At 36.2% G+C, this 105,164-nt stretch overlaps 9 protein-coding genes and 1 long non-coding RNA gene across 17 annotated transcripts; 7 read left to right on the top strand and 3 right to left on the bottom strand.

The window, feature by feature from the left end:
* Positions 1-7,908: 7,908 nt before the first annotated feature.
* Positions 7,909-22,802, top strand: LOC104892014 (enhancer of mRNA-decapping protein 4). The gene is made up of 13 exons (XM_010677821.4): positions 7,909-8,281; positions 8,446-9,201; positions 10,862-10,911; positions 10,983-11,139; positions 11,238-11,456; positions 12,446-12,574; positions 12,866-14,398; positions 15,556-15,915; positions 19,449-19,568; positions 19,708-19,878; positions 20,786-20,950; positions 21,124-21,249; positions 22,284-22,802. Exons 2-13 carry the CDS (start codon positions 8,446-8,448, stop codon positions 22,590-22,592), a joined length of 4,095 nt encoding a protein of 1,364 aa, XP_010676123.2. The 5' UTR covers positions 7,909-8,281; the 3' UTR covers positions 22,593-22,802.
* Positions 22,803-24,674: 1,872 nt separating this feature from the next.
* On the bottom strand, positions 24,675-26,630 carry LOC104896893 (uncharacterized). Its single transcript, XR_007273114.2, has 2 exons — positions 25,190-26,630; positions 24,675-25,088 (listed from the first exon to the last, which is right to left on the bottom strand). It is a non-coding gene; the product is annotated as an uncharacterized LOC104896893 (long non-coding RNA).
* Positions 26,631-42,159: 15,529 nt separating this feature from the next.
* On the top strand, positions 42,160-48,624 carry LOC104892015 (probable galactinol--sucrose galactosyltransferase 1). 3 transcript variants are annotated; one of them, XM_057393802.1, is made up of 13 exons: positions 42,160-42,545; positions 42,811-43,043; positions 43,126-43,216; positions 43,323-43,371; positions 43,492-43,583; positions 43,702-43,809; positions 43,919-44,047; positions 44,144-44,566; positions 44,675-44,816; positions 44,927-44,994; positions 45,113-45,247; positions 45,347-45,564; positions 47,963-48,624. In XM_057393802.1, the coding sequence occupies exons 1-13, from the start codon at positions 42,349-42,351 to the stop codon at positions 48,469-48,471; spliced, it is 2,394 nt and encodes a 797-aa protein (XP_057249785.1). In that variant the 5' UTR covers positions 42,160-42,348; the 3' UTR covers positions 48,472-48,624. The 3 variants fall into 3 exon arrangements, with proteins under 3 accessions (XP_057249785.1, XP_010676124.2, XP_048498375.1); XM_010677822.4 differs by lacking the exon at positions 47,963-48,624 and adding an exon at positions 45,660-46,419 and having other exon boundaries at positions 42,164-42,545; XM_048642418.2 differs by lacking the exons at positions 42,811-43,043; positions 47,963-48,624 and adding an exon at positions 45,660-46,419 and having other exon boundaries at positions 42,164-42,545.
* A 431-nt stretch (positions 48,625-49,055) lies between these two features.
* LOC104892016 (probable amino acid permease 7) lies at positions 49,056-52,517 on the top strand. Of its 3 annotated transcripts, none has more exons than XM_057393801.1 (7): positions 49,056-49,141; positions 50,158-50,391; positions 50,778-50,871; positions 50,977-51,191; positions 51,291-51,424; positions 51,537-51,764; positions 51,854-52,517. In XM_057393801.1, exons 1-7 carry the CDS (start codon positions 49,069-49,071, stop codon positions 52,286-52,288), a joined length of 1,413 nt encoding a protein of 470 aa, XP_057249784.1. In that variant the 5' UTR covers positions 49,056-49,068; the 3' UTR covers positions 52,289-52,517. The 3 variants fall into 3 exon arrangements, with proteins under 3 accessions (XP_057249784.1, XP_010676125.2, XP_010676126.2); XM_010677823.3 differs by lacking the exon at positions 49,056-49,141 and adding an exon at positions 49,931-50,071; XM_010677824.3 differs by lacking the exon at positions 49,056-49,141 and adding an exon at positions 49,931-50,071 and having other exon boundaries at positions 51,862-52,046.
* Positions 52,518-53,553: 1,036 nt separating this feature from the next.
* Positions 53,554-54,444, top strand: LOC125496250 (uncharacterized). The gene has a single exon (XM_048641664.1). It carries the CDS (start codon positions 53,554-53,556, stop codon positions 54,442-54,444), a length of 891 nt encoding a protein of 296 aa, XP_048497621.1.
* Positions 54,445-65,179: 10,735 nt separating this feature from the next.
* LOC104892017 (probable amino acid permease 7) lies at positions 65,180-67,638 on the top strand. Its single transcript, XM_010677826.4, has 7 exons — positions 65,180-65,430; positions 65,667-65,903; positions 66,010-66,103; positions 66,205-66,422; positions 66,510-66,643; positions 66,724-66,945; positions 67,104-67,638. The coding sequence occupies exons 1-7, from the start codon at positions 65,358-65,360 to the stop codon at positions 67,506-67,508; spliced, it is 1,383 nt and encodes a 460-aa protein (XP_010676128.2). The 5' UTR covers positions 65,180-65,357; the 3' UTR covers positions 67,509-67,638.
* Positions 67,639-69,215: 1,577 nt separating this feature from the next.
* LOC104892018 (proteasome activator subunit 4) lies at positions 69,216-92,923 on the bottom strand. 3 transcript variants are annotated; one of them, XM_010677828.4, is made up of 36 exons: positions 92,413-92,923; positions 91,911-92,013; positions 91,705-91,817; positions 91,153-91,275; positions 90,910-91,011; positions 90,631-90,796; positions 87,068-87,184; positions 86,895-86,962; positions 86,706-86,807; positions 86,405-86,621; positions 86,035-86,268; positions 85,829-85,956; positions 85,400-85,517; positions 85,099-85,314; positions 84,857-85,012; positions 84,647-84,723; positions 84,325-84,533; positions 83,672-83,888; positions 83,460-83,539; positions 82,604-82,721; positions 82,344-82,514; positions 81,000-81,168; positions 80,878-80,921; positions 80,711-80,753; positions 80,465-80,610; positions 80,208-80,302; positions 77,226-78,118; positions 75,844-76,122; positions 75,532-75,627; positions 74,835-75,013; positions 74,657-74,738; positions 74,064-74,188; positions 70,982-71,068; positions 70,731-70,884; positions 70,545-70,616; positions 69,216-69,962 (listed from the first exon to the last, which is right to left on the bottom strand). In XM_010677828.4, exons 1-35 carry the CDS (start codon positions 92,571-92,573, stop codon positions 70,575-70,577), a joined length of 5,430 nt encoding a protein of 1,809 aa, XP_010676130.2. In that variant the 5' UTR covers positions 92,574-92,923; the 3' UTR covers positions 69,216-69,962; positions 70,545-70,574. The 3 variants fall into 3 exon arrangements, with proteins under 3 accessions (XP_010676130.2, XP_010676131.2, XP_010676129.2); XM_010677829.4 differs by having other exon boundaries at positions 70,565-70,616; XM_010677827.4 differs by lacking the exon at positions 69,216-69,962 and having other exon boundaries at positions 70,454-70,616.
* Positions 69,234-70,390, top strand: LOC104892019 (transcription factor MYB80). The gene is made up of 3 exons (XM_010677830.3): positions 69,234-69,366; positions 69,473-69,602; positions 69,703-70,390. The coding sequence occupies exons 1-3, from the start codon at positions 69,234-69,236 to the stop codon at positions 70,388-70,390; spliced, it is 951 nt and encodes a 316-aa protein (XP_010676132.2).
* A 2,595-nt stretch (positions 92,924-95,518) lies between the features above and the next one.
* Positions 95,519-101,026, top strand: LOC104892020 (KH domain-containing protein At5g56140). Of its 2 annotated transcripts, none has more exons than XM_010677832.4 (7): positions 95,519-95,870; positions 96,080-96,165; positions 97,648-97,793; positions 98,420-98,539; positions 98,649-98,765; positions 100,112-100,255; positions 100,352-101,026. In XM_010677832.4, the coding sequence occupies exons 1-7, from the start codon at positions 95,761-95,763 to the stop codon at positions 100,502-100,504; spliced, it is 876 nt and encodes a 291-aa protein (XP_010676134.2). In that variant the 5' UTR covers positions 95,519-95,760; the 3' UTR covers positions 100,505-101,026. The 2 variants fall into 2 exon arrangements, with proteins under 2 accessions (XP_010676134.2, XP_010676133.2); XM_010677831.4 differs by having other exon boundaries at positions 95,521-95,870; positions 98,646-98,765.
* Positions 101,027-101,823: 797 nt separating this feature from the next.
* On the bottom strand, positions 101,824-104,941 carry LOC104892021 (probable calcium-binding protein CML21). The gene is made up of 5 exons (XM_010677833.4): positions 104,786-104,941; positions 103,809-104,033; positions 103,246-103,448; positions 102,731-102,905; positions 101,824-102,349 (listed from the first exon to the last, which is right to left on the bottom strand). The coding sequence occupies exons 2-5, from the start codon at positions 104,008-104,010 to the stop codon at positions 102,237-102,239; spliced, it is 693 nt and encodes a 230-aa protein (XP_010676135.1). The 5' UTR covers positions 104,011-104,033; positions 104,786-104,941; the 3' UTR covers positions 101,824-102,236.
* Positions 104,942-105,164: the final 223 nt, after the last annotated feature.

Genomic DNA, 105,164 nt, shown 5'->3' with positions numbered 1-105,164 from the left:
ATAATATATGAGAGTGATCATCTATTCATCTTGCCGTAGTAACTCGAACGAGCACAAGTTTGTATTAGTGAATCACACGATCCATATATTCTTCTACCAGAAATCAGGAAAATAACGAAGAACGGAAAAAGAAACAATTATGAATCAAAGCTAGTAAGTAGTATGCTGGATATGCTCGAGAGAATATAGAACGCAGAAGAATCTGGAACCAACGAGTGTCGATCAACATGAATTGGGAGAACATGAAACACAAAATTCAAATTCAAAATTTAAAATTCAACGTAACTAATTGATCTTATTCAGTAGTTCAACAAATTGCAATGTAATCAAATAAACATAATTCTACTGTAGTAACAATTGTGAACAATTGTGATAGTAATATAGAAAAAAAAAAGTAGAGGTTTGGCTAAGATTTGTGAAAACCATTCTTGAAGACGCCGAATCCGAAGAGGAAACCGATGGCGATAACCACCAGGATGAGGCAAATACAGAACATGCAAATCTTACTAGGACAGCACATCTTTCTTTCTGATGTATGCTTCTTTCTCTCTCTTTTCCCCTGCTCTGAATTTTGATTTGGTGGTGAGTGGTTTCAAGGAAATTGGTATTTGGTAATCTAATTTGGTGAGAGATTACTTGACTTTGAGGGGGGAGGGGTGAGTTAGAAGTAGAGAAGAAGATATTGAAAATTTGAAATAGAATATTACAAGTATTTGTTTCGGAGTTTGACCAAATTCTTAGGAGGAAGTGGGAGTGTGGGTCTGTGGGTCTGTGGGATGTACATCTACGTAACTGCCATCCCGTGCTTATCTGATGCTAACTTCCAAATTCCAACCGCTTTTACAATTTACATTCTTCTATCTCATCCTAATTCATACCCGCTAATTAAGAATATTTTGGCCTAATGGTTAAGATTGAGTTATTGTGAATGGTGGGTCACGGATTTGAATTTCTCCTCCATTTTCTATACTTTATATTGTAGTTGTGACTCATATGAATCAAAAATAATAATTCATACCTATCAAAAAAAAAAAATTGTTCCGTTAGCTTTTTGAAAAATTAACTTTCTATTAAATAAGATATCGTGAACTTCTACATAGGAAAAAAATAAATTCTTAAGAAATACTACTTCTCATATTAAACTAAATGAATCTTAGGTAACTCAAATCGTGGAATTGTAATTTATTTTTTCGGTTCATGTATATTTGAAAATGCTTGGACAATTATTAATCAAACTCTAGTTTTCAAGGTAATTATTTAAATAAATGTATTGTTTAATTTTAATCTTCTACATAAAGTCACAAACTCTATGTTAAAATGTTTATTTATAATTGCAATACAATCATCTCTTGATAAATTTAGTATAAAGTTTTAGTGGAGATACTTATTTTAATTGCTTTTACTTCAATACATAGAACTATGTCTTAGGGGAGATACTTATTTTAATTGCTTTTACTTCAATACATAGTACTATTGATCACTTATACATTGGATTTTATGTTTTCACTTTAATAAGATTTGGGTTATGGGGCCTAGCAGTAATACAAAAAAATCTCAACTTGTTCTAATTTATCGTGATAAGTTGAAAAAGTACGTATTTTCACATCTTTCATTCAAATAATTTACGAGTTTTTTCAAGATTTTATAAAAGAATACATATTTAAGAAAATTTGATATTGCTTGACAGTATTATAAATAGAGAACGTATTGTGTCGGACTCGTCCGACCATAATCTTGGTCGGACGACTTTCAGGTGGTTCCAATTTTTTTCAGCTAGTCTTAATTTTCTTTCAGGTAGTCTTCATTTTTTTCCAGGTAGTCTTCATTTTGTTTTCAGTTAGTCTTCTTTGTTTTTCAGTTGGTTTTTGTGCTTCAGTTAGACTTACTTAGGTTTCAGTTGGTCCTTATTCTTTTTCAGGTAGTCTTCATTTTTTTTTCAGGTAGTCTTCATTTTGTTTCAGTTAGTCTTTTTTTTTCAGTTAGTCTTCTTTTTTTTCAGTTGGTTTTTGTGTTTCAATTAGACTTACTTGGATTTCAGTTGGTCTTTATTCTTTTTCAGGTAGTCTTTATTTTTTTTTTCAGGTAGTCTTCATTTTGTTTCAGTTAGTCCAACTGAAAGAAAACAAAGTCCAACTGAAAGAAAACAAAGTCCAACTGAAAAGAAAATAAAACACTAACCTTTGCTTTCTCTCACTTTCTCCTTCTTCTTCATTGAGTGATTATGTGGGATTGCTTATTCTTCAATTACACCAACTAATTATCCTGCATTGCCGTACTACTATCCTTCTGTTAGTTGCTTTGATGATGGAGAAGCTTCTGTTTCCGGTGTTTTTCGGTGGTGGTGATGGTGGTGGTTGTGGTGGTGGTGGTGGTGGTGGGTTTTATGTGGAGAAGGTGTAACTGCATATTCGACCTCGATATGGTTATGGTGCTTCAGTGGCCGAAACTACGATCAATCATACCCTTAATTACGATAGGTTGCTCCAATCTGACAACTAATTACCGAGCTAATTCAGGTGCAACACCTCATTATTTGTCCACGCCAATCTCACGCACTGTCGCACTCACTTTATCTCTCACCTGTTTCATTAAGCACTCTTTTTTGTTTCTTTGACCTTATCTACATAGACGTTACTTAATGAAAAGCACTACCAGTGTAAATTTGAATTAATATTTGCAGGGATGTGAGAAACTAGTAGAGCACTTTGGTAGGAACAGGTTTGTATGTAACCATGAAGACTATCTGCCACTTTGCTTCAACCCTCCTAGATATGGTTATGGTGCTTCAGTGGCCGAAACTACGAGCGGAAAATGCTTCTCCTCATCCTCTATCGCTTTTAAAAAAAGTTTGAGTTTTGGGCTCAGCCCGTCTGACAGTAGCCCGTCTGACAGTAGGTATTGGTCAGACGGTCTGACCCAATACTTTCACTTATAAATAACGACTAATCAACCACATATCAAATATAATACTCCCTCCGTCCTAGTGTCCCTTATTAATATTCCTATTACTTGTTTGCTTGGATAAATTTCTCTAAAGTGTAACCAGTGTAGTTAACCTTAATTTAGTTCAATAACTTTTTTTAGCTGAATAAATTGTTTACCTGCTTTTCCTCTATTTTACTTATACATACTTTAAAAAAATGAAGCTTTGAAAGTTGTGCATTTTGGTAATTATTAAATCCTTCATGTATAAGTGAATTACAACTAAGTATACTATAATCCTTAAATTGTTGGAATTAGAGGCTTGATTTTGGTTGATAGAATGAACCCTTTTCCTGAGCAATATATTGGAAAAAATTGAGAAGAAAGAAAGAGGAGCAGCATCGTAATGAGTCGTAATCAATATATAAATATAGTTTATTTGGCTATGCTGAATGTTGAATGCATAATGGTGATATGGTGAATAGAGAATATAATGCTAAAAAAATGATAAAGTAATTGGTTATTGGAAGAGAATCTGAATCAACAATTCGCAGTTACTAATGAATACTACTAAAAGAGATAGAATGTAAGTAGCAGAAAATCCAATAACAATATAACTAGAAGAAACAAAAAGAAAAAAAAAAAAGACTAGAAAAAGAAAGGAGGAGGAGCAATAGCATAGTGAGGGACAGGGACAGGGTGACTAGAATGATGAAGAGTGTGCTGCAACTTATGAAATCCATTCTTGAAGATGCCAAATCCAAAGACGAAACCAATAGCGATAACAAGCAAAATTAGGCAGATGCAGAACATGCAAACCTTACTCGGACAACAACACATCTTTATTTTCTGCTTCTCTCTCTCCAACTTCTTCTTATTTCTCAAGGAGTATCTGTATTCTGTATGGGAGTTATAGAGTAGAGAAAACCAGAGATTTCAATTGAAGAGTGAAGAGTCCCTTTTATGGTTTATTACGGAGTATTAATTTTAGCATTTAGCAGAGGAGTGGTGTGGACTATAGAGTAGTGGGTTGGTAATTGGTATGCTAATCTAACGCCTAACTTCTAAGCGGTTAATCTTATGCACGAATATTGTAGCGTTGCGTTAAAGCTCATTCTCTTCCCACTCCTCACTCCCTTCTCTTTGTTTCTTCTTTCACTTCATTATTAATATTTAATAATTTATAGGTTTTAGTTATTATACAACTTTTTAGTTTCTCTTAAAAGATTTTTATTCATATAAGATTTTGGGTATTCAATATCAATTTTAGTTCTAAATACATTTATGTGTCTTATCTTTACTACTATTTAATCAAAACAACAAAAATTATATTTTACTTATCTTATTCCGTTTCTTGTACAAGTGATGGTTAGAGAATAATTATCTTTTCCTAATTCTAGTTAGACAACCTCAATTAATAGCTAAATGTAGCCTAGTTTCATAGATCTTCTAAAAGATAAGCTTTAAGTGGCTATAATTTTAGAGAACGTATTGTGTCGGACTCGTCCGACCATAATCTTTGGTCGGACGACTTTCAGGTGGTTCCAATTTTTTTCAGTTTGTCTTAATTTTTTTCAGGTAGTCTTCATTTTGTTTTCAATTAGTCTTCTTTTTTTTCAGTTGGTTTTTGTACTTCAGTTAGACTTACTTTGGGTTTCAGTTGGTCTTTATTCTTTTTCATGTAGTCTTCATTTTTTTCAGGTAGTCTTCATTTTTTTTCAAGTAGTCCAACTGAAAAAAAAAAAAACAAAGTCCAGCTGAAACAAAACAAAGTCCAACGGAAAGAAACACAAAGTCCAACTGAAAGAAAACAAAGTCCAACTGAAAGAAAACAAAGTCCAACTGAAAGAAAACAAAGTCCAACTGAAAAGAAAACAAAACACTAACCTCAAGTTCAGGGCCATGTCATTCATACCCAAGCATTTCTCAAGTAGTTGAAGGAGATTTCTCAACTGAAAGAAGCCTTCATTTGAGTTGAGGGCCATGTCTTCCACCACTTCTGGAATTAATAAAACAACCATGGCATTGTTATAATAGTAGAACAGAAGCACCAAGAGCACTTTGTTCTAGGCTAACAACTCCTAATCACTTCCAAACAACGGTATCGAAATCTATTATTATCCTTACTATACACAACCATTCTAGATAAACTAAATCATCTTCACGACCTCACCCAAAATCACCAAGAGCACAGTCGATTTCGCACATTTTCTCTCTCTTGAACTTCAGTTCCCAGTCGCTCCATTCGTCTTTGAGTCATCAATTACACTCGCTGTGAAATTTCGTTCGCACAGTTCGTTCGAAAAAGAAGGTGCGAACCACCGAGAAATGCTTGAGAAAATGTGCGAACGAGAGAGAGAAAGTTGTGAGATAGAGAATCTACCATAGCTTGAATCTATGGTAGATCCGTCACCGAAAACCACCGAGGTTGATGTTGTCGCCTCCATTTTAATATACACGGGCTGTTTTCAGAAGATTGAGGTGCTGGTTTTGTGGAGGGAAGTCGAAACTAAAATTGTATAGTACTGGGCTCAGCCCGTCTGACGAGAATATTGGGTCAGACGGTCTGACCCAATACTTTCACTTAAATTTATTGTAGCCACTACAATTACTTTATCTCAACCCTCCATTTTTAGTCACTCATTATGACTTTTACCACCTTATAAATAACTTGTTTTACACTTTACAACCTTTTTTTTTTTTTTTTTTTTTTTTTTACAATTTTACCACCTTAAAGTTCCCAACTCATTAAAAATCACCACCTACACTCAACGCTGGCCAGGATGGGTCCAAAAAAAACTGTTTAAGATTTAATTTTCCTCCATTTCTCCCATTTACCCTTGATTTTTCATTTCCTCTTCATTAAAACCCCAATTTTATCTTTCAATCCCTCTAACAACCCAAATTTATTTGATTATAATTTAAATCAAGTTAAGGATTACCAATTTTTTTTATAAATACGACATCAATCAAACTAGAAATTGGAGATTTTGCTACTGTTAATGTTTTGATTTCTTCACCCAGTTTATTAGGCTAGGGTTCTTCCTCATTTCTGGACATTTCTTGTTCATTTAATCTTTTTGTAAATTAGGCCTAAATTGGGGCATTTATGGCGATCTTAAGCATAATTTGATTTTCATTCATCTTCATTATATTAGGTCCATAATGTCTCAATCTTTTTTTCCAAAACCACCAAAAGTGCAACTATGTAATTCCTCTTGCTACAAAAGTCGAAACAAAGGAGAGGAGAGAGGAGTTCGATATTATGGATTTCTGGGTGAAGTGGAGGAGAGAGGGGGTAAAATCAACGAATCACTGTAAATATAAAAGAGCAATTGATGATTTTTACAGAGAGGTTGTTGATAGGGAAACAAATATAAGAATGTGGATTGATAGGGTGAAGGAAGAAACAGAAAGAAATCGAGATGAGAGAGAGTAAAATACGAGGAAAAGTTTTTTAATTTCGAACGTGGGCCCTCTTTCACCGAATTCTTGGGCGGAGACGAGGTAGGTGGTAACTTTTAGTGACTTGGAAAGTTTGAGGTGGTAAAATTGAAAAAAAAAGGTAGTAAAGTGAAAAACAACCTATTGATAAGGTGGTAAAAATCAAAACATCTTTATTTTTAAGAACTTAGAGTTATGCTTAAAAAAGTTTTAATGCAACAATGCTAGTATGATAAAATTATTAGTAGTACATAATACTTCTTAATCCAAAAGAATATACTTATAGGGACCTTCACAATGACTTCCCCTCATGATACACTATAGAGGTGTCGAAAGCATTGTACTTTACGTTACTATAGTAATTATGAATATTGTTGATAGAAATGTTAATGCTAATAATGTTAACATTAGTATTTCAGGAACAAGTACTTATCTATGCTTTTTATGCCATAATTTTTTAAGAATATATTTTTTAAAAAAGGAAAATTATTTTCAAAAGTTTTATTAGAAATATGATCTTTCATGATCACAATAATAAAGAAAACAATGCCTTGTCAAATTACTCGTGTTCTTCATGTAGTAAATCAAGTGGACATTTGGATAAGTAGGTAATCCCTTGTAATTGACTTATTAAGGAATAAAGGGTCTTTAACAAGATTGTGAAGTATATGTTAAGTATCATAAAGGGTCTTTAGAAATCAAATGTTTGTAACATTTAATTAAATAAAGTATTTAATACTATATAAAGTATTATCTAACTTGTACAAGTATTCAATATTTTTAGTAACGCACTTTCATATTTGTTTACAGGTTTATGCTTACTTCAATATATATATATATAGAGGATATTTTCGAATACCCGATCGGAAATATTTGGTTGCAAGATCGGATAGCCGATGATCCGATTTGAAACTTATTTTATGAACTTTCTTCTTTGAAAAAGTTAATTTTGTAGTTTTCATATATCTTTTTTTGGATCGAATTCAGATCAAATTTTTTTACTATTTCGGATTTTCGAAGCGGATCAAATTGTCTGAAAGGAACAACACTGACTAGTATAGATCAATTCGGTCCAGCTTAAATGACAAGTGCTCCCTAAATGGGGGGGGGGGAGAGAAATAGGAAAATTATAACGTACAAATGGTACTTGTGAGATTCTATTTGACAACAAGGATAATTATAATAAAAGCTACTGATATGTAATATTTTTTTAATAGATAAAATGCATAGGATACAAGAGCAATTGATCAGGATGGATGGGAATGGATATAACATAAAAATCCACACTCGCACAACTATCCATGCACCTACCAAATCTAGAGTCATCCCTCCCTAACTGGGACGGAGATGGAGCAGATATGCTACGTGACCCACTTCGGTGACATCCTTATACAAAATAGTTCTTGTAAGGTTTTATACTTGTATTTGACAACTTTAATTAAACCTATGAAATGCAATTAGACAAAGTTTAGAATTAAACAAAGCTTTGCTTGGTTGTTTTGTTAGTTGTACATGAAAATGTGAACCCTTTTGAAAAATGAGCCAAAATTTAGGGGGGGAGGAATTTGGAAAGGGCAAAAAGAAAAGGAAATAAGGGGAGAAGACAAGGAACCATATTTTGGAAGCGAAACTGAGTATTGGAGAGTCTATAGCGCTACTGAGTGAAAACAACTAAACAAGAAGAAGGAATTTAGAGAAAAAAAAAAAAAAAACGAAGAATAGAAGACGGGCTGACGCCTGACGGGGGTTTATTTTGCACAATCTTCCATCTTCCATCTTCATCTTCCATCTTCATCTTCATCTTCATCTTCATCTTCCGCATCTTCCGCCTCCTCTTGGAATAGAAAAAGGTACACCGGCAGCGGTGGTCGGCAGTGACAGTCCTCGTCAGAAGTGTATATCATTGGATCTCGCGGTAACTCAACTCTTTCTCTTTTCTCGCTTTCTTATTTGTGTTTTAGATCTGTTTTTAATCGTCTTTTGGTTTTCTAGAGTTATTATTTGTGTTTCTATTTCTATTTGTATATGTATATCTGAGGAGAATTGGTTTGGTTGTTTGATTGATTTGAATTGAGAAAGATGGCTTCCACTGGAAATCCAAATCAACAACATCAACAACAGCAGCAACAACAAGGTTTCGATATGAATAAATTGTTTAAACCCGCAAATTTAGCATCACCTCCATTACCTCAAGCAGTACAAAACCCTAACAATTTAGGTCCAACTCCGTCTGCCTCGTATCCTCCTCCAACCGCTGGACCCTACTCTTTCCCCTCGCAGGCTCAGGCACAACAAAACCCTCCCCCTCCTTACTACCATCATATGCCTCCTTTCCCCACTCAAGATCAGCTCCACCAGCAGAGGTCTGTCTCTTTCCCTACACCGCCTCTACAGCCCGTTCCTAGTGCCCCTCCTCAGAACCCTAGCCCCGGTGCCCGTCTTATGGCTTTGCTTAGCACTCCACCTCCTGATTTTAATTACTCTCCCCATAACCCTACTCCTCTCCCTCTTCCTCACCCTTCTTCGTCCACTGTCCCTGTTTCCCCCTCTGTTCAACCCCCCGCCCCCATTCGTATGCCTAGCAGTAAGCTTCCCAGGGGCCGTCATTTGCTCGGTCATCACATGTCTTATGACATTGATGCTAGGCTGCACGGTGAGGAGCAACCTCAATTGGAGGTCACTCCTATCACTAAATACGTTTCCGATCCTGGCCTCATCCTTGGTCATCAAATTGCTGTTAATAAGACCTATATATGCTATGGCCTTAAGATGGGAAACATTCGTGTTCTTAACATAAACACTGCGTTGAGGTCTCTGCTACGAGGTCATACTCAGGTCAGCTCTCCCGTCTTTTTACTTTGCTTAACTTTACGATTTGCTTCTGTGCTTTTCTACTTTACTATCTATGTAATCTGCTTTGCTGCCTATTAATCATGTTCTTCGCTATTATGTCTTTGAAACATGAGCTCTTTAGCCTTCTTCCTGTAGCATGCACACCCAAGTTTTCTATGGAAGTAATGTCTTCTTCACTAGTGTTTGGCTTCCTTTAGTTAGAGTTCTTGGTCTTAATGGACTACTTTTTTGAAAATTATTTAGTTTGTGTTTCGGTTTATGATTCTTCAAATGGTACTACGAAAGTTTGTTATTGTGCAAGAAAGATCAATTTTTTTGGGGTATAAATGAACAGCGAAAATCTTACTGCTTGGTTCATAGTCTGTTGGAAAAAGTAAGAAGAAACAACTCATCTATTTCATGAGCTATACTTGTAAAAGACATTTATTTTGGCCAAGGTATATAAGAGTCTTATACATCCTATCTGTGATTACAAAAGGAAAAAGAAGTTCATTTATCTCGTGGCTATTTGATCAGACTATTGGATATTACAAAGTTATATTACATATTTGCATGTGAAATATATTGTGTTATAGTGTATATTTCTCACCAATACAGCAGTAAATAGCTCATTGTGTCATTTCAAAACTTTCTGCAGCTGTGTATATTTTGTTCAAGTCAGGGATTTCATGGTCTTACACAGGTGACGAGTTTAATTACTATAATCAACAGATGCCAATCAAAACATTGACAGTAAAAAAACCTGTTTATCAGTGGAATTGGGAATATTTTTGCTGAGATTCATTGTCTCCGACGATAATAGTTGTGTTTGTCTTTTGTCATATAGGATGTCCGCCTTGCTATCAGTAGTGAGTGTCAATTATGTATATATTTTTCTTTCTTGTTGTAGTAAGAGATGCTTGGTGCAGTAGATTTCTCAAACACTCTATGGTGGTCATTTGTCTCTCTTGTTAGCATTGGAATAGGGCTGTAAATAGTTGCAAATAGCTTTCTTGATTCATTCAAGAGGATCCTTTGTATGCGTCGTATCTTTTGACTAGTTTATGAGCTATTTACCTGCTGAAAGGAAAAGGCTATCAATATCATATATAGATATGATGCATAGTGGCATTTTAGAAGGAATTGCTTGTTGGTGTTGTAAGTTGTATTGTTATGAGAGAAATGGGGCTTTGAAAAGAAATGATATGTGATATTTGAGAGCTTTCTTAGTAAAATAATGCTTTTAGTTTATTGGTTTGTCTTTGATGGAAACATTTTTTCAAGCTTTTCTTTTCTTTAAATCTCTTGTCCTTGGTGTAGATGTTAATTTTTAGCTTATAGATGAGATGAGATAGTGATATGTTTCATATGGAAATTTCTGTTTCTTACCTTGTATAGCAACTCTTGAAGTGTTTTTGATGCAAATGTTCTTTCATCCTTAGCTTTCTCTAGAAAATTTTCAGCTGTTTTTTGCCAATGGAAGTTCTTGAGGGTGATCTGAAAGTCGTTGAATATGTCTTCATGCATCAATTGTGTTGAACAAAGAAAAATATATAAATGCTGTACTTTGTTGAAGCTCTATTTTAGACTTGCTCATTGCATTTTGTTCCTGAGATTCTCCTTGCACTTTCTGTTGATGTTTCTTTTTCTTTCTTTCCTGCAGAGGGTAACAGACATGGCCTTCTTTGCGGAAGATGTTCATCTTCTGGCTAGGTATTACTTTATTGGTGTTTTGAGGTTCATGCCTGTTCTATCTTTGGGTTAACTGTCAAGTTATTGTGCAGTGCAAGCATAGAGGGACGTGTTTATGTGTGGAAGATTTCTGAAGGTCCAGATGAGGAAGAAAAGCCGCAAATTTCTGGAAATATCGTGCTAGCCATTCATATTACTGCAGATGAAGGATCTGTTCATCCGCGCGTTTGCTGGCACTGTCACAAACAAGTAACTAGTAGCTTTTAGCATATTTTCATATTTTGTCTTCCATGAGTTATCCTGTTGTACTTTTTTTTGATCAATTGTGTAAACTATTCATTTTGCAGGAAATACTTGTTGTGGCCATTGGGAAGAGTGTCCTCAGAATTGATACGACCAAAGTTCGAAAGGGGGTTGAATTTTCTGCAGAGGAGCCTCTTGTTTGTCCGTTGGACAAGCTTATTGATGGGGTTCAGCTTGTAGGTAAACATGAAGGGGAGGTTACCGATTTATCGATGTGCCAATGGATGACGACCCGTTTGGTTTCAGCTTCAAAAGATGGAACTGTATGTCATGTCCCAACTTTATTCTTGTTGGTAATAGTATCAAACTACAAAACAGTCTCTCTCTCTCTCACACACACACTTGCGCACACACACTGTGTATGTTTGTCACAAATTACACACGCACACACACACACACACAATACTTATGTATTTTATTTTTGTCACATTTAGGTCAATTTAAATTATCATGGACTACTATTTTTTGCATGAAGTATATAAATATAGGCTCTGTCAGTTTTTAGGCTGTCAGGCATTGATATTTGTAGTTCCTCTATGGGTTTTTACATTGTAAAAATCTTGTATCTATTACTGTTTTGCTTCATAGTAAAAACAAATGTCTGGATTTGTCCACAAAGATCAGCTTATATATGGTCTTGTTTCCACTTTTCCTGTTTGAAATATTGGATTTTCGATTATAATAAATCATGTATCCATATCACTTTTTATCATTCTTTTCTGTATTTCCGTTATATGAAGAGGGTGTACAAATATAAATCCAATTCGAATTCAGAATTATTTTTTTTGTTATATACTCTTTTAACAGGTTATTTTCTCATCAATTATATTGATTTTATTTTTTAGCTATTGACTCTATTTTGTGTTGTCAACTTCAGTTTTCATTGTTCTTCATTCTTCATGTTCGAGACTAGGCTTTTGCCTTCCATTTTTATTTACAAGAAATATTCTGATATAGCTGCTTAAAGTTGTCGCTGCATTATGCTTGATTTTTTTGCTCTCTTCTTCTATGTATTTGAAAAGCAATTTCTTTTTGTTGCTAATAAGTTTGGGAACATGTTGTCTTAATGGTTTTTTGGATGAATATTGTTCAACGTTTCTTTTACCTAATACACCTGTCAAATTAATAAAAAGATTCTCCTAGTTAATGAATATACTTCTTGGTTTTTTGAATGTATGATTTGACTTCTTTTCATGTGTAATAAATGATTGCTATATTTGTCATCATGCTTATTTAACTCTTTGGTCTTCAGATTAAGATTTGGGAAGATCGCAAGACACAACCACTTCTAGTATTGAGGCCTCATGATGGTCATCCTGTTGATGCGGCCAAGTTTTTGGCTGCCCCACATCGACCAGATCATATCATGCTTATCACAGCTGTATGCTATTTCTTTTTCGTTCAGTTCTGTATTTTTCTGTATTATCAATTGTTCTGGTTATGGGGAGTTGGGCCTTTTCACATGTCCTTATACTTTGTATTTAGAAGAAATATTAATTCTGCTTGCTTCATACTTCAGTTTTTTTCTTTCTAATACTAATAATAGGGTGTTTTTACATCTTGTTTGAACTTTAGGATGCCTCTTGTCTGTGAATTTGCTCCACTTATATGTTAATTTGTTTGCTTTTCTTTGGCCTAACTTTTAGAACACATCTAAATGCCTTTGAAACAGGGACCACTTAATCGACAGTTGAAGCTCTGGGCTTCATCTGATGAAGAAGGATGGTTGCTGCCTAGTGATGCTGAATCTTGGCGGTGCATACAGACACTGGAGTTGAAGAGTTCGGCGGAACCTCGAAACGAGGAAGCATTTTTCAATCAGGTCGTTGCATTGTCTCAAGGGGGGCTTCTTTTACTTGCAAATGCTAAGAAGAATGCTATCTATGCAATTCACTTAGAATATGGTGCTAACCCAGCAGCAACCCGCATGGATTATCTAGCAGAGTTTACTGTTACTATGCCTATCCTGAGCTTTACTGGGACAAGTGATGTCTTACCTCATGGGGAACATCTAGTTCAAGTTTATTGCGTCCAGACACAAGCCATACAGCAGTATGCTTTGGACATCTCCCAGTGCTTGCCTCCACCATTGGAGAACTTGAGTTTGGAAAAATCGGAGTCCACTGTTTCTCGTGATGCATCTGAATGCGTTCCTGCAATAGAGCCATCTGGAAGCAAATCTTTTGAGGTTCCCTTATCTGCAGCCAAACCAAGTAACCTCATCAGCGGCCTTGGGAGCTCATCTGAGATTAAGGGTCCTGTGAGCACTGCTGCTGATGTAACCTCCATTCAGGAAATTACTACTTCAAATGTGGATTCTAATCCTACTTCATTGCTATCGGCATCAAGCAATGCTGAAGTTGCCCCTGTTGCATCCCCTTCTCTTCCTCTTAGTCCAAGGTTGTCTAAAAAGCTCAGTGATCTCCATGGTGATCTAGCAGTTACTGATTATCCTCTTGATAGGCAGATGGATAGTGCGCATACAAGCTCATCTGCTTTGTCTGCGTCAAATGATGATAGCAGAACTGTACAAGGAAATGCCTCCGACATTGCCAATCCGGCTGTCATGTTCAAACACCCAACTCATCTTGTTACTCCCTTTGAGATCATGGCTACATCATCAGCTGATGCTACCCGTGTTTCTGAGAAAGGTGAAAATGAGGCCAAAATTCAGGATGTAGTTGTGACTAATGATGCAGCAAATGCTGAGGTAGAGGTCAAAGTTGTGGGTGAAACTGGATTTGCTAATCCTAACGAGTCTACTCGCACAGTAGATCCTCAAATTATAACAGAAAGAAAGGAGAAGTCCTTTTTTTCTCAGGCATCAGATCTTGGGGCTGATATGAGTCGAGAGTGTTGTGCATTGCCATCTGAATCATCTATCATGGAAGAAGCTAGAAATAGCATAATGGAGGCTCTAGCGCAACCTTCAAATTCTGGTGAGGAGGAAGGAGATGAAGCCGACAATGATATATCTGGAAAGCCTGCAGACTTTGCTGTATCAACGACAGTACCACAGTCTCCTTCACCGGGTGCCAAAGGGAAAAAGCAGAAAGGGAAGAATCCTCAAGCATCCGGTTCATTATCTCCTTCGCAGAGTGTTTCAAATGCAGCGGAATTGTTGCAAGGGGCTGTTACGGGTTCAAGTGTGGCATTCATGGAGTCTTCTTCACAGATGCTGGCTGTGCATGAAACACTAAATCAGGTCATTATATTAACTTTCATTTTTAACCATTTGCAGTTGGCACTGTAGGATGTTTCTCATTAATTCCGACCCTCTTTGAAGATTTTCTTTTAATGGCTATTGGATTAAAATGAAGAAATAGAAAGCAACATCTGAGATTCATGTGCTTTCTATTTGTTGCAAAGTAGCCGATGGGAAATCTTGATGGTGTTTATAATAGCAATTTTCTGTGTGCTAGTGGCACAATCTCTATTTTAATGTTTGTTCTTAGGCAAATGCACCAACTTTAGTAGCCTTTGCAAGAGTAGAGCTTTCCTAGTACTATAAGTCATAGGTACAAATAGGGTGGTTTATCTAGTTGAATATAGGAACCTATCTTTGTGTGTCTGTATTAAATAAGTGAAGCACATCAAGCTTTACAGTCTAGTGCTAGGAATTTTTTTCTAGACAATCAATTTGCCTGTCCAACCATAGAAATACAGATTTACATGTCTTATATCAGCATTTGTAGATTTGTTTTGGGTTATGCTGTAGATTGGTGGGGTAATTGGCTAAACTTGAATTCAGGTCGATTTTACCTGGATCTTAGTCAATCAATTACAGTCTGTATCTACTAGAGTCTGAGCTGCCCTGTATTTCCTTGATCTATCTATCCTGAAGTGAACCTGAACCAGAATGTTAGTCACTTCACTTAACGTCGCACCAGTTGGCTCATGCTGCTTAACATTTCAAAGACAATCGTTGCAGGACTTTTTTTTATCCCAGAAGACACGGTATAGGCCTTGCGCAGTAATGATTTACTCTTTGCAAATGCTTGCTTTTCATTCCATATTTCCTGCTTCTCATAGGCCTTGTTGCTTGATAGTGCACTTGTCCCTGGCTCCTTCCCTCATTTAGTGTTGGTTTTCGGTAGGTGGTGGTAGGGGGGAGACCTGGAAAGTGAATCCTCTCCCCCCCCAAAATTTGGTGCCTGAATTCTTAAATTAATTTGTTTTAGTGTATAGCCATTCGCCATGTATGAATACATGATTTGCCCATCTTCTATATCTGGTCTTTTCTTTCTGTCAATTGCAACAGCATCTTTCATCGATACTTTTGTTGTATTTTTTTGTGTTAGCAAATTCTGCTTTCCACTGGCTTTTGTTCTGTCTCATCTGACATTTTTCCATTTATTGCAGATATTATCAACACAGAAGGAAATGCAGAAGCAGATGAGTACAGTAGTTTCCGCACCGGTTACCAAAGAGGGTAGAAGGCTAGAGGCAGCTTTAGGACGGAGCATAGAGAAGGCTTCAAAGGCGAATACTGATGCTTTATGGGCTCGTATACAGGAGGAGATCACTAAACTTGATAAGTCGTTACGGGACCGTATGCTGCAGATACCTGGACATATAACTAATATTGTGAACAAGGACTTGCCTGCTGTAGTTGAGAGAACGTTAAAGAAAGAATTGGCTGCTGTTGGCACCAGTGTAGCTCGCACTATAACTCCCGCTATTGAGAAAACTATATCTTCAGCTATCACAGAGTCTTTTCAGGTTAGGCCCTTAAATGTTTAGCCAAATCAATCCTATAGAAAGATGTTATGACGACATTTGAGTGTAGAGATATAGGCAATCAGAATTCACTTATTTGTCATATCTTCTCCCCCTCTGATTTTCCTTTCATCTACCTTTCTTTCTTTCAAATTAATAATTGTAGGGAGATCAATGTACTAAGTAATAGAGGGACAAAATGAAGTCATTAATGGAACAAAGTGAAGGGAGTGAACTTTTTTGAAAATTCTTTTGATGATTTCTTTGGTGCCCAACATTATACTCTCTCTGTAGTATTCCGTGTTCTTGAGGAGAGAGAAAAAATTAAGGTAAATAATGACTATAAACTGGCTGCATAAAGTTTGTGGGGGCAAGTGTGACCATTAGGTGGAGTGTGACACTTGGGGTAAAATGGGAAAAGGCAAGCTTTTAAGAAATGATTTAGAACAGGATCAAAAAAAGAAGTGGACTAGAAAGCAAAGCAAAGCAAGAACAACAAAAAGGAACAAATAGAATTTCGTTCCTTCTACCTTATCTTTCTTCCTTTATTTGAACCGTGTGAAGTGAATGTGATTGAATTTCTTCATCTTAAATGGGATAGACAAAGATTTATTCTAATTGAGTAGTTGTCATGGGACCTGATTATCCTAGGAAGAATACTGCTGAATAATGATACGGAAAAAACGTGGCCTTTATTATTGTTGTTATTAATATTATTAGGGCTTTCTATTTACCGCCCGTATTACTAAACACCGCCTGTATTTTTATTCATATATTGTGTTTTTCTACCTCAAGAATATTAAAATTTCAGATTTTTTTTAGCATAAACCGTGGAAACGAAATTTTATTTGGTTCCACCATGGAGGAGCCAATTTTTTTTTTGGTTCCACCATACTTAAACGAAAAAATTTCGGGTTCCATGTGAACAGTGATTTTTGTTTTTGGCCGGGGGTGCTGCCGCTGCATTGAGGGGGAAGGGGCGAAGGGATAGGAGGGGAGGGGGCATGGACGAAGGGGGGAGAAGAGAGGGCTGCAGGGGTGGGGGCTGTGAGGCGCTTCAGGGTGGGGTGGGGTGGGGGGGTTGCAGGTGGTGGTGGTTGCAGTGGTGGCTGAGGGGTTGTGTTTATGCAGGAAGAAGTAGAGGAGGGAGAAAGAAGAAAATATATAGTTTAAATACGGTGGTGTGCGTCGAACGGTAAGTATGGGCAACAAATAGCATGGAGGTATTATTATTATTTTTTCGTTTGGGGGAGTTTGGAAATATTGTTTGGTGGGGGGGGGGGTTTGGGAATTTTGTTGTGTAATTGTCTGATTGCCCAAATGGTAGCGGTGACAAAGTTAGTGCCATGTGTTTGGGGATAAGAGGGAGAACTGGAGAAGATAAGTCCATGAAGGAGATGGAGATAGAAGGGGAAAGGTTGCTGTGAGTTATAAACAAAGGAAAAAAAAGATAAATACATATTTTTGTAGAATTTTGGTTATATTATACATGACACAAAGATTAGGTTGTCGCTTGTCAGAGGAGATATGATTTTAGGTAAGTTAGGGGTTAATCTGAATCCATAGACAGTGAGAATGCCTAAGGTGGAAGAGTTTCCCATTTTCGATAAGGAAGGGGAATTTGCATTCTCTACCTCACAATTCTCAACCTCTCTTTTGCTTCTCTGATCCGTCTCCTTTGCTTTTCTGTGTGTATGTGTGTATATATTCCACTACAATTGTTTACTTTCATCTGTTAGTTGAAGGAGAAATGGGAGGACAAGGAGAGAAGAATTGAATGGTAATAGTGGGAGAAGATGATTAATTGGAGATAAAGCAAGGAAAGAGGAGAAATTTGGAAAATTATTGTGTTTTGAGTACTTTCAAGTTTAACTGTTTTTTTTTTGTGTGTGTTAATCATCAAATTTTCACTTGTAAAAATGTTAGTTATGTTTCACAATTGTGTACTTTCATCTGTTAGTTGAAGGAGAAATGGGAGGACAAGGAGAGAAGAATTGAATGGTAATAGTGGGAGAAGATGATTAATTGGGGATAAAGCAAGGAAAGAGGAGAAATTTGGAAAATTATTGTGTTTTGAGTACTTTCAAGTTTAACTGTTTTTTTTGTGTGTTAATCATCAAATTTTCACTTGTAAAAATGTTAGTTATGTTAAGAACTAAATTTGGCTATGTGGCCTTGAAACAAACAACCAAGACTTGTTTGTTATCATTGCCAAACTCTAGTTTTTGTCTTTCTTTGAAATCTTAAAACAAGTTCTTGGAAACTAAAACAAAAGGTAGTTTGTAGTTTCTTTTTTGTCAGTTTTCAAAATTAATATTAGTATAAATATGGGTTTAAGTTACAAGTACAAAAGTTCGCAACTTTTGAAACCTCAGAATCAAATAGAGGTGGGCAGCGATACTGAACAAGGCTACACTTTAAAATTCTTTTTCTGAATTGTTTGAATAACTATTCATGAGTCACTTATTGGTCTTTATTCATGACTTTCTTGCGGTGAATATGTAGATGAGCTTCGTATGATTGTAGATGTACTCTTAAGCTGAATATAGTAGAATTGTAGAACATGGGCCAAATAAATCCTGATTATTTGATAGCAAATGGTATTATGAAAGGATCATGGGCTGAACCAATGTATCTCTATTTCAAATTTTTATTATTAGAAGGGAGGGAGGAACAATCTTTATATGAGAACGCGAGAACATTACATGGTTATCCTTTCTTAATAATTACTAATCCATTTTGGCTAAAATTTTACCATTTTTTCCCCTTGCGGGGCCAAAAAGATATACTAAAAAAGAGTACATGTAATATAATAATTAAGACTTACTTCCTCCGTTTTTTAAAGTTCTACTCGCTTTCCTTTTTCATCCGTTTTTAAATTCTACTCGCTATGCTTTAGTCTTCATTTGGCAAAAGATATACAATGATTTAATCATCCTTGGCCTACCCTCTCTCTTACATGCTCTCTGTTTCCCTTAAAATATAATAAACCCATTCTCTCTCCTCATTTAAAAAAGTAAAGAAACTAAGTGGACCCACTTTTTACTCTCTCTTTAATTTGCCTTGAAGTGTATCTATAGTAATCGTGTAAATTTTAAAAAATGGAGGGAATATATTTTTACTAAAACGAAGTATATATATATATATATATATATATATATATATATATATATATATGTACACACAAAACCAAGTTCATGTGAGAAGGCTTTTTTATTTTGAGTAGCAAGAAAAGAGTAACTCTAATTAGCAAGTGACAAGTGATGTAACTCTTAACCATATATATATATATATATATATATATATATATATTATATATATATATATATAATTTTGTTTTGTGATTCGAAAAGTTTGTGGTGTAACTCTAAGCAAGCAGTGCTATAACTCTAAGAAAGAATCGCTATAATTATATTTATTGTCACCCTAGGAAGTAGGACCCCTTAAATCTTGACCTCCTTACAGACATACATACTTCCTTGGCTTTGCTGATGATTGTGCTTTCTTGTTTTAATCACTTATTGATTGTTACGCAGAGAGGAGTTGGTGACAAGGCAGTCAGTCAACTGGAGAAGTCGATATCTTCAAAACTTGAAGTAACTGTGGCTAGGCACATTCAAGCTCAGTTTCAGACTTCTGGGAAACAAGCTCTTCAGGTATATGTAACTCGCAATGTAAATCACCTCTGTTATGTATATCCTTGTATATAGCAAGATTAGTCTTATTATTGTATATTGTTGATGCATTTTGTCAGTTGTCTTCGGAGTATGTGACAAGAGCTTTATTTGTTTGCAGGATGGATTGAGGTCTTGCTTGGAGTCTTCTATCATCCCTGCTTTTGAGATGTCCTGCAAAGCAATGTTTGAGCAAGTTGATTCTGCATTCCAGAAGGGAATGGCTGAACATACAACAGCAGCACAGCATCAAATGGAATCAACAAATTCTCAGTTAGCTCTTACCCTGAGGGTACGATCTCACACTGTCCATGATTACTATGTTATTTTGATCACAATATGTTTCATCTACGTTAATTATGTTTCATCTAGCTTCTTAGACTCATAGTGCTGTTATTGTCGCACCCTCGGCACGTATATTCTTAAGCTTTATGAGATTGCAAAATTACCTTTATATAGTCCTGACCTCTTAATAATTATGTGCAAGTCCAATTTGTTATCTTGATGTGACATTTGTCCAAACTGTGTTTGAAATTGGTTGTTTGCTTCTAGTTTTATCCTTCATTATACGGGGTTTTTGCTTCTCTTACTTGTTTTTGTTAATGTTGTTTCTTCATCGTAGAACAATTCTTTTTTGGATGTTTTCGAAATTCACAGTGAAAGTTAAAATGAGTGTTATGAAGTGCCTTCTCCTTTTTCTTTGTTCCCTGAATTTTTAAGAAGAAAAATTGCACAACTAATCATAGGTAGTTGTGGTATGAACTTTATATCATTAGGGTGACCTGGTCTGAAGTTCTGATTCGTAGTATAATTAGAGTGATCATCGTCTACAGACCTCATCTTGGATGTCTTAGGTGTAAGAAACATTATGTTGATTTAAAATTTAAGGCGTGTGTGGAAATTGTTATCCTTGGATATGATGGAGAATCTAGTCATCGTTCTTCTCATTTCCTGTTCAGCTTGTGATTGGTTGCACTGTTGCACATCTCATTTCCTTATTGATGATTTGTGTTAGTTGGATGATGCACTCATTCTAACATCTTCATCTTTATGGCACTTGTCAGTCTTTGCGACATAATGCTTTTGTACATTAGTTAAGCATTGGAAGTGAAGGACTATTAAACGATTAAACAGTCAACTACTTGAGGGAGTGTATACTTATTGTTGTTGACTCTGTTTGCTCATCGTTGATTATGCAGGATGCTCTGAATTCAGCATCATCATTGACTCAAACCTTGAATGGAGAATTGGCTGATAATCAGCGGAAGCTGTTAGCTCTCGCAGCTGCTGGTGCAAACTCGAAAGCGGGAAATCCCTTGATCACCCAATTGAGTAACGGACCTTTGGGAGGTCTACATGAGAAAGTTAGTTGGCCCCTTATTAACTTAGTGTAACTATTAGTTCTAAGGACCTGTGCCTCAATTTTTTTAATTTTTTTTTATTGGTGGTTGCTTGGGTTTCTTTGTTTTGATTTCTTATTGGAATGATTGTTTTGTTTGGTTATCTTGGATATTAAGCAACATCATGTGTATCATAGGTTGAGCAGCCATTTGATCCAACTAAGGAGCTATCGAGACTAATCTCTGAACACAAGTATGAGGAGGCATTTACTTCGGCGTTGCAAAGAAGTGATGTATCCATCGTCTCTTGGCTCTGTTCGCAGGTATGGCTTATATTACCATGGAGTTATTGAGTTTTAGGTCAAAGTCTTTGTTCACTTTCAGATGATTAATCCTTTTCTCGTATTCAAACTTTGTTCATATTTCCTTTTGGGAAGTTTACTGGTTCCAACAAATAATATTTAGGCAAGCGTAACTCTGAAATTCTACTTTCTTTTTATGTTTAGCTTTCAATTGATTGATATCTGGAAGTCTAATATTCTTAAATGAATTATTGTTTCAATAATTTTTTATTTTCAACGCTATGTCCTTTACTCCCTCTGTCCTATCATAAAATTCCCCTTTCTCATTTTTTACGGGAATTAAGAAAAGTGGAACTTATCATGATTTGTGTTTAATGTTGTACTTGTATTGGAGAACACATGGTTTTTCTTAACAAAAACATCATTAATTGAGGTTTTTGGTAACTTTTGCTGATTATCTCAACCAATAAGATTAACTTAAATGGACAAAAAAACGAAATAGAATTATAACAAAGTAAATAATATAATAGAAAGATTAGAAATGGGAACATCTTTTTTGGACACCTAGAAGGAAACAGAAACTATGTTATGGGACAGGGGGAGTAGGAAATTGAGGTCTTCACATTTTTCTTTCCATACCTGCTTTCATTCCCCTCAGGCCCTCACCGCCCCTCCCCCGGTAACTTCATTCTGTTACTACCTTTTTACTACTGAAAGAGAATGCTTAATGAGCAGCTCCACGATGAGTTGGAGAAAAAGAGAAAATTGTAAATGATAGCTATGTTTGTTCACTAGCTTCATGCCCATATCATTGAGGTACCTTAGTATCAGCAGAGTTTTGATGACTGTGAAACATGTTCGTGTTAGGACGGAATTGTGAAGCTTCAGACTTTGGGTGTATTACACATTTTTTCTGCTTTAGCATATATCATTATACGGTTATACCTGTCATCCCTTATATCATATAAATATTCTAAGTTGAGTATGACATGTAATTGGACTTGATGTTGAAGACAGTGATACTCATGAATACAATTTGTTGTTATGTCTACCAGGTTGACCTGCAGCGTCTTTTGTCGACAATGCCTTTGCCTTTGAGTCAAGGCGTCCTACTCTCTCTTTTGCAGCAGCTTGCTTGTGACATAACCAAGGATACAGCTAGAAAGTTGCCATGGATGACAGATGTTGCTGCATGCATAATTCCACATGACCCAATGATTGCAGTGCATGTGCGTCCGATTTTGGAACAGGTTTACCAGATCTTGAACCATCAACGTAGCCTTCCTACCACCTCTTCCTCAGAGCTATCGAGCATCCGTGTTGTCATGCATGTCATCAACTCCATGTTGATGACCTGTAAATGATCCATGGAGTTGTTCCTCTTGTTTTCAAGCTATCCTGTTGATTTTGACTCTGAAGGTGGATATTATGTATAGTTGAATCTTTTTAGTTTCTTTCTGTTGTTTGGGGTTGGTAACTTGGAAACTGGAATGATGTATGTCTCGGTTGAGTAGATTTTTCTTTTTCTTTTCTTTTTTCTTTTTACACATGCTATGAAAGGATGAACTTGTTTATGATGCTGATTAAGGCTTCTAATTAATTGGAGAAAATAAAAGTATGATGGAAAACAACTCCATCTCGATTTTGTGCCTGAACAAGAACATCGGATACAACTCGGACAAGGTTTCTATTTTTCTGTTAGGTTCCTTGATCTTTTTTTCCTCCCTAAACATGTATGTTGAGTCTTTTGGAAGAGTTTACCTTAAAAATTTGTCAATCTGTAATAGTTAGAAATGATTGGAGTAGTTTTTATCTATTATCAAATGTTTTTCAATATTAATCGATATCTGTTTCTGAAAATGTATAGTTAAGGTAAGACAAAAAGGCAGTGTGTCTAAACAATTATTAGTAGACACGAGTAATTAGATAATGTGATAGATGCGTTGATTGAGTTGTTACAGTGACGGTTCACCATATAAAAATCACACCATTCTAGTGACAATTATTATTAAAAAACATTATCTGTTAAGTAGTTTATAAGTTTGGATTAGGTTTAATATATAGATGCAAAAAGATAGACATTAAGGAGGAATTTGGGTGACCAATAATAATATGGCATGAAATATGAATGTTGATAAAGCCAAGAATATAGGAGATTAGACTTATATTACACTTACAGTCCCTATCTTTTTGGAATAAATTAACAATAATAATATTATGTTTTTGGTCATCCAATTTACAATTCCTTGAAAGCTAAAGCAAATGATACTTGATATTCCGCCTCAAGTAGTGGTGTCAGAATCAAATCTGACCGCTGGGTCAACCTGATTTTGACCTGACTTGAACCTGGTTCGACCTGTGAGGGTCAGTCCTTAGACTTGACCGAAACCTGACCTGGGATTACCCAGACCTGACCGGCACCCGGCAAGATTATATCCTGACCTGTTCAGACAGACCTGCTCTCAAACCCGACCCGACCGCAATCAACAAGATATTATTAAAATTCAATTTTTTTTATATCTACAAAATAATTTAAATATGTTAATTTATAAAATTGCTTACATTTAATAATTAATTAAATAAAAAATTAAAAATTAAATTACATTTAATTTGACTATTTGAAGGTTACACTTTCAATATCATGTATTTGTTTATATTTTTATTTTCATTTATTTTTGAATTATTTGTGTACATTATTCTCTTGTTTTAATTTTACATCTATTGATGTATATTATTAAAGTCACAATGTCAACATGTAAATTATTTTTACTAAAATTAAATTGAACAAAAATTGGCTGTCAAAAAAAAAAATTGAACAAAAATTGAGTTGAAACTTGACAAATTTTAATCAAAAATTGAACTTGACTAACCAAAGCTGTTTAGTAACCAAATTAATTTATTGTTATCTACATCAAATTGTACTTGAATTCACAAGTCAATTATTTTTACTTTGATTTTTTTATTAAACTTATTAAACCTAAGATAACATCAACTTACAAAAACTATTTCTAGATCCCAAACCAGCAATTTTAAATCGCTTAATCAAGTACTTGTTAACTACTGGTTTTATGCAAATCTTGTTCAATTAACAAATACCACCAACAATCTTTATCATTTCTGAAAACGCAAGAGATTCTACATGCAATATCATAATACAGCTAAATTAATAAGAATATAAAAATAAGAAAAAGACAGTAAATAAACAAATAAATTAACAAAAACAAGAAGAAAAATACAGTATACGAAAAAATAAATTAATAAAAACAAGAAAATGAATTACAAAATTCTGAATTATTCAGCGCAAAAAATAATATTATACGAATTAAAAATCTAAAACCTAATATTTAAACAAGCTAAATTAATAAACGAATTGCGAAAATAATGTATATTGACAAGCTAAATCAAAAATCTAAAACAATATTCAGCCTTGTTGAAGATTTCGACAATTAAAAATCTAAAAAAAATATATTAACAAGCTAAATTAAGAAATAATTTACAACGATGAACAAACTAAATTAAAAATAGACAAAATCTCCCCTCAAAGAAAAAATAGACAAAATTTAGTTAGAGTTTATTAAAATTACAATTAAACGCTGAATAATTCAGAATTTTAATAAACTAAATTAAAAATAAACGCTAAAAATCTTTCGACATTCTCACTCTCATCAACTCCACATCTCCTTCCTCTGAAATCAACTCTTCGTTTCCGATTCCTTCCGTCGATTCGTCCTCCTACCATATTCCATTTTCACGTCCTCCTGATCCTTGTCAACCAAGACAACACGGACACCTTCAGTGAAATCTTCTCTAAGTGAAGATCTTAAAGCAATTCTATACTCTAGTTTTATCACTCCGCTCAGCTATATCAAGCAGCAAAAGAGAAATTAAAGGAGGACAAAATTGTTACCAAAATGCATGAAATGTGGTAGGAGGACGTGAAAATAGAATGGTTATGACTTACTTTTGACAGATCAGCATCATTACTTCTGAGGCCTGATCCTAATGTGATAGAGATAGAGGAAGGAGAGGTTGGCGTGCGGTTGTTGACGACGGTTGTTGATGAGCTATAACCGGTCTTGGAGGACTGAACCCGTATGTGGCAAAATACATAAAAATGGTGGCTGTGAGAGAGGATCTGAGAAAGTAGATAGAGGAAGGAGAGGACGGTTGTGCCGTCGAGGGAGATGGCCAGATGGGAGATCGATGAAAAATGTGGGTGCTTCTTTATACCTAAGAATGTTAGGGTTTTTTAAATTCAATCTCATTCGTTTGATCGAAATCATCAACGGATGAGATTAGATCCCTTTTTTCCCCTCTTTTATATTTCAATACACAATTAATGGTTAGATTTTAATCCTTCTCATATCAATGGTTCTAATTCATGATCCATGATATCATTTTTTAGCCAATAGAAAAATAGAATAACCTAGCACATGGATTGATGACCTAGCACATGGATTGATAATCTTATATTCTTATCATCTTAATAGTTCTTATGTTGGTTTAGTCTTACGGTCTTTAGTAATTAGTTAATTATTACTATTTCATTATAATTTTAAATTTTAATTATCTTTATTGAAGTTGTTATTAGTATTATTTAAGTATAATTATATTTATTAATTAGCATAGTATAACTATTATTATTAGATTAAAATTGTGATTTGAGTTTCTAAATTTTTATTCGACTCCTTATAGCATTATTTATACAACTATCAAACTATTATTCAATTAAGTAATTTTATGTGCCATTGATTTTTATGATCTAACGGTTTAGGTTTTCTCCTTAGTTGGTATTGGATTTTTCCTTAAGAAAAGAAATAATCCTACTAAATTAATGAATTATTATCCCAAACAGCTAACCCTATACTCCAAAACTTAAACCCAAATCTCATACACAATGTTCCTATTCTCGTGTCAATTATCTCATAGTCTCATTTATCATAAATTAATAGGGAATAACAAATATTCATATCATAAAACAAATAAACCAATCATATGAATATATACTTGAAAAATTATCTTGAATCTTTATAATGTAATGAGCATAAATGCTAACCATTAAATTTTTATACTAGCTACATTGTTATAAGGTCATTACTTACGAAACTATACTTGGATTACTTATACAACTATTACTTGCTTAATTAATGTTTTGATTATAGTCATTTACGTGAATTATAGTATAACAATATAATTATATTGATGTGTTATAGCATACATATACTTTTGCTTATCAAGCTATACTTCTTATAGTGTTACGTATACAACTATCACCCAATCACGTAATAGTTATATTATATCTATTTAAGTGAACTTATTGTGTAACGATATAACTTATATGAATTTCATTGAGTTGATACTAACTTCTTATAATTTATGTTTATTATTATTATTGTTCTCATTGTCATTGTTGTTGTTGTTGTTAATAACTTCTAAATAATCTTATAGCTTATAAAGACAAGGGAGTGTTATTGTTGTTAATCTTATACTAGTATTAAACTATATGGTTGTTAAATGTTAACAAGTTACTACTTGTTAACTATTTTACTTAACTTATGGTTGTTATTGTTAAGAGTTAACTTATTTTAATAAGTTATGATTAACTATTTTACTTAACTTATGGTTGTTACTTGTTACATGTTCTTATGATTAACTATTATCATTTTCATTTGATGTTTATTTGTAGTATTGTTCTCATTACCATCATAGCTATTTACAAACTTATATATCAATCATAATGCTTATAATAATAAATCATTTAATCAAGTTTGGAATTGATCGTATACTCGTTATTATTGTCGTTGGTTATAATATATAATATTAAAAATATGAATAATCGTTCTACTCCTTTACTCATTAGAGTCGTTTTACGCAGTTGATTATTAGAAATAAGAGTTGACTAAAAGAATACATTAAACATCACGGTAATCAATATAGTGTTTTTATTGATTTTTCATTGTCATCCTTATATTTATCGCACACACACATATGTATGTATGTATATATATATATATATCGATCTTAATACTTTTATTAATATGATTCATTTACAAATACATAACAAAATCAAGATGACCCGACAAAGAGTTACCCGAAGTTGAATTGGCGTTCAATAGCGAATGGACCCGATGTTTCACAATGATCGAACTAAGGTCATTACTAATTCAACCCGAGTACATTTCACTTAACTCAACCGTACATGAAACCTAAATACGACCTTCGTAAACCCGGCTAAAAAATGTCAAAAGGCGCTTATACCCGGGAATGGATCGACTTGTAAATGGAACGTTCAGACCTGTCCGGCACCCGGGAATCCAATGATTCAAATGTGTTCAACCCAGTTGAACAAAACCTGACCAGTCATGACCCGGGGGACTGACAATCAGAATTCTGACCTGTCCGGGTATGACCTGGTTCGCCATGGGTATACCCAGAACCTGTTTACTAACCTGTTTTGACACCACTAGCCTCAAGGGACCATGTGTATCTTTTTGGTCTCAAAAATTGGTAGCACAGCACTCGGTAGTCAGTAGTGCGTATTGAGTAGTGACAGAAAGTCTAAATGAAAGCATTTTTGGTGCCCACTTGATTGGATGCTCTAAACTTGTAACTTGTTGCTAAATAAACATTTTGTAATCTTCATAATAGCATCTTCCACAAGTTGTACACATTTGATGTTCCGATTTTTGACAGATTTGTACTTGTTATGATACTCGACTCTCTACCAAACATCAAAGTTGAAAGATGTTCAACCTTGGCTTGGAAATTGGTATGAACCGTTTGAAAAAGTAAGTACGACTGCCTTATTGCCAATTGATAAGAGAAATTAGCTTAGATTAATAGTAATAGTAATACACTACTAGTAGTAAAGTAAACAAGGATAAGAAGAAGAAGAAGAAGAATGTACATAAATGATTCCTTTTTTGGGTTTTTACAATATTTATATCAAGGATAGGATCTTGAACAAGTAAAACAAGATCATACTTGTAAATTGGAACCTAGAAAGTAATTAGTCCTAAATCATATTAGTACTAGCAAATAGAAAATAGCAATCTGGATTAAAAAGAAAAATTGCTACCAACACTGATCCGTTTCCCATCGACGAGTGGGGCGACGACCGACAGAATAACAAAATTGATCTCCGACTTCGATTCCGATTCCGATTCCGATTCCAATCCCAAACCCTAACGAGAGATCATATAGAGCTCGCGCAGCTGGATCTGAGAGAGTTTCGTAGGCGTTGTGGATCTCCATGAAATTACGGCCGTCCGATGATGACGACGACGATGATGATAAAGATGTTGCGTCGGGATGGTACAGCTTAGCTAAGCTCCTGTAAGCCGTCTTAATCTCAATCGATGATGCGCTGCGTTTAATACGCAGAACTTCGTATAAGCTGGCTGGATTACGCGTGGGCGGTGATAATGATTGAACCGCCGCTCTACATCGAAATTGATGATGATTTAACGGCGTCGGCGGATTGCAAGCGAAATTTAGGGTTTGCATCATTCTCAAATTACAGATTACAATTTCTATGTATCTATATAATATATATATATATATATAGAGGATTCTGATTTGTAGGTGAATAGGGTTTGGAGCAGGAGTAAAAGGCGGAGAAGAAAGAAGAAGAAGGAGGGAATGATTCGCGTGTGAAGTGTGAACATCAAATATGCGTGACCTCTACTTTTATAATTTACTACTTCTATTAGAGACACAGACTCAGACTCAGACACCTTCTGTTTTATAACAAAAAAGAAAAAAGAAAAAAGAAAAAAACAGAAGAGTTTGAATGGGGGTGGGGCCATTGTCTTTTATTTTTCTTTCTTTCTTTCTTTATCGATGGGGGCCAGTGACGGTGTTATTGCACATTATTGGATATGTTTTCCAACTTCTCTTATTATAATTTAGCCTTCTAGAAGCTCCTGTCCTTTTCAATTTTTATTTTAATCTCAACTCCAGGTCTAATTGCTAAACAATCGGCGCCAAAAATCTAGAGGAAAATTCGGGCTTTTTTTAGTTGCAATTGATTTCTAGAAGCCCATTCGTGCTGGGCCCCATCAGCAATTGCCACAAGCTTATAGTGTCACGTCTACGCTTCTCTCGCAATTTTAATTATCATTAATTCATCACTGACAAATTAGAGAGAAGAGATGTGTTGTATTATTGCTTTTTTTTTTATCATAAAGATTACAACCCTTTATATAGAGAAACATAACATAAATTTAACTTAACCCAACTTAACCTAATGGGCTATGGCCCAATACTCCTAACAATCACCTAGCTACCTTTGTAGTGTAAGTACTTATTTGGTTGATGTTATAATTTACGGGAAAATAAATAATTGTTTGAATATGAAATTATTTGATTTATCAAAGTATAACAAATTGTTATCTGAAGAAAATCTTGTTTCTTGTATAACAGATAATATTTTCTTTGTTTTTTATTAGTTTATATCTTTTGCTTTTTGACGGTAGATAAAAGGGGTTACGTGATTGATGAGGTTAAAGATGCATGAGTGTGGTTATGTAGTTATAATTTAGTGTGAGGTTGCCGGTAATCTGGTGTTTGGGTGAGTGTAATGGAGAGGACAAGTGATGGTGGTGATGTTGGAGCGAAGAGGAGAGGTGATGGTAGTGTGGTGGTGATGAGTAATGGTAGAAATAGGGAATTAAATTGGTTCACGTGCTTGCCATTTAACTATTAATGATTAGAAAACCATACTTGTCAACAGTGATTTTAAGTATTTAAGATATTTTTGGACAATTTCATTTAATTAAAGTAGTTTTTCTGTAAATGTCCAAAAAGTTTATGAGTCAAAAAATCCAAATAGAAAAAATCTAATACTAGTAAACAAAATATCCTTCCCTTAATTTTTTTCTTGGGTGCATATACAATTGTGATGATGATTTGATGTCTGATGATAATAGAAAAGGTGAAAACAATGTGCCTACTTTGGTTGCCAACTTGCCATTAGGTCACTACTCATTATTTTTATTAGAGGGGTCATTTTGTTCTAGAAGGCCTTTGTCTTTAACTTAATTCCTCAAATTTAAAACTGGTCCTCTGTTTACCATTCGTTGTGAGATTGCGACATAGATTTTTGGGATGACTTTGGATCACTTGCAATATAAAACAATTATTTCTGGCGACATTGTGCCATTGACAGTCTTTTTCTAACTAGTATCATCTTTGTATTCTAAGGCTATGTTTAGTTTACCTGAAATTTTCTGATCTGATCTGAATTTATTTTTTCTGATCTGATCTGATCTGATCTGATCTGAACTGATCTGATAACAAGATCTTATCTTTTAGATTTTTCTCAATATATAAGAAAAAATATAGTCATATGGGGTCTTGTTTGATTTGTCTCAATGAGTACTTTATTAATATTCAATTATGATAATTTTTACTAATATGTAATGAAAGATATAGTGATTTTTAAATATAAGCATGATCTGAACTGATCTGAACTTATTTTTTCTGGTCTAATTTGATCTGATTAGATCTGAAATAAGCAAAAATAAGGTGAACTGAACATAGCCTAAGAGTGTTTATCTACAGAGCTAATTCCTAAAGTGCTGATACAGAACAGTAACTAATGCCAAACTTTTCCTTCTTTAGGTAAGTTTTACAGATTAATTAGAAGGCTACAAAAGATAGTGGAACAAAAGGTAAAATTGTTTTTTCTTTAATCCAAGAGATAAAACCTATCATTACTAAGATAAAGCTATAGTTATTAGTAGCACTCATTGGTTTCGAGTTTGTGTAGCAGGTACTTGTTACTCCTATCTCAACACTCTCTCTTTTCCTAATTCAATGTTATACTCCTTTTATCTAGTCAAACATTGCTCATTTTTCCAAACACATAGATTTAGGAAATATGATTTTATATTGAGAAGCGAGTGAAAAAGTAGATATGATGATCTTATGAAAAATAATGATTAGTTATATTAATAAGAAAGTAAGTTGTGATAGTGACTCAATACAAGGGAAATAAGGAATTTAGGGAGAGACAAAAATGAAAAAAATCGAGAATCCTACAAAGGACCAAAAGGCTATATGACTTTTCAAGGTAAGTTAACTTTGGCCGTAAATGTATTTTAAGGAAAAACATATGAATGAGCATAGCCATACATGATTTATATGAATGGCGGTTTAAGTTCATTCTTATATTGCAAAATACGAGGATGGATTATGCCACAAGTGTGATATAATAGTGGAACAGCTTAACAAAGACTATAGTTAGCTCTTACATATGATTTGATGTTGAAACTTTGAATTATGCCTTACGCTCATTTTAGCCTATAAGAGTATTTTTCCAATAGAAAAGAAGCCCATTATATTAACATTTGATACTATGGAGTATGGACTAGTTCTGAGCCTTGCATGATATCGCCATATCGATACTAGCATGGAGTAGTAATGAATCATCTAGTACTAGACTACAAGTATGCAGTAGTAATGAATTTGGGTGGTATCAAGTACAGTTAGATAATTGACTAGAACTGATGGAAGCAAATTGCAACATTAATTTCGGAGTCAGGCGAGTTTGAATTTTCGACTGCTCGACTGTTAATGTAGCTAAATTAGCTATGGAGTACCAGTATGCAAAGAAAATTCTTAATTTATATTACTGTTGCTTCTGGAACTACCAACTAATTAATCCAAAAAACATACTCTATTTAATTATAGCCTTCGATTTTGGCCGTGTTCGTATTTCCCTAAAACGGTCATCATTGAAGGCTATAAGTCACGCTTTTAAACGTCCACGGGTCCGATGCACCGAATGTCATGGGACGGATCGAGGGGACATGGGATGGTATATCAAGAACTCCCACATCTTGAACGAAAATAAGAATAACTTTTATGAACGTTTCGGGTCATTCCGTGGCTGCACCACAAAATAATAAATTGGTCGTTTATTGGCATTCTGGGGCAATTTAGATGGTGTGAAACACCCAGGATTCTTATAAGTCGTGCCGCATCACATAGGAAGGTTTTGGGTGAAAAATATGATCGGGCCTTGAGGAGTCCTAAAACGGTCAAAATTGAAGGCTATAAGTCATGCTTTTAGACGTCCACGGGACCCATGTCCCGAATGTTGTGGGATGCCTCGAGGGACATGGGATGGTATATTAAGGTCTCCCACGGCTTTGAACGGGAATAAAAACAGCTTCTACGACCGTTTTGGGGTCATTCCGTGACTACACGACAAAATAGTAAATGGGTCGTTTGGTGGCATTCTGAGGCAATTTAGATGGTGCGAAATACCCAGGATGCATTATAAGTCGTGCTGCACCGCATAAGAAGGTTTTGGGTGAAAAATATGACCAGGTCCGGAGGAGCCCTAAAACGATAAAAAATGAAGGCTATTTAAGTCACGATTTTAGACGTCCCTAGGACCCGTGCACCGAATGTCGTAGGATGGCTCGAGGTGATTTGGGATGCTATATTAAGGACTCCTACGGCTTTGAACAGACATAAGAACAACTTTTACGACTGTTTCGGAGTCAATCTGTGGTGGCTGACAAAATAAAAAATGGGTTTGGGTTGTTTCGTGGCATTATGAGGCCATTCAGATGGTGCAAAGCACCATGGATGCATTATAAGTCGTGTCACACCCTATAGGAAGGTTTTTGGTGAAAAATATGACCGGGACCGGAGGAGCCCTAAAACGGTCAAAGGTGAAGGCTATAAATCACGCTTTTAGACTTCCCCAGGACTCGTGCATCGAATGTCGTAGGATGGCTCGAAGGGACATGCTGAGATGGTATATTAAGGTCTCCCACGACTTTGAACGGGCATAAGAAAAGATTTTACAACCGTTTTGGGGTCATTCCGTGGTTGCACGACAAAATAACAAATGGTTAGTTTGATCGCGTTCTGGGGCAATTGAGATGGTTCCAAGCACCCGGGATGCATAGTAAATCATGCCACACCTCATAGCAAGGTTTTCGACGAAAAATATGATCAGTCACGGAAGGGCCCTAAAACAATCAAAATTGAAGGGTATAAGTCACACTTTTAGACGTCCACGGTACCTGTGCACCAAATGCCGTGGGATGGCTCGAGATGACATGGGATGGTATATTAAGGACTCCCAGGGCGTTGAACGGGCATAAGAACAACTTTTACGACCGGTTTGGGGTCCATATGTGGCTACACGACAAAATAATAAATGGGTCTTTTGACGACATTTTAGGACAATTCAAATGGTGCGAAACACCCAGGATGCATTATAAGTCATGCCGCACCCCATAGGAAGGTTTTGGGTGAAAAATATGACCGGGTCTGGAGGTCTCCTAAAACGGTCAAAATTGAAGGCTATAAGTCGCGCTTTTAGACGTCCCCGGGACCCGTGCTCTGAACGTTGTGGGATTCCTTGAGGGACATGGGATGGTATATTAAGGTCTCCCACGACTTTGAACGGGCATAAAAACATACGGCCGTTTTGGGGTCATTCCGTGGCTGCACGACAAAATAATAAATGGGTTTGTTTGGTGGCATTTTTCGGCAATTCAAATGGTGTGAAACATCCAGGATGCTTTATAAGTCGTGGCGCACCCTATAGGAAGGTTTTTACGTGAAAAATATGACCGGGCCCCGGAGGAGCCCTAAAACGGTCAAAAGTGAAGGCTATAAGTCACGCTTTTAGACGTCCCCAAAACCCGTGCACCGAATGTCGTAGGATGGCTCGAGGAGACATGAGATGGTATATTAAGTTCTCCTACGACTTTGAACGGGCATAAAAACAACTTTTATGGCCGTTTCGGGTGTCATTCTGTGGCTACACGACAAAATAATAAATGGTTCGTTTGGTGGCATTCTGGGACAATCAAATGGTTCAAAGCACCTTGGATGCATTGTAAGTCGTGCCACACCCGATAGCAAGGTTTTGGGAGAAATATATGACCGGGCCTGGAGGAGCCCTAAAACGGTCAAAATTGAAGGCTAAAGCCTGTAAGTCACGCTTTTAGACGTCCCCGGGACCCGTGCTCCGAATGTTGTGGGATTTCTCGAGGGGACATGGGATGGTATATTAAGGTCTTCCACGACTTTGAACGGGCATAAAAACAACTTTCAGACCGTTTCGGGGGTCATTCCGCGGCTGCACGACAAAATAATAAATGGGTTATTTAATGTCATTCTGGGAAAATTTAGATGGTGCGAAACACCAAGGATGCATTATAAGTCGTGGCGCACCCCATAGGATGGTTTTCGTCGAAAGCCATGATCGGGCCTGGAGAAGCCTAAAACGGTCAAAAGTGAAGGCTATAAGTCACGGTTTTAGACGTCCGTAGGACCCGTGCACCGAGTATCATAGGATGGCTCGAGGGGACATGCGATGGTATATTAAGGTCTCCCACGGCTTTGAACAGGCATGAGAACAACTTTTACGACCGTTTTAGAGTCATTACGTGGCTGCACGAAATGATAATAAATGGTTGGTTTGATGACATTTTGGGGAAATTCAGATGGTTCCAAGCACCCAGAATGCATAGTAAGTCGTGCCACACCCCATAGCATGGTTTTCGACGAAAAATATGATCGGTCAGGGAGGAGCCCTAAAACAATCAAAATTGAAGGATATAAGTCACACTTTTAGACATCCACGGGACCCATGCACCAAATGTCGTGGGATGGCTCGAGAGGACATGGGATGGTATATTAAGGACTCCCACAGCTTTGAACGGAAATAAGAATAACTTTTACGAACGTTTCGCGTCATTCCGTGGCTGCACCACAAAATAATAAATTGGTCGTTTATTGGCATTCCGGGGAAATTTAGATGGTGTGAAACACCCAAAATTCTTATAAGTCGTGCCGCATCACATAGAAAGATTTTGGGTGAAAAATATGACCGGGTCTGAAGGAGTCCTAAAACGGTCAAAATTGAAGGCTATAAGTCACGCTTTTAGACGTTCCCGGGACCCCTGCTCCAAACGTTGTGGGATTCCTCCAGAGGACATGGGATGGTATATTAAGGTCCCCCACGGTTTTGAACGGGTATAAAAACAGCTTTTACGACCATTTCGGCGTCAAACTGTGGCTGCATCCAACAGTCTTCGGTGTAACCTTAAAAATGGTCTGGAATGGTCGTAAAAGGCGTCCTAGGTCCGTTCTAAGAGGTGGGCGTCCTTATATATACCCTCCTATGTCCCTATGAGACATCCCACGATCTTCGATGCCCTTGAACGGGCGAGGGAAGGGGATAAAATCCCCCCCTTAAACCCCCCCTATTAAGCGGAACGTTACCCCCTAACCCCTCGGCGTTGGAAACATCCAAAATCGTGACGTATAACCTTCAATTTTGGATGTTTTGGGGCCGTTTTTGGACTACCTTGGGCCTGAACATATTTTTGGTTTTAAACCTTCCTAGAGGCTCCGGAACGACTTATAACATATCGTCCCGTGTGCATGGCACCCTCGCATCTCCGCATAATGCCTTGAAATATACCAATTATGATTTTCTAGTGCAGTGGTGGAATGTTCCCAAAATAGTTGTGAAAGTCGTCGTAGGTCTATTTTAAGCAGTGGCATTCATCATATATACCCTCTCAAGTCCTAAGGAGGTATCCCACGGCCTTCAGTTCCCGGAAACCGGGAATATCCAAAAGAGTGACTTGTTATCCAGCACAACACGAGACTTTTTTTTAGGCTAAAATGGGATGAATAACTATTTCTAGATGGCCCTCTTAGGGACTTAGGCTATTGAACTTTGAAAGGCGGGAACTGCAGTTTTTTTCAGCCCCAATGTTGAGTCCATTATCCAGCACAATCATATATTTGGAACTGTAGTAGAATCAGCAGTCCGAGTTTGAAACCACTTATTTGTTTCTAGGTGCACATTTCTTTTGGAGATGATATTGTTTTCTTAACTTAAAGTATTGAATTTTCGAATATATGTGAAAATTTTCATTGTTGATAGGAGTAATAAATTCTTATATAGCTTTAAAAAAAAACTTAAATAGCTAATGAAAATAAATTAGACGAAAGAAAATCTTAAAATAGTGGCAATTTGCCATTTACGTGCGGTTTATTTTGATGGGACATTTTTTTTTTCTTACAAAATATAATAGCCCACCTAATTAATGTAGCTCTTATTTTGCTCTCATATGCTTTAATCTTTATTTTTTCAGAGAAAAAAATGTAGAGGGGTATAACTTTTTGAGTAGGTAATCTATGGTTAAAGTTAAAATTTTATTAATAGTTTAATTTACTTCTTCTATAGTTTCCTGTCATGTGAAAATTTTAAAGAAAAGAAGGGGTTTGCATAGAATAATACTAGCAATTTATGCACGCGATGCGTGTCTCCTTTTTTTAGGACATAATTTATAATTTTTTGAGCATAAACAAAGGTAAAATTTGAATGTTAGACATGTTTTTTGGGCTAGCTAATTTTGTTGATTAAGCCTATATCACTTAACCAAACCCCTTTTTTATTATTTATTTTATTTACACTTTCTTTAAGATTTTTAAAATTAAAACTGATGAGCGATAAAAAAATGTTACGCAAATTTTACTAAGTATTTCTTATATTTTTATTAACAAAGTATTTTGTTTTAATTAAATTATTTCACTTTGTTAATTGATTGTATTTTCCTTTTTGATTTACAACTTGATTGTATATTGATTGATCAAATATTTGATTGATATAATTTTTTTTGTTAATTTTTTGATGCTATATTTGAATTTGATTTTCTTTTCATCTTTTTTTGGTAGAGTAGTTGATTTACTAAGGGATCGGACAATTAAGTAAACTTATTGGGGGACACCATAGCTCCCCCATTCCCTTATATAAAGAATGTTATTACAACACCAATCCTTTTGATTGACTTTATTTGTTTTGGCAAGTTTATGCATGGGATTGGTGTTGATTAGCTGCCATAAGGTTGTTTGGTGAAAAAATAGGAATGTATAATCTATGTTGTGAGGGGCATTTAAGTATATTTCAAGGGGGACACCGTTGCTCCCCTTGACTTATACTACCTCCGTTCTTTTTTAGTTGCAACATTTGACAAATTGCACTATTCATGTTCTCTTATTTGACCACATTTATTGATTTATATGTTAAACAAAATATAGTCATGTGGGGTCTTGTTTGATTCGTTTCGATGTAAGCTTTCATAATATCAAATTTTTATAATTTTTACTTACATACAATTAGAGATAAAACGATTTGAAATTGTATATTGGCAAGCGTGAAAGTCAAAACATTACAACTAAATAAAAACAGAGAATAAAAACAGAGGTAGTATAATAGAGATAACTCTCCTCCTCGATGCATTCATAAACAGACAATACTCGATCCATTACACGAGGGAAGGGATAACCCTGATGTATGGTGGGCCTGACCCTGAAATCTAGAGAGGATGTATCCTATCCTCTATGGCCTATGCAGGATTGCACGTTATTATTCAAGTGTTTCTCCAGCTCTTTAGTTCACTTGGAAGTTTTAATTTTACAAAAAGAGAGGATGTCTCCCCAAATTCGGAAGTGGAATAGACAATTGATCAGTACAAGATAAGATACCACTTATATGGAACATGTGCATGCATGATGCATCTGTTCAAGATATGGCAGAAGTCCAATCTTACATGAAATTGATCTACTCATTCATTTCTAGTTGATCGTTTTTATTTGATGCAAATTGTTAAACCAGCCTGACATAAATAAGGCATTTCTAGTAACTACTAACTAGTAAGTAATGATATTTAGTACATGTACTTTATAATAATACTAAATACAACTGAGTTTAGTGGTTAAGACTTTAGAATATGTATTTGAGGTCTCGGGATCAAACCTTATTTCTAAATTTTTTATTGTACATGAATTACATGAACTAAGGGCCTGTTCTCCCCAGCTTATTTTCAGTTCAGTTCAGTTCAGTTCAGTTCAGTTCAGCTCTAATAAGTTCAGTTCAGTTCAGTTCAGCTCCAATAAGTTCAGTTCAGTTCAGTTCAGCTCCAATAAGTTCAGTTCAGTTCAGATCAGTTCAGTTCAGTTCAGTTCAGTTCAGTTCAGTTCAGCTCTATTCTTTTATAACCATTTTGTTAAATATTATTATTATTATGTTGGTATAATTTATTTTACTAATTACTATTATTATTATTATTATTTAAATATATATCATTACTATTAAGTATTATTATTATTATTATTATTGTTGTTGTTGTTTCTATATATTTTTTTTATTATAGCTTTACTAATTATTATTACTATTATTATTAGGAGGAACATGGTTTAGGTCAAAGCACAAATAAACCCACTTTTTTTAGCCCATAAACCAATCAAATCGCGTCAAGACGGTTTATGAGTAATTTTCTAACCCAATCATTATTTTTATTACTAAATATTTTTAAATTATTAAATCTAATTATTAAAATAGTAATATTAATTTACTTCTTAGATATTATTGTTATTATATATCATCGTCAAGTATTAATATATTAATACAAATAATATAAAATAATTATTATTAATTATCATTACTATCATTAATTATTATTATTATTAATTTATGATTATTAATATTATTTATTTATAACTATCATTTAAAATATTCAAAATACTACTATTATTATTATTCATTATTATTACTTATCATTATAATTATTATTTAATATTCATATTATTATTGTTTAAAATATTATTTATATATTTATTACATTCAATTTATTTCAATGTAATATAATTCAATTCAATTTAATTCAATTCAGTTCAGTTCAGTTCAGTTCAGTTCAGTTCAGTTCAGTTCAGTTCAGTTCAGCTCTGATAAGTTCAGTTCAGTTCAGTTCAGCTCCGATAAGTTCAGTTCAGTTCAGTTCAGCTTTGATAAGTTCAGTTCAGTTCAGTTCAGTTCAGCTGTTTTATGCCGAAGAGAACAGGCCCTAAAACTCCCTAGGAAAGCGTCACAGTTTTTTGTTTATGAACGCCTTTAATATATTTGTATATATTTCATATTTTCATGACATTTATTTAAGAAAATTTCCTTATCTTTTTAAGTAAGCTTTTTTTTCATCTTATACCGGCTAGGAGTATATCGTTCAATTGTTCAAGGAGTTTGAGGCAAATTTTTGGCTACACAAGTAAAGTTGAAGATAAGTCTCATTCAAAAAACCAACCCATTTGCCAATCTGAAGAATTTGGTTCCCAATTCAAGCAAGAAGTATTTATTTATTGTATACTCCTAGGGAATATCAAATATATCCTATTATTAGTTTGCCTATTATTGAATTACAATTATTAGAATATATGGTCTAATTTTAACATAAAATTAGGCAAGTTTTAAATTGAATATTTCTAACAAACTCATTCAATTTCAATCTAATCCAATACTATCCTAGTCATTCCTTATCTATTACTTTAATTTTTTTTTATTCTCGAATTACAATGGACAATTTCAAAAAATAATAAGACTATCGAATGGATTAAACTAGTCACTAAGTGGATTAAACTAGTCACATAATGGGTCAGAGAAAGTCATTACTGAATAGATTAAACTGGCTCGAAATAGATTAAACTAGTCACTATATTAAAAATGTGGCATGTTCTCTACTGAATATTGGGATGTGCCTAATTTTAAACTAAACGTAGGTTGTCTCTTACAAGACCAACTGCAATAAAATCATGTTGGGTCATTTTGCACAAAATTATTGCCAGAACATTAAGATATTATAGATAATTTTTAAATTTATAATAATTATCGCAAATATTAGGATCAGTGACTAATAATTTTTACACATAAAGTTATGTAAACGAGCTAGAACATTAGGTAAGCTATATCCATACAAATATATTAAAAGACGTGCGAAAATAAGAAACTGTGTCACGTGGCGTTCTTTCTAGGGACTTTTAGTTATGTAATTCATGTACAATAAAAAAAAATTAAGAAATTGCATAGTATAGAATTTGATCCCGAGACCTCAAGTAGATATATTAAAGTTTTAACCACTAGGCTAAGTTGTATTTAGTGTTATTATCATAAAGTATTATATTAATAAATAAATTTTTTTCTTACCCGGGGCGTAGTCTGGGCCTAATAACTAGTAAATATATTAAAAGGCGTGCATAAACAAGAAACTGTGCCACGTGGCGCTTTTCCTAGGAAGTTTTAGTTCATGTAATTCATGTACAATAATTTTTTTTTAGAAATTGCATAGTATAGAGTTTGATCCCGAGACCTCAAGTACATATACTAAAGTCTTAACACTAGACTAAGTTGTATTTAGTGTTATTATCATAAAGTATTATATTAATAAATGAAATTTTTTTCTTATCGAGACATAGCCCGAACCTAATAACTAATTTATAAATTATTACACGTAAAGTTACAATAATATTTAACATTTTTATAATATTATAGAATGGGAACATTGAGGGTGTACTTTTCTTACTACAAATTAAATTTGCATACTCCCCCCACTATCTCAAACCTATATAGAGAAAATATTGATGTCTCATAATGAGATGTCAAAATGATATCTCATACAAAAAGACAAAAAAATTGATGCTAAAGCTAAGTCGAAGTGGTACCAAAATAGAGTATTTTGGTATTAACTCTATTTTGGTATCAACTTTCAGTTTGATATCGAAGTTATATTTTGGTATTGTGACTTTATTTTGGTACCAGTACCACTTTGTAATAGCTTTGGTCTGAGATGTCACTCACTATAAGACGCCTATGACACTCCTATCATATGTATACTGGAAGTTTAAAACTAGGTTTAAATTAAAAAAAAGCAACATTGAGTTACGTGAAAAGGTGAATGTCACTCTTATTAAGAAGCTGAGGAAATATATAACACTAAAATAAACTCAAACAATCATCTACTTTTTTTTGTTTCCATCCATGTGTCCCATCCTGTTCGTTTTTTTTTTGTTTTTTTTTAAGTTGGTAAGATGAAGGGACTCTACTGAACTGACACCCCACACAAGTGCACCCAATCAGATTTGCAGGTTAAATTCCTTAAAGGGAGAGAGATGGTAAGACTTCATCCCAAGAATCTCCTAATGCTATGTTTGGATAGCAAGATTTCATTTCAAATCCTGGATTTGGATGAAATCTATTGTTTGGATGGCATGGAATTTTAAATTATGGAATTTGTCCAAATTCTTATCAAAAGCCTATATTAGTAGAATTTCAAATCCAAGCTATTACCTTGCCATTTGAAATTCTCTCCTCATACATATCCCAACTCCATGAGTATCTATATCCCAACTTCACTCATTCTCTTTCTAATTATTTCTCTCTCCTTTAGTAAACCCACACTTTTTCTCTCTCCTCCATTAAACTTCTATTTCTCTCTCCTCTATCAAACCCCCCTTTACAAAACCGTGATTAGGAATTGAAATACAAACTTTAAATTCCAGATTTCAATTCCATTATTTGAAATGAAATACAAGTTTCCAAACACTACCTAATGGGATTTGATTTCATAACCTTAAAATCATGAGACTAAATCTTTACCCCTAGTTCAAGCCGCTTGATATCCTGTTCGTTAATCTACATGGCATATATAATCATAGAAATAAAAGATTATACTCAAAATCAAAGAAGTGGAGTGATCTTAGAGGTCGTTTGGTTGTAGTTGAGAAGTATAGTTTCCTTTGAATTTGTATTGTCCATGAAATTTCATTTTTTAGGAAGTATATTTTTTTGTTTGGTTGAACATGAGAAATTCTATTTTCCATGAAAATTTCCACTTACTTAGGGGGCTTAGATAAGTTATTTCCTTCATTTTGTAGTAAATAGAACTTCCTAGGAAGTAATGAAGTATAGGAAGTTCTACTTTCCATGTTTTTGCCAACCAAACAACAACATATATACCTAGCTACTTTCTAGAAATTTTAATTTCCCATGTATTTGAAGGTTAACCAAACAAGCTCTTAGACTAATGTTCGGACTTACACAAGACTTAAAAAAAACAAAAATTAGAGTAAATTATTGGGTGCTCCGATCCGTTTGCTACTTTACTCCGGTCAACTAGAAGTATAAAAAAAGGAGAAAGTGGTTCAATTTGTAATCTGTTGGGTTGGTGATTGGCGTCTGAAATTGGGCGCAAGATAAATTTGAAGAGTGAAGTGAGAGAGAGAGACGGGAAAGAGCGTGAGAAGATGACAGTAGGAGCAGGCATACATATTGATGTGACGGAGAAGAAGTTGTTGGTGTTGGGAAAAGAGCTTTTCTCCGATGTACACGATAATGTCATCTTGACTCAGTGCGCCGAAGATGCTTTTGTCGCCGGAGCTTTCATCGGCGTCGATTCTGATCGTCTCGGAAGTCGCCGTGTTTTCCCTGTCGGAAAACTTGAGTGTGTTTTCTTTACTTCTTCAATTATTATATGTTATCTTTGCTTTCATGCATTACAATCTGCCCTTCAATACTGCAATGTACTATCTAGTATCTATTTATGTATCAGAAAAAAGATGTACAAGTATATGATATAGTATCCCATTAATTTCATAATGTGCAAGTGCTAGTACTAAAGTAGTATAGACTATATAGTAAGAGTAGTTGGATGGATTTGGAAAATGGAAATGTGGATTGGGTGGTTAAAATACTTAAAACTTGATCAGGGGATTGCGGTTTATGAGCGTGTTCAGATTCAAGTTGTGGTGGATGACACAAAGGATGGGAAATTATGGCCAAGACATTCCCTTGGAGACTCAGTTCTTGATAGTCGAACTCGAAGCAGATGCACAAACTCATCAAACCAACTATGTTGTTTTCTTGCCTTTACTTGAACCCAACTTCAGAGCTGTTCTCCAAGGGAATGCCAACAACCACCTCGAAATTTGCCTTGAAAGTGGTATATCTATTAATTTTACCAGAATACTTCCATATGTTATCCATTTTTGTTACATCCTTAACTATCAACCTTTCTTTGTCAGGTTGTCCAGAGGTTGAACAATTTGATGGCACTCATTTGGTGTATGTGGCTGCTGCTTCTGACCCATTTCATCTCATCACCAGCGCTGTCAAGTAAGGCGAGCTACTGAGCTACTGCTTACATATTCTTTCCCACTATGTTAAAGTTATATATGTTCCTTCTTTCTCAATTCTCATGGAGGATCATTCTTTCTTGCAGGAGTGTGGAGAGACATCTTCAGACTTTTTGCCATCGTGAGAAGAAGAAGGTATCATAACATTCAAACCTATATAATTATTATCTGTGCTTGGTTCTAGTAAAAAGCTCTTCCTCTGTTCAAATCATTTGTCTTGTGCAAATCTCAGTTCATGTCTAACAACTTCTTCAGATGCCGGATATATTAAACTGGTTTGGTTGGTGCACATGGGATGCATTTTACACTGATGTTACCTCACAAGGAGTTAAGGAGGGATTACAAAGGTTATTTTTTTCTTCTCATATTCAATTGTATATTGGTGCGTCAACTGATTGTTTCATTATAAAGCTTATACTGGTTACTTTAAGAGTTTAAGTCTGTAACACATTCTCTACTATCTAGTTTTGAGAAGGGCGGAATTCCTCCAAAATTTGTTATCATTGATGATGGATGGCAGTCTGTGGGCATGGATGCCAATAGTGTTCCATGTGAAGAAGATAATTGTGCCAAGTGAGTGCTTAATCACTCTTTAATTTTTGTCCTTGTACCCATTATATCCTTGTGATATGAGTAGTTTCTGATTATAATTCATTTTGTGTTTTTCTCCCTTCCTTTGTAGTTTTGCTAATAGGCTGACCCACATCAAAGAGAATCACAAATTCCAGAAGAATGGTAAAAAAGGACATGATAGAGTGGAAGACGGCTTCCGAGACATCATTACTGAAATCAAAGAAGATCATTCTGTTAAGTACGTACAGTTTCTATTTTGGTTCTTATCTATTTACCCAAAATCACTTTAATCTGTTCTAAATTCCATTGTGGCTTTATGTACATTGTTTTATAGGTATGTCTATGTATGGCATGCAATAACAGGGTACTGGGGAGGTGTTAAACCAGGTGCTGCTGAAATGAAGCACTACGAATCCAAATTAGCCTACCCAAAAACTTCCCCTGGTGTTCAAGGAAATGAGCATGTGGATTATCTTGATAATTCCTTAGTAACCATGACGAAGAATGGACTCGGACTTGTAAACCCTGAAAAAGTTTTCAACTTCTATGATGAGCTTCATTCATACCTTGCCTCAGCTGGTATTGATGGGGTGAAGGTTGATGTCCAAAATGTCCTTGAAACACTTGGTGCTGGTCATGGTGGAAGAGTTAGTCTTGCGAGAAAGTACCACAAGGCATTAGAGGCTTCCATTACTCGAAATTTCCCTGATAACGGAATTATATCTTGCATGAGCCACAACACTGATGGCTTGTACAGGTACTCATAGATTCTCTTCTTTAAGAATGTTTCTTCTTTAAGAGTTAAGCCCCTTTCCTATGTTTCTTCTTTAAGAATGTTATCTGACACAATCCATCGAGATTTCAGTTCCAAGAGAACAGCAGTTATAAGAGCATCTGATGATTTCTGGCCAAGAGATACCGCATCACACACCATTCATATTGCTTCTGTTGCTTACAATTCTATTTTCCTTGGAGAGTTTATGCAACCGGACTGGGATATGTTTCATGTAAGTTCAAGAAGTGTGGTTCTTTTTGTTTTTGTCCTTTGTCTTTGTCATATCCGCGATTTTATTTGAATTATAAATTTAATGCTACAATCTTTAATCTTCCATGGTAGAGCTTGCACCCAATGGCTGGATACCATGGAGCAGCTCGTGCAATCGGAGGATGTGCAATTTATGTTAGGTATGCCTTTTGTTATTTATATATCTGAACTACTGTATGTATAGATATATTGGTTTGTTTATCTTTCAATCTAGCATTTGGTTTTATTAATATTTTTCTGATTGATATACTTGTTCAGTGACAAGCCAGGACATCACGACTTTGATTTACTAAGAAAGCTTGTACTTCCTGATGGTTCTATATTGAGGGCTAAACTGCCGGGCAGACCCACCAGGGATTGCTTGTTCTCTGATCCTACTAGAGACGGTAAAAGGTATGCTGCTATGGCCTTAATTCGACAAGGTTTATTTGATTTAGAATAAGTTAACATACATGATCATGTCTCCTTATCATTGTGAGTACTATTCTCCAGTCTTTTGAAGATATGGAACATGAATGATTACACTGGGGTGATTGGTGTTTTCAACTGCCAAGGAGCTGGTTGGTGTAAGGTTGGAAAGAGGAATGTAGTCCATGAGGAACAACCCGATACAATTAGTGGGGTTGTTAGAGCTCACGATGTAAATTATCTAAACAAGATAGCAGATGCTGGATGGAACGGGGATGCTATTGTATATGCTCATCTTGCAGGTACGTATTTCAAAGACTCATGGTCTACGTAAGTTACTAAAGAGTAGTAGACAATGTGCACTTCCCCATTACAACTCTTTCATTGAAATTTGCAGGAGAGGTGGTGTATCTTCCTCAAATTGTGTCGTTGCCTGTGACATTGAAGGCTAGAGAATATGAAGTATTCACAGTGGTTCCTGCAAAGCAGTTGTCAAATGGTGCCATCTTTGCCCCAATTGGGCTGACTAAGATGTTTAACTCAGGAGGTGCAGTAAAGGCCTTGCTCTATGAGGTTGAAAGCAGTATGGTTAGCCTGAAAGTTCGTGGTTGTGGAGCATTTGGGGCATATTCCTCAATCCAACCACAAAAGATTTGCGTAGATGATGAGGAAATAGATTTTGAATACGAAGAAACCTCTGGGCTCGTTACACTAACATTGGCAACTCCACAAAAGGAGTTATACTTGTGGAGTATCAAAATTGAATTATAAGATAATAATGTTGATATTCTTATAATTCAAAATTGATTTTCCTTTGAGAAAGCTTGGATGATGTCTGATGACAAGATCCCAACCAACAATTATTGGTGGGCTAGCTATATGGGTGGATGCTGCTAATTTTGCAGTGGACGGACATTCTTTAAAGATATTTTTTTGATGGCTCAAAAGATTACAACATTAGGTTAATAGCTTAGATTAATGTCAGGTGTAAGATGTTGGCATGTTGCTATGAAGCTGTAGTAGTATACAACAAATATGATGTATGAGAACATATGTACACTAGCTCAAACATATGTATGAGAACAAATATGATGCTAGGTTAAATTAAATGTCCAAAATATTGTTGGAACGAAGATTCAAAATCTGGATAATGTTTTTTGAAATTCGGTGTGGTACTCTATTGAGCTATCACCTTTCCCTCGAATGATGCAAACTACGTTTTAAAACAAACCCTCTTTGTAGAGTATCATCTCCATTTCAAAATATACATTCCCTCAAAACAAAAACTTCATGCTGAAACTCTAGGCGCACAATTTTAGAAGCACGATGAATAAGATAAAAAAAATTATATAATTGAATCAATTCAAACATGCATAAGAGAGTGATTAAAGTAAATCCAATTCAAAATTTGTAGACTTGATATATTTGCTAATGCACATCTTTGATTGAAGGTATAAATTATAAAAGATTGAGAATATACTGAATTACTGATAATACTCATTGAGATGATTTAAAAAGATTTTACATGTTTATATTGTGTCAAATAAAAGTAATCCACTGTCTAATACAAAATGGTCTTTCCTAATTCATATGGAGTAATATTTAATTTTGGTAATGAATACCAAAATTAAAAAGCCACTTATATCTAAAATACAAATTATTAGAGTATTATAATAAAATTCAGCATTAAAATAAAGAAATTAGAAGTATAACTTTTCTTCGCTAAACCGAGGGGAAATATGTAAATAAAATAAGTTATGATTAGTTAAAATAAGTTGGATTAAACGACGCCTAAAATTGTAGCTTTTTGATTTTTTTGGAGTAATAACAAACACGAAGTCCTTGTAAAAAAATTTAATTTACTGATGAATAATTTTTTTTAAGTAGCCCTTTTCTTTCTTTTTCTATATTAACGGTTAATGTATCCTCCTCCATTTGATTACTAATTTGTAAACGTTAGGTTCTTAAGAATAAAAATCAGTAAAGTTAGATACCATAACCATTGGAGTTGGGTAAAATAAAATATAAAGGTTTGTTTTGCTTAGAAAGTAGAGACAAGAGCGCATGCAGAAAGCTGGGTGATGGGTGGGGATGTATGCCACGTTATGCAGGGTGCAGTGACACGAATGCGCGAGAGGCAGCTCAGGAATCAGCTATGCATAAATGATAATGCATGCACTCGATCCCCTATATAGCACCATTACCATACCACTTGTCGAATTAAGCACTTGTATTATAATTTATATATCGCTCTAGAATTATAATGAAGAAGCTGATTTAATTTAGGTACAACACCCAACAAGTGTACAACAAGGGATGCATGCATGCTAGCTAATTGCTATATTAATATTAGTAAGTGAGAGACAAGAAGAGGAAGAAAAATAATGGCAACAAGTGATGAGCAACAACACCTGAGGCTGATACCAATAAGTAGTAGTAGTACTAGTACTAGTAATAGTTTTGAATCAGGAGATCATAAGAATAATGATGTCAAGTTTGGAGGGAGAGGGTTGATAATGAGAATTAGAAGAGTGGTTGGGGCGACGGCAGCTGGTGCGGTGGTCGGAGGACCGTTGGTGGTTGGGATGGCCATAACATTGGTTGTATCACTGAGTTTGGCAGTAGTTGGGATACCAGTGATGCTTATATTTAGTCCTATTTTGCTGTTTGGCACTTTCATTTTGGTGACGGCTATTCTAGGCTTTTCTCTTGCAGCAGTCATGGCCTTGGCTGGCATATCTACTTTGAATTGGGTGTTTCAGTCCATCCGCCACTATGACGTCGATAGGAAGAGTATTGAGGAGGAGGAGGAGGAAGAAAAAAAAGATGACGACAACGAGGACATGGCTGCAAAGACTCTTGCTCAGGGATGGAAGCGAGAGCATCGTCATCATGATCAGCAGCAGCAGCAGCAGCAGCAGCAGGAGCAGGAAGAAGCAGTCGGCGCGGAGGCTGAGGCTGAGGATGAGGATGAGGGCGAGCACGAGGTTGAGATCGAGCAAGAGGGTATGCTGGGGGAGCAGGAGGAGGATGTCACCACTGCATCAGCTCCTTCTGAAACTACCCAACATCAAGTTGTGCCACCCACCACCACTACTACTACTACGGCTACTACTACTACTACTCCAGCTACTACTTCTGATGATACAGATCAAAAGAAACAACAAGCACAAAAAGTGAAACGACAAAGACCCCCCAAGAGAAAGTAAAGCATGCGATACAATTACTTGATATAATTAACCCATTTTCATTTTGTATTTTGCTGCTAGCTCTTTTTTCTTTTTGTTCTGTATTTAGGCATTTAGCAGTTGTGTGTTTTTAAATCTGGTTTATTTGATAATGCAATTGGTTTTTTTTCCCCATCTTTTGGAGTTATTCTTGGTTTTCCTGTGTAAATTTAAGCCAACAAAAATAACGAATTTCCTCGTGCCAATCTTCTGCTGAAACTGAATGCGGTAATTGGGAAATAGGAAAGTCTTAAGCTGCTATGTCCCTGTTTATAATAATTAGACAATGGATGATATAATTCAAGCTCCATATATATTTCCATTGTGGTTAGTATCAGCAACACAGTACACCTGAAGTAGTTTTTGCTTAAATTGAAAAAAAGCAAAACCTTGACTATTAATCTCATGGTGGAATACCAACATGCAACATATATTAGTAATTAGTAAATGATGTGAAAATAGTCTAGCTCCGTATAAAGCTAATAATATTGAACATGTATATGCCTTGCTGGGATCCAAGGATAAGCACGAGGCCCAAAGATGTAGAAATTACATTTAATTTGCAGATAAATTAAAGGCATGACATTCACATACGTTATACGTACACAAGTGGCAATTGGCATGGCGTGCACACATGCGACACAGAGCCCAGGTCAGTTTTTTTTGTTTTGGCTTCATCGTTAATGCACAGAAACGAAACACACTTTCTTTGTTCTAATATTAAATGTTACAAACTTTGACCATTCTCACCAATGTGGGATCTTGCTGATTAGATCTATCTTATTAATGTGTGTGATTTCCATAATTTTACTTCCATGTAAATGAATATGCAGTTAAATTAACCAAGATGACTATTCAATTCTTTTGGGTACAACATTTTCATATATTCTTCAACTATATTTCTGACTACACTTTGTTTGGATAGCAACATATAACTATACAAGGAATAGGAAGGGGAAAGAAAGAGGATGAATAAGAGGATGGGGGAACTTTCCTCTATATCTCTTCAATTTAAAGAGGTGGTCTTTAGTCTTTACTAGAGAGGCCGGGAAAACAAATCCCTTAGCTTCCTTCCTTCCTTCCTTCAACACCTTATCCCCCATTTCCTCATACCCGGACAAAGTGTAATTGATGGTAGCGAGCGCGAATAGTACTGTAGCAGCCAGCAGGACAATGCATAATTCATATGGACAGTACTGGGCTTTTGAGATTGAGTCTTATCACCAATATAATCAATCTTCACTGGCCACTTGCATTACTCCAAGCCCATGCTATCTTAAACTTGCATTCATTATGATTATTGTATGTCCTTTACTTATATAATTCATATTCAGATATCTTGTCTGTCCTTCATAAATGATAACATTAAAGCTCCATCATTTTGGGATTCCTAAATCTATATTATCTTATGTATATATCGTATAAATAAGATCATTACTGCTGACTGCTGAGTGATGAGGTAAAAGAAAATCTCATAACATTAGAATTTAGCTAATATAGATGGAACAGATGCCAAAAACAAGCTCTCTAAAGATAGCTTCCACTTATGGTTGTGATGATCATGATACTCACAAAAGAACTGGTAATTCTGACTTCTGCAATGTTTTGAGTTTCTCATTCTACTCCTCAATCTGAGTGTGTGTAGCCCGCAATTTTGTAATCCAACAGGGACTCTGTGGACGGCCGTTGCTCATATAATCACAGCTGTAATTGGATCTGGTGTTCTTTCCCTGGCATGGAGTACCGCTCAACTAGGATGGATTGCTGGACCAATCGCTCTACTCTGCTTTGCGTTTGTTACCTACTTATCTGCCTCCCTCTTATCTGACTGCTACAGATCTCCTCATCCTGTAACTGGTTTGCGAAACTCTTCCTACATTGATGCTGTCAGAAACATACTTGGTATATACTACCTCCGTCCTTTATTAGTTTACTCACTTTGACTTATAACACTATTCATTTTTATTACTTTGACCGTCATTTGTACTTTATATGTAAGGAAACTATAATCATGGGTGATATTGTTTGATTCGTCTCAATATGTAGTTTTAGAATATTAAATTTTTATAATTTTTACAAATACATAATTAGAGATATTATTACTCAAATTAAAGTTTTACATCGATAAATGTGAAAAGTCAGAAGGGGTAAACTAATATTCAAGAATTCCCTCATTTTCTTCAGTACTACTAGAATTTTCGCCTTAATTAGGAGTAATCAAGGTCTATCTCTGTTGATGCAAGCTAAGAGCGTTCATTGATTCATTTTGTAAAGTGATAATGTATCAGGAAGGAAACATGTATGGTTCTGTGGTTTTCTTCAATACTTAAGCATGTATGGTGCTGCTGTTGCCTATGTAATCACCACTTCAATCAGCATCAGGTACACAGATAATCTATTAATTTGACCTAGTTTTGTTTAGAGTTTATGCTTTTCCATTATAATTATGTGAATTATGTTGATGCTGACGATAAATGATATACACAAAGCAATTCAAAAATCAAACTGCTACCACAGAGAAGGCCACCAAGCTTCTTGTTCTTATGGTGATAATATTTACATGCTGCTATTTGGATGTGTTCAGATCATAGTGTCTCAAGTACCTGACTTCCACAACATGGAATCGCTTTCTATTTTAGCTGCCATCATGTCATTTGCCTACTCATCCATTGGATTGGGCCTTGGCTTTGCTACAGTTATCGGTATCACTAAGCATTATCAATCAATCCCATAGAAGTTGTTAGCCACTGTTCAATCTCACATAATAGTTATTTAAATCTGTAACGATTCTTGAAGTGCAGGAAATCGAGCGATCAAGGGAAGCATAACTGGAGTTCCTACAACTTCATCTCTAAAAAAATTGAGCTTAGCCTTTCAAGCGGTTGGGGATATCGCTTTTGCCTACCCCTATGCAATTATTGTTCTAGAAATTCAGGTTATATAACCAGCAGGGAATACTTGATTTTACATAATATATATGCATAGAATTTTCGAAACAACAATTAAAAGTGAAAATGATGTTTAAACTCTAAGTGTTGATGAACCAGAATACATTGAAGTCCCCTCCACCGGAAAATCAAACAATGAAAAGGGCATCGATGGCAGCTGTGTTAATTACCACCTTCTTCTACCTCTCTTGTGGATGCTTTGGTTATGCGGCCTTTGGGAATGACACACCTGGGAACATTTTGACGGGTTTTGGATTCTATGAACCTTACTGGCTCATCGACTTTGCCAATGCCTGTATTGTTGTGCACCTTGTAGGAGGATATCAGGTACGCAATTAGTATTACTTGATTATGTAACCGAGCCATCTTAGTTAATTCTGAACCATGCACATACAGCCTAATATGTATATTTGTAGGTTTACAGTCAACCAGTGTTTGCATTCGTGGAAGGATGGGCTGCTAAAAAGTTCCCAAATAGCAGCTTTGTGAATGAAATTTATTCGGCGAAGATGCCATTGTTGCCAACTCTTCAACTGAATATACTAAGATTGTGTTTCAGGACAGCATATGTTGCATCTACAATAGGGATAGGCATGATTTTTCCTTACTTCAATCAAATTTTAGGGCTGCTGGGGGCCTCAACTTTTTGGCCCTTGGCCATATATTTCCCAGTAGAAATGTACATTGTCCAGAAAAAGATGAAGGTTTGGACAACCAAGGGTATTCTACTCCGAACTTTTAGTATTGCTTGCTTGCTAGTAAGTTTAGTTGCCTTAGCAGGATCAGTGGAAGGGCTTGTGAGCGCTAAGTTAAATAAACCAAGCGGTACTGATTCTCATCTATATGCATAAACCTGGACCTGTTTGTTTTTGTCGATCCCAGGTTTTGGCACCAAACTAAGCTAGTTGGTATCCGCACATATATTTGTTACTTATTGCTGAAAACAAGTTTGCTGAACTTGAATGTCAGAATATAATTCGTTGTAACTTATTCTATTACTTCGTGTCAAACTTGTTACTATGTGGAGAATCATTTCCCACCCTTCTATAAAACAAATAAAATATGCAAATTTTACTTTTATACTTTGTTTAGATAGCAAATAGCCTTACATGTAGGCGGTGTGTAGTTAATTTCAGGTATTGTGTCAGACCGTCCGACCATAATCTTTGGTCGGACGACTTTCAGTTGGTTTCAATTTTTTTTCAGTTGGTTTTAAATTTTTTTTAATTGGTTTCAAATTTTTTTCAATTGATTTCAATTTTTATTCAGTTGGTTTCAAATTTTTTTCAGTTGGTTTCAAAAATTTTTCAGTTGGTTTCAATTTTTTTTCAGTTGGTTTCAATTTTTTTCAGTTGGTTTCAATTTTTGTTCAAAAGACCAAATGAAAGAAAAACAACACAAGCTGAAAAAATTTACACACCAACTGAAAGAACACAGAAGACCAAATGAAAGAAAAACAACACAAGCTGAAAGAAATTAAACACCAACTGAAAGAACACAGAAGACCAAATGAAAGGAAAATCATATCACTTACTTGTATCTTTCTTAAGTCTTCTTGTTCAGGTTTTAATTTTAAAAATGTTGAAGTATGAAGCATGGTGTGCTAAATGTTCAGTTAACTCTGCTTAGTATTCTCTCTAGGCCTAATATATCTTCCTAGGCTAATATCTTCTCTCTGTGGTCCTGTAACCATTTTGTCTGTTAGTCATTTAAGTTTTGTCTGATAGTGATAGAGGTGTCTCATTGTGATAGGACACTGATATCTATGACCTAGGGATTGGCAACTGTGCCGCCTTATTTAAGCTGTAATGTCTCATTTATGACATAACAACAAATGAATGAAAGAGAGAAATACTTGGAGAGAAAGAAAGCTGCGCCTCCAGCATCTTCACATTGTATTCAGTAACATTTTAAATGTTATCATGGTATCAGAGCCAGGTTCGAATTTTCTCTCAGGTATTTCCTCTTTAAGGCTACCTAGATTGTAAACTGGAAAGTGTCTGTTTTTTCTTAAAGTTTGCTCCTTTTTTCTGGTGTTTTTGAAACTCTGATAGCTGGAAAAACTTCTGCTTAATCACTTGAATATATCTTACCTAAGTGTGCTTAGTAAAGCATCATGGTGCCAGGAATAGACAACAGTAGTCCCCTATATTTACACCCATCAGATGGTAGTAATTCTATCACTGTAGAAAAACTTCAAGGATCACCTAATTATAGATCATGGAAAAGGTCTCTAGAAATAGGCCTAGCTTCCAAGAGAAAACTAGGTTTTGTGACTGGAACAGTGAAGAGAGATCCTAGTGAAGCAGTGAAACAGGAGGCTTGGGATACTTGTAATAGTATGGTTATATCATGGATTATTGGAAATGTGAGTGAATCCATAAAAAAGTCTATAATGTTCCTGAGTAGTTCAGCTGAAATGTGGAAACAACTTGAAAAGAGATATGAAGTTACAAATGGGTCTAGAAAGTACAAGTTGTCCAAACAATTGTATGAGACCAAGCAAGGTGAAAAAAGTATAACTGACTACTATACTGAAATGAGGGGATTGTGGGAAGAACTTGAATCATTGAATAGTTTACCACCCATCACCACTTTAACAAATGAAGTGAATGCTTTTGTGAAAGCAATGAATGAACAGCAAGAGGAGCAAAGGCTGTTTCAGCTATTAAATGGGCTTGATGATGTGTATGGTGTTCAGAGGAGTCATTTACTGATGATGATTCCATTACCCTCAGTAGATGTGGCATGTAGCTACTTGCATCAAGAAGAAAGTCAAAGAGAAGTCTTGAGGCCAGTAAAAGAAGAGGCTGAGGCTGTTGCTATGTTAAGCAAAAGTAGTGAAGTCAGCTGTGGAGAATGTGGAAAGATTGGTCACACGAAGGATAAATGTTGGAGAATTGTGGATACCCTAGTAGACACCCCAAGTCTCAAAGAGATGGAAAAGAAAGAATTAAGGAACCATGGTACAGCAATAGAGGGGGAAGGTGGAATAGAGGAGGCATAAGTAATAGAGGTGGAAGGAGTGCAGCCCATGTAAAGAGTACCATGGATGGTAGCTCAAATGCTGGAAGTAGTACCAGCATCACTGCTCAACAGCTTGAGCAGCTGATGAAACTTCTGCCTACCCCCTCAAAGGCTCATGGTTCAGATACTGATGAGGAAATGGATTACAGTTATGCTGGTATGGTTAGCTGCAACCTTGCAGATTGTGTGAAGACTGAGTGGATTATAGACTCAGGTGCCTCAGATCACATGACAGGATCTTTGAGCATGCTGAAAAATTCGTCTCAGATGAAGAAAGAACAAAAAATCAATCTACCTACAGGGGAGACAATTGTGATATCTCACACAGGTGAAGCTGAACTGAGATGTGATCTCAAGCTGAGGAATGTACTCTACATTCCAACTTTCAAGCACAATCTCTTGTCTGTACAAAAACTAGCAAGAGATGAAAATTGCAAGGTAGATTTCTATTCTGATTTCTGCATTATCCATCACAAGAACAGCAAGAAGGTACTGGGTGTAGGAAAAGCTATGCATGGCCTATACTATCTCATTGACAGACCTTTGACTGAGATAGTTCAAGAATGGAAGGAGAAGGGCTTTGAGATGCATGGTAATGAAAGAACAGCAAAGTGCAATGCCACAAGAACTAATGTGAGTGTGCCTGACACTGTAACTGAAGTACCAAATGTGTCAAAAACAACACTCTAGCACTGGAGACTTGGTCATGCACCACTCCAGAGAATTAGTAAAATCAAGAACCTTGAAGGATTCAGGGAGCAGAAGAATGAAGTCTGCATCACTTGTCCTTTGGCAAGGTTCACCAAAGTTCCATTTGCTGTGAGCAACTCAAGAGCCTCTTCATTGTTTGAGTTGGTCCATATAGACATCTGGGGCCCATATAGGGTTGCTACCAGGCAAAATCAGAGATATTTCATAACTATTGTGGATGATTTCAGCAGGGTTACATGGGTGCACTTGTTGAAACAGAAGTCAAATGCATTTGAAGCTATAAAAACTTTTGTTCTCATGGCTCACACTCAGTATGCATGGAAAAGAAGTCAAGGTGATTAGAAGTGATAATGCTCTTGAGTTTGATGATAAACAGTGTAGACCTTTTTTCACTGAAAAAGGAATTATACATCAAACTAGCTGTGTAGATAGGCCTGAACAAAATGGTAGAGCAGAGAGAAAGCACAGAAACATCTTAGAAATGGCTAGAGCATTAAGATTTCAAGGTGGGTTGCCTCTTCAGTTCTGGGGAGACTGTGTGTTGTGTGCTGTGCACATCACAAATAGGTTGCCTAGTGTAATCTTGTGTAACAAAACACCATTTGAGGTGCTACACAACAATGCACCTTCATACACTCATCTGAGGGCCATGGGATGTCTTGTAGTAGCAAGTAATCCAAGCAGAAGCAGAGATAAGTTTAATGCCAGAGGTGTGCCCTGTGTATTCTTGGGGTATCCACACACTCAAAAGGGTTACAAGCTTCTTAACCTTGTAACCAATGTAACATTTGTGAGTAGGGATGTGAAATTCTATGAAAGTGTATTTCCATATAAGCTCTTTCAGGCATCTTCCAAGAAACTTGACAGCAGAGAGTTGATAAGTGGGGGTATTGATGATGTAGAGGATGAAAATAATGAAGAGGAAGAAGAAAACAACACAGCAGAAGTGCAAGAAGTAAGAGAAGAGAGAGAAGTGAGGAGATCTGGAAGAACCCACAAAACACCATCATGGCACCAAGATTACATAACAGCTAATCACACCACAAAAAACCTTCAGCCTCTCAAAATTAACCAAGTCACTCAAACACAAACCACACCTCAGTTCACTTGCTTCATGTCCCAATCTCTCACTCATCATGAACCAACTGGGTTCAAAGATGCATTGAAAGATAGAAAGTGGGTTCAAGCCATGAATGATGAGCTTGAAGCACTGGAAGAAAACCAAACCTGGATCATAACCAATCTCCCACCTGGAAAGAGTGCTATTGGCTGCAAATGGTTGTATAGAGTCAAATACAACTCTGATGGAAGTGTGAGTAGATACAAAGCAAGGTTAGTAATACTGGGGAATAGACAAAAACATGGAATTGACTATGATCAGACCTTTGCACCAGTAGCTAAAATGGCTACTGTGAGGTCTTTATTGGCCTTAGCTGCTATCAAAGGTTGGCACTTGCATCAGATGGATGTCAAGAATGCCTTCCTTCATGGAGAATTACAAGAGAATATCTACATGAAGATGCCTCCTGGGTATGTAAAGATGGGTTATAGGATTGCAGTTCATAGTGAAGGAGAATATGAAAAGAATACTACTCAAGTGTGCAAGCTCCAAAAATCACTGTATGGGCTCAAGCAAGCACCCAGACAGTGGTTTGCAAAGCTAAGCAATGCACTGAAGGGTTATGGTTTCCTTCAAGCAAAGTCTGACTACTCACTGTTTACTAAGAATGAGAAAGGTGTAACTCTCATCATTCTAGTTTATGTGGATGATTTAATCATTGCAAGTGATGATAAGAAAGCCATTCAAGCTACAAAAAGGCTCTTGAGTAGTCATTTCCAGATGAAGGACCTAGGTATCCTCAGATATTTCCTAGGGATTGAGGTTGACCATTGCAAACAAGGTATCTTCCTCTCTCAGAAGAAGTATGTTCAAGATTTGCTGAAGGAATATGGGATGTCTAAGTGCAAGCCTGTTAGACTACCCATGGACAGTCATGTCAAACTGGTCACAACCACCACTAATGCTCTTCCTCAGGCTGAACCCTATCAAAGGCTAGTGGGAAAACTGATTTATCTCTCTCTCACTAGGCCTGATGTAACATTCAGTGTACATGTTCTGAGTAGGTTCATGCACCAACCATCAAGCACTCATATGCAGGCAGCCAAGAGGGTGCTCAGATACTTGGCAGGGTCAATAGATCAGGGAATTCTACTTGCAAAAGAATCACAAGCTCATCTTAGAGCCTTTTGTGATAGTGACTGGGCAGGGTGTCCCAACACTAGAAGGTCAACCTCCGGGTTTTGTATCCTCCTTGGAGAGTCCCCTATCTCATGGAAATCAAAAAGACAGCAAGTAGTTGCCAGAAGCAGTGCTGAGGCAGAGTACAGGTCAATGGCCTTAACTATCTGTGAGGTTATGTGGCTGAATCAGCTCTTCAAGGATCTAGGTGTCAGTCACATGTCAAAAACTCCTCTTTACTGTGACAACCAAGCTGCTCTTGCAATAGCCTCAAACCCAGTTCATCATGAAAAGACAAAGCATTTTGACATTGACTGTCATTTCATTCGAGACAAGGCTAATGAAGAAGTTGTAGTTCCATCTTATATCTCAAGCTCTCATCAAATTGCAGATGTCTTTACCAAGCTCCTCTCTACTAAGCAGCATCAGTTCCTTCTCTCCAATCTGGGAGTTTAGAAGACTCCTCACTCTCAGCTTGAGGGGGAGTGTTGAAGTATGAAGCATGGTGTGCTAAATGTTCAGTTAACTCTGCTTAGTATTCTCTCTAGGCCTAATATATCTTCCTAGGCTAATATCTTCTCTCTGTGGTCCTGTAACCATTTTGTCTGTTAGTACATTTAAAGCTTTTGTCTGATAGTGCATAGAGGTGTCTCATTGTGATAGGACACTGATATCTATGACCTAGGGATTGGCAACTGTGCCGCCTTATTTAAGCTGTAATGTCTCATTTATGACATAACAACAAATGAATGAAAGAGAGAAATACTTGGAGAGAAAGAAAGCTGCGCCTCAAGCATCTTCACATTGTATTCAGTAACATTTTAAATGTTATCAAAAAAAAAAAAATCACTTTGGGGTACTGGCCATGCAAATTCTCAGCTACACCATTCTGTTAAGCATTGGTGAAGAGATTCTATTGCCACCAAAAGAATGTATCTCTTATTATCACGCTTATAGACTTCCTGCATATCAACCTGTGTTAAAATCTCTCATTTATGCTGCTAAGTTTCTTGCATTAACAGCCCTATTACTCAACGCAACGCTGTTCTGCAAGGTTTTTAAATTTAGAAAGAGGCTAAATGATGATGAACCCTCCACCACACCGCGTACTCTTGGAGACTGGCGTGTTTTGCTCTCCTTACTCAAGAGATTAGCTTTCGTTTATCTAGTTTTTTCTTACAAGCATCATCACGTTGTCTCTGTATGAGAAAGGAAAACATGTTATGGAAATTGCTTGTTTCGTGCTAGTTGATTTGCTGATAGAACTCAGTAGTAGTCCTTGCATCTTCTTCGTCTTCCTTGCGCTTGCTCAGACGCGTCCGACGGAAAGTATTGGGTCAGATGGTCTGACCCAATACTTTCACTTTACTTTTATACTTTGTTTAGATAGCAAATAGCCTTACATGTACGCGGTGTGTAGTTAATTTCAAAACTTATTATTCTATTATTTACTCCATCCGCACTATAGTTATGATTACATTTAAAATGTGAAATATTAATAGTTAGATGAATTTAGATATACTAATTCGCTAAACTAACAAAGGTGTGAGAAGAAGAATAGACAGTATGAGTTGGTTTGATTGAATTCAAGAGTATCAAAGGTAGTGAGTGTTTTAGACTTTTCAAGTGTATGTCTTATACATCCTCTTATATTGTAAAAGAAAGTCAAAATGTTTTATCCATTTAATTTTTTGATTGAAATATTTGATGCATTGATAGGCTATCGTACACCCGTCAAAAATAATTCCTGTAAAACCTTCTAACAATGTAGTAGGGTAAGTAGGGTCGAATCCACAGAGAGATGGTCGCTTTAATATAGTTTCTAAGGTATGGAGAAACTAAACAAGATCACAAATATTTGAATTAAAGTTCTAAACTAATCAAACTACGAAAATCAAACTAAAAAGATCTAGGGCAATGGTTCACCATGTTTATAACTGTAATCTATCAAAATATCATCAATGGTTCAATGAATCAAATATCTAGAGCACGGGTTAATCCTTGGTCAGGCACTAACGCTCTCAAATCAACATCAGTTAGTACGGTCGCTCAACATAATCAGATTTGCTAATTGTAGGTAAGCCTCTAAAGAGTACTATCTCTCGATCTATGACTCGATATTAGCAATATTTAATCAGACAATTGATCAGATTGCAAGATTAACAATAAAACACTAATCAATTAGAGAAATCAATAACAATCAAACCATGAATAAATATCAATCAAATCATAGCATATAAACATGGATTCCCAAACCCTAGATATAAAAACTACTCTATCATGAAATAAATAATGAAATCTAAAACTAAAAGAAAACATAATCAAAGAAATCAATGAAATAAACTAAAAGAAATCATGAATTAATGAAGGAGATGAAAACTAGGGTTTACAACTAAAAACTAGAGAGAAAGAGAGGAAGAGAAAACTAAACTAAGAAATAACGTGATAAGGGGCGAAGAGAGAAAGAATCAAAACTAATCTAAATAATATCTTTTAACCTAATATGACTAGGAAAGTAATTTACAAGATAAGAAAAGTCTTAATTAAATCATTAATAGGCGGATTAGTGATCCGCGCGTACGCGTGGCAGATTCCAGCAGAAACAGTGCAATCTTCCGAAAGGCATAACTCCTTGACTAAAAGTCTTCTCGGGGCGTGCCACCTATCGTTGGAAAGCTCTTCAAGTCTAGTTTCCAAATCTGCTGGAATTACTCAATTACAATAAGCACATCAAAAGTTATGATCAGAAGAGTAGAGATGACTCCTTTTTCACATTTCTTCTAATGATTTTCCGCTTCGTTTTTGCTCAAACTCGTACTATGACATATCCATACGATCCTTATTCATTGTAACTCCTTTCCAAGTGCTCCTAATTCTCAAGCTTAGCTAATCATACTCCAAATACGTTATCAATACCTGAAATTCATCAAAAACAAGAAAACATACTGAATAGGAGTAGAAAATCATAACTTAAGAATATAATGCAATAATGAACCTAAATATGAAACTAAATGCAACCTAAATGCACCTAAAAACTATATATAAATATGACTTATCATGCATATATCATTTTCAACTTGTTTAGAATGACAATTTGAAAAGAGAAAAGTTCTTAATTTTTTTTTTTGGAATTTTATTCAATTCATTAGATCATTAAGTGTAATTTAGCATTTTCATATGTGGAAGCCATTTTCCTCCCTTTTCCCCTTATACTACCTTCGTTTTAAAATCCCTAGTTTACATACTATTGCTTTTTCTATTTTTGAAAACATATTACATCTATTTTCTCCTCTTTTTCCATCCATATCATTCAATTTATTCTAACCCACTTTTTTAGTTTCTCTCCACCTTTTTACATTATCTCTCATACTTTTTCAAATTAATCTATACACTTTTCTTTTTTGTCTATTTCTTTTTAATCTACATACTGTTGCGTTTTCTATTTTTGGTAACATATCACACCTACTTTCTCCTCCTTTTACACCCATGTCATTAACTTTTTAAAATTTTAACCCACATTTTAGTTTTTCTCTCTCACTTTTTCGTTTCTCTCTCCATCTTTTTAGTTTATCTCTTATACTTTTATACTTTCTCTTTCGTTCTCTCGAGAGTAAAGTGTAACACAAGCTGTGCATGAGCCCACTAGTGGCTATTGTCCTCTTTGGACCATACATTGCAAGGATTTTCTTTGGTGCAAAAATGAACTCCTACCCAAAAACCTTTAAGTAGCCTGCCCTCGTAGGCACTACATGACACTGGAATGGGTCTTGACTCTGGTATAATCTGTAACACCCCTAGGTGTGCAGAAGCCCACTGGTAGATATTGTCTTATTTTTTTGGGGTCATGCCCCGCAAGGATTTGACTTGGTACGAAACCGAAGTTCTACCCAAAAGGCCTCTACTAGGTTGAGGTGTCCACCTCTATATAAATAAGGATTCGTTCTCCTCGACTTTCGATGTGCGATAGACGAGATCTTAGGCAACTTTAATGCCTAAAGAGGACGATATGTACTAGTGGACTCCTGCACACCTATGGGTGTTCGTTATATATGGTATCAGAGCCATGGCCCATTCCGATAGCCTGTAGTGCCTATGGGGACGCAGACTTAAGGAGGGGAGAAGGTGTCTAACAATGTTATCAGGATTGGAATCCTACTTTGGATCTTAGGGATTGATAGAATCGAATCGGTGGCATCGGATTGTAGGATTGTAAGATCCTATAATTCGGTGAAATAGAGATAATTATACTAGAATTTGGTGAGAACCTCGTGTTAAAAATTTACACATATTAATAATGACTTTTTTAATTAGCAAATGGTGATAGTTTTTCAATACTATAAGACTAAAGTAACATGCGACCAAAATCTAATAGGAGAAATATAATATGTGAAATTACTTTATGATGTTTATACGATCGAATCGGATTGTAGAGTTGTAGGATTGCAAAATCGTGTTAAGATCCTATATACTATGTGTTTTTTTTATGGGTGGGTATGATCGAAAGATCCTACAAAATTAAGATCCTATGTAGGATCGGAATCGGTGAGGTCCTCCAAGATCGTAAAATCGTAGGATCGTAAGATCCTGATCGGGATTTTAACAACAATGATGTCTAAGATTTTGGCTATCACACATAGATAGTTGAGGAGAACGGATCCTTATTTACATAGAGGTGGACACCTCAACCTAGTGGAGACCTTTTGGGTAAGATTTCGGTTGTGCACTAATATTTCGGTTATGCACCAAAACAAATGCTTACGGGGTAAGGCTCAAAGAGGACAATATCTACTAGTGGGCTTCCACACACCTAAGGGTATTACATAAAGTTTGTAGATTAATTTGAAATGGAGTTACTATAATAGAGTTTACGAAATCAGTGTACTTCAACCTAATAGAATAAGGCTTAAGAGGGAAACGAAAAGGAGGGTTAGAGGAGGAAGGGGAAGGAAAGGAGCATGAAGATGAGCTCTATTTTCTTCTAAATCTCTCCAATCTAGGAGACTGATGTTTATTAAAAGGGAGGACAAATGAATCCCAACGTACTTTTTCCTCCACTTTCACCCAACCAAAGAAAATGCTACTTTTCTATAAATGTTTTTCACTAGTAAAGTACTAAGCATAGACTTCGCCACTTAATCAGAGTACCAGATTATACTCCCTCCTTTCATCCCTAATCTATGAGGGTCATTGTATCTTTTTATTTTTCTCATATGCAAGCTTGTCACTTTTTACAAATAGAGAAAATTTTCTAAATGTTTCTAAATATATAAGAAAAAATATAGTCACGTGGAGTTGTAAACACAAATTTTAGATCTGCAAAATAGAGAGTCAAAAGATGTGAATAAAATATTATATTATGAATATACAAATGTGAGTACAATCTCTAATATAGGGTCTCCAGGCTTGATGCTTAATTGGGATGTGTAGACTAGAGATTTTTTTTTAAACTCTAGAGCAGCTTTCTCTCTCTTTTTGTCTTCTATTTTTCTCCCCTGACAAATGAGGAGGAGAGCTCTATTTATAGAGTTAGGAGAACCATAGGGTTTCTACTTGTCCTGTCTCTTGAGCCTCATAGACACATAACAGTCCAACTTTCATTTAATGAGTCCAAGATCCAATAATAAATGGTTTAATTAAAATGGATTAGGTTTAATAGTTAGCCCAAATTAATTAATTTAGATGATCATTTATTAACAAAAGTCAACATTTGACTTTAATTTGTGACGTGGCATATAATAACATTTTTTTACGGTTATTTCATGAGGTACCCCTGAGTTCTTTGAAAATTCACATGGTACCCTTTTTTTTAAAAAAAATTCACCAAGTACCTTTGAGTTTACTAAAAATGCACCAGATGCCCTCAATGACTAACGGCGTTAAGTTTCGTTAGTCATTAAGCCATGTGGCAACTTCGTATTGGCTCTCTAAAAAATATTTTATTAATAATTAAACAAAATTAATAAAAAAACTTTAAAAAAATTAAAAAAATTTTAAAAAATCTCAACCCTTAGCCATCGGCCCACCACTGCCACCATCTGCTGGCGGTAATCCCACCGCCTTTACCGCCTCCGTCACCCTCCTGCCCCGGCGAGGAGGACCGTTGGTGTCACACCCTCGCCGGTAGCCGTCCCCTCTCCGCATAACCACCATCCCGATGCCAAAACCCCAACCCACCCCCTCGAAAAACCTCCCTCCACCCCACGGCCGGCGCCTAATTAAACCACATCCCCAGTGCCGGTGAACATTTCTCGACCATCCTCAACCCATTTCACTCCTTAAAACACCACATAAAACCCCCAAATCGAAAATTAAGGTTTCGATTTGGGGGTTTTAAGGTTTGTAGGTGGTTGTTTAAGGGGGGAAAGAGGGTGGGGATGGCAGGGAGTGGGGCGACGAATCTTCGCCGGCGCCGTGGAGGGAGTTTTGGCGCCAGCTGTGGTGCAAATGGGGTGTTTCAAGGGGTTAGGAGGGGGGTTTCGTGGGGTGAAGGTGGTTTCGGAGGGAAGAGGAGGGCTGCCGGGGAAGGGGTGGGGGCAGGGAAGAAGAGGGCTGCCGGGGAAGGGGTGGGAGCAGGGAAGGTCGCTGGCGTAGGGGGGTTGCGGGGGTGGGGGTACTGCCGGCGAAAGGGTGGCGGGGGTGGGGGCAGTGGTGGCTGGGTTTGGTTTTTTTTTTTTAAAGTTTTTTATTAATTAATTATTAGTTTTTTTTTTAATTAACTAAATAATCTTTTAGGGAGACAATAGGAAGTTGCCGCGTGGCATATTAGCCCTTAATGACTAATGGTGTTAACGTCCGTTAGTCATTAAGGGCATCAGGTGCATTTTTGGTAAATTGAGGGATACCATGTGAATTTCAAAAGCTTTGTGGGTACCGTGTGAATTTTTTAAGTACTCAGGGGTATCTCATGAAATAACCGTTTTTTTATGTCTAGAAGTCTTATTTGATTTATCTCAATATTAGTACTTTATTAATTAATGTTCAATCATAATACTGTTTACTAATATATAGCGAAAGATATTTAAATTCAAAAAATTTATTAACAAACATGTGTCATCAAAACATAAAAGATAAAAAGAGTAGTCCGCATCCATCTCTTTTTTTACTCCTCCATCTCTTTTTTCTGTGGTCAAAGTAATTAATTTTGAGGTAAAATCTCATTGATAGGTAGGGAAAAAAAAGTATCTTGGACTTTTGTTAGATTCTTTATATTATATACATTTTCTTATATTATTGATTGTTTATACTTCATATACAAATATATGATAAAAGATTATAATTATGAAAGCGCAACATTTTTTTGTAAAAGAATATAGAGGTTCGAGTGTTCGACTATTCGGGGGAGTAGTATTATGGGCAGAAAGAATGAATGAATATAAAGCATAACAGTGGTGACAATTTTGTGTGGCTAGAAGCCTAGAACTAGAAGGGTTGAGATACTAATAGTACCTTTAAACTTTTAAACGACAGACATTTGTTCTTGGTTGGCTGGCTCATGAGTTATGAGTCATACAAAGAGTTTTGATAGAAAGCTATGGTCAACATGCAAATATGATTAAACAAATTCAATACGAGCTTGCTTGTTGCTTCTATAAATTGACCGGCGTTCATGATACATGCCAGGTTATTTGTGTTGTTTACGCAACTCATCTCGTTATACACTTATCCACGTAGCTACTGCCTACTAGCTATATATCTAAGCTTATTATGAGTTAATGATTGGATAATGAATAAACTTCTCCAGAAGATGACGAAATAAATATCCCTTCTTTTTATCCTCTAGTCGTTAGTATCGACTACAAGTGATAACCCTATTGTTTTTTTTTTTTTTTGGAAAAGTAACAAACTTTTGTTAATTTAAAACGGAGAGATATTCCCGGAAGTTCTATTTATCCAGAGTCTTGACCAAAAAAGCCAAGGGTTTGTTGCTGGAGCAGAGAAAGCAAATGGAAGATGACAAGAGCATATCTCTACTCCAATCATCATCAGAAATAGAAACACAAACCCAGAAGAGAACTGGTAATTATATTCAATAATAATGTTCATCGATCTCTGTACTATATATACTGTATCAATTATCATTGTATTTATATGTTACTATTCCATTATATATCCTTGCTCGTAATTAAAAAAAAAGGTCTAATTTTTTTGATTAGAATACAAAGCTAATTAAGATAATATAATTTGAATGTAGATCATTAAGTAACTAGAATTGTTAATGGAGTTTTGTTTTGGCTGCATATATATATATAAAGGTACATTGTGGTCAGCAGTAGCACACATAATAACAGGAGTAATAGGGTCAGGAGTGCTGTCCTTAGCATGGAGTTTGGCTCAATTGGGATGGATAGCAGGTCCCCTCACCATGCTTATCTTCGCCTTCATCACCCTCCTTTCTGCTTATCTCCTATGCAACTGCTACAGATCTCCTGATCCTGAATTTGGCCCTCTCCGAAATGCTTCTTATCTCCATGCTGTTCGCTTCTATTTAGGTATCTTTGTCCTTTCTTTTTACTATGAATAAACCGTCTTAATATATATAGCTTTCTCTTTTAAAACTTTAAACACCACAATACTTATTGTATGTGTATGTTTCAGGAGAGACCAGCGCTTGGATTTGCGGCTTCTTTGTGCATATAAACTTATACGGGATAGGAATTGCTTATACCATTACTTCTGCTATCAGCATCAGGTACTATTATTAGCTGTACAATTGTTAATAAATGGACTCTGTTTCTCATACCAGATTGAGATTATATGTATAGTAGGTTGATGCTTCATCTTTATTGGCAGGGCGATACAGGAATCGAACTGTTATCACAATCAAGGGAACCAGTCTGCACCCTGTAATTTTGGAAATACTTATTATATGCTAATTTTTGGATTTGTACAGATTTTTATGTCCCAGATACCAAATATGCATGACATTAAATGGGTTTCAATAGGAGCTGCGACCATGTCATTCACCTATTCCCTCATAGTGCTCGGACTGGGAATGAGTCATGCTATAGGTATATGCATAAAAAATCAAATACTAAAATTACGTACTAATTAATCAGCTTATGTGCAATAATGTTTTGAAAAATACTATTTTGCAGGAAATGGTATAATTAAGGGGAGCATAAAAGGAGTACCAACCACAAGTGTGATGGAAAAAGTTTGGTTGGTGGCACAAGGGCTAGGTGATATAGCTTTTGCCTATCCATACTCCTTAATTCTTATTGAGATTCAGGTGCGCACATCATTTTCTCAAACTCTGATATATACTTAATTATTTACTTGGGCTGAGCAAATGATGTGAAATTTATGAAGGATACACTGAAGTCTCCCCCATCAGAAAACGAGACGATGAAGAAGGCTTCAACAATATCTCTTGCAATAACAACCTTATTTTATCTCCTTTGTGGAGGATTTGGATACGCTGCTTTTGGAGTTGATACACCAGGAAATCTTATGACAGGACTCAATGAGCCATACTGGCTGATTGACTTTGCTAATGTTTGCATTGTTCTTCATCTTGTGGGAGGATATCAGGTATCAATATCATCTTATTAATTGATGCCTCCTAACGTATATATATGCGCTCTATATATATTGAAATTCTGGTTTGATTTAATTTGGTAGTTGATATTAACCAGATGTCGAAAATTTTATCGCATGAATTAATATAAATTTGTGGTTGGTAATGGTAGGTGTTTAGCCAGCCATTGTTTGCTGGTGTTGACAGATGGGTTGCTCAGAAATTCCCTGATAATGAATTCATCCACAAATCACACACTTTGAAGCTTCCGCTTTTGCCTTATCTCAGAGTGAACCTATTTAGGGTGTGTATACGAACAAGTTACGTTGCATCGACTACCATCCTTGCAATTGTCTTTCCTTACTTCAATCAAGTGTTAGGAATTCTGGGAGCCCTCATGTTTTGGCCGTTATCTATATATTTTCCGGTCGAGATGTACTTAAAGCAGAGAAATATTGAAGCATGGACAGGACGGTGGATTGCTCTAAGAACCTTCACTTATGTTTGCTTAGTGGTTACGTTATTTGCTCTATCAGGATCAATTCAAGGTGTTGTAACCGCAAAGTTAATAAGTTGAGAGTTATTTCAAAGATTTGTAAATAGTGAAGAAAACACTGTTATCATGTGTTATAAGATCTAGCTTCTATGAAAAATGAATTCATAACCCTAAAAGCACAAGTCATGCTTGAGTGCTAGTTATTTTTTCATTTTGTGTGTGCCTGTATTTTAGTAACTATGGTTAGTGCTATGAAAAACTACAAAAATATAAGAGTCACAAGATGCTAACAACGAACAATCTTCTAGGCATGGTGCACTTTCCATAAAGCAATATTCCGACCCTATTCATAAAGCACGAGTTACAAGAAATTCAACTTCGAGATACAAAGAAGAAACAATGCTAGTCACACTAACTATGAACACTATCAGATGGAAACAAGTTTGTGATACATTTGAAATGATAAAGATTTTTAGATTTTGATCTTTAGAGTTTTGTGTGCAAACATGAGAGAGTATAAATCTCACCAACGATTCACTGTATGAGTGTTCTCATATTTATATTAATGTTATAACGCTTCAGAAAACGACGCGAGATCATGAACATGAGCATTGTGAGTCGCGAGCTCGATCGGCATCCCAACGGGTCGTGAGGTGCGACCATTTCCTGCCTTCCTTGTTGCTAGTGGCTTGCGTCACGAGGTGCCAGCCTGTTGCATCGTCCTTAGTCGCGAGGTGGGATGTTGCTCACATGGTGTGAGCCTGTCTCTGCCTCGCATTAAATTGTATGATGCGACGCAAATGTATAAATGTACCATGCTTTTCACGACTTTCATCGCATTATAAATCATATTTTATTTAAGTTACGACACCATAATCAAGCGACTCAAATAAACATATCATAAATCAAACCTTATATAACACTCTAAATCTCCGACAATTAGGTCCCTAACTTTGAGCATCAGCCCCCACAAAACTTTATTAAATAATCTAAATGACATCATCAAAAGGTCTTAATACTCTTAACTAGTTGATGAAATGAATAATAGTAATGATATAATAATAATAAGAAGAAAATGATGAATAATGATTGCCTGCCCAAGATTACCCGCCTAGAATATAGGGAAAGGGGGAATTGCAGTTTGTACCAGAAGAAAGAAATATTATATAGTTATATTAGTTGGACGTTGAGGCCGGTGGCCGCACACGTGTGGATGGCAGCAAACAAGAGCCTGAGAAAATCTGAAAGCCAAGTAACCAACCCACTCGTGCAAATGTGCAAATGAATCCATGAGAGAAGAGAAAAGAGAGAAGAGAGAGAAAGGGTGTTGTGTGATGTGTGATGTGTGTGTTGACCAGGTGTCTTGTGGGTGAGCTACCAGCCTCTCCTCTCACACACTCTCAATGGCGTTGAATTCTTTAATCAACTCATGCACCTTTGGTGTATCCTTGAGAATTCATTTTGTTGTGCATTATCTCATCTCTCTCTGTTATTATGCATATAAGTAATAATTTAAGACTAACATGTAATAAAAACACCCTCTTTTTTCCTTATTAATATCATCCATCTTCCTTCCTTCTTCTCCTACAACTATATAGTAATTCCCCCACCATTTTCTTCTTTTTTACCAATTCTTCTACTCTTTATTTTTGTTTTCCTTAAATCTCACCTTTACTTTTGATTCCTTGCTACTTACTACTTTACTAATTAAGCTTCTAAACTATCAAGAGAGCAACTTTTCCTGTTTCTTTGAAATTCCAACACATCATTAAAAAAGATCAACAGATATTTAAGACAAAAGGAACTATGGGTAGAATTCCATGCTGCGAAAAGGAAAACGTCAAACGAGGTCAATGGACTCCTGAAGAAGACAACAAACTCTCGTCTTACATCGCCCAACATGGCACCCGCAATTGGCGCCTAATTCCCAAGAATGCTGGTTAGATTATTATTGTTTTCTTATTCTTATTTCGAAGAAAAACAAACGCTTCAACGTTTATATACTGTACTGTGCCCACTTAATAACATTGGCAATAATTGCATAGGTCTCCAAAGGTGCGGAAAGAGTTGTAGGCTGCGATGGACCAACTACCTTAGACCTGACCTCAAGCACGGCCAGTTCTCCCAACCAGAAGAAGAAACCATTATGAAGCTTCATGCAGTTGTAGGCAACAGGTTTGCAACACAAATCACGACCACCTTTTTCTTCTTTTTTTTTTTTTTTTACCTACTAAGTTGAGCAATTAAATTTGGAATTCCGTTTATTATTTTACAGATGGTCACTAATTGCTGCTCAGCTTCCTGGTCGCACTGATAATGATGTCAAGAACCATTGGAACACCAAGCTCAAGAAGAAGTTGACAGGCATGGGAATCGATCCTGTTACACACAAGTCTTTCTCTCACCTAATGGCTGAGATCGCAACCACACTTGGACCCCCACAGGTTGCCAATCTAACCGAAGCAGCCCTCGGGTGTTTCAAGGATGAAATGCTCCACCTCCTCACCAAGAAGCGCATTGACTTCCAGCTCCAACCTACGAGTTCACAGGGTAATATCAATTCCCCATATGTTATGAGTACTAAGCCAGAGGTCAAGGAGGATACTGTAGAGAAGATCAAACTAGGATTGTCAAGAGCTATACAACAGCCAGATATGATAATCGCAAACAAGCCTTGGGAACCAACAGTAGGAGCAGCATCAACTCATATCAATGGGGCCTGTAATGCATTCACCGCATTTCAGTATGGTCAATCTGCTTTTGGCCCTGACGAAGATGGATCACCATGGAGCCAAAGCATGTGTTCTACAGCAGGAGACCAACTAGGGCACTTGAAACTCGAAGATGAAAATGGAGAAGATTCTGAAGGTGGAAAGGACATTAGAAATGGATCCAGCATATTCAGTACTGATAGTATCCTATGGGATTTGCCATCAGACGACCTAATGAATCCCATCGTGTAGAGTTCCCAGAGTAGTAAAGACGGAAAAGATACAAGAGGGGGAGGGGGAGGGGGATAGCATAGCTTGTTGTTGAGAAATAATGGATTTCATTAACCTTGAACCTGACATTACAAATGTAAATAAGCTACATTTATGAAGGCTTTAGTATAATTACCATCTATAGCCTATTCCTACCAGTTAAATTTCAAGCAAAATACGATGATGAAGATGATGTATCAGCAAGAACCTGCAATATGAGTGAACAGTTAACATAAGTGCACTCTGAACTCCAATAATATAATCTTACGACTGTTGAGAGGTCTAGTTAATAGAAAAGTTTTATGACTCCAAACTCAGATACCTCTAGCTGCTCCTCAGTAAATTGATCTTTCTGAAAATTCCATGTGTCTGCATGAGTCCGTCGAAACTCTGCAACAGCTTTAGTAACAGTTGATCTCACAGGTGATGGTTCACCAACAAAGCGAGCCAACAAGGTAACGTGCTCTGGCAACCAACTGAAACAAAAAATTATCTTGCACAATTATGGCTCAATCAAGTTACGATACCAAAGTAAAGCAGCCAAATTAAGCTGTTCCGTCAAACGTTACTTACCTTGGCATATCATATGGAACCGACAAGACACAAGCTGTCAGCGCAAGCACAGCACCATGAACAGGAGCAACAGAATGGCCAGCTCTTCTGTCATTTTACAAAGAGCAATAATAGGTTAACAATGCATATACACAAGAAATCTAACTCAAATGTGCACTAAAGACCGAAAGACTCAATGCATCTGAAAATTAATAAAAGAATTGGGGGTGGGTGTGAAAGGCAATGACTATATGCCAAAATTTGCAGCAAGAAAGCATAAAATAATCACTAGCAAATTGCATTCACCAGATACAGAACATACCATCTGTGGGCAGTAGGCATGTAGTAACAATTTCTATTCACATCACAGAAGAATCATGAAGCTTGAATATTGGAGATTGAGATTGTGATAACAGTAAAATAAAAGCTTTAATTACATGTCCAATATCAAATTAGAATGGAGAAAATGGAAGTGATCCTGCCCTTTCTACCAGATCTGGATCTAGTTACCCAATCATGAAAGTTGACAACTACAACAATAAGCCAGCAGAGTCACATACAAGAGATGATAGCAGTTATCAGGACAGCATATTTTAGAAAATTGATAGACCAAACAATGTGTCTAATTTCATCTACTTTTTTTTTTCCTTGTGTGTTAAAAATCATGATATTCTTAATTGAGAGCCCAACAGAAACAGCCAGTCAGCAGTTGCAGGGTAAAGGCCACACATATATGATTCTGCCTAGACTCAACTAAATCATAGCCTCATGCACAGCATTTTTTAAACGAAACCGCAGACGTAATAAATACAATTGCACACATACAGATCTTATTAGTAAAGGACACCAAAATATGAAATGATGATCACTGCATTCTTCTGATTCTTAAAGTCTGGCTAATCTAGGTGCTATTGGTCAAGTTTAGATGTGAACCATAGGATCAGAAAATCAGCAATGACTATTGATGACATTACGTCACATCTTAAACATACAAAAAGGGTTGCTAAAAGAGAGAAACTAGAAGCAGTGATTCTGAGGACCAGTCAACGACAACAACTACCAAATTTACATCCATGACGAAGAAGTAAGGAGACCTCATGGGTATGGATAGGAGATCCCTTTTTTTCTTAATTGTTATGTTCACTTAAAATTTGGATTTAGAATCCATAACCGAAGGAGGAGGTATGGGGATCTCAATCATGGGGTGAGGAGGGTACAACATTCAAGGGGTTTAACAGGGATGAAGAACAAATAGGTATGACAAGCTACCTCAACCAAACAATCCACTTCATTCAATTTCGGAACCTTCAGGGGGGGAGGGGGGGGGGGGGGGAGAACACCCCCTAAAGCTGACTACGCTCAACAAAAGTTGACAGCCATGTACAAGACGTTTGACAAAGTTGAGTTATAATTGCAGGATCTAAGTTTCAACAAGAATACTGTTTTGACCAGCAGGACGTAAGTTGAAAGAAGACATTCTCATCTTCATACTCTGATCGACCTACTTTCTGCTGTCTCCCTTTTCTCTTTCTATTCTCATGACTTTCTAAACTGAGTGTGTCAGTCCCTTTAGGGATCAAGTAGGGGACTGATGACCCCCTATTATCCTCAGCACAGAAGTGAGAAATAAGAGGGAAAATCAAGGACTTCAGGAACCTCTCCTTTATGACTAGTTCAGGTTTTCTCCGAAATGTTCAGCATGAGCAAAATCGCCGAAAGGTCGAAAACATTCTCAATTTTTAATCTTTCTTCTCCGATCCCTGATAATTCCACTATTTTATAGAACTGAATATGACTTTAACAGTATCTATCTGGTTAACATCTCCGGTCCCGGTCTTAGTGGGATTTTTATTGAGTTGATTTTGTTATTGTCGTTATTGTTTCACTAAAGATGACAAGGACATAACTCCAAAGGCTTACAATATGATACTCTTTGTTAGTCACGGTTTTGAAGGTTATACGCCATGGCTTTGGAAGATTTCTCTCCTTTAGTCCTCACCTGCCTGGCCGGCAGCTGGGCCATTTTCAAACTGAGATAATACACAAAGAAATAAGTCTACCACCATTAATTATTTTTAGAGTTAAATTATTCCTTCCAACCAAATACAAAGTTCCTGATTACATTCTTATGAGATCTCACTTTCTCTCTCTCCCTCCCCCCCCCCCCCCTATCCCTCCTCCCTTCCTCTCTCTCTCTCTCCCCCTCCCCCTCCCCCACCTTCTCTCTCTCTATCCTTATACTTTCTCTTACCCTTTTTTTCTATCTCTTTCCAGTCTCCCACTTCCAGTTATCTAATTTACATTCAATAATTAAAATTAAATCCCATGGAAAAGTACATAAAAATTAAATTCAATAACTAAATTAGATTTTAACGGAAAATAATTTTCATTATAAAAGAAAATTCACTTGGATAAAATAACAGATGCACTTTTTTGTTAACATATAATTATGCTGTAGTTCAAAAATGTTGCAATTTCAGTTCAAAAATAGATGCACATACATTTTGAAAAATATGCATATAAATCCTAATTACCATTCGCTTTGAAGCACCTGTCCGACTGTCTCATTTTACCATACATCTTGTGCGCGTTGGGATGTGGTTGTTGGTGTTGATTTGGGTGTTGGTGTGGGTGTGGTGTGGGCATGTGCATGTGTATGTGTGCATATATACACGTCATGCATACATAAGTTCGTACATATATGTACACACTATAGGAAAATATGTAGGCAGACACACATACATAAATAAATGAAAACAGCTATTCAAGTGCCTTGAAAGAGGAGAATATACAGCCAACAATAAGATAAGGGAAGTTATAACACTTAAGACCAACAACGGCTGCTAATCTCCGAAAAGACTTAAGTATGAGTTTCTTGACGTTTATAGGAAAGCAGGCACATCTCTTCTGAAGGCAGTAAAAGGAAATGATGATGTGAAGCAGCAAAGGATAAAGTTCTCATTCAAGAGCTGCATCTCATCAAGCACCATCTTAATCTCCGCCATACAATTAAAAAATGCACAATCTGGGTAAAATGAGAGGAAACACAACAAAATATTCACAGCAGAGGAATGCCAAACCAGATGATCATCAAAGATCAAACCTTTGTTTTCTCTTCTTGAGAATAAGAGTTGCCTCCTTATATGCCCTTTCACGGAAGTCTCCTGCAAGATGTTCGTCCCCACCCTTCATCATCCCAGCTAAAACTGCTGCTGCATGCTCTCGTACCTAAAACCAGTCAATTTTCAGAACCAATAATAATAAAAAAATGCAACGTATACTACATGAAATTAAGATTTAATGACTGGAAGCACAGACATTAATATATGTCAACAAGGCATACTTATATGTAAAGCTATTAAGTATCTTGGATTAATTGCTTGAAAGTAAGATCAATGTACGTGGAGGAGTTCTGAAGCTTTCCAGAAGAATTTGCATACAAGGGAAGCCTTGCAGCTGCTTTTGTCATAAATATTTTGGTTAAGTTTTTATTTAATAAAAAAAGGATGAAATCGCATACAAGGAGCATCATAATGCGAAAAACTACCCCAAAAAATCCCTAATTTCAAAGGGGAAAAAAAGGAAAATTTTGTTTGCTGGAGCTCTTCCTGTTCCTAATGCAGAAATAAAGTATATGAATCACTAAAATTATTATCCTTCCACATTTAACAATGTACAAGAAGGGTAGAAACTTGCCTCCACTTGGCAGTCTATGAGTAACTTCCCAACAGTTGTCCAAATTAGTACTTTTTCATCACATGAAAGGATGAAACTGTGCCTGTTAGGAGTAAAAGATTGAGGATGAAAAAATAATACATACAAAATGTAGATAACAAAATAGTAACAATCATGTATGACATTGCTGCAACATTACCTATACATAAACGTACGAAGATATGTCAATGTAGCAGATCTGGTCCGCCAGTTAGAATCATTAGCTGATTTGAGGATAACAGCAACAGCCTTTTGTAGATGTGAGTCTCTAAAGACACTCCATTTTAACAACTCAAAAGCAGCCTTTGCCAATGTTGACAAATCTTTATTCGATGTATCCTTTAAAAGCCAAACAAAAATGGTTATTTGATAAAGTATCAGATAATCTTACTTTACAGGACTCTAGGCCCTAGGGTTCACAGTTCACCTAATCTCTTATTATTTTGATGCATAAACAATTGAAGATACTGAATATTGACATTATCTGAAGGTCCTTCTACCCTCAGTCAGATACCAGTTACATTACAGTACTAAAACTTATTTTTTGTTTTCTTTTTCGAAAGAGAATGTTCAAGGATTAACAGCTTTAGTCATACATGATATAGATGACAAATATAATAAAGAAGATAGAAAAGAAAGGAAATAGAAAGTCAGCAATCACAAATCAGACTAGCTCTATTATCAAAGTAAAATATCGTTTTAAGACTTTCTTAATCTTCTAAAACACTACAACTAAATTTTTTTCTCCTTAACTACAGTCATCAAGAGACCTAACTAGAAGAGACAAAAAGAGGATCGACCAAAAAGTCTACATAAATATAAAGATAAGAGTACAAGAAGGAAATCACTTTGCACACCTGTAATAAAATCACAGGATAAAGAATGCCGACAATTGTGTCCACCAGATATAACGATCTACCTGACTTCAGCGATGCAATAACAAAATGGAATAACTGCAAACAAACAATCAATTAGAGATATGATTATATTTAAGTATAGAACCTTCAATAGGTCATGTATGGCAAGATTAGCACAAGCAGACCCCTCCTTTCCAAGCGAGACGCTGTAATTTTCAATTTTCTCAATCCCCAATAAAGCGCATGACTGAGAGAGTTACAGCAACAAATAAATCCAATGTGATTAGATTTATCTAAGGAAAAATGCATTACCGTTTCCATCCATTTTACATCTTCCTCAGAGTCCTTTGTGATCCCATTTTCTGGAATTACATCTGCTTCCGCATCGATATGGTCGGAATGAGTTGTTTTCTGAATTCTAATAGCACGTTCAGTAGCTTCGTCTGATAGAAGCCGACTTCGACTATCCCCGAAAATCTCATCACCCACACCACTGCTTTCCCTTTGGTTAAGATCCAAACTGGAATATATACTATGGAGCTGAACATTTGAGCATAACACACAAAGGGTAACTCCCACAGCTTCCCTCACCTGTTCCACGTAAAATTTGCTTTATAGTAAGAATCGACAAGGCATACTGCTAGACATGTCGAGTCATATGATCTTTCGAGCCAACATGATTATGATTAGTCAAAGTTTCTAGGATGTGACAAGAAAAAGAAAAAACTTGAATAGATGGTAAATCGAATAGAAGTACAAGAAAATAAGAAAGAGAAAAGAGACAAGCAAAAAGTCACCTTGCTTCACCACCAGGCACCAGCATAGATGACACGTTAAAGCTTAATATGAATCAGAGCAACAAGAAGAGTCCTTGAATGATAACAAACTTATATGTTGCTCACCATAATTTCTATGAATTGGTCATCTTTATGTAGTAAAGTTAAAACATAACACATATGCCACAATTCAAATGATTTGTCATCTTAAATATCTCAAGTTAAATGATATTACAAACAACACAACTATCAGTGGAGCCTGCAGGAAACACAGTTGACCAGCTTAAAACATAGCAACAATTGTTGAAAACAGCATGCCACAACTTAAATACGAAAAAGAGTGAGCCATAGTAAATGAAATCTGGACGTAGAAGCAAAGAAAGTATACGGTTCACAATAAAGAAGACAAGCGATGACACTATAATTTGGAAGACAGCAGCTGTTAGGACATTGATGGCAAAAAATACTTCATAGTTATAAGACATAGAGGTTTCCATGAAAAATGAACAGCCTAAGGATTTAATTGAAGAGAATAATTTCAGCTTAACATTCAGGATTTCAGGGATTGCTCCTTGTAAGATCTATCAACTGCCCTCAATAAAAATTGTAATGTCCCAAAATAATTCTTATCCTGCATCAGCCACTGGACAGTCAAAATATAGAAAGTAAAGAAGCCCTTCCTTCTAAGCTGCAGAATACACAGTGCAAAAGTTCCGTCCATTCAAAGATGCCCTTTGAAAAGCAGACAAGTATAGTCGACAACAGGAACAGAACAATCTTAGCACAGAAGGATCTTAAGCCCCGCTTTTGGCAAAGCTGATAAAATAGCGCACCTTCCAGCTCATATGGAAATGTGGCCAGTTGGCCACACAGGAGAATAATTTAATAGAGTGATTATCAGCTAATTGATCGACTTACTTGTGCAGATGAATGACTCATATTGACCAGCAACTCATCCAGCAGTCGTTTGTGAAGAAGTAGTTCAGCTTCTGGCATTTTTGCAGGTGACACTTCTATAAACGCAGCAGCTAGAAAAGCATACCGTTTAGCAATAACAGTAGTAGTCACAGAATATGGTAAAGGTGTCAGCAGACAATCCATGATTTTCTGCCTTAGAAGAGGAACACGCGTTCCATGCTTTCCCTTCCCAGTCACAGCATATCTTATGCAAGATGCCCACTCAGGCACAGATTCCACTGATGGAGCCATAATGATATCCTGCAGTTTAGCCTTTATCCAATCCTCCCATGCCTCAAGGAGACCATTGACATCACAATGCAAAATTCCAGCAAATGCCTCAGCAGCAACACATTGTTTAGATCTTTCCTGAGAGCTTGCATATTCATCAAGGGCACTTCTCAGAGCTTCTAAAACAGAAATCCCACATTCTTGAATCAATCGCTTAAAGATTCGGGCAAAATTTGAATAGAAAGTATCACTTCCTAACAAAGAAATCCAACTAGGAGTTCGGGGCCAAGAAGCTGTGAAGTCGAAGTAAAAAAATGTAATTGATTTGTCTGCTACACTCTGAAAAGAAGAGCTCCCATAATTTCCCCTAGAAGAAGTGCTTTCACCATCACTGATTATATGGACATGGGAAAGGCTGTTGAACGTCTCATTAAAAAAACCTTCTTCCTGAAAAATTTCAACTAAAGCTCCTTCAACAGAAGACTGAGAGATCTTTTCAACATTTTCTGAGGAAGAAACAGCTAGCATTTTATGAGGGGATTCCTTCAATAATGTATTGAGAGCGGAGATTGCAAGAATTCTAGTTTGAGGAAGTTGACTTTTTAAATTCTTCAAAAAATGCCCTGAAAAGGAAACAACATGACATAGTTAGCATGGGTGAGGGCTTCACAGCATGAAACAAACTAATTCAATATGATATCACCACCATTCAGCAAATCCCCTTAATTAATAAACCCCACATAAACACATTCATAGTACACGAGTAATACTAAAAATCCATACAACTCCACACAAGGGTTTTCAGGCATGTGCATAACTTCCAAGATGTGCAGGGCCAAGGCACTGTTGGATCTTGAGTGCTGAGCAATCTATGCCCTAACTGAGCAACTGCGAGAGTGTTCATTCAAATTTATAATTCTATATGCTTAACCAGAGGCAACATTATAAGATGTAAGATGGTAACTAGATAAACTAGTAAGATCCTTGAATTATTCTTAGAATTTAGGATGAGCTTTCCTACAAACCATCAAAAAGGTCTCACGAAGACACGAGGGTCAGCTACAGTCTATCAGGAAGATTTTTCTATGTGCAATAATATCTACATTCTACAATGGTTTCAATGGCTACTAGGAGGAGAAATTATTAGATGGTCCAGGATAGCAGGATCAATGCTCCCTCCTCTCACAAAGAGGTCGTTATCTTGCTTTAAAAGATAATTGGTAGCCACCTCATTGTAAAAAGTTTGCATTGATCCAGGACCAAGCAATAATTTTTCTACTAGGGGACCCCATGCAATCATGTAAACTTTCCTTCTAAAATCTATGGAGACTTTCCATAGTCCTCATAAAGCACCTCAAGGGATGAGGTAAACTTTTAAGATGTGCTTTATTAGTCTACCAGCATTTGACAACCGGCTAGCTACTAAGGATGAGGAAGACCCTACAGCCTCTGAAGTGGCCCTTTGAGAAGGGAAATTCTAGGTCCAGTATCATTTACCATACAGCTGAACTTCCAGACCGTTATACCCTAGAAGCCTCCCATATTTCAAGGTTAGCCACTAACCTCGATAAAAGGTATATCTCGTATAATTTAATGCCTCTGGGATTCATATGAAACCATCAAGGATCACAGACACAACACTCTACCTACAATTCCCAATTAAAAACAATAAACCTGTAATGGAGATTTTTGTGGTTCTCACTTCTCCAGGGCCATGCTTGGATCTTGAGGGCACTAAGAAGCCTTTCCAAATGAAAAATTTCATAAACACAAAAGGGATCTCCTCTGAGTTTAAACTCATTAAATTTGGCTTGAGTAAAGACCATTTAGCATCTGCAATCCTTATGGCCATTTTGAAACCGTAAAAGAACTATCCAAGAAAATCTACCAGCCTCCAAAGGATTTCAGTAGCTATCTAGTTCTAGTATCGTCAGGCATAATCTGTTAAAAGATTCCTACGGTTCCTAGTGTTTTCAGAACCTTTTTCATAAATACTAGAGTATCATGAATGTGAGTTTTAGCCAATATATAATTTTCACCAGTGACACTTTTGGATCTCATGCCATTGCCATCTATGATTTAGAAACCCTCAAGCACAACCAGGGCCACAAAGGAAACCTTGGCCTAGTTTATAAACATATGTTATTTATGTGTTTATGTCCACTAGCAGCAGACTCAAAGAACTCATTGTTCCTTGACTTTTGGATGGTAAATCACAAAAATGACTCGTCAAACTTCTCGCACTTCTATTCATTGTAAAATAGCACATAGCAGGTCAATTATTTCATAATGGATTAAGATGAATTGGAGACAATGTCTTTCTTAGAGGAAGGCTAAGGCTGTTCACAACCTCTTTCTTATAGGAACATAAGGTTGTTGTCACTGTTATCTACAAACTTGATAACCGTTAAATAGGATTTCCCTTGAATTTTTCAAGTTTGATAGACCTTCCAATACTATTGATAACACTCAGTAAAAACGATAGTGAAAGTGTGAAAAACTCATTTTCAAAATTCCAGACTTGAAACATCTGGCCAGGTCTTCACAATTAGTAGCTAGCTGCCTAGCTGTCTAATTCAGTACTGATAGTAATCCTATTAGATCACAGTGCACTATAGCTCTTTTTGATCAATCTATTAAAAGAATTCTATGCTATTTTCCCGTTGTAGCTTACATATACAGCAAAATTTACTTCAAGTATAGATCACTCACCAGCAGTTTCACTTAAAATTGTTGTAGAGGAACGTGGATCATTCCTAGATGCCATCACCACTAATAGCAAAACTCTGTTAGCCATCAGATTGTACCTGAAAAGTATGGTGACAACAAATCTCAAACCAATATCGGTATCCTGAACAATGGGCCAGCTCTGTACCAAATTTAGCTTTATTTACCAGTTAAGCATTATGTCCATCACAGCATATGTGTGCCAGTTAAGTAGAAGTAATATCAGAATCATAATCAATTACCTCCAATGCAAGCCATTTGTATCATAACTCATAGAAACTATCTGAGAAATCATATCTGAAAAAATTTGCCCATCTGACTGTCTATCTGATGTCTTGAAGATGTTTCTAGGTACCCCAGTAAAAAGAATGTTATACTTCACAAAAAGCTGCGGTCAATCAGAAAAGCAACTCAGTACTACAGGAAACCATTTCAAAAACTTGCATTCGAAGGCACACACGAGGTATTTTAGCTGGCATGAGATCTACCTCAGTAATTGCTTTTTGAGCTTTCAGGGATTCATGATGTGCACTAAGCAAGAGAAAGCAGAAAATATAAGACAGAAGAAGAGTACTGATTACTCAAATGAAAAAAAATAAAGAAAATACGAAAGCAACACATAAACTCAAGTGTAAACCTACTTATACCAACATACCTTTTCAAAATGCCGATGGCAAAGGAAGTGAAAGCTTTGGCATCCTGAAAGTTACCAGAAAATAATTCAGATAACAACCTACTAAAATTTGCTTTACGGAAAAAAGATTACCATTTTTTTACCATTGTCAAATGCTTGAGAAGGGTTTGATTGGACAAAATGGTGCAGGACCCAAGAACAATATATTCAGGTGAACTGGGGTTTGCTAAATTCTCAGTCAGGGCAAGCATGCACCTTGAGACCATGGAAGGCCATCTCTTCAACATCTTGAGGAGGCTCTTGCCAGCAAGCCTAATCTCCAATCCAATTGAGAAACAAATGACATAATAACATAGTAAGAAAAAGAAACAAGGGCATAAAATGATGATAAATATTTTATTCCTTTATTCTTTTTTTTGAAAGGGGGGGGGGGGGGAACATTGTTTATAATGCATGATAAAGAAAGTCAAGATTCAAATGCAAGAAAAGGTGAATTTTTAGACGAATATGTCTTACTGCAAGCATAAATATCCAGCCATAAGAATAAACGAGGATAAAGGTTCCTATTAGTCTGCTAATGTAAATTACCGTAAGAGATTGGACAGTCTCAGACGCAACCTTTTTCCTGGAAATAAATCCTTTGGCATCAATCCAATCTCCAACTTGATACTGACTACCACAGATTTTCCAAGTATACTATTCTCAAGTTCCTAGATTTGGCAGTTATTTTGGGACACGCTGCCTACACTGGTATCATCTATCTGCTGAGATATCCACCCGAATAAAAATTTACTGATTTACTACATTTGCCAGTAGTGGCTTCTGAGACGGTTTATCCTCGTTTAAAATATATGAAGCAGCATAACACTACTTCAAATAAATGGTATGAAGCCGTCATTTTGTCCAATATTAAAAGAAAAATACCTACCGATACTATGCTAATCACGCAATACTCTATTTAAAGTCCTAATGACAGCCAGCTCCATTCAGCTATAGCTGATGTAGAAAGTGCCAACACAAAAATGATACAAAGTCTACTGAGGAACAAAGTCTCATATTATACAGGTCTTCAAAAGACACAGACCAATGAGATGTGTATCTAAAGAACTAGCACCTTAAGATGCCACTTTAATGGTGACCCTGTATCCATCAATCGCCACCAAACAGCTGATTACGGAGCATGATTTAAATGATGAATTTAAATACGTTCAACAGAAACAGAAGGAAAACTTGACTTCACAAGTTCACTCATCCTACATCAATATAATATGTGGCCGAAAACAACCAACGGATCTCAGCATTTTCAAACAACCAAGATTTCAACACCCTCAGTTTGCAGGTAGCTCTCCAACGGCTTCTCAACTTACGTAAATCTTTTGGATATTGGAAAGTGCCAATAGTCAAGTTTCAAGAATTGTACTAATCCAACTTTTAGCTAAAGAAATATCATTTACTTCAAATGATAAATAAAGTCCATGAGAACTCACGAGCGAACAGTTTCATATCTATGCAAAGCTAAGTTCAGAAGATCATCCATCAGAAGAATTGCATGACTTGATGGAGAGACATTGCCACTGGTACGATACAAATGAAAAGAGGACTGAGAAGCTCTCCATGTGTTGTGCATATATGCCTTGTCAGCAAGTGCCCAGAGTGGCCTGGATAAAATATCAACAGAAGGTTCAAGAGAAAAAGCTCAAGATTACATTGCACTAGAAAGAACAAGAAAATAAAAAAGATGGTTGACCTTCTTTTTCCATTAGAATGAGAAGATGTCAGAAAGTTCATTGGAGGTTCTACAATGGCAGCAGACTCCAATTTCCAAGCCTGCCTGTGATTTGACCATTCATCATATTCAAGACTACCTACATCAACAAAGTAAAACCAAAGTTATCAAAAAAGGCAAATGAATCTGAGGCCAGGTGCTTTTCAACTCAAAACATAGTCTCAACTAACTTCAGCAAGGTTTACTTCAGTTCAGCAAAATCAGTTTTGTTTAACTAAAATTTCCAAAAGATAAAGATGTGCCTGAGAGGCTTGGAATATTTTGGTCCTAGCCATACTTTTTGCATAGGGTTGACACCCCTTGGTCTCCCTATCATTACAATTCTAAGTTCTTAACTTAAAATAATATACGATATATATTAATGTTTATTGCTGAATTCTTGATCATCATAACTATAACAATAATATAATCTAATACTAATGTACTAAAATATTAGTATAAGCATCCAAATTGTTGCTCGTTTGCACTAAAATATTTAGTATATAATATTGCTTGTAAGGAAGCACTTATATTTTCACTACTGCCATTAGTATAGGACTATAGGTCGTATTAGTGACGAGGTACTTCAAAAGATGTTCTGTTTTAAAAAAGTTAATAGCAATGACAGCATATAATTATGATAATGATGATGTATCAAAGATACAAATAACACCAAAAATTAACAATAAAAAGAAAAAGAAACTAAAACTTATGAATGAAAGCTTCATGAAAACTTAGTTCAGTCAGGAAATGCAGTTAAGTTCATTGAAATTTAGTCAGCAATATTCAGTTGAAAAGAACATAGACTAAAACAACAGTGTATTTCTCGCAATCTTACCATAATTTATTAGAGCATCCATAATACGGATGATGAGAATGAGTAATATACTATCATCTGGTTTTTCCTCCAGCAAGTATCTGACCAACAACATCACTGAGGTTTAGCAAAATAACTCAATAAAGTTGAAATGTCATTTATTTCCAGTTGAGGAGGGAAAAGATAAGCCCATAAAGTGAACACTCAAAATGGACGATTAGTTTAGACACTACCGGCAGGCTGCATGTATGACCTCAGCTGCCCTCACTCGCATCTCGGTGCTGCCAACTCTAGCACCTGCAGCACCTGCGAGCAAGAATGATTCTTGCACTATATTTTCAGTATTACCAGTTGTAACAGTTGGATTAAAATCCGGCAGGCAAGACAATATGCCTTGCAAGGAAGAGTCAATCCGCAGAAGAGTCACCTTGAGGTGATCTTTCTCATTTCCTACACAGTACCACAGACTGGTCAGACATCTCTCTTGGAAGGGGAGAAAAAAGGAAGGAGGCATCACAAACTACACATATTTACTAAGAAATATTAGAAAAGCTTCATAAATTCACATAATATAATATATTGATCATAAATGGAACAGGATATCTGATAAAGGCAAACACGAACTGCTAGTTCAACATTAAAGTGAAAGGACAACACTGACCCTAATTCTGACATATCTGCATTCTGCAATGATTATACAGATCTATAACAATAGTAGACTTTTGAGTACAACCATTCTAACAAAGCAACCACAGCCACAAGCTTTGCCCAGTTGGCAAAGCAGTGGCTGTGGACCTGTGGTTGCTTCTTTACAATGAAGACAACCCTTGAGGAATGTTCCCATAGAAATCAAGCAAATTTATTAAGGAAGAGAGAAGTACAATACCGGCATCATTATGAATTCTATCTTGGCATATTCTCAGTAGTGCATCTAATGCTGATTGAAAATGAAGTGATAAAAGCTCATTTGCATATGAAATTTCATCCTGTTCTGGGACATGCCATTTCGGGCAGATGAGTGGTTTCTCACTTAAGCAACTTTTGGTGTTGATCCATTTCTCCATGAGAGGGGCATCAGGATGTTGCAACACACACCTAATGACCAAAACTGTGTCAGATAATATACCTTAATAATAGAGGACAGGAATGAGCTAATATTTTATGGTTGTGCATGTGCACGTAAATGTCCTTGGCTAGAAAGGAAACACCTGTACTGGTCAATCGGATAATAAAGCACCAAGCTTCCAAGAAGAGATCGGAGTACATGGTCACCAGCACCATTGACCTGTCTCCCGCACAAAAGAAAACTCCCCAAGTTTAATAAGGAACTCAAAAAGAATACTTTGGCCTGCAAAATTAATTATCAACTAAGTGTAGAAACTAATACACCCAAGGGAAGGTGACCGTCAATACAAAACCTTCCAAGATGGTGATTCAAATGCTAGGTTGATAGCTTCTTTAAATTGTTCCCTGTAGCATAAAAGATGAGGGCCCCCATAACTAATGCAAACGGACAGAACTTTCAACTGATAGTCAATCGCAGTTTCCAGAGCTGGAGAAATAGAAGGCTTTGCCTGAAAGATTAAACTCACATTTAGCAAAAATAGATCCAAATATATATTATAATTGCAGAAAACTGAGAAAATACAATGAAGAAAACCTTGCACACGGTAGAGAAATCGAAACTTCCTTCTAGGAATCCTGTTCTAGGCATCCCTTTCATAGATGATATAACCATTGATAGCATCGGTTCAACAAGATGAACAACAGCCTCTTCTGGGTTCGAATGCACACATGCACAGCAAAGAAGGCCAACTTCTGCGACAGCGCCAGGAAGTATATTAGTTTGCACAAACTTGGAAATCTTTCTTAAAGCCTGTAAACATGGAACAAGTGGGGTAAGTTTCCTTTTACATTTAGGAGTAAGTAAAACACGGAAAAAAAATAAAAACAGCTAAGACCTGAGTGAAAAGTGATCTCGATAGTCTTCCAAGCAAGATTTCCAACATGCAGAAGTAATAAGGACCATCTTCAACAAGAAAAGTGCCAGAGGTAGCAATGGTAGTAAGTCCCTCATTCCTTTGTACCACAAAACAATAAATCAATCCCACTTGATATAAATTATGATGGAAAAACATACATACATCCTAAAGATATAATGAAAGAGACAACAAAGTTCACAGCATTCCAAGAGCTCCAAGCGATTTCACTGTGAATGAAGTTAATCCCATTTCCCACTAACTTATATAACCTTGTCATCTTGAAAATATTTCAGGGTTCTAGCTTCCATAAAGGAAGCTAACTCTCATAAATCATGGTGAAACACAAAATGCGAAATTCCAAAACAAATTTTACAAATAATGGAATAAGTTACAAAAATGCTCTCTTACGTGACAGTATTTGGCTCCAAGTGCAAAAGTAACGAGAAAAGGCGACATAGAAATTCATCAAGCCACTCCGAGAAGCGGATAGCAGAAATTGGCGACAAATTATCAGTACTATCTTCAATGACAGCCATCTGCCAAGATTTGACATAGATGTAAGATAACCAGATTTAATCAAAATATACAAGTGAATTTGAATAATCAGTCCTTACATTGGAAAATATGGAACCAATTAATTGCATGGTTGCTAAACTCTTTGGAGGATCGTTGGCATCCATGCCCAACAGAGCATTTGATAATGAGATGACCAAAAGATCGATACATGAGTTGGGCCCATCAGAATCATCAGATCTTTCTACTGCAGATGAAAGAGATGTAAAGAACAAAGACCGGCCAGCATATGCTACTGATGTGACTGCCGTCTTCAACTGGTGGGTGGCTGTCATCTAAAAAAGAAGATAAACAAATGAACTTATATCACTATCTTATCTCCCCCTCTTTTCACTAAGCAATGTATTCCTTTTGCATAGGAAAGTATTATATTTCTTGCTGTGGTGTAAGATGCTTAGTAAATCGACTTACCGTCTCCAAAGCCATATGAAATCGAGAAGCTACGAAGGGAAGGACCAGAGAGGGCTCTACATAAGCCAATATTGAAGTTGCTGCAGCAACTGTTTCAGACAAATGTTCATTTTTGCTGTATTGACCACGATCAATCATCTTCAGCACAGTAATGACAAAAGAAATCCTCTCCGATTTTCCCAAATATAGCTCTGTTTGTCCACAACCATTAGAGTCCCTGCATAATTGATTTAAAGCAATGAGAGCTTATGACAGATCCCTTACTGAAATAAATGAGATTATTTAAATATGGATTTCTTACTTTTGTTCATGTTGTAAACGCTTCTGAAACATAATTACTAGATACAGCAAAAAACGCTCCAAAGAGTATGTCCAGCGACCACCATTAGAAGGATGGTAATATCTAGAAGAGCAAGACAAGTGAACAACACAATAGTAAGTAATTTCTATTCAGATGCAACAAGCTAAAGTGAAGCATGAGGGTACACACTGTTCCAAGATATTGATCAACTTGTCAAAATGCTCTTGAGCTGAACTCCCGGGTCTGAGTAAATACACCTTCAATAAATACAAAAGCAAAACACAGTCAGGTATGATCAATATAAAGATATTAGATTCACTATTTAATACGAGCAGACTTAGAATGAGTATACTTGATCTTACGATAGATTTCGCAATCGCCTTAGATGGAGTGGATGTCTTGTTGGAAAACAAGAACCTTGTATTTCTTGGAACATTAACAGAGTACGGGTACGAACTAGAACCATTTGCCACAGGAACCTGGAATTACCACAGAAGTACCATGTCATTCTTTTCAAGCATGATGAAATGAAGAAACTAGTAGTAAAGTCATATGTGTGGAGAAAGTAGTTTCCCCAAAGCACAAAAAAGGAAGGCTATAAGAAAAGAGGAGAGGCCACAAGGACCACTCCAAGCATACAATACATAACATCCACATCATTTTATTAAGTGTCCTAGGTTAATGAATAAGAATTAATACAAGCATGATTGCATGAATCATTAAGCAGGTTTTCTCGTTACACCATGTGATAAAGGGATACTTGCATAATAGAAAGAGCTACTTCCACACAGGGCAACAACTAGGCCAACTTCAGTACAACAATTTTCAACTTATATTAAGCACTCTCTTCACGATGGTTTTAAGAGTATCAAAGTTTTATCCACCTACAAACCTACATAAGCTAATAGCGAAAAAATAAGGCATTAATCACCTACATAAGCAGATGCTTGCACACATGCATCTATCTCTTCTATGTCTTTGCCTACCTCTAATAGAATAGTATGGTAGAGCAACCTAACAAGAGTCAAAGATGTAGAATTGCAGTTAGCTTTCTGCCTGAGTTTCTGACTCCTTTTAAGAGAAATGAATGATATTGATGATCTAGATGAACTTTGTCTTTGTCTTCACATAAACCTAAAACTAATTAGAGGCCATGAACTCATATATCAATCGTAAAGATGAAAATAGTAATTTGGATTCAATAATGTCGAACCATACATTAGAATTATTAGGCCTGCCAAAAGGTAGTAAATTCATTCAATATAATTGGATTTGAAAAATAACAAAATTGAAGGGTTGAATTGAAAGGTTTAAGGCAAGGCTTGCTATTAAAGGGTTCTATACAATCTAAAACAATCCCAAAGTGGTTTGGAAAAAAAAACATACCACTATTCCAAAACCTAATTGGATGGGATCTGCATGAGTTAAGATTATATCCAATCATCTATACTGATCATAAACCTTCATTCCTTTCTACCTTTTGTGCTCCCATAAACCTAATTTCTTCAAAATATTTCTAACGCTCTATATATCCAAGTCATTTTTGGCCTCCCTCAACATCTAAAAAAAACCTCATTGACCCCAATTTCCAACATTTACTACCTTTACCGGTGCATCATCTTGACAAATGTCTTTCATGTCCAAACCAACGTAGCTGGTTTTTTATGATCCTATCCGCAAATCCAATCCTCTTCCGAGACTTTTCACTCTAAATTCTATCTCTTGAGGTGCTTTCACACATCTATCTCGAAATACGCATCATCTTCCTAAATGCCCACACTCCCACCTATGCAGAGTTTCACTCTTGGCCTTCGAGGTACGCTACAATAGCACAATATCCGACTTGCTCCCTTCCCTTTCATCAACCATGAGTCTGTCATTTTAGTCAATATCTCCTATCCTTTATAAAAATTGAACAAAGGCACCTAAACAATCACTTATAGGAAACTCCTTACGAAATAATGTCACTACATCCACATTTAGCTCTTTTTCATTACTAAAATTGCACTCAATGTACACAGTTGTGCTCTAAGCCTAAGTTCTCAATAATCCCAATCTTTACTCCATCTCTCCAAATTAGATGGTCTCTTTCACCAAATACAATATCATCTGCAGACAACATAAACCATGGTGTCTTATCCTTCACTGTTTAAATAACATAATACCTCATGTTAGTGTCAAGATTTAGCAAAGATTTGCTCCTTATTGCTACAGTTAATGGGAGATTGCTGATTCTTTGGTAGTAATGCAAAGTTTTTAGTGTTATTGTCACTTTTGGTTTGTTTAAATTTCAAAGGGCCGCGCTTTGTAAGCTGGCCCTTGGAAAGGAAGAAAAAACAAAGATTGTCAGTTTTTTGGTTCCACACTCTTAGAAAGTTAACACGTATATCACGACGTTCTGTGTTTTTGAAGAGTAAAAGGACTTATAATTAGGGTAAATTTCCAGCAACTTGGGGCCGATTTGTTTCGGAGGTTCAAAAAAAGGGAAAGGGAAACAACAACTCTAATGCCTTTATATGTTGTTTGGTAAGCCATTTTAATCATTCCCTTTACCCTTTAGTAACGTGGCGAAAAGGGAAAGGGAAAGGGTGTTTGTTGTTTGTTTTTGCAACGTGGCGAACATTTCAGCCTGAGATTTGTGCTGCTCCTTGCTGAATAATCGAAATCTCCTGATCTTCACGCGATCGTATTAAACGACCCTCCAACCTCAGCTCTTGTGAGATACTGTGAGCTGTGCCAACAAGATCTGTTGGGAGTTCACCATTCCATCAATAGTGATTTTCAAACCAGTCACCTCCCCTTCCAAGTGATCCATCTGTTGTTGATTGCTTGGCACCATAACTGAGATACCAAGTTTGCTATAAATCAAGTAAGTGAGCAAGAAATCCACAGCTAAATAGTATCCAAGCAGAGAAGATAGTAGTAGTGTTCTTATACTTAGTGTAAGAATAACAATTCCAACCCTTGCATTCGAGAGGTAAGGACTCTCCGAGAGAAAAGACTAATTATTAAAATATACACTACCTTCTATTTACAATCCTCGGCTATTTATGGATCCTTAGCTACTTCTCACACAAGCAACATAACAGAATTATTCCTTACAGAAAATACCTAGCCATAACCTTGCTCACACATAACCGAATGATCTAAGAGTATTTTAGGCAGCTGAATTACCCCTTTTCGCCCCTCCTTAAGTAAGTGATGAGTGGCCGAGTAGTAGTGGCTTGATTCTGTGTAGCTATCTATTTCTACTTGGATGAGCAGAAGATCCAATTGATGGGAGTAATATATAAGTCCTAAAACATATCCTTGTGAAGAGTTGTGTCAAAGGTCAAGTTAGTAAATTGTAGTAAACGGAAGCTCTGGGTTTGATAGGGGAAAAGGCAGCGGCAACAGTGGTGGTGATCAATCCTGTTGATTGGTTAACTTCCTTGAACAAGTCAAAAGGGTGGTCAGAAATGAAGGGTCATGAGTTCACAGGGAAGTCTTTAACAAGGATCCCTTCAGCAAGCAGCACAAGATCAACCTAGAGGAGTAATCAAATGGAAATGATGCTTCCACTAATAATTCCTATTTCATGTAAGATTAAAAAGTGCAAAGATTCACTCGCTGAAAACCTGAAGGCACAAGAAAGTTTTAGGGGACATCAGATTTCTATGAAAGACAACTCCAGCCTCTTCCTTTTACTTACATGAGAAAAAGTTCCTTGGTTTATGAAATGGGATTATCTTTCATTACTTTCTGCGGAAAGATTTTCCTGTAAGCATAATTGGCAGTTTGGCACCCTCTCTTCCTAATTAGAGGACGCCCAGTTCTCTCTCGCAAAAATCCCGCTCTTTTTTCACGAATGCAATATCTCTTTATCCGAGAAAAAAGTAGGCAGAAGCAGAAAATATGATATCATTTAGGAATTGAAAAGCCTCACCTCAAACATATTCAAATATTTAGCGAAAAGAACGGGCAACAAAGGCTCCCAGGTAATGACGTCATATTTCTTTATAACACGAGCAAGAACAGCAGCCCATTGGCTGTTCCAAAATTGGCAATTTGGAATAGAACTCCAGGCATCAATGCATTTTCCAATCCAATCCCTGTCACGCAACAAAGAGGGAATTCTTATTCCATTCTTCCAAAGGAGTTAGATAAGCACTCTTTTAACTGCATCGACACATAATGAAAGGCTCCGAAGCATCCAAATACTTACTGAGAGAAGAAATCCTGATTGTCCAAATTCGTAGGAAGAAAAAGCTTGATAAAACCAGAACCTTCAAAAGATGAATTATGCCAAGGATTTTCCAAAAGAGGGCTAAAATGGTAACAGATTGAGAAAGTTAGAATTATATAAATAGAAAAGATGTAAAGATATACAGCTCCTTAAAGATTATTTCCAACAGAATTTGAAAAACATAAATCATATAAACAACAAAACCAGGATAAAAGCCAGTACCTAAACTCAGACCATATCTCCAAAGCAGAATTCTGCAGGAAGAATCTCCTACAAGCACGAACAAGGGCAGTGACAGTCTGAAAGTGTCTCTGCTTAACTCTCCACCCTTCTGGGCCCGTACTTCTGGACAAAAGATATTTTGAGATCAGATCATGTTTCTTTCAAAAGGTAAAATATAATGATAACAAGTCTTCTATGGAGAGTTAGAGACTGTAGCATCCACTGACGAAGCATCAGTACAAATAAACGTGAAAAGTGTGAGATAAAGAACCACATATAAATTAATCAAATGGAACGAACATAGAAGATGAATATGAACTATAATGATTTAGCTTAGACGTAGTTGCTTTATTCACGGGGATATAAAGCAGCCGCAAAGGCAACCACATATAGATAGAATCATTCATCGCAGATAATATAAACATATAAAACCTACTTATAGCAACATGAAAGCATATCAAATAGTAATAAGGAGTTGCACAGCTCAACAATAGAAACCTGCGTACACGTTCAATATGCCCCAAATATAACCTGGCAAGTAGGAGTAAATACCTGGTGAAATGCGTGCAGACTAAGGTGTCATAAAGAGGGCGCCATTGAATCGTCAGCGATAACTTCTTCCTGTACTTGTTAATGACTTTTACAAGTAAATTGCCCCATCTAACCTAATTGAGGCGAAAGGAAGAAATATGAGGGGGGACAAAAGTAATGCAGTCTGAGAGAGAGAGAGATTTGGTGATGCAGAAAGACAAGAATACCTGTGCATAGAGTTTGCCGCGAGCTGCATAAAAAATCTGGAGTCCTAATTGAACAAGAGGGGCAACATCCTCAAGAGACAAGTCACTTTTGGCCTTAATGAAACTGCAGCAACACAAAGGATGGAACTTAATTAGTTTGATGCAGAGAATTATATGATATCAGATGAAAGAATGAGTGCACTATATATAGTATCCCATAACTATAACTATAACTTAAGGAAGTCAGTACTGGACTAAGAGAGTAGTGAAGTGATATGAATGGGGGTTTAGAGCATAAAAATGATCCTCCCAAGGAACATATCATATGCCAAAGCCAAATCAAAATGGTATAAACCTGGCAATTGCTATAGTTCTATTTGGAATCAAATAATTCGAGAAGCAGAAGATTGATGCAGAGAAGTATATCAAGTAAGAAACATGAAACATGAAACATGGTAGCAAGTAGCAAGGTAAGAAACAAGAGTATGAGTAAGCAAGGTAAAAATGGAAAAAGAAAACTGACAGGTCAAGCACAGAAATCCATTTGAGAGTGGAGTAGACGGAATCAGGATCTTGGGAATGATAGGAATCCTTTAGCAAAGAGACGACCCTAGCGAATGATTCCTTCTCTTTCTTGCTCTCTTCCATAATTGGAGGTGGAAGCCATGCATTATAGAGATGCATCTTCAATTTCCAGATTCCGATTTCGATTCCGATTCCGATTCCAATTCCAATTCCAGTTCTTCAACCTTTTCCAAGTCTAGCATTTGCCAAGTCAATTAACAATTACTCTTCTGCTATGCTAAATTGCTAATCTGGGGATATCATATCATATCATATCATATCCTGTCTATTCTGTATTTATATTTATACTGCTACACAAGACTAGAGTCAAGACAACCCACCACCTACTACTACTAGGCTGCTACTAGTAATTAACTGTGTAGTAGTAGTACTACTCGGTATTCTTTTCTTTCTTCTCAAGATAACTGTTTTACTTGGGAAGCAGGAAGCAGTCCTCTGTCCTCTGCCTCGCAGTGTTTTACATTTCATTATTATTTATAATTTCTGATAAAGTAATGCATCAGCGTCGACTAGGATATGCCCAGTGCTGAGTCAAAGGAATTGCGATATTCAAAGGAACCTGAATAAGCCTCATGGGATCATTTGGGGATACCTTCGCCACATTAAGATTTGATTCATACTTTACTTTTACTTTTACTTTTTATCCCCCACTTTCTTATGCCTTTTTCAATCCTCTTTTCCTTTTGGGATCCACTCATAGTATATATGTTCTCTACCGCCCTCGACCTCTTATAAATATCTAATCCATACTTACATCATTTCATCTGTCTCATAATATACTCTATCTTTCTTATTTTACACAAAAGTTAATAGAAGTAGCATATAAGATGGTGAATAATTATTGTTATGGGGAACAATTACGTTTTGGAGAGAGAATGGAAAGTATTGGTTGAAAGAACATTAACGGCTCGTTTCATAAATAGTTATATATGGTGGTAATGGACTAATGGTAACGTAACTTAGTATAAAATTTGTACAAGTTCTCATGTCAATGACCATGATGATGAAACTTCATCATAAATTATTAGTTTCTCTATATAAATTTTTATCACACAATGCCATCTTCTCAAGTGGTAAGGGATAGTAATGAGATTTCAGGAAAGATGTTTTGGAATCAAGTAGCATTACCATGGTTAACAATGTAGAATTTCTTTTACAAATTTACACTATAATACATTATCATTACCACCATTTATGACATTGAACCAAACAGGTCGTAAGTGTATGAACAACTCAACTTTGGGTGAATAAACACAGGAAAAAAAAAAGTTTCAAGGTGCAATTAATTGATTGTGGCACGAATTTTTTAGGTAAATCAAGAATAACTGTGGAATCAAAAAATGAAAAGGGAAGAACATATGGGACACCAAGAAGGAATATAGGAACTATATTTTGGGGCGGAGATAGTGTAAATTAGATGGATTGGTATCCAAACATCTTTTAATTATTATCCATGTATTTTCCAATCCGTATTCATGTATCATTCACTTCGTATCGTGAAGACAAAAAGTACAATGGATACTACTTGATATGGGTGCCATTTAATATTTTGTACTTAATGATTTATCGATGACTCTTCAATGTGGTGATGGGTACTTCAAATCTTTCCTCTCTTAGACAACAATAGTTCTCCCCAGTGAAAACGAAGCTTTCTTTGTTTGTCGGCCTTTTTTTTTCTTCAGCTCCAACACCTACATAGAAATTTAAAACTTATACTCCCTTCATGTTTTTTAATGGTTACACTTTGAGTTTTGACACTATTCACATATTTATGTTCGGATATCATATTGTGACGACGGGTAAGAAAAATTGTAGTCATGTGAGATCTTGTTTTATTTGTTTGGATATGTACTTTTAGAATATCAACTTTTTATAGTTTTAAAAAATGAAAATTTAGAAATATTAATGTCCAAATATTTATATTGACAAGCGTAAAAGAGGTCAACTATATGAAAAACGGAGGGAATATATGGTAATAGACAAAAAAATGGAGAAATTACTCCACAATCTTAGTTCGAGTAAGTACCTTCACAAGACACTAACAAGTCTTACCAGTAGCTTTAAAAGTTGCCTCCTATGAACTCGTCAACTCGATACTTAAATTAAAACAAATCTAATAAGCATCACTAATTTTAAGTACTCCAATGATACTCATTATATTAGTGAATCGGATTTAGACCTTATTAAATATTCGATTTTAAAATCCTTACATCATAATCTATGCATTAATATAAGCCCCTTTGGAAATCCTATAAACATTAACCATATATATTTTCTTATATCAAATATTAACCATATGATCCTCAATAATTTGGTTTCCATAAGCCTATTAGGCTATTACATACGATTTCCTAAGCTTGATGATTATATAATGTTTCACTGTTGTATTTCGCCACCGCAACTCATTGAATGGGAATTTGTACCAACAATTATGCCATTTTTCTAAAATAATGAAAAAAACTTGGATTTCACTAGCTCATTTACGAAACTAAAAATACCATGTTTGTAAATTATATAGTTGATTGGAGTTGTGATTTTATATATGATGTCACTAAGTCCAACAATGGTTTCACATGGCCTAAATTCATTGTTTGGAATAATATCTTTATCCAAGAAAGGAAAAAAATTATTTGTATATATCCTGCTAACATGGAATAATACAATAAATATCACTTGATTTCGTGGTTAGACTTTAATATACTTCCTCCATTTTGTGTTTTAAATGAAATGTAGTGGCTTGGCAAGTTGGCATGAGGATTTAGGAGGGGAGAGAAATAGAGAGAAAGAAAAGGAGAGATTGATGTGATAAAGAGAGAGATAAAGAGAAATAAATTCTAAATAAGATAACATTTTATTTATCTTCAAAGAGTTTAAAATGAAAAGTGTTTTGTTAATTTTAGAAGGTGAAAAATTAATTAAGATTGAAGTGTTGGAAATGTTTGAAGGGTGAATCCTGTTGGGTTGTTGACCGACGCTGGAGTTGTTGTTGTTGTTGTTGTTGCTGTTGATGGGTTAAAAGTAATAATTTGATTAGAGGGTGTGGTTAGTGGTGAGGGGTGAGGGGTGAGTGGTGTGGTGGGCGTTGGAGGAAGAAAATCCCTAATAAATTTCTCCTCTTCTCACTGTCTACTGTCTAGTGTCTCTCATACACAAATCACTCACAGAAGAGAAAGAGAAAGAGAAAGAGAAAGAGAAAGAGAAGTAGATACTAGATAGTAGATAGTAGATAGTAGATAGAGAAAAGTAGTCTCCGTCAAGGCAGTAGAGAGAGGGGTTGGATTAGGTGATGGCTTCCGGCAGATACATGGCTTACTCTCCGTCACCCTCAACCACTCCTCACTCTCCTCATATCGCCGGCCTACGCTCTGCTTCCAGCGCTCTCGCTGAACAAGAGAAGTAGTCTTTTTCTCTTTCTTCAGATCTTTATCTTTCTGCTACTAGTAGTTAGTACAACTATTATCACTCTAGTCTTGTTCAATTCTTTCTACTTAATCATATATGCTCGATCTATTTTTATTTATGTCAATTCTAGTTATTCCTATTCCTGAATCGCTGAATCCTGATTCCTGATCCATCACTCTGAATCTGAATCATTTGTGTTCCAGATATCTCGCCGAGTTGTTGGCTGAGCGTCAAAAGATCGGCCCCTTTATGCCCATCCTCCCTAACTGCTACCGCCTCTTAAATCAAGGTCACTTTTCTGCATTTTTTTTATTATCTTCCTGCTATACTTTCTACTTTCTTTTTTCTTGCTCCTCTCTCTAACACCATCATATTACTTCTATTATTCTTTATTACCACTACAACTATTTGCTTCATACTTGGATACTCTATATTAATGCCTTATTGTGCTATCCTTCATCAACATCATTACACACCAGAATTTATATCATATATCACTCTTAAGTCCATGCTTCCACGGGATACAATGCATTTTGCTCCCATTATTTCACATATATTGCTTCTTTAAGGCTCTAATGTATTCTTAACATACTAAGTAGCATCATAATTCACCAACAACACATTGTGCGCCTCTATGTCAACTCTACTGCCTCACAGCAACACACGGGTCTTTATATGCATCTAATCTCATCGCCATCTTCGAGATGTCCTCGATCCATGTGGTTAAGACTTTCAAAGACATACAAATCATTAGAAGCTTTGCCCACTGGAAATTGTGAAAATGGGATTATTTGGATTTGCCTCATGTATCATTCTTTTATCTCATGTCTTTACTTATTCCTCTATTTGTTTTATATTTGGTGGTTTGGGAGAAGTGACTACCTGTAATGCAGGATTATGTATGGTTCTGCAGTAGGAGATGATTCTTTATTCTAATATCAGGACTCCTGCCACAAGACAAAGCAACAAGACAATCCAGCTTACTAGTGAAGTGGCATAGTCTCAAGTATTTGGCCTCATTAGCTCTCTATTTCTTAGAATGAACTTACTCTTTCTGATGTTTCTTCTCCATTCTCCTATTCTGGGGGATGGAAATGTTCCCTTTTGACCAAAACTCCAAAATTTTGATCCTGTATGTTAGAAAATATATTGTCATCGATATCAAGTGGCAATTTATGAGAGAATTTTTGGTTTCTGATTAAGGGTTGTTTCCACTATTTCATTCGTGAGAGGATTGCCTCTCATTTACTTCTCATCCAGAATTCTATTGTGAGGGGCTTCTTATCAAATATAAGCCTCTGTATCCATTTATTCCCGCATATGTCGTCATTATAACGGTAGCAAAGTGTTATGTTTTGCACTTAAAATGAGTACAAGAATGACAAGGATAGTGCTAGGATTAGGTGAATAAGTTGTAAAGCTTGAAGGCTGATAGTGAAGGATCTAGCACATGCTGCTTTTGTAGGTGAATTGGTAATGGCCTTGCCCACGATTAATTTATTGTACAAGTCTCATGGGTAGTCCATAAAATGCTTTGAAAAAAATTATATTTACTTCACTGCCCTTTATGCTGTGTCAAATAGTTTCCTTTTCTCTTTCTGTTTTCCCCTCTCTCCCTCTCCACTTAATGTGCGGGTGTGATTGGAGGTGGTGAAGGAGTTTGATTACTGAACTAACTCGGCAGAACTGTATTGTGTTTGTGGTGGATTTCCAACTAATATTTAACAACTGCTAACTAGTACATCTGTTATTGAAAATTGACATTGAGCAGAAATATTGCGTGTAACTACACTGTTGGGGAATGCTTCAATTTTAGATCAAACTGGGCTTGACCATGCTAGGCCTCTGCCATCTGGAGGAATGTATTCAAATGGAGGAGCAGATATGAATGGATGGGCACCACCTTTCCAATCAGAAGTACGGATTACTGACCATTAACACGACCTTTAGTTTCCGTCAAATTTTACTGTTTAAAAATCTTTACTGACTCGTTGTTTTTAGTGCTAACATTTTTTTGATAGCGTATCCACTCTTCTCATGACAGGCAGTGATGAAGCTAACAATGTCATGGAATAATATTAGATGTAGGTTGGATTGCTGCTCTGGAGATGGATAGTTCCCCTTTTCTTTATGACCCATGGCATAGCTATCATGTAGTCATGATTCCTTCTGTCCACGCAGATTCAAATTCCATCCATATTAAAACTTAGAAGAGGTGTCAGGAATAAAGGTTTTCCAGACTTCCTAGACTATAGGAACCCCCCTCCCGATATTATTGCAGTCATTTACACTGATGTGACCATGACATCAGAACAAGTTTCTGCTATGAGCTTTCGGGTGATTTCTGAATATATTCTGGACCTGCTGTACATTGTTTAAGAAATAAAATGTGGAGTTTCTGATAGTACGCTGAGCTGCTGTTATGTATCTGAATGAAATTTTGAATTTGCTGTGGGTTCTCTGTTTCTGCTATGGGGAAATCCAGATGCATCTGTCCCTTTTTATTTTTGGCTTTTCTTTACCTATATTAGCTTTCTCTGCAGATGTCTGGTCTTTTACACCAGTCTTCAGCTCAGAACTGGCTTGGTTCTCATGGTAATTCGTCTGGTCTTATTGTGAAGAGAACTATCAGGGTGGATATCCCGGTTGACAACTATCCCAATGTATGAAGTTGGTGTGCTTCCTATTTATTTTGATTTTGTAATCATGACTTATGAACAATTTTCCTCATGGAATATCACCTCATCGTACTTTGTTTAATGGCTGTAGCAGTACAACTTTGTCGGGCGTCTTCTTGGCCCGAGGGGGAACTCTCTGAAACGCGTTGAAGCTACAACTGAGTGTCGTGTACTTATCAGAGGACGTGGCAGCATTAAGGATCCGGCAAAGGTAATTATAGTTTTCTTCATAGACTCTTTCTAATTTATAATTTTGAGATCAATCTAAAAGTTGCTGCAAGATTGTCATATTTAATTACTTTGTGTTTGCACAACAATTTTTGTTTATGTGACTTCATGATGTTAATTTGGTTTTAGGATACGAGTTTTGAAAACATTGTACAGTGATGTGATCATTTTTTTTAATTACTCCCTCTACTTTTACATGCAACACGTTGACTTTGACTTCATCTTAAGTGCACATCAGCAAGATTAATACTGAATTCCAGGGAAAAAGAAAGCTTTTCATATACATGATATGCAGTCTGCCTAGCTATGGCGGCTTGCCTGCATCTTAGACGGTTTATTCAAGCATGCATATTAACATGATTATTAGTTTATTTGGTTTTGTTCATAACTTCATATTGGTTCATTTGCTTGCATCATCATGTATTTGTATGCTTTGTGCAAGTCCTGAATTCTGTTCTATTACTGCATTATGCCTATTAGTATAGACAGTGGTGTGTCTGGTGTTATGCATCAAGCTCACAGCTCCCATAGAAAGTCCTCCCTCTCTCCAAAGTGCTCGTCTTAGTGTTCAGGAGAGACATTTTACTGTAGGATTCAGTAGGGGCACATCGGTACTTGAGGGAAATCACCCATACAGAAGGTATTAATGTAACCATGTAAGCATGTACTTTTGATTACTGCATTTTAACTCTGCATTTATTGTTATATGAATTTGACATCAGTCATACTTCTGGATGCACATTTCACTTAAATTGTTATTTGCTCGTTACATCACTTCATTTCTGTTTGTGAATGATAATTCCTGGTCCAGCTTGATTAGGTTTGTGAAAAAAGTTGCCTAGTACTATATATACTCTGGTAGCCTGGTAGGATGACTTGGAAGTTGCAATGTCCTATAATATCTTGTGCTGTCTGTCTAAGCTGTAGCTTGGGCAATTTGATTTATGACTCTGCAGAATAACTGGGTTTCCAAACATTCTCAAGTCACAATATGTGCAATTTAAGTCATGGTTCACATGGAATTACAACTTGAAATAATGGGTATGTTATGCATTCATAATAAATCTACCAGAAAGGAAGTCAAATTTTGTTGATCAAAGTGATATAACAATTTTAAGTGCTTTTTTTTTTGCAAATACATCTATTTTTGGTTGTATAAGTTGTTTCATTCAGATTTTTCATCGGGAAGGGTGAAAATAGTAGTTTTGAATTTGTTGCCTATACTAATTAGTTTTAAAATGATCTACTTTTTGGAGTAATTTGGTGCTCGGTATCAGTTAGTTCCTGCAATACTAACACAACTAGTTGTGGATGATGTTTTTATTAAAGGAGGACATGATGCGAGGGAAACCAGGTTATGAGCATCTCAATGAACCGCTTCATATACTTGTTGAGGCGGAATTGCCAGTTGAAATAATTGATGCCCGCCTGATGCAAGCACGTGAGATACTTGAGGATCTGCTCAAGCCTGTGGTATGTAATCTAGGGCCTGCAGAAACTGTTTTTGGCTGATTCCTATTTGTTTTTAAATGGCATTATAAGGCTCTAACAAACTCATCTCTTGACCAGGATGAATCGCAGGATTTCTTCAAAAAACAGCAGCTGAGAGAGTTAGCTATGCTCAATGGTACACTTCGTGAAGATGGTTCTCACATGTCTGGTTCCGTGTCTCCCTTTCACAACAACAGCCTTGGAATGAAGAGGGCTAAGACTCGGGGGTGATACAATTATGGTGATTTTGGAGATTTATTAGCTACGAAGGGTAATTGGACATTCCCGTGCTACTGGTACTGATATACCAGCCACAGTGCTTCCCAAGTCCCAACTGCCATCGGGGCACTGGCGCAATAAATGTGCCAGTTCTATTTTACTTTTAATTGTAAACCAAGCATGTTTAGCATCTAGTCTGGGAGGCTGAGATGGTAGTAAGCTTATATTGACAACTTGAGTTCAGATGGCTTGCGTTTGTATGTTGCTTTAGGATAGCTAGAAATATGCCTTTCGATCTCTGTATTATGGGCTATTTTAAAGATTGTGAAAGTTTTGTTAGGGTGATTATAGTGATTATAATATGGTGTGCTTTAAGTGGAGAATAGAAGCATTACTCAATATAGATGGGTTTGAATGTCAATTAGTAAATTGTAGACTCGAATGGATTGAATTATGGCATTTTTGGTGCTTTTTCCTTTTGGTTTGCATCGTATGCTCGCTATCTTATTTCATCTTATCTATTATGATTGTCTACATTATTCATATTGACCAATAACATTACGGAATGTGAGCAAAGCAATCATCGGTAGAGTGTCAACTGATTTAAACACAAGCAATGCCATGCCACAGGGGTCACTATTTGTATTTGTAGATATTGAAAGGGGATGTTACTTCAACAAAGCTAAAGTAGCAGATGTCTGGGAATTAATAGTGAATGAAAATTGGAAATATCTCAAACACCAAGAAGATTGTTGAACGATAGGATTGAAATTCACATCGTCCTTGATAATATGCAAGAGAGCATGAATATTCATGAGTAACATTTTCCTGATCTTTCTCTCTCATCCCAACTCACCTTCTGTTTCCTCCACCTCATTTTCTAGTACTTACAAGTTACATCTTCTTTTATTAAGTAAACTTTCTTTCCCTACCATGAGGATCCTCATTAATCATTCCTCTCTCTCTCTCCCCTAGTCCCCTACCATAAACATACCCACCACATAAGAAAATTAAGTTTCTTTTTTCTTGCTTGAGCTCACCATACTTGTATAGTTGCAATTAAAAGAAATCACAAATAAACACACTTTATTTACAAAGGCCGAGATATCTCATTCTCCCGAATGCAGGGGATCTTCTTCCATCCTCATCCTTTAAGGATCCTCAACGATATTTTCTCATACATGAGGATTTCGTTATGAAGGGGAGAATATGTTAAGAAGATGGAGGATCCTTATGGATGATATTGCTAGGAGAACAACAGTTAACTCTTTGTTTTCGTCCCCCAAGCTATCGTGAAAATGTGTTATAAGTTTTATCTGATGACCGTGGAATACATGAAACCAATGCTATAATTTTTAGAAAATGTGAGCTTTTTCAGCCATCTTAAAATAGTACTAGGAATGAGTCTACACCTTACTAAACAAATCTTCCCACCAAAAATGAGATTCTGTCTCAGAAATCTAATCTAACACATATCCATCCACCACTTTATCACAGGAAACACATGATGGAATGTAAAATCCAAAACCGAAACCAAAACCAAGGCTAGATCAATATCTTTAGAATTTGGTGTTGCACTTATTTAAACTGTACCGTTGCTGACCAAAGCCTATTTACATTGCAAAATGAGCAACAGCAATCCAGCAGCGCCTTTTGATATCATCAATTCAACATTTCGACAAAACAACAGTCTGGGTGCGACCACCATCAACCTTACCAGTTACCACCATCCAAGCAGAATAAATTAAGCCTTTTCTTCATCCTCATCTTCAGCTTCATCAATACCAACCCAACGGGTGAAAGCGAAAAGAAATTCCTTGAAATTAACCATTCCATTTTTATCCCAGTCCATCTCTTCTGCAGTAGCACATGAATACACATTAAAATAGTTGTAAAATAAAAGATACAAACGCAGAGGTAAAATAAGTTCTTAAGGAGAACATTTGACTAAGCACACTTCAAGACAAATCACAAATGTAACAGATAATCTTGAAGGTTATGGGGAACACGAAAAAAAAGAAATTAGGGGTAGCAGAAAAGAATATAATGGTGCATTATTATAACCCAAATTAAGTAAAAGGAAACACGTCTCCAACTTTGGCATTAGTTCCCCAGAGAGAACTAAAAAGGCCTCCTCTAATGCTTGGAGTATTTTATCATAGAAAGTACAGCTACATAAATAGTATTGCTGCTGTTATGTTGTACAACGAGTGAGAGCAATGACTTGAGAATGCTAACCAAATCTTTTCATCGCTATTCGTCCTGAAGAACGTTCCCCGCTGGTAGTTTCATTTATTGCCTGAATCATCTCGGTCTTGCTGACATAGCCATCCTTGTTTTTATCCAGAAAAGCAAATGCATCAACCAGTGTCTCAAATGTGGCTTCCAGATTGGGCAACCCCATCCGAGATTTCTAAAATTGTTAAGGAGACACCGAAGTATGCATAAAGAAAGCTAGAGCACATGCAGAATCAAGGTCCGATGAACAACAATAGATAGGATCTCTTCAAAATCATTTATTGTTAATGACTAACACACGATAAAAAAAATAGTGATATGCACTTAGTTCTGAGATTTCTCTTCCTGTATGACTGCAGTTAGAGGAATGCTGGGAATTTCTACGCTCTTTAATGGGAGATTTTCCCTCTATTATTCCACTTTGACCAATATTTTCTTCTGTTTATATTGTTCTTCTTGTTTAAATTTTGGTTTTAGCCCCAGGAGAAGGGGGAAGCAACTGAGAATAAGGATACAACTCCGGTCTTTGGTTGATCCTCCTGAAGAAGGTAGACAAGACAGAGAAGCACAATAAATTCGTTGAATTTCATCCCCATGTTCTCATTTATATCACATGCCTTGAAGAAATCATCGACCTCTTCCTCGGTGAAAGATATTTCCAATTTGCGAAAGCAGTGTTTCAGCTCATTGTGATCTATCACTTCATTTTTATCCTCATCTTCCAATGACAAAACAAAACAGGTTAGATCTTGGAAAAACACACATAATTAAATTGAATGTTAATATATAAGAGGAAGAGTATTCCAATACAAGAGTCTTTGCAAAAGTAGTACAGTGATAAAAAGAAATCTATGAGAGCGTTAAGTTATTTTGACTTGAAGCCAAAACAGCGGATCCCCCCCCCCCCTCCAACAGCCTTCAAATAAGAGCTAGATAACATAATGTCCGCTCTGTGAAAAAAGCTCTTCAGATTTGAAATAACTCAAAGCAAACCACATATGTTCTTTCTGTGGATTGAGCACTTCAGAAACTGAAACCTTTATAATTTCTAAAAGATAGATGGGGGAAGATATCATACCAAATTCTTCAAAGATAGCCTTGCATTTTCTAAAGCTTTGATCAATTTTTGGAAATTTGAGAATGATGGTATTGAAGGACTTCATTACAGTTCCTTTAGATGCCCTCTCCTGCATAGCTTCAACCATTTTGGCTTCAAGTTTGGTTTCAGGAAGATAACCCCTTTTTGGTGATTCAGGTACCCCTAGTGCACCTCCCATCATCAGCTATGACAAAATATTTATCTCTGCAGGGTACTTCCACAGTTAGATATATCCAAAAACCAATATTTTCAGCATGGGAAAGAGGGACTGAGGTGCGAAAAAGGCACACTGGCTGCATTAGTTTCATATCCGCAATCTTTAAACACGGTCTTTAAATTTAAAATTTGTGCCTCACTTTCAATGAGGCGTGCTCCTCACACCTGCATTTTGCACCAAGGCTCTTAACAATCTAGTTCAAGACTAGACTAATAAAACCAAGGAAACGAGCTCCAATATATAGAAATACTAGTGTAGTAAGCCTATCTCCAACTCGTCCACCGGAACTAGAAGATTCAACCTAGTTCAAATCTAAGGACAGTAAAGGATTTGAGAGAAAAATTTATGTGTCATTCTGCAATTTCATCTCTAGAATTAATAATTTTGATAATGACATGTCAATACAATAGAATCAATACCGGATTTCCAGTCACAAAACTTCAAAAATTCATTTCATAAACAAGAACATTGAACAATCGCATGAATATATGCGCATGTACAAATTGTAACATAAATGTTATTATCATTTCATTCCATCAAACAAACATGAATTAAGGAGTTATAGCATGTAAATTATCCCTAACAACATGAGATAACATGAAACATACAATAATAATTGCATATGCATAAAGTAGATTAACACAATCGCAAAAGATGAAATATCACATGTAAAATTGCAACAAAAGATCGTCTAAACGAGTAGATTCATCTAAGGAACAAAAAAAAAAAAAAAAAAAACCTGAAACGATGTTCGAAGATCAATTCAACCCCAGAATTCCGTATGAGTGCGGGAGGGGGTAGATTGTCGTTCAGTGTGTCTTTGATACAAATGGGGCGAAAATGTTGGGCCACGGCATTGGTATTATTATTAATTTATTATTAGTCATATGTGATGTGTGCATTTACATATATAATCACTTTAAAATAATAATCATAGGCCGTTCTTATTTATCTAAAAAAAAAAAAATCATAGGCCGTTCTTGGCTTATGTAATTAGGAAGACAGAGTATGATTCTTAAAATACATAAACTCTAATATATTTATTTTAATTGTTTAAAGAAAGACAAAGAAATTTGGATCAATGATAAAACTGCAAGGGAAAGGAATAAGGAGTTAGT

Source organism: Beta vulgaris, chromosome 4, assembly GCF_026745355.1.
Source record: "Beta vulgaris subsp. vulgaris cultivar EL10 chromosome 4, EL10.2, whole genome shotgun sequence".
NCBI lineage: Eukaryota > Viridiplantae > Streptophyta > Magnoliopsida > Caryophyllales > Amaranthaceae > Beta > Beta vulgaris.
The sequence above is the reverse complement of the archived record's forward strand: the minus strand, read 5'-3'. Positions and strand labels throughout refer to the sequence as shown.

Bases quoted from the DNA above. Each gene is read 5' to 3' on its own strand.
- LOC104892020 (XM_010677831.4), top strand. From the start codon at position 95,761: ATGGCTTCCGGCAGATACATGGCTTACTCTCCGTCACCCTCAACCACT. The intron at 98,540-98,645 runs GTATGAAGTTGG...TAATGGCTGTAG, and splicing joins CGGTTGACAACTATCCCAAT to CAGTACAACTTTGTCGGGCG. The intron at 100,256-100,351 runs GTATGTAATCTA...TCTCTTGACCAG, and splicing joins AGGATCTGCTCAAGCCTGTG to GATGAATCGCAGGATTTCTT.
- LOC104892016 (XM_010677823.3), top strand. From the start codon at position 49,990: ATGGAACAGATGCCAAAAACAAGCTCTCTAAAGATAGCTTCCACTTAT. The intron at 50,872-50,976 runs GTACACAGATAA...TGATATACACAA, and splicing joins ACCACTTCAATCAGCATCAG to AGCAATTCAAAAATCAAACT. The intron at 51,765-51,853 runs GTACGCAATTAG...GTATATTTGTAG, and splicing joins ACCTTGTAGGAGGATATCAG to GTTTACAGTCAACCAGTGTT.
- LOC104892017 (XM_010677826.4), top strand. From the start codon at position 65,358: ATGGAAGATGACAAGAGCATATCTCTACTCCAATCATCATCAGAAATA. The intron at 65,431-65,666 runs GTAATTATATTC...ATATATATAAAG, and splicing joins ACAAACCCAGAAGAGAACTG to GTACATTGTGGTCAGCAGTA. The intron at 66,104-66,204 runs GTACTATTATTA...CTTTATTGGCAG, and splicing joins ACTTCTGCTATCAGCATCAG to GGCGATACAGGAATCGAACT.
- LOC104892015 (XM_057393802.1), top strand. From the start codon at position 42,349: ATGACAGTAGGAGCAGGCATACATATTGATGTGACGGAGAAGAAGTTG. The intron at 43,810-43,918 runs GTGAGTGCTTAA...CTTCCTTTGTAG, and splicing joins GAAGAAGATAATTGTGCCAA to TTTTGCTAATAGGCTGACCC. The intron at 45,565-47,962 runs GTACGTATTTCA...CGGCTATTCTAG, and splicing joins TGTATATGCTCATCTTGCAG to GCTTTTCTCTTGCAGCAGTC.
- LOC104892014 (XM_010677821.4), top strand. From the start codon at position 8,446: ATGGCTTCCACTGGAAATCCAAATCAACAACATCAACAACAGCAGCAA. The intron at 11,140-11,237 runs GTAACTAGTAGC...TTCATTTTGCAG, and splicing joins GCTGGCACTGTCACAAACAA to GAAATACTTGTTGTGGCCAT. The intron at 15,916-19,448 runs GTTAGGCCCTTA...ATTGTTACGCAG, and splicing joins CTATCACAGAGTCTTTTCAG to AGAGGAGTTGGTGACAAGGC.
- LOC104892021 (XM_010677833.4), bottom strand. From the start codon at position 104,010: ATGATGGGAGGTGCACTAGGGGTACCTGAATCACCAAAAAGGGGTTAT. The intron at 103,449-103,808 runs GTATGATATCTT...TGTCATTGGAAG, and splicing joins GGCTATCTTTGAAGAATTTG to ATGAGGATAAAAATGAAGTG. The intron at 102,350-102,730 runs GTTAGCATTCTC...GTGCTACTGCAG, and splicing joins AATAGCGATGAAAAGATTTG to AAGAGATGGACTGGGATAAA.
- LOC104892019 (XM_010677830.3), top strand. From the start codon at position 69,234: ATGGGTAGAATTCCATGCTGCGAAAAGGAAAACGTCAAACGAGGTCAA. The intron at 69,367-69,472 runs GTTAGATTATTA...ATAATTGCATAG, and splicing joins CCTAATTCCCAAGAATGCTG to GTCTCCAAAGGTGCGGAAAG. The intron at 69,603-69,702 runs GTTTGCAACACA...ATTATTTTACAG, and splicing joins CATGCAGTTGTAGGCAACAG to ATGGTCACTAATTGCTGCTC.
- LOC125496250 (XM_048641664.1), top strand. From the start codon at position 53,554: ATGGTGCCAGGAATAGACAACAGTAGTCCCCTATATTTACACCCATCA.
- LOC104892018 (XM_010677828.4), bottom strand. From the start codon at position 92,573: ATGCATCTCTATAATGCATGGCTTCCACCTCCAATTATGGAAGAGAGC. The intron at 91,012-91,152 runs GTACTGGCTTTT...TTACCATTTTAG, and splicing joins GAGATATGGTCTGAGTTTAG to CCCTCTTTTGGAAAATCCTT. The intron at 90,797-90,909 runs GTAAGTATTTGG...GTTGCGTGACAG, and splicing joins AATCAGGATTTCTTCTCTCA to GGATTGGATTGGAAAATGCA.